This window comes from Vanessa cardui, chromosome 5 (assembly GCF_905220365.1).
Source record: "Vanessa cardui chromosome 5, ilVanCard2.1, whole genome shotgun sequence".
Lineage (NCBI taxonomy): Eukaryota > Metazoa > Arthropoda > Insecta > Lepidoptera > Nymphalidae > Vanessa > Vanessa cardui.
Window position 1 is genome coordinate 10,759,406 of NC_061127.1, and position 144,179 is coordinate 10,903,584.

Consider the following 144,179-nt stretch of genomic DNA (forward strand, 5'->3'; position numbering starts at 1 on the left):
TAAATACTATAAAGCATAATGCATTTTAGGTGTTACGATATAAGAAGTATATTAAAGCAGACCAAATAATTGATGATGATGACTGATTTGATACGCTCACCAGCCAAAATATTTCATAACAAATTAATATGCACTAAAAAGTAAAAAATAATAATTGCGTATTGTTCAACACCTAATAATGAACTTATTTTTTTAATCTCTTCTAATAAAAAAATGTATATGTTCAATCTAACTCAACAAATATTGATGAATAACAATGATTAAAATGTTTTTAGAGTTATCCTAAATAAAACAAAATATAACACTACTTAAAATTCGATTTATTATAATATTGTGTTAAACTTTGTTGTTATTTTTGGAACCAGTGTCGGTCAAAATTAACAAACATAAAAAAAATCTTTGTTGTTGCTAACTTTATTTAATAACGACTGGACTTCAGACACAAGTTAATTTCGGTTTTCTCGACGTTTTTCTGAGAAATTAGCCTGGTCGGTATATAAGGTATCTACGGTACTGTCGTCTGCATGGCAGTGAATATTGCTGATTTGCAACAAGTCATTGATATATATATATATATATATATATATATATATATATATATATATATATATATATATATATATATATATATATAAGAAATAAAGTGGGTGATAGAACGCACCCTTGTGGAATACCAGAATTGATGAATTTTAAGTCTGAATATGCACCGTCGATAACGACTTTAATGTTCCGATCTGCCAAAAGTTGGTGTTCCAATTGCATTATATTTCGGGAAGCCCAAAGGACGGGAGCTTATGAAGAAGCGCTTTGTGCTATACGTAATCGAAGGCCTTCGCTATGTCCATACTGGTCGCTAATGCCTCCCCCTTGCTCTCAATTGCTTCCGCTCATCTGTGAGTAAGGTTAACTAGAAGATCATAATAGCTATAGGCCTATAATCGGACGGGTCTGTTTGGTTGTCCTTTCTAGGTATTGGATGTACTAAAGTAGTCTTCCAGGAGGTCGGGACCAAGTTTATTGAGTAGGATTGCCCGAAAATACGCGTTAAGATCGGTGCCAACTCGGTAACCTTTACAGCCTTCCCCAGCAGTTTTGTGGCAGGATTGCCCCAGGCCATCGCCACTTTGCGTTTAAGTCACCGACAACCACTATCCGTATAGGCGACTGCTTGACCACCGAAGCTCTTACTAAACCGAGCTAGATCTCGATCTCAGCCAGGCTACGCAAAAGCTGTTACGAAAAGAGTGTTACACATTTAAGTCATGTGATGCAAATTCAATAAGATCATTGAAATAAAACTAGTTTTAACGGATTTAAATCGCGTATATTAATTATTTTTACCATCCCGACGTTTCGGGCACTTTACAGCATTCGTGGTCACGGGTAGACGGGTAGATTGGTAGACTATTATACATATCATGCAGATATTTTTGCATTCCTAATAGCGTGTCAAACACGAAAATGTTTTACTGTACCGTGATCTGGTAAATAGCATAGATTCAGTAGAATAATAAATACAAGAAGCGTATCAAATTAAATTGAACGATCAGCGAATCATTCCTTCGTAAAAAGCCAATCTCCATGATGACCACTTACCTTTGGTGTAATTTGGTTATTGATTTTAGATGCGAGACGGATAAAGGTCTCTTTATACTACCTGAATAGTACTTTAGTATTTCTATTATTTTTCCAACATATTCCAGCGAGTAATGTATTAGTAGCAATCAAATTAATTCTGTATGTACGAGTAAACTTTGTTTACTCGAATTGAGCTCGTTTGTTGTATTTTACGAAACGTCAAAATTGGAATTAATAGTTTTATATAATATATAATAGTACAGCAGTTTCTACGTAGTCAGGTTAAATAGTTCGCTCAGACACTGTCAAGTGTAAAATAGTAAACCAAATTGAACCAATACATCGCGCAATCAACACATATATACAATATATTTGAGATACTTATTACAAATGAATAGGTTTCTATCGTTCTTCGCTGCTATAGAGCACAGCGTATATGTCCATAGAGATTATTCCTCATTAACATATGTGTTTTTGAGTTTTATAGGACTTATTTTTGAAATAACGTGGGCTGTTTTTAACATATTAGCCGGTACGCTTAATTTGACAAATGTAATAGATAATAATACGATTCCACGCCTCTTCTACGCTGTAAATGTGGTATATTCGATATCTATTATACTTATGGCTTTATGTTATTCAAAAAAATTTCAAATACTCATTACGAATCTCTCGCAAACACATTCGTTTTTAACTATGAACACTTCATATTTAGAGAGTTTGAAACGCAAGTATAAATATGTAATATGTTTTTATGCCTACAATTGTATTCTCTTAATACTTTTCCAATGTTACCACTACTTCTATGGTTTTTGTTTCTCTTGTAACTTCTCTGACACTCTGGTCCATACTATTAGTAACATTAATTTATTAATGCACCAAATCCGTATGGTAACGCAATTGATAATAATGTATTCCCTATTGAATATATTATCTGAGCAGCTGGTAGCTTTAACTAGTGAGATACCGGAAGAGAACGTACCAGCAATCGCAACGGATAGTGAGGTATTGGTTTCAAGTGATCTGGACTTCGACAAGTGGACAGCCATTTACAGGAATATCAAAACCTGTTCAGATTTAATGAACACAATATTTGGCTTGCAGGTGAGACCATATCAATGACAGCTTTTCACCAATTTGCTGATTACACTGTTCGTTTGTTTATTGATTCTACAGAGCATATAAGTATGAAAGTTCTTTTCAGATAACATTTTACCTTTTCTTGACATCACTCGTCTTTATTTTACTTCTGTATACCGTCATATGGTTCAGCATTTATGTATGTATAATGTGTATTAAAATTGTCTTTATGATTGTCATAAATTGATTCCATATTGATATTAAGATAATGCGTATTTTACAGGGTTCAGTTACATCACTTCGAGTATGTATTTGGGTTGCTAAATTGTTATTTTTAAAAGTATTAATAGTAAGCTTATGTCGGAGCGCTCAACGCGTCCGTAACAACGTAGATGTGCTGCGTCGTCGCTTGGGAAAACTGCTCCTGCAATCAGTTTCTACAAGTATGTTCATATATGATCTAAATTATGAAATGACTGTTGCCTTTGTTAGAGATGAGATAGGCCAGTGGTTAGAACGCGTGTGTTAGATATTTTTAGATATTTTTAATAAATTATGTCAGGATAATTGAAAAATAACATCTATTTATTTATCATTTCATAATATTTTATGTTTTAAAGCAATAAAAGATGATATGAATAAGAAAATATATTTCAAAATTAATAATATACTTTATTCAAGTACCCTTTTACAAGCACTTTGAATCGTCATTTAACAACTATTTTAAGTAAGCTACCACCGGTTCGGAAAGTAGATTCTACCGAGAAGAACCGGCAAGAAACTCAGTAGATACTCTTTTCAACATTTAAAAATACAATAATGTTAGTTAGTTACTATTATATATGTACATAATTTATTCAACCATTATAGCATCTTTAGAAATCTAATATAATTTTATATAATATTTACAACCAAACTAATTATCAAAATATCAAAACTAACTTTGTATCTTGATAATTACAATTTATATACAATAAACAATTCATATAATATATCAATAACTTAACAAGCAACAACAATTATAATTTAACACACAGTTATATCATACCTTAATTGTCAACACCTCGCTATTCCACGAAAAAGAGTGTCCCGGTATTAGGAGCTTCCCTCACTTATATTAACCTCACTACAAATCACGTGATTCACAATAATGAACAGAAAAGTCAATGTCCCCTCTTATTGAATATAAAGTATAATACAATTCAAAAATACTTTAAATCTTATTATTATTATTACATATTTAATTAAACCATATAATAAATAATGTAAATATTTATATAATAATCTAATTATTTAATAATTTCTTACTTAATCTGTCACGTGCATCTTAACCCGCATTCGTCTAATGTCCTAAAAATTCTGTCACATGTGTATTCCACCAAACCGCTTTCTTTCTCCTTGGAAGGAAGAGGAGGCCTTAGTAAAGTATTGCGAAATTTACAGGCTATTGTGGTCGCGCTAACAATAAACAAATATCATATTAATTTTATGTTATATTAGCTGTTGCCACAGCTTTCTTCGCGTGAAAAATGGTTTTAAATAACTCAATAGACTAATTTAAAATATTACTTTGGTTTAAGATCTCTTTGTAAAGAACACTGGTGGTTCATTAATGTCCAAGCAGACCATTTTAAAAATTTGACCTTGTGTTTTGTTAATTCACTTAAGCGCGAACTGTTCCCTTTTGAACTTAAAAGAAATATTACACCGTTTCTCATATATCCATCCATCGTCAAGTGATAACTGTAGCCCCTGTATGACATTCCGATGGAGTGCCGTAACTATTAGTCTGGTCTTAAATCACTTATTAATATTACTGGCACGACAATCTTTTTACTTAAAAATGACGTATATCAAGACTAACCTGTACTCGTATACGAAATTTCAACTTCTATTTCAACACTTAGGACAGAATCACACTCACAATCAACAGAACAGAATATCCAAAAACGCTTAAATAAATATCTACTCATTTCTTACCAACAACAACAAAAACACCAACAGCCTGTAAATTTCTTACTGCTAAGTTAAGGTCTCCCCACCCTTTGAGGAGAAGATTTGGATCATATTCCACGCTGTTCCAATCCGAGTTGGTAGAATACATATGTGGCAGAATTTCTGTGAAATTAGACACATAAAAGTTTGAATTGACATGAATTGTAAACACAAATTAAGCTTATGAATATTCAGTGGTGCTTGCCTGGCTTTAAACCCCAAAATCATCGGTTCATCTTGCACGTGTTCTAACTACTGGGCCATCTCGTATCTTATAATTTCTAACCAGTTTCCCAAAAATATAGTTTCATGTCTCTAACATCAAAGATTTTTATTTCACCCCCGAAGGCTGAAGTACCCAGAAAATTAAAATATGTATAAACTTATTCATAACCAATATCCCAAAAATAATTTCCATAAATGCTTAAATATGTATCTACATTTTTCTACAAAGTATTCTTAAGAAAAAAGTTTCATGGATCTAACTTCAAGATAGGCTGACTGTTAGACTAACATAAATATGAAATGGCAACCCCTCATTTCACCCCTTTAGGGGCTGAATACCCAAAAACGCTGAAATAGGTATCGACTTATTTTTAATCAGTTTCCCAAACATCAAATTTCATGTTTCAAACATTAAAAATGACGGACTGCCGTGCAAATATTTTACCCTTATTTCACCCCTTTATGGATAGAATATCTAAAAACGCCGAAATAGGTATCGATTTATTATTAATCAGTATCCCAAAAATTAAATGTCATGTTTCTAACTTAAAAACTGACGGACTTCCATACAAACGTTTAACCCCTATTTTACCCCCTTAGAGGTAGAATTTCAAGGGCCTAACTTTAGCAGTTTAAGCTCGGCAATGATGAGTCAGTCAGAACTTGTTATTTTACATATATAGATAATTAATATTATAGAAAAATAATTAGTTAGGTTGGGCTTGGTTAAGCATTAATTTCAATTGCTAAAGCCGTGTCTTAAATTCATCACAATAAAGATTATCAAAAATGACTATCAAGAACTGTCTTTTGTTTTTCAGATATGCAAAACTACAAAGAAATTAAAAACTTGTTGGGCCTAATATCGAATCGACCGATACGCACTCGGGCGGTGCCTTCTATCGACGTCGACATGACGCTTCTGCCCAAATACATAATGTTCTTTTCTTCCTACACTATTCTAGCTTTACAGATAAATGACGTCGTGTAATTATACCGATTTATTGAATCAGACTGTATCGTGCTCTCATTGTTTTTTTGTATGCTGCTATTCACTTTAACGCGTTTTGTTTTAATTTTAAATATATTACGTTGTGACCAGAGTTTGAAGTGCAAATAAAATAGTGTGTTTTTAAGGTATTCGCTTTAAGAGAAGTAGTTTCTTGAAAGTGTTATGTAGCTTAAACCACATATAATACAAGTAGAGGTTAACCATTGTGTATTGTCTATGTTATTTATTCTAATACTATTTAATATTAGGTACTAATCTATGGTATTCATCTTTGAGTGATGTTTGACAGCATTATAAGCGTTCTGTGTTAAATGTACTTACTAAAAGCATTAAAGATTAATCGTTTTATTTCGTCGCTTACCCAGTACATTTTTTTTGTGTAGCAATTAACCAAATTGTATTTATAGAATTATGTATGTTATTTTTAAAGAAGGCCTGAATTAAACGACACTATGTCACGACTGAAGTGATCAAAGCACAGAGAACTCTTGCCCAAAAAGCTGCTAAAAGAGAAAATATACTGATCCGCCGAATGGAAGGGCGCCCGAAAGACCCCCGGAATTGGACGCCGGGACCTCACCGCCTGGTCACCAACCAGCAAGACGGTCCATATCGAGATTATGCTTGGCACGCTGTGTAAGCCGCGCGAGCTGGTTAGGCATGCTCGGATCTGTACACTATACCACGGTGAGGCAGCAGAAAAAAAGTTTTTCAGGTCTAGCTGACCACGAAACGCGGTTGCGCACAGCAACTTCACAAGTTTTCCACCATGCGTACAGTGGTAACAAGCCAAATTTTCAAAAGTTGGTCACTTAGATATCTCCTAGTTTCCACTTACGGCACTTATGGGAGGAAAGGTGAAAGGGTGAAGGGAAAGACAAATTTTATTCATTCTCCGTCACCGTACGGATAAAAAAATAGAGGTGTTATCACTTATCTTTGTATTACAATAATGGAATTTTACTAACGCAGGGGAAGATTTTCTGTTTTAGCTAAGCTTTGACTGAAGATTCGTTAACTTTTTCTTCATTACTTACGTCAAGTTCGACCGTCTAATGAACATGTTAATCTGATATCTGCCAACATTCATCGTCTATTAAATAAATGATAAAATGTAGGTGGTTTTCATGTATTAAAGTTAATTTTTTTGTTAGGTGAGATAAAAAATAATAGTTGTTAAACAGAATAATATGAACATCTAATGAAAAGCAATCACACTGTTCCTTATTCTTGGATTATCATGCAGAACATAATTACTTATGGTTGCACAACAAACTCATTGAAACTAGAACGAAGGTCGAACTTCTTAGATCGATATAGAATTATAGCAATGGTAGTTGTTAATTATGTCCTTTCACTATTTAATAGTAAATTATTAACACTAAACCAATGTACTAATTCAGAGAGAGCATTGTTCACATCATCATGTATTGAAAGATTTTGTCTTCTATTTTAAAAATTAGAGCAGTGTCAACAACAAACAATACTATGGAGAGTTTATCACCTAAGAGATGTGACAGGTCATTTATAGGAATAAGGAAGAGAAATGGTTCAAGAATTGATCCTTGAGGGTTTTTGATCCGTAGAAACTGGAGCTTCGGGAGATCTCATTCCATTTACATCAACCCTCTGAATCCGATTGCTTAGATACGAAGTCAGAAGACAGTGTGCTGTGATTCTAATTCCATCATGACGTAGCTTCCTGACAAAAGTTTCGTGTTGCACACAATCAAAATAGATAAATCAGAAAATTTCCCTAAGGCATCCTGTGACTCCTCCCAGGCCTTGTAAATATTTTTAACATGTACAAAACCAGGGACAGTTGACGAGCCCCTTGTAAATCCAAATTGTTTCTTGTGTACCAATTTATTATGGTTAAAATGTACTACCATTTGATTTTGTTATATCTTCTCAAACATCTTGCTAAGAATTGGTAGTACAGAGATGGGCGATAATTTTTGGGGTCTGAAGTTCTACCTGACTCACATTTTCGTAAAACTCTATGTTTTCTGCGTAACATTGCCAAGGTAAGGTGCGATTACATAATTTATTGAATTGAATACCTTTACAGAGATTCACCACAGATAGGTCATTTTCTGAATACCTCGTTATCTGAAGGAACTCATTTGCGCGTACTGTATTAAATTTTAAACTCAATATTTCGACAGCCCTGAGACTAATCGAAGACGGAATGCTTTGGAAGAAGCTAGTCGACACATCGGTGAAAGCATTTCAGGACTAGCACGACCTTCAGTAATAAGGCTTCATTACTGATGGTCGTGCTGGTCCACGAAGAAGAAGAATAGCATGTCAAATATGTTTTACTGTACTGTGATCCAGCCAATTGCATTTTAGTCAGCACATTAATGAATACAAGGAGCGTATCAAATTCGATTAACGATCAGCGACTTATTATTTCGTAATAATCCAATCTTCGTGATGACCACTTACTTTTTTTTTATTTGTTCATTGACTTTTATGTAAAAGGTCTATATCTAAATAAAGAATTTTTTTTATTATTTTCCCAACATATTTCAGTGATTAATGTATTACTTTGTAACAGTACGCGCGTTGTGTTTTACGAGACCGAATGACTCTTAATATTTTTTATATATTATTTTTACATTACGTATAATTATAAAAGGAAAAAATTCATTTAATATTAGAATATAATATAATGTACTGCAGTTTCTATTTAGTCAGTTTAAATAGTTTGCTCTGACCCTGTCAAGTGTAAACCGAATTAAATCAATACATCGCGCAATGAATACAAACATATAATATATTTGAGACATCTAATACGACCGAGGTCGTCGAGTCGCGAGTTGAACATAGGAAATAAAAATGAAGAAGTTTCTATCGTTCTTCGCCGCTATAGAGCACAGTGTGTATATCCATAGAAATTATTCCTCTTTAAGATATGTGTTTTTGAGCTGCACTGGACTTATTTTTGAAATAGCGTGGGCTGCGTTTAACATAATAACTCGTATGAGCTATTTTACAAGTTCAGTAGAAAGTAATGCGATTCCACGACTGGTCTACGCTGTAAACGTGGTGTATTCGATATCTGTTATACTTTTGGCTTTATATCATTCCAAAAAGTTTCAAATAATTACTACAATTCTATCACAAACACATTCGTTTTTAGCTATTAACGCTTCATATTTAGAGAGTTTGAAATGCAAGTATAAATATGTAATATATATTTATGTCTATAATTGCATTCTTATAATATTTATACAAATTTACCACTACGTCGATGGCCTTTATTTCTCTTGTAACTTCTCTGATATACTGCTCATTACTGTTAGTAACTTTAATACATTGATGCACTAAATCCGTATGGTTACACAATGGATACTAATAAATTCCCTATTGCATATATTATCTGAGCAGCTGGTAGCTATAACTAGTGAGATACCGGAAGAGAACGTACCGGCAATCGCAACTTATAGTGAGGCATTGGTTTCAAGTGATCTGGACTTCGACAAGTGGACCGCCATTTACAGGAATATCAAAACCTGTTCAGATTTAATGAATACAATATTTGGCTTGCAGGTGAGGCCATATCAATGACAGCTTTTCACCAATTTGCTGATTACACTGTTAAGTTTTTATCCGACTTCAAAATGGGGGAGGTTATTCGCCTGTATTTTTTTATGTTTGTTACCTCATTTCACCGCTATTTTTTCATCACTTTTCACTGGGTGAATCAATTTTCATATTTTTTGTTGTTTTAAAGCTAGTGCTTTCCATGTGGTCCCACTTTGGACTTGGATTTTGGAAATTAATTTGGTCCAGTTCTGGTGATTGTATCCATATGATACCCATATATGGGTATCATATGGATGGTCTTAAATTTGCAATATGTATGTGCGTGATAAATGCAAGAAAACCCTGCAATATATTTATAAAAAAATAATACGTACATACTTTAAGAAGTATGTTGTCACAAAATACCTTTTATACGACAATATACTGTGTCATTCAAAATACTCGTATCGCTTCTTTCTTTTGATCGGCAAGGCGCGTGCCCGTGGTTGACACAGGCTCGAAATATAACAATAATTATAACTATATTGCATAATCGAAAATCGACTTTTAAGAGGTCTCATATTTTTCATCTCATTTTACTTAGGAAAACTCTAAGTCTACTCCAAATATTTTTTAGTTTTTAGTACATATTAATTTGTTTTTTAAATAGTGTTTTGTATAAAGTCGATTTTTTCGTTTTTTTTTTTTTTAATTATAACATTCAAATATGAAAGTTCTTTGCAGATAACATTTTGCCTCGTGACAACATCTCTCTACTACATTTTACTTCTGTATACCGTAATATGTATCAGCATTCAAGTAAGTATAATGTGTATTAAAATTGTCTGTATGATTGTCATAAATGGATTCTATATTGATATTATAAATACGTATTTAACAGGGTTCAGTTACACCACTTCTAGTATGTATATGGGTTGCTAAATTGCTATATTTAAAAGTATTAGTAGTAAGCTTATGTCGGAGCGCTCAACGCGTCCGTAACACTGTGGTTGTACTGCGACGTCGCTTGGGAAGACTGCTCCTGCAATTAGTGTCTACAAGTATGGTCATCTCCGATCTTTATTATAAAATAACGGTTGCCGTTGTTAGAGACGAGATGACCCAGTAGTTAGAACGGGTTCAAACTCAGGCGAGCACCACTTAATATTCATGCGCTTAATTTGTGTTTATATTTTATCTCGTTCTCGGAAGTAAACAAAATCATCGTGAGGAAACCTGCATGTGTCTAATATCATATAAATTCTGGCACATCCTGTGTTCCACCATTGGAACATCGTAGTGGAATATGTTCTAAACCTTCTCCTCAAAGGGAGAGGAGGCCTTAGCCCAGCTATGGGAGAGTTACTGGTTGTTGTTGTTGTTTTGTTGTTGTTAAAGTATGGTGTATATCAGCCTAATCATGTGTTAACGAACCATTTTATTAATTTACCGTATGTATGTATATGAATTTACGGAATTTGGCCAACTAGTGTGTTGCTCTAAAAATGAACAATTAGAACATTAATTTTCTTCTATATTCTTAATACATTTTTAATATTCCCGACTGATTGGGTCCAGCGCGATGTAATGTAGCATTAGGCATTCGTATAATTAGGAATTCCTTATGAAACGTAGGCCAGCAGTAAAAGAAGATTTTTCAAATCTCATCTCCTAAGGCGATTGAATGATTGATGAAAGTGTTTCATGTCTGATGCTAGAAATATAGAAAATAATATTAACGATAATGAATTGAAGGCGACGGCAAAATATTTTTTAATAATTTATTACTGAACAGAGTAATTAGGGAAAAAATGTATCGAAGTTCCTATTCGTTTCCAAGTTTAGAATTATGAAAATCGGTAGATTGGGCTTGGTTGTACAGTAATTTCAATTGTTAAAGCCGTGTCTTAAATTCATCAGAATAACGATTATCAAAAATGACTATCACGAACTGTCCTTTGTTTTTCAGATATGCAAAACTACAAAGAAATTAAAAACTTGTTGGGCCTAATATCGAATCAACCGATACGCACTCGGGCGGTGCCTTCTATCGACGTCGACATGTCGCTTCTGCCCAAATACATAATGTTCTTTACGTCCTACACTATTTTAGCTTTACAGATAAATGACGTAGTGTAATTATACTAATTCGGTCAGATTGTATTGTGCTTTCGTAGTTTTTTGTACGCAACTGTTCACTTTAACGCGTTCTGTGTTAATTCAAAATATGTATTATATTACAGTGTGTCCAGATTTTGAAGAGCAAATAAAATGGTGTGTTTTAATGTATTCATATTGAGAGAAGAGGTTTGTTGAAAGTAGTGGTTTAAAATACATATAATATTAGTAGAGGTTAACCATTCTGTGTTGTCTATGTTATTCTAATACCCTTTAATGTTAGGAAGTTATCTATGATTATAATCTTTGAGTGATGTTTTACAATATAATAAGCTTTCTGCGTTAAATATATTTACTAAAAGCATTAAAGATTAATCGTTTTATTTGATCGCTTACCCAGTACACATTTTCTTTTTTGTGTAGAAATTGACCAAATTGTATTTATATATGTTTTTTTTAAAGAAGGCGTGATTTGAGCGACACATTCGAAGTGCAGAGAAGTGTTGCCAAAATAAGCCGCCGAAAGTAAGGGCCCCCGAAACCACACGGGATTTAACGCCGCGAATAAAAAAATTGAGGTGTTATCACTTATATTTGTATTACAATAATAGAATTTTATCATCGCAGAGAAGATTTTCTGTATTAACTAAGCTCTGCCCTGAGGATTCAATAACTTTTTCATTAAAAAGATAATAAAATGTGGGTGGGGTACTTTGTATTTGTATAGTATGAATGTACTAAAGTTTATTTTTTGTAAGATGAGACAAAAAATAATAGTTGTCAAATAGTTACTATATAGAATTATAGAATTATATTATAAATATATAATGAGAGTAGTAAATTTAATACCTTCTCTTTTTTCCTATTGAACAGTAAATTATTAATACATCGTCATGTATTGAAAGAAGTCTTCTTATTTTAAAAATTAGAGCAGTATCATTACCAAAAAATAGGATGGCGAGTTTAACACCTAATAGATGTGACAGGTCATTTATATGAACAAGGAAGAGAATTGATCCTTGAGATTGTTTGATCCACCGTTACTGGATCCCAGGTAGATCTCTTCACATTTCTTCAACTGTCAGAAGCCTGTGTTCAGGATCTCTAATTCCATAATGACGTAGCTTCCTGACCAAAGTTTCGTGCTGCACATAATCAAAGGCCTTAGATAATTCACAAAATTGATTTAGTAATATCTTGTCAAACATTTTGCTGAGATTTGGTAGTATAGAGATGGGCCATAATTGTTAGGGTCTGAAGAACTACCTGACTTAAATTTTGGTAAAACTCTGTATTTCATGAGGTCAGGACACATGCCGTTAATGTCAAAATTATTTATGCGTACTGTATTAAATTTTAAACATTAAATTCCGACTACCCTGAGAATAACCGAAGACAGATTGCTTTTGAAGAAGCTAGCCGGCACATCGGTGAAAGCATTTCAGGACCAGCACGACCTTTAGTAATGAAGCTCACGAAGAAGAAGAGGAATATTATGTCAAACATGTTTTACCGTACCGTGATCTAGTAAATAGCATTTGATTCAGTAGAATAATAAATACAAGGAGCGTATCAAATTAGATTGAACGATCAGCTACTCATTCCTTCGTAAATAGCCAATCTTCATGATGACCACTTACCTTTGATGTAATTTGTTGATTGATTTTTATGGAAAAGGTCTTTATCCAAATAAAGAATATATTTTTTATTATTTTTCAAACATATTTCAGTGATTAATGTATAAGTAGCGATAAAAATAATTCTGAACATTCGAGTTAACTTTGTAACAGCTCGCGCGTTGTGTTTTACGAGATTGAATGACACTTAATATTTTTTATAAATTGTGTTTTACATTACTTATAATTATAGGATATATTTATTTTAATAGTTGAATATAATATATAACATTACTGTAGTTTCTATGTAGTCAGTTTAAATAATTAGCTCAGACACTGTCAATTGTAATAGTAAACCGAAATTAAATCAATACATCGCGCAATGAATACAAACATATAATATATTTGAGATACCTAATACGACCGAGGTCGTCGCGTCGCGAATTGAACATAGGAAATAAAAATGAAGAAGTTTCTATCGTTCTTCGCCGCTATAGAGCACAGTGTGTATATCCATAGAAATTATTCCTCTTTAAGATATGTGTTTTTGAGCTGTACTGGACTTATTTTTGAAATAGCTTGGACTGCGTTTAACGTAATAACTCGTATGAGTTATTTTACAATTTCACTAGAAAGTAATGCGATACCATACCTGGTCTACGCTGTAAATGTGGTGTATTCGATATCTGTTATGTTTATGGCTTTTTATAATTCTAAAAAATATCAAATTCTTATTACGAATCTCTCGCAAACACATTCGTTTTTAACTATGAACACTTCATATTTAGAGAGTTTGAAACGCAAGTATAAATATGTAATATATTTTTATGCCTATAATTGTATTATATTAATATTTATACAATTTTACCACTACGTCGAGGCCTTTTGTTTCTCTTGTAACTTCTTCGAAGTACTGCTCAATACAATTAGTATCATTAATACACTTATACACCAAATTCGTATGGTTACACAATTGATAGTAATGTATTCCTTATTGCATATATTATCTGAGCAGCTGGTAGCTTTAACTAGTGAGATACCGGAAGAGAACGTACCGGCAATCGCAACGGATAGTGAGGCATTGGTTTCGAGTGATCTGGACTTCGACAAGTGGACAGCCATTTACAGGAATATCAAAACCTGTTCAGATTTAATGAACACTATATTTGGCCTGCAGGTGAGACCTATATAGATGATAACTGTTCATCAATTTGCTGATTAAACTGTTAGTTTACTTATTGATTCTATATAAAATATAAATATGAACGTTCTTTGCAGATAACACTATACCTTTTGTTGACATCACTCATCTTCATCATCTTCACTCTTTTTAATTCTGTATAGCGTAATACGTGTCAGCATTCAAGTATGTATAATGTATAATAAAATTGTCTGTATGATTGTCTAAAATGGATTCTAAATTGATATTGAGGAAATACGTATTTTACAGGATTCAGTTACACCATTTCGTGTATGTGTTTGGGTTGCTAAAGTAATATTTTTACAAGTATTAATAGTAAGCTTATGTCGGAGCGCGCAACGCGTCCGTAACACTGTGGATGTGCTGCGTCGTCGCTTGGGAAGACTGCTCCTGCAATCGGTGTCCACGAGTATGTTTATCTACGACCTTAATTATATTGTTGCCGTTGTTATAGTATGACCTACGTACAATATTAATCCTCATCGTTTTAATCATTTACCGTATGTACATATATGACTTTATGGAATTTGACCAACACGTCGCACTAAAAATGAACAAATATAATATTAATATTCTGCTATATTACCTATATATAGAATAATATAGAATAAATAATTAATAGTTAGGTTGGGCTTGGTTATGCAGTAATTTCACTTGTTAAAACCGTGTGTTAAATTCATCAGAATAACGACTATGACTAACGACTATCACTAACCATCTATTCTTTTTCAGATATGCAAAACTACAAAGAAATTAAAAACTTGTTGGGCCTAATATGGAATCGCCCGATACGCACTCGGGCGGTGCCTTCTATCGACGTGGACATGACGCTTGTGCCCAAATACATAATGTTCTTTACTACCAACACTATTCTAGCTTTACAGATAAATGACGTCGTGTAACTATACTGATTTATTGAATCTGAGAGTGTTGTGCTTTCATTGTTTTTTACGCAGTGTGCAGATTTTGAAGGACTTATAAAATTGTGTGTGTTTTATGGTATTCGTTTTGAGAGAAGATGTTTGTTGAAAGTGTTATGTAGTTTAAAGTACATATAATATTAGTATAGGTTAACCATTGTGTATTGTCTATGTTATTCTAATACTATTTAATATTGGATAATTATCTATGGTAATAATCTTTAAGTAATGATTGACAACATTAATAGTGTTTTGTGTTAAATAGATTTGTTAAAACCATCAAGGAAATATCGTTTCAATTAATTACTTGCTCAGTACATATTTTGTTATTATTGTACTCATTAAATATTAATAAAAGCTTATTAATTACATTTTTATCACTTTCCTCTGCTCCACTGCGGGTTGATCAATTTAAAATACTTGGCGAAAGTTTTATATTAACTTTCGTACTTAAATCGTCAAAATAATACTACTTAATAGCGTTTTTTATGCCACTGAAAAAACGTATTAAAGCATTTCCCCATATTAAGCTTAAGTGGGAACCTCTACCTCCTAAAGCCAAAATAAGTAGTTAATTTCAGCGGTACCCCACACTGTCTCTTCTAGTTGACTTTTTCCACTAGCCTTTGAAATACTTGAAGAATAGGGGTTCACCTCCACTACCTGATTACCTTCATAAGTCAGTATGGGGACTCGGACTCGGCTCTAAATATATAATGTAGTTACAGATATTCTGTAACTACATTATATATTCTTAAATCGACTTTTAAGTAGTATAATATTTTTCATTTCATGTTACTTAGAACTTTACATTTTATTGCATATTAATTTATCCTAAAATAGTGTTTTATTTGGTCGGTTTATCTTTTTGTTAAAAGTTTTATTTATCATTTAAATCGTTAATAATGGTCACGAGTAATAGAATTTGGTAACGGGAACCTTACAGACTTTGAGAAAAGATACTGCCAGATGTGAAAGGCGGTTTAGGCTATTATATGGCTGGTAGAAAAATTTAAAATTGGTTTAAAATAATTTAAAATCTGTTTCGGAAAATTTGTCCGTAATCATAATTATACTCTTGAAGCCTACGTTAGACTCAAATATAAAACATGTGATCGCATCGAACTCTGCGTTTTTCAACTGCAGGTTTACAAATGTAAGTTAATTTAGCTGCCTAGATGGTAGATAAATTGAGAAAGTTCTTTCACCGGTTCTTCTCAGGTCAGGGTTTTTTTTCGAAACCGATGGCAGTGTTTGATTTGACAATCAGATTAATAAGTAAGTGTAGTATGAGTTTGAAGGTAGTTTATAAATAGTGTACGGAGGTCATGAAGAATAAGCCAATCGTCATTGGGAAGGAATTTACGGAGCATCATTATGTCATCTAAACTGGTGAATATAACTATCTATCTTGATTCAATTGGTAGTATTTTACAAAGGCCGTTGAGCGTACCAAACGGAAAAACGCCCCCACGATGGTTCTGTCCTCAACCCTACAGAAATTTATAATAAATATAGTTCATGGCTGTTATTGCATTACTGATAACAGTACTCAGTATTGGTGTGTTCCGATATGAAGGGTATGAGCCAGTGTAACTACAGGCACAAGGGACATAACATCTTATTTTGCATGTAAGGAATGGTTAATATTATATTTCTAACAGCGTCATTGTCGATGGGTGACTTATACCACAAATAAATAAAATGAGATCTATACGTTTTCAAAGGCGGATACTTATTTTGATGTATTTTCAAGCATGTAGCATTTTAGATCCTGTATAATGAAATACATGGCTTAAAGATATGACTTTATGTCATAAGGACATCACATAATCCTTCCACTATTAAGCTTACGAGAAACTTACTTTTTCATAGTTAGAAAAGATTTCTAGTCATTAAGTATACATTCGTAAATTTTATTAAAAAAATGGTACTGTTGAAGATTCTTTGACATATCGAGATTTGAACTCTCCCTTGAATTTTTTTTTATCTAGTATTATATTTACTAGTGACTCGCTCCGAAATTGCATATGTTGCAATTATTTGTAGATATTATAGAAATTAATATCACATTATAAATATAATTTTTACCGATAAGACTCAAGAATGATAAAGATTTATATTTTTTTCAATATGCATATTTAGTTCCGTAGATTACTCCCTACCAAACAAATCTACCCTCGTTATAAAATTAAAAATTATTTGAAAGATGGCGGTGAGTGGATATGTCTTTTAAGGTAATTATTACCCTACCAGATTTCGTTAATTTACACGTGTATTCATTTTTTTAAACCGTCGTATATTCACTACGTTTAATAAAACCAATTCTATATATTTTATTAAACTTATATTACTCCGTGAATTACTTTGTCGATTGTATTACATCAACTGTCTTCATTGTATCGAAACACGTAGTCTGTTTGGACATTTAATAATTTTATGAAAATGTAAACTGACGAAAATACCTTGTAAGTAAATTTTAAACGTTTCAAAATCTTAATATTATTTACTTATATTACCTTAATTTCACTAATGATGTTTGTGAGGATGTCGTCCTGACCTGTTTTGGCCAAGGAGACCAGCTAACTAGGCAGGACAAATTGTGCACTAGTGTGGACGGGAGTATAGTGGCACTCTCTTTTTTCTCATACTCATAATCCAATGGAACGGCAAATCCAACACGATCGGACACAGTTCAGAATACAGTATAAGAAGTCAATAGAATAACATTTGACATGACTTATCAACCCGACCTAGTTGTTCTTGGGTTCAGCCCCCTTATATTATGTGAACAGGCATGATCATTGCATAGTAAAGTCGCTTACCACTGTCTATCCCTATGTACGCTGAGATCTTTAAAATTGCGCAACGTAGTTTGGTACGGTTTTTGTATATAGTAAAGAAACACTGATAATTTTAGAAGTTTTTAATAGGATGTCGGTAATAAACCAATTCTATAGTATACCTACTTAGTATCAGTAGCCGTGCGAAGCCGGGGCGATTCGCTAGTAAATCATAAACGTCAGTTGCTAACAATATATAACAATGAAATTGGTAATTCGTTTTGTATGCATCGTTAAACAATTCACACAGACAATGTCTCGTGTAAATAGTTAACTATATATAAATCAATAAATCATTGCGCTCAGTGTCGATTGTATAAAACTTAATATAATCGAAGTCGTGTCTCGTGTTGAACGTTGCTAACATAAAATGAACAAATATCTAAAGTTTCTCATCAATGCTGAACATATCGTGTGTATATTTAGAAACTATTCTTCATTTTCGTATGCACGGAAAATATTCAGCTGTATGAAATTTATTTTGGAAATGACAATGGTTACTTTCAATGTAATTCATCGTTTCTATTATTATAGATATAACATAAAAGCGGATACCATATCGCACATGTTTTTCACTACACAGATCGGATTTTCCTTTTCTTCTGTCTTATTGGCATTATATAATTCTAAGAATTTCGAAGTACTTGTTGCATGTCTCTCTCAAACCCACACTTGCCTTAATAGGGAAATTTATGTAGGTCGTGTAAAGCGAACGCTTAAATTCGTAATATATATTTATATTATAAATATTATTACCATTGTATCCATACATATATTCTTCTCCCTTAATATTGATTTCTCCAGAGACGTAAAAACAGTCTCTATCAGTATATCTAATCAAATAATTTCATTTATAAATCTGTACCGTTTTACGCTGGAATGGCTCTTTATATATTTTCTATTGCATATAATATCGGAGCAATTGGTATCTCTTACTGGTGAGATACCGGAAGAGACCGCTATTTCAAGATTTAATGATGGGCTTTTAAGTGATCTAGAATTCAGTTTTGACAAGTGGAGGGATATTTATAGGAATATCAAATTTTGTTCGGACTTAATTAATACGATATTTGGTCTGCAGGTAAGACAAAGATCTGTTAATATATTTAGTTAGTAGTATAAGTGAAATAATTATAATAAATTTTCTTCACAGATAACAATATACCTCGTGACAACTGCACTTTTCTATGTACTAATTCTGTATTCGATAACGTATGACAGCATTCACGTGAGTATAAAATAAGAACAATTTATCGCACGTGACATTGGTGAAATAATCTGTGCCCTCTTGTCACAAATAAAAGCCATAAAAAAGAACAATTTAAATTTAATTTCCAATGTTAAAGAATTACAATAACACAGTGCTTTTACTTTTCTTGACAAATTTTTACTGCACAAGAAAAACAATATACTACTGAAATAGCAAAGTGGCTTTCGTGGATGATTCATTATTGTTGTTTATTGGAAATATTACAGGGTTTATTAGGAGCAGACAAAATCGTTGTAGCAATTTTACTAGGATTCTTGATGAATATGATCATTTTCAACTTGTGTCGGAGCGCTCAACGAGTCCGCAACTGCGTGAATGAGCTACAACGTCGCTTAGGAAAGCTGCTGATACAATCTGTTTACAATAGTATGTATTGTTGACTTTGACTTGAAAATTTTACCATAAGCGACTATCTTCTTTTGTTTCTCGTTTCAGATATGCAAATATACAAAGAAATTAAGGACTTCTTGCGATTGATATCAAATCGACAGATTAGAACTGAGGCATTCGCTTCTGTCGATGTGGACATGACGCTTCTACCTAAATACATAATGTTCTTTATTTCTAACACCGTTCTAGCTTTACAGCTGAATGATGTGGTGTAAGGCTTTTGTAATAAACTGTACTGAGCACCTGTCTGTCTTATCATATATAACAATTAAGTGTTCTTTTTTTTATTGGAAAAATCAGTCTCTAAGAATAATAATAATTTACAAATATATATTAAAATCTAGTCGGAACTGGCAGTTTGTTAGACCAGACAAGCATAGTATGACACAAATTAGATGTAGCATCGATAGTAAAACCGATTACTACCGATTTACATTACTGACAGAAATAGCTCCCTTTCGCGCCATTCGACGCTATTCGTCGCTATGGATTCTCGCGTCGGTTCAACGAGAGAAAGCAATTGCATGTAAATCGACGTGTCAAATTTACGAATATATTAGGTCATATGATGTTACAAATTATAACGCTTGTGTAAAGATCATATTCATATGAGAAATAAATATTGATAATTTGGGATAGCGTACTCAATTCGGATTCGGAATTTTGCCGATGCTACATCTAAGTTGTGTCGTACCATACCTTCATAATTCATGATGTATTTATCGTTCTTTTTAAATAATTATGTTACTATTAATATCTTACTTAGTTGATTAGTTTTGTGACTGTTATATAAATATTTTTTTATAAAATATATGTATAATTCTGTAATAATCACTAGAGCCGAAGAGATCATTTCATGTTTAACACATGTATGATTAGAATTATTTTCCCGAATCTTTGCTGTATATTGGTGTAGACATGCTTTATGTTTTTTTCCGATTTAATATGTCTTTTATTTTTACTGATTAGACTCAGATTATAAATAAAGTTTGTGCAATTCAAAAAGTCAATGATACTCGCCTGAAGTTGATCCAGTGGCAAAAACAGCATTTTTCTAAAGTTTGTTATGTAATTGAATGTAAATTTAACAAAAATGCATATTTAAGTTCAAAATGTATTCGACATATATTGATATTGTCACGCGAAGTCAGAGCCAAGTCATAGTTAAGCCAGACCCAGCAAATCCGGTGTTCATCGGAGCAAAGTCTTGTAACTGACTTCCGCCACAGATAACGCGTCGCTAGCATTGCCGCCCTTTCTGTGTTTGAAAGCGTGAATTTTGGTAAGGAGGTCCATTTAAATAGGTTGTAAGATTATTTTTATAATAATTAACAACGTTCCTTACAAAGTAAAGTTTATACATACGAGTATGAAATATATAAGTACTTACACAATACATATCTATTGATTGATTAAAGTTTTATCTTGTACTTAAAGTAATAACATTTTATTAAGTACTGTACTGCTTCGATTATTTATATTACAAGTCCAAACATCATTATTATTATTACATAGCATAAAACAAAGTCGCTTAACGTACGCTTAGATTTTTAAAATTACGCAAAGGTTTTTGACGCGGCGTTTTAAAATAAATAGAGCGGTAAGAGAGAACTTTTTTTGTTCATAATACCTGGACAATATAGTAAAGAACCACTGATAATTTGAATATTTTCGAAGCCGGATCAGGTCGTTAGTTTTACTATAAACATTTAATAAATTTACAAGAGAATTTACAAGTATGAAAATAGTGTCATTATGATACTCCAAGCAGAAATTTGAATAAATATGATTAACTTAGCATATTATAGTCGGTAAGTTCATTATAAATTCATAGCTTTACGCTTACACTGAATCTGAAGAGAGGTGTTGTACATGAACGTTATTAAGCTAAAATATGAGATGTTTCAAACGATAAACATAATTGATAAGACTAAGATTGGAACGAATGGATAAAAGTTACTTGAATGTATTTACGTATCGAATTTATAATCAAATGATAACGCTTTAAATGATTACATATTTGATAACCTATAAGCTCTGAGGTACAAACACCATCAGGCTGTAGTGTCTGTCTTCATGATTGTGAGCTTTATTTTTTGATTTCGTAATGCTATTAGAATACATTACAAATATGACAAAAGTAGTATTAGTAGTCGAGAAAGCCAGTGGTTAGAACGCGTGCATCGTAACTGATGATTGCGGGTTCAAACCCAGAGCAATGAATTTTCATTGCAAGGAAAACATGCATGTGTCTAATTTCAACGAAATTCTGCCAAGTATCTAGCCATCGTAGTATCAAGCCACAATTGAGCAGCGTGGTGGAATATTCTCCAAACTTTGTCCTCAAAACGAGGGGAGCTGGAAATATTCCAGCAGTGGGAAATTGAAAAGTCGTTACTATGTAGTATGGCAGACCATAATTTTGGAATTTTGGTCTGCCATACTACATAGGAACTATTTGGATAGCAATACGATATTCTGCTATGCTTCAGTAGAATAAGTGATAGTTGATACCTTAAAAAACAGCTTGCATAGTAATGGATATGGAATATTAAAGTAATGATATTAAGAACAGTCATTAACATTAAGAATATTAAATATTGAAATGTTTGAGTTTCTCTGAAAGCATTTTAAAGTGTGCAACATAATTGAATGCTTCAAATAGAAAACGGTGAATACTATAGACTCGCATTACTATTTGCAACAAAACATTTGGTCCCAAGTCGATAGTGTGAAGTTAGCCATATATTTCAGAAATAATTATATTTATTATGTTACGACGCTACCGAATATTTTGAATCCATTAATTTGATGACTTTTTATCATATTTGAAAATTCCATTAGTCTTAAATTTCATTAAGTAATTAGAATCGATCGATTGAACGCTTATAAAAATAACATAACGAGACATTAGTATACGGGCTTTTGTTTCTAAGTCGTGTTAAGCGAAGGTTCTAAACTCCAAAATGATAACCAAACTTCTGAAATTCCAAATGACTGTTGAGAAATTTATGGGCATTTATAGAAGCTATTCATCATTTTCGAAAGTATATCGCGTCATCGGTTGGTCAAGAAATGTTTTCGAATGTTTTTTGAACATTATTTGGTTCAATATACATTGGTATCATTCCATTCAAGATAAACGGGACAATTTATATTACATTTTAATCGTTTTGTATTCCATATTTGTGTTTATATTGGCAATATATCATTCTCGTAAATTTAAAAAAATATTGTCATATATTTCGAAGACTCACGATTACTTCAGCGAGGACTCGGAATATTTACGTAATTTGAGTCTAATGATTAAAGTACTATTTTTTCTTTATTTAGTTAACTTTTTCTTAATAATTTGTTCACACATATATAAAAATCTAGTTTATAGTCGTTTTTTGCTATTTTCCAATATACTATTTACTCTTCTTTCTTCCTCGTGTAATTTTCGTTTCGTTGTCGAATATGTTTTGATGTGGTCACTGCTGTGTATACTATCTGAACAAGTAGATTGTATAACTAGAAGATTGTCAAAGGATTGTCAATTACCGGTGAATATGGATTCGAGTTCGGAACCTTCAGAACCAGATCGTCAGGAAGAAGTCAACTTTGAAAAGTTGACAGATGTTTATATAACTATCAAGAAATGTTCGGAATCATTTAACTGCATATTTGGATTGCAGGTTAGATTTATACATTTTATTAATGTTATATATATACAATAGGTGTGTGTGCGACTTTGTTAGCAAAAAAAATATTTTTGAAGCCTAAGTTACTCGTTATTACATCAAGTAACTGCTAGTGACAATCTCGTCAAAATTGGTGCAGCCGTTTCAAAGATTAGCCGGAACAGATATACATACAAAAATTGTAATAATGATCTTTGATATATGTACCGTGTAGACATACAAATGCATTTAGTAAAAAGCGGTTACTTTAATATCAAAAACAGAAACTTCAGTTGTTTTTTATATGTCACCGTAAGATTACAAAATTCGTTAGATTGCAATTTGATGAGACGGATTGTAATCTGTTGAAATATTGGGAACCGATGAAATATGATTGCAATTTAACGTATTATTTTTCTTTATATTCCCGCGTCCTCTTATATTATTATTAATACTTAGTAATAATAGTGAATAACGATTGACGATGAATATATATTCCTATAATCCTTGATACACATTATAATAATAGAATATAATATTATGAACGCCAGTAATTAACTTGGTGGTGAAAGAAGCTCGTGGAATCAATTTTGATATTAAGTTCATCAGGTGGCCATTACGATATTAATCATAAGATTACATTGTTATACAGTCGTTTTTATTTTATTTTCTACTCAATATAATAAATCCTAACCGATAAACATATTATAGTAAAAAAACATGTCGTTATATATTCTACCGCCAAACAAAAATACTTTGTAGTGTTGTGTTCTGGTTTGAAGGGTTAGTGAGTCAGTGTAACGACTGGCACAAGGGATATGACATCTTAGTTTCCAAGGTAGCGCAATGGCAATGTAAGAAATGATTAATATTTATTATACACTGTTGTGTCTATAGACTACATAGTACTACGCATACTTTTTATAGACACTTCAGTTTCTATGGACTACAGTGTCTGTGGATCTTTACATCAAATATAGAAGGGCGATAGCGAACACTTACTATCTGGTGATCCATTTTCATATCACGAAAATATATATCAGATTTCAAGCTTTGAACATTAGCATTTGGTCTTATAAAACTAGGTTTAGAAAAGATGTGATGTACTTGGAAAATAAGTTTCAAATGAAAAAGTTATACTATTCTTTGTAGGCAATAATTTATACTTATTTATATGACATTGTTATTTTGTTCCATTTATTAATTTAAGAAATAATGAAACTCTTTTAATACGCCTCGTGTATTGATTAGTACAGATACTAAAAGTAGGATTCGTTTATAATATAAATATATAAATTCAGTTCAATCTAATTTTTTTTCATTAAAATAACAAAACTACTTGAAATTATAGTAATTTTTGTACTTAATTACAGATAACGATGTTTTTGACTATAACAACAGTTTTCTTTATCATATGTCTATACAATTTGATATCTTCAAGTATGTACGTAAGTATATTAAGTTTAATATAAAGCTTATGCTAAGATAATAAAGACATTACGTTTTAAACTAAGATAGTATTATAATGTTCTATATTGATAACTTCGTGCACGATGAATCCAAAATAAATCCACATATATTTTAAAAAATAACGATTTTTGTGGTATTAGGTTCAATGACATGACAGTTTAATAGCCGGGCATTTTTGACGCTCACGGGTGCGTTCAGAAAGAGTTCGTACGTCACATTGGCGAAATAATCTGTCATCTTGGCACGACTAAAAGCCATAAAAACAAAAACTAAAGAAAGGTTTTCCAAATAAAAATAGTGGTGGTAGTTACTATATGTAATAGGTTGGGGAAAAAGTTTCTTTGTATTTTATATGAAAATTCAAATAGTTTTTTTTTATAGTTTATTTACATTTGACTAAAGTATGTAGGTGCCATTTTGTTCCATAACTTTTTGCCATCTTGTTGGTAGTGACATGATCCCATTGCTGTAAAAATTTTGGGGCTTCTGATCGAAAAACTGCGACAAGTGGTTTTGGCAGTCCTCTCGTGATGTTAACCTGACACTGCCTAAGGAATTCTGCAGAGACCGAAACAGATGAAAATCTGAAGGTGCAAGGTCAGGACTATACGGCGGATGCATTAATACCTCCCAGCCAAACTCTCGTAATTTTTGTTGAGTGGCTAAAGATGTGTGAGGTCTAGCGTTGTCATGGTGAAAAACCACACCCCTTCTGTTGATCAATTCTGGCCGCTTACTCTCAATTTCTTGCTTCAATCTCATCAATTGTTCGCAATACAGTTCTGAATCGATGGTCCTGTCGGGCGGTAACAGCTCGTAATGAATGATGCCCTTCCAATCCCACCATACACACAGCATTACCTTGTTGCGAGTTAATCCGGGTTTTGCCACAGTCTGTGAAGCTTGACCGGCCTTTGACCTCGATCTTTTTCGCACGTTCTTGTCGTATGTGATCCACTTTTCATCACCAGTTATCAGCTTCTTCAAAAATGGTTCGGTTTCATTACGTCGTAATAAAGAATCACAAATGAGTACACGGTTCATTAGGTTTCTTTCAGTGAGTTCATGAGGCACCCATATATCGAGCTTTTTTGTGTACCCAGCTTTATTCAAATGAGTCAAAACCGTTTTGTGGTCAATTGCCAGTTCTTCAGCTACATCGTAACTACAAATATGCCGATCTTGCTCCACTTTTTCATAAATGGCATTAATTTTGTCCGTAACAAGGCGACCAGAGCGAGATGCATCTTTGATATCAAAATTTCCGGCTTGAAAACGCTTAAACCAAACTTGCGCTAATCTCACAGATACTGCATTAGGTCCATAAATATCACAAATTTTTTTCGCGGCTTGATTTGCATTTTTACCTTTTTTATAGTAAGATTTTAAAATGTATCGAATTTCTTCTTTAGATTCACTCATTTTAACAACAACAAAAACAAATGAAAATCACACAAATTCCTAATTTGAATTTGGAAGTGCCTTCTTTAAAATTAAAACTTTTTAATGATACCAAAACCAGCCAGATACAAATGGTATAGCCAAAGAGATTTTATTACAAGTTCATACATACTATATGCGAAAAGACTTTTTCCCCAACCTAATATATTTGTTGAGTTAAATTTATTTTACCCAAGCGACGCCGGGTTTTCATCTAATACGAATATAAATATACTTATCGTTTCGTGGAATTAATTTGCATATTTGACCATTAAAGTCATTTAGATTATATAACAATTTATCATAGATATGACACTACACACGTTTCGTATTAGTAAAAAGTCGAGAGCCACGGTTAATTTTTAAAGTTAAAGTTAGACTAATATTGGTTTCTGTTGCGTTTTATTACCTTTTTTACTAATAATCACTTTTTTTTCAGGGTCTATTTTCGTCATATCTTTTATTTATATTTTTTGTCAGGATAGCAATATTACTAATTGCCCTTTTCACCTTATGCTGGGCTGCGCAAAGAGTACGGAACAGTTCGATAGTACTCCAACGTCACCTCAGTAAACTGCTTATTAACACCCTATCTACAGGTATTGTTCGCAGCAATTAATTCTACAAAGATAGGGAAGTTAATACAATTTAATCTCTTCTCCAATTCTTTCTTTTATTGAATGTAAGCCTTTTTCATTACACTGCTCCAGTGTATTGATGTACAATTTACAATGAAAGAGCTTCTACAAAAAATACAAAACAAGACATCAACAAAAAATATGTATATTCGTTCATTTATAAACACTTAAAAAGAATGAGATTGGATTTGTCTTAGACACAATTTCTCAGCAAATCGAATAATAAAAATGGAATGTCGTTAATTCTAAATTTAAATTTCTTTTTTTTTTAGATATGAAGAAGTACAAGGAAATAAAAGACTTTATGCACTTGGTATCAAGTCGTCCAATCACAACACAAGCCTTTGGCTCCATCGATGTAGACATGACGCTGATGCCGAAATTCGTTTTATTCTTTACTTCTTACACTGTCACTATATTGCAGTTGAACAATGTGGTTTAGTTCTAGAGAATTATGTAATTTGCAACTATGTATTCATTCTCATATATATTTATGGTTAGCCAACAAAGGATTATTGTGTCACCTACGTGACGTGCTTTTGCACGCTGTTTTATCTAATAATAATTTTGTATCTGATATTTTATTTGTTTTTACTTATTTTCTAATTTAAGTAACATTGTATTGTCACTATTAATATCCTTTTTTAAAATGGACAAATATTGTCATTTTATTTAATAGTCAATAAGGAATTACTCTTGCATATACCTGAATATTATACAGCATTCGAATTACAAGATTGTAATATATCTATTAACCTAAACTGACGTTTTAGTTATGGATACTTTTGTTAACCATCCAATCGATACGTCGATAGGAAGTTACTTACGGAATTTAACAGAAGACCATTGTTTTAGAGGACTTATATGGACTATAAACTGACTTGCATGCAACTAACACAATACATCTAGTCTACATCTGGTTTCGAATCACTTCGAGTCCTAATTACATGTATATTGTTTTGTCTTATTTTTATACTTATTAATATTCAATAATCACATTTGTGTTTTTAATACCTCAATTGACTTTTAATTATATATCGACATTACAATCAATTATATTAATTTGAATTATTAATATATTTGTCTTTTTCTGTAAATATTTGTGCAAGTAATATAAGTGTTTACATAGTTTATAGGTAGTTTTAAAAATAAGCTCATCAATACTTCTGATGTGATACGTGTATTGGCGTACTTCGGGCGCAAGACAAACTTGTATGCCGTTACGGCATACAGCATGACAATGGCTCTTTTATGCCGTCATGTATTATTGTCACTGTGTGCGTGTATGCTATTAACCCCGTTGCTATGTATTACTTTCAGTTGTCACCTATCACCTCACTCGCGTTTATGGTTTAGTCGTGACGCATAAAAAGTAGCCAGCGTCCTTACTTGGAGCTAAAGCTACTTAATTTCATATATTTCGTTTTTGGGGTTTAGCTGTGAAAGAGCAATAGATAGACAGACAGAGTTCCTTTCCCATTTATTTTCGCATGCATTTTGATCGTTAAACTTTGTTTTCATTTCTTTCAGTCAATATTTTTTAAAGTTTGATTATAATTGTTTTGAAATTTATTAAAAAATGCCTATATCCATTCTTGGGAGTACAATCTTGCTTCTTGCCAAATTTTATCAAATGTGACTCAATAGTGTATTTCGTGAAAGCGTAACAATATATATAGGTATATATATGTATATATATATACGTAGATTCGGTATAGATGGTAATATTAAAATAACATAGTTTTTGATTAATTAAGTTTTTACGAAACTTAAGTGTTTAAACACTTATTCAAAGTTACGTAAATGGTTCAGCTCAATATAACTTCAGAAGTTATTTGGAAAGAAATTAAGTTGAAAAAATAATTTCATATTAGTTATTATATCACTCAATATCTTATTAATTTTATATGCAACGTGTATCAGTTTAATATTTTCAACAGCATTAAGGGTATCGTCAAGTTACTTGTGGACTGCACGGATTCAGTAACCCCTTACATTCTGCTAGTAATGCTGCGTTTAAACCTCACTCTCACTGGAATGTATGAATGAACGTACTTGACTATCTTCTTCATAGTAAAAATATTAAAATATTTCTAGATTACGAGAAACATTTTTTACATAACCTAAAGATGCTATATATAATACAATGACAATATTTGACACTTAATTGGAAATTGTAATTGCGCTGAAACAACGGACATGTTTAATTGATACTCCAAATCTTCTTCCTCAAATTTATATTATATGAAAAAAAAAAACACACACTGATAGACAGTAATAATTTTAGCCTAATGCCTTTTACACATTATACTCATGAAACACGTACCACGCATACATACACACCCATACGCACACATCTATACTTTTGTTGAATAACTTATACTTACTTTTATTAACAGTCTACAACAAGAACATGTATAAAGCGACTTCATGTCGTCAGCTCGAGTGCACCATTCGCTTAGAGTTAGAAACTTCAGATCTGATGGGAAAAGACCACTAAGTCGATCTCAGCTCGCTTTAACTACTGATGAGCGGTATCTCTATCTGGTGATAACTTTCTATATCAACCGCAAAGTTATGAAAACAGTATCAAGAAGTTATTTGGATGCAATAAATGAGATAAATACAATTCGTACATTTTAATAAATGATCGAAATTGGTATTATCTTTTTTTTATGGTGTAGGTTGGCGGACGAGCATATGGGCCACCTGATGGTAAGTGGTCACCATCACCCATAGACAATGACGCTGTAAGAAATATTAACTATTCCTTACATCGTCAATGTGCCACCAACCTTGGGAACTAAGATGTCATGTCCCTTGTGCCTCTAGTTACACTGGCTCACTCACCCTTCAGACCGGAACACAACAGTACTGAGTACTGTTATTTGGCGGTAGAATAACTGATGAGTGGGTGGTACCTACCCAGACGGGCTTGCACAAAGCCCTAACATCAAGTACTAATAATAAAAAAAATAACGTAAATCTATCTTTCTGTATGTCTGTTGCACTTTCACGATCAAACTACTGAATAGAAAATAAACTTGAAGGACAAAAGCAACTTCTTATACCTACCATCAAACGACTAACCTATAAATATAATTTTCTATAAACCGATTAAAGCTAAAATTTTATAATAATATCTTAATAAGATGACATATTATTGTCATGAAGGCATATCATAATTTTTTAATTGATTTTTGATGTACGATATCTTTTGACGCGTCTTGAGGATATACTCTCTTTGACATGCCTTTTTATCTTCAACTAATGTCACATAGCAATTTATTCATGCTAAGTGTGCACACTATATTATACTTTGTGAGTTCCAATTAAAATAAAATTATGTATTTATTTTTAAACTTTGATTGAATTTATTTATAAAAATAAATAATTTAACTAATATCAAGGTGTATCAATATAACAAATATATAATACACAAATAAATAAATTTAAATATTTTATTAAGATCCATTCGTATATTGCATAATACATGTAACACGCCAAGGACCCATTCCGTCAGACCCAAGCAAATATAAGACACAAAACTACGTACAGGGCCAACGTATATATTCCTTTACCGACAGCGAAATTAGCTTTTGCATGTAATAAAGTAAAACAATGTTTTGCTCTGTGTATTATTTGTTTCTAGAGATTTAGCGGATATAAGACTAGTAAAAAATGTTTTGTGCAACAGGCGAACTTTCGGCACGAACCGAGAGAGATTATAGGAAACATTTTCTGACTAATTGCATCTATAAACTAAAAAAATACAACTGTTTTATTAAAATTTTAACAAAAAAAAAAACCGACTTCAAACAAAACACTATATTAAAACAAATGAATATGCACGAAAAAGTAATAAAAATAATTGCGTATTCAACATATTTTTTAGAGTCTTCCTAAGTTAAATGAAATGAAAACTATTAGACTACTTAAAAGTCGATTAACGATTATATCATGTAGTTATAATTATTGTTATATTTGGAGTCGGTGTCAGCCAATAAAACCCTACAGTATATCTATCAAAAAACAATACGAGAATACTTTAACAAACATGTTTTTTACAAATTACCTTTAACACAATAATATACTGGATCAATCAAGGGGCTCGTATCGCTTCTTTCTTTTGATTGTTGGGGCAAGGGCACCGTGGCTGACACCGGCTCCAAATATACCAATAACTATAACTACATGATATAATCGTTAATCGACTTTTAAGTAGTCTAATAGTTTTCATTTCATTTAACTTAGGAAGATTAAAAAATATGTTGAATACGCAATTATTTTTATTACTTTTTCGTGCATATTCATTTGTTTTAATATAGTGTTTTGTTTGAAGTCGGTTTTTCTTTTTGTTAAAATTTTTATTTATAAAATAGTGTTTTGTTTGAAGTCGGTTTTTCTTTTTGTTAAAATTTTTATTTATTTTTTGATTTTAAGTGAAGCTGATGTTGACTAACTATTTTTTTTTTAATATGGATAGATTAAGCGTTCCGTTTATATGAGTCAGAAACTACTTCGAGGACAATTTCAAAGGAAACTTGCGAATAAAGCAAAAATATACTTTCGAAAATGCGGATTTAAAACGTCACGCGGCGTAAACTACAAGGATCCCTCGAAAGAGCTGTAATCGAACTCAGCAAAAAAACTTTGAAAAAGACCAACTATATTTCGTACATCATATGAGATCACATCACATACACAAAATTTGATTAAAGATAGTAAGAAATTCTGCCCCATATCGCACCCTAACTGCGAGCCGTATAGGAGTTCCATCACTACATAGTATAAAACAAAGTCGCTTTCTCTGTCCTTATATCTTTAAATCTACGCAACGGATTTTGATGCGGTTTTTAAAAGATAGCGTGATTCAAGGGGAAGGTTTGTGTATATAATACATGAACAATATAGTAAAGAAACACTGATAATTTTAGAAGTTTGCGATATGATGTCGTAAATAAACAAATTCTGTAGTATATTTAGTATCAGTTTTGCACCCGTGCGAAGCCGGGGTGGGTAGCTAGTTGATTATAATATTCGACTATGATAATTACATAAACATAACCACATTACGGAAGGTGACTCAAATATCCAAATAACCTATAAATAATAGATTCGACTGAGTATCGCTAACGTGCTCCTCAGAATTGTTCCGTTCCCTTCCGTTCCGTTACTTTGTCATGGATCCTGTGCTCAGAACCTTACCAAACTTTCACCAAATTACCCTTAAAGTATATATTTTATAATAAAAAAAGAATTATCAAAATTGGTTAACGTGATTTTCAGTTATTCACCTATTTGTCGCGCATATACATAATGCAAATTTAAGACTTATGTCGTTTTCATATGGATACCATCATCGGAAAAAAATAAAAAAAAATGGGACCCCACGGGAAGCACTACCTTTCAAACAAAAAAAAATATCAAAATCGGTCCACCCAGTGAAAAGTTATGAGGTAACAAACATAAAAAAAAAAAAAATACAGACGAATTGATAACCTCCTCCTATTGGAAGTCGGTTGAAAATAGAACATTATTAATACATCGTATACATACGCCGTCAGTTGGATTGCTAAATAAATATATTTTTAATTCTTTGGATACTCGATATGTGTGGCCAATGAACAAGAACAAGCGCTAAAATTTCTGTCGGATGAAATTCTGATACACTTGAAACCATTGTCGGAGCAATGTCGTGGGAAAAATGAAATACATAGCAGACGGATAAACATTATTCTGAGAACCAAAGATGGGGCTAATACTTCGTTTATATATATTTATTTAATTTATAGGAGCAAACCCCGTACAAAATGGGGTTAACCTAAAAACATGGAAAGTGACTATCACCGCCCATGGACATCCGCAACACCGGAGGACTTGCAGGTGCGTTGCCGGCCTATATGGAAGGACTACGCTTTGTTCTAGATTGTTCCCAAGTCATTTCGGTCCAGTAAAACCGCCGGTGAAAGCTGGTTCCACAATGTGGTTGTGCGAGGCAGAAAATGTCATAAAATTGCGCTGCTGTGGATTTTTAATTTTATTGATTTAGTATCATGAGTGGTGTCACAGCTGGTGTCGCTAACAAGGCCAATAAAACCAACAGCTATATTTTGTAATATGTGTATATATTATTATTTCACGTGTCTTAGAACGAATTAATAGCTTGAAAAATACAAGTAAAATATTTCACTACCAGTTGGCGGCTACGCTTCAAATATAAAGTGGAAATAAGCTTAACTAGGATGAAACACGTGTGGAGTAACGTGACACGGCCTTTTAAAGCTCGTATCATCGAGGTTGCGGTGTATTACAGCAATTTTGTACTGGAAAATTTGTAAAAAGTTATATTTAATAAATGCCGATGTGAATGTATGTGCTTTATGGATAAATATCTAATACAAGCGTATTATTATATTGTAAAATCTAAAAGGTATGATATCGCAAATAAAATAATCGGAATAATATTGATTTTATTTAAAAACACATATCTTTTTATATGAGTTTAATGTAAAAATAAAACATTTTTAACGTTAAAGGTAAAAAAGTAAAACTTTTAAAAGGATTCTCCAACTTAAACTTTTAATATCAAAAAAATCCATGATGCAATAAAAAAAGGAATCATTATTTAAATTAGCAATACGTGGTAATTTTGTAAGAATAGTTACATAGAACTATAGGGGCAGCATACATACATAGCATAGCATTAAATACATAACATCTTTACTGAAGGACTACTTTCATAAATAAATGCATAAATTTAAAACAGTAATCCTCAATTACACAAACGCAAATTTTTTGTCGCCTAGACATCATTTATAATTACAGAGTTTTAATAAATATATACCTATTTGTGAGATGATATAATATTATTAGAAGTATTTCATCAGATTAGATACATTTTCCTCAAAAGTATAACACCTCGCCTCATTGCCTCCACTGGTGACAGGAGGGCTGGTTCGTTTTTTGCCCAGAGGATCGGAATTGCCATTCAACGGGGAAATGCTGCTAGCATTCTTGCCACCATTCCACTCGGTCAAGATTTATACAGTACTAGTTACTGTTACTGTTGTTACTGTTTTAGTTCATATTTGTATATATTTAAGAATTTAATGTTGTTAATTATTATGTTAATTAATTAGAAGAAAATTAAAATCACAAATAGTAACACTTGACCGGATACATAAGGACGACGGTTGGCGGTAATCGTCCACCCGCTTAGCTGTCAGGATATTTAGCGATATGAATGTCATAGAATGAAAATGTCTGATGGCCGCCATTGAAATATTAAAAAAAATATCATTTCGTAATTCTATTTGTAATAATATCATAATTATTCATATTCAATCATTCGCAAGGCAATAAATCTTTCCTATATCATCATATGTTATTTTTTTACTGCACGCCAGCATTCTGTGCAATATAATACTTCCACTAATGAAATACAATCTGTCTGTCCATTGTTGTTAATTTATTTAATTCAAATCAGAGATTTTAAGTCGAAAATATGAACTGTACCCCTAGTACGAGTTTCAATACTTCTTGCGTTAATAACGTATCGTCTATTCGAAAACGTTTACGAAGTATTTGAATTCGATAGTATAAGTTTGACATTACTCGTTTGCGTTAAAACCATGATAGCCATCGAGCTACTCGAAAAAGACTACCACACAATTCATATTTCCGTCTCACTTGCACGCGCTAAAAAGAGTGAAAGAAAATATTTTGTCATTTTTATTGTATTTGACATTTCTCGCAAAGTATTGTCTAATGTCTTTAAAAATTTTAAGGTTATATTATCGTATTTTACAATGTTTAAATTACTATAAGAAATAGAACGGTGAATGCTTTAATTTTTAAGTGTTATAATAGCAGTGAAAAGAGAAGAAATTACACTGAAACATTGTTTGAAAGATTAATTATATTATAAAATTCATCAAGAGGTACGTAAACATAAATTTATTATTACATTAAGTAATAATTGTAAGGACCGTAATTTTATAATAAAGATTCTAAACGTTTAAAAAATATATAAACAGTGAATATTGTTATTAATATAGAGGAATTTGTGTTAAACTATAACTAACCTACAAATATTGTTAATTGAACTCTCCTTACAATTTTACGTTGATATACTTATACATATTTAGAGCATCTATTAATAAGTAAAATTAGTTTGCGAACACTTTAATTCTATATTTAAATTATTGTTTTTATTTCCTGTTTAATTTAAAATGAAGTGACTTTCATCTCAATTCAAAGTTATGCTTAAATTATTTTGTTATTTCGATATTATTCTAATTAAATACAAACTATTTCAATATACTACAATAATATGCATGTCTAATTGCCATTATGTATTATGGACCTTATTAATTATATTTCAATTAGGGTTCACTTAGATTTAAATAATTCCATGATCATGACTATCTTATATGTTTGTGAATGTATTAATAAAAAATATTGTTTGTGATTACAGTTCCAAAGAAGAAATACAAGCCTAGATAATACAAATACATCTGTGCTGCATTTTCCAGTGTGATGCTACATCTATCACTCTTAACTCCAAGAATCATTGTTAAAATAAAGTTTAATATATAGAAAACAAATACCTAATAATTACTACCTTAATTTGTTTTTTAATTGTCCTAAAATATAATTATGTATATAACATATACAAAGGTCTTTATTTACATTAAACAACAAAGAGTTCATAGTTTTAATTGACTGTTTTAATATACCCCATAATTGAAAAAGTATAAGTAATAACATTATATTTTATTAAGCAATGAGTGTTTTTGAAGTTGATTATTTATGAGAGAAATCAAAACAATAGTTATTGATTTTCCAGTGTGATGCTACATCTATCAATCTTAACTCCAAGAATCATTGTAAAAATAAAGTTTAATATATAGAAAACAAATACCTTATAATTACTATCATAATTTGTGTTTTTATTTTTCCTAAAATATAATTATATATATAATTATATATATATATATATATATATATATATATATATATATATATATATATATATACTACATATATAAACCTTTTTATTTACATTTAACAATAAAGAGTTCATCGTTTTAATAATAGTATAGCTGCTCCAAATAAAGGATTGATTCACTCATAGCCTGAAAAATATATATATTTTTATTAATAATGATTACACTAAAGAATGACAGTTACTTATACTTTGCATGATCCCCATCATACCTTCAAAGCATTCTCAACTGCTACCAATATTGTTAGGAATAATAACAAAAATAAGTTAAGTATTTTTGATGTTTTTGAAAATACTCATTTAAACAATATACATATTTCAATTATAACTTGTTTTACTATTTTGTTTAAGCGATTTTATGATATTATGATAATTGAATTATACTCTTTTACATTATTATCATTTATTTTCGATGTAATTAAATAATACATTAGCATGCCATTTAAAAATATATGTTATATTTAGACTCACCTTGCGTTTGTATTATATTTGTAAATATATTGAAAATAAGTTAATATTTATAACTCATTTCTTCTTCACATGTTAACGCAAAAAAATATTAACATTTTCTAAGGCAATTCTCAAGAAAATATGTTAGTTTAAAATACGGCTAATTAAAGATAAATTTCACCGCAGAATTCAGTTTCGTTGCTTTTTAATGTTCTAAAAGACTACCGTAACAGTTGTAGCTAGTTTTCAAGCATTATATTGCCTCACATGAATAGTAATTAATTTTCAAAAATAGGTTTCACTGACTCTCACCGAAATAAATTCAGTGAGTTCAAACTCGATAAGAAAGTAACGAAAACGTCAATTTACTTGCGTAAATCTGTCAAAAGTGTTACTCGTACTACCAAAATGTCGAAAACCGCGCGTTATTTCGACTTCGAAGTCGATAACGTTAGTAATAAAAACTCGTACTGCCGATTTTAGTTCCTCTGCGTTTACGCTTGGGGCGCTGATAGGATTTGTATGAAAAGAAAACCGAAAGTAAATTACATGAAGTTAACTGTCAAACTCGTACTAAGGGTACTGATTATTTCTACGATAAACTAAGCCTTTTTGAAATTGCAATACAAAAATTCCATCAAAGTCTGTATCGACTTTAAAAAACAAAGTACGATCTCAATTTTGCTGATATGTTCTGATTGAATTTCACAGTCGCTATCACATTTAATTTTCGTGGAATATGCAATATAACTTTTCTCGGAAACCATAATAACATAACAACGTTTTCCCGCCCATACGGGTATGGGAGAGGTATGTGGGCCTCACAAACATCAGCGTTTGTGACAGAATACTGAAAAAGGGAATACCAGCAAGCAAATCAACAGGAACATGCAACATTCCCACAGAAGGAGACCATCTCCTTCCCCGATTACACTCACTGCACTCGTCCCAAATCGGTTTATGAGATTTTTTGAATTGAATGGTTTACAGTGTTCAAGGTTTACTGACATTGTATACACTGTAATATGCATTGTGTAATTGACTAGTTCCAAACTTTTTTGTCCTACACAGGTACGTCAGTCTCATTTCGTTTAAACATTATTTACTATTAATAGCCATTAAATAGAATTCCAGGAGCATCCTAGCAGATTCTGATAGAATACTCGAAACAACAACGAACAAGTGTGCTTTCCAATTAGTTAAGAGTTTCTCTGAATCTGAGTCTTGACACATTCGATCTCACTGGCTGGTCTCCCTTGAGCAACTGATGACGAAATCGGTCAGAACGACATCATCAATAAAGATTGATTCTTTTAAATTTTAGTTAAATTTAATTTAGTAATTTGCTCAAAAAGTTTGACGGTTGTTTAGGTAAAAAAATAATTCGCTGGTCCACTTAAATAAAGTAAATATTATGATATATAATGAAGCTCCGTAATGTGTGGCAGCTCTTACTAAATAATTCCGCATTTCGATTGAATCGACATAGGTGGTTGTATAATTAATCCGCGGTCAATTGCATAGTAGATGAAAGCTTTATAGGACAATAATTGAATCGGTAGCATTTCACCATTCCACGCGATTTCCATTGTGTCGAAACTATGTTAAGCGGATTACAATCTGTTCTACTTAAAATCAATGCAAGCAATGCGAAATTATTAATTTGATTGTAATGAATATTGCTTATATACCAACTTCCATCATCATGGCATCAATTAGAGAAAAATATTAGAAATTAAATTCGGATTTTTTTCCAAGTAAACGGTATCTACCTATGTATGTATGTGTGAGATATATTTTCAGAAAATATCTTTGGAAGTCCTTGCTTCTGTATCTGCACGCTTTTAACACATTCATAATTTTTACTCGATGGCAGGGCAAGGGTCATCATGTCACAAAAGTGCAATGATTTATCATTTTACATTGAGATAACAATGACAAGTCTGCAATGACGCATTATCTACTATAAATATATAACGCATCGAAATAAAGATATCAATCAATTAATTAATTTAATTTAATAAGCATAGGTGAATACTGAATGAATACTGAGCTCAGATGGCCCAGTGATTAGAACGCGTGCATCTTAACGGATGAGTGCGGGTTCAAACCCAGACAAGCACCACTATATATATGTGCTTAATTTGTGTTTATAATTCATCTCGTACTCGGCGGTGAAGGAAAACATCGTGAGGAAACCTGCATCTGTCTAATTTCATCGAAATTCTGCCACACGTGCATTCCACCAACCCACATTGGAACAGCGTGGTGGAATATGTTCCAAACCCTCTCCTTAATAGAAGAGGAGGCCTTATCTCAGCAGTGGGAAATGTACAGGCTGTTACTTTAGGTGAATACTTACAAACAAATGGACGATAAAAGCTTAGATGATGATTTAAAATAGTCTCTAATTATTTAAGCCGACCACAACTACACTATACCAATTATGTATATTTTAATTCCAATATATCTGATACTTGTGTTGCAACTCTTTGTCCTCAGCGGAAAATTATTTTCATCTAATTATCTTAACGGGAGAGCTAGTTATTTTTTGCTGAGTGAATTTCCCATTATATGGCATTATGATTTAGAGCAGCACTCTTGCCGCTAGTCGGAAAGATCGTGAATAATTTATAAGGTAATTTTTAAATTGTGATTTGATATAACTACGATTAATCTATTATCATTTTTAAGTATTTTTAAAAATATTCTCCTTATTTACAACAATTGTCGAATTGTTATTGTTTGCTTTTAAATGTATATAGTTATGTGTTTTATTATACGATTAAAGTACTTTTTCCATTTTTTTTAAATATCAATAGCTGTTTACTTAATTTGAGGTATATAATATTTAATTGGACATAATATTGGCTCATAAAATAACTAAATAAATACACTTTTAAATGACGGTAAGTATAATCTATATTTAAGTATAATAAGAATCAAAAATAAATCACCATCAACCTCGTTGAATATAAACTCTACCATTAATATACTATTTATCTCCATTATATTTTCGTGAAAAGAACATCAGATCTTTGTGAAATAATTATTTTTGCATCCGGAAAGTAAGGCAAGATGTCGATCCAGGAATCCAAACTCAAACTAAGAACGCCCACCTAAAAGTAATATGCTTTATGACAAGAATAATTTATAATTTATTTTATTTTATTTGGCCAATCCTCATCCTTATAATTTATATTTAGCATCCTGTTTCCAACGGTAGAATTGATCTGAATGAAATTTAACTCAGATACAGATAAAAGGAGGAGCACATAAATTACTTTTTATTTCGGAAAATGTACTTAAGGAACTAGTTTTACAAATGCGCAAATGAGTTTTGTCATTTGTTTGCTTCGATTTTACATCTTACCTATCCTATTAACATTTTAAAGGTAAAAAAAAAATGATAAATAAGGTATATTACTAAACAAAAGACTTTTTTTGAAAATAAAAAATCGTAAAAGTAGTTTTTATTGACTTCTAAGCGGAATATATACAAGAACAATTCTTGTTTACTGACATACTCTGAGTAATTACTGACTTTGTTACTGGTTATTCTCGGTAGAAGCTACTTTCCGAACCGATAGTAGCTTTAAATTTATTTCAACAGTGTAATATGATTCAAACGTGCATTTATGAACCTGCTTTAATAAAGAATATTTTGATTTTGATTTGAACTGATCAAAAATGGCACCATCGAGGATCAAGAGTACACTATACAGACTATAAATATTGTAGTGAACGTATTTTATTTCAAATACGCTATTATATTATAATTAACTTGGTGGTAGGGCTTTGTGCTAGCCCGTCTGGGTAGGTACCGCCCACTCATCAGTTATTCTTTCGCCAAATAACAGTACGCAGTATTGTTGTGTTTCGGTTTAAATTGTGAGTGAGCCAGTGTAACTACAGGCACAAGGGACATACCATCTTAGTTCCTAAGGTTGATGGCACATTGACGATGTAAGGAATAGTTAATATTTCTTACAGCGTCATTGTCATTGGTGATGGTGACCACTTACCATCAGGTGGCCCATATGCTCGTCGGCCAACTATAACATAAAAAAAACGCATTTAAAATTCGAAATTTTTTGATAATCAATCTAAAAAATAAAATAAACTACACTCGTTATTGTTTAGCAGAAGAGAAGTTAATAATTATTGTATTAGTATTCACCTTAGTTTCGGCTCTGTATGAGAAACAATGTGCCAAGCCATAGTGTAAACCTTGTAAAATTCCGAACACGTCTCCAGGACCGAGGTTCTCGTGAGTAATTTCAGTAAGATCTTCACGCACAGATACCACCGACACAGTCCCTGATGCCACCCAGTGCATGCGGGCCTCGCTATCTCCAGCTACAACTATATAATTACCTGGAAAAAAATTCAAATCATAGACGCCGTTTCAAAAGAACAGAACAATATGCAAAACAACGAGAGATTACTTGAAGATAGATTGTTAGTATTATTCTTAATATATACTTCTTCAAAAAATATATTGTTTTGAATTTTGTTACACACTCGTCTTCATTTGTGAGAATCGCGATGACCCAACGATTAGAACATCTCACTCTTAATTGAAAGTCGAGAATTCAAATACCATTGCATTACCAAGTTTTCGGTTTTTATTTTACTTACTTTATCAACCACCAGTAGAAAAAATTGGTGGAAAAAAGTCTTCAATAATAGCCATAATCCAGTAACACATTTATAGCCCTTAACTAAACTTAAATCTTAGTTTAACAAAATAATATAATATATAATTAGGTAGCGGCTAAAATAACCGTCATATAATCCGAAACATTCCATCAAATTTAGAAGATATTAACCCTTAAAATTATAGGGTACAAATCAAACAAACAATCCCTTTATTTACAACAGTGCAGACTATATTATGATTTTTTTTAAATAAAAACACCTATGCATTCTAAATTGAAATATCACTCAGATAAAACAAATTTCGAAACCAATAAGATTGTACATACTCATATTCTAAGATAACATAAGTTTAAGGTAATTATTTATTTAATAAAAAATATCTAAAAATGTTGTTTCTTATCTACATTAAGCATATTTTTCGAGATTACGATTTCTTCAGTAGATATCAAGAGTCTCTTCACAGTGATGTATGACTCAATTAACTAACTAATTTTCCTCTATTTATCAACTTCAACGCGCCAACTTCTTATTAATATCGCACGCAGTTTGTTAGTAATGTTTCTATTTATATTATGAATACCTTTTATGACTGAATATTATAAAAAAATCTTTTTATGAATAAACCTACTTTGTGTCTAATTACTCTTATTATTTCATACAGGCCGGAAACAATAATTATTATAATACCTCCTAATAAAAAAATAAAATAAACAATTTTAGAATGGAATTTTAATTCCAAAATTAAATTTTATAGTCACAATATATTATCTGTAATGGATAATATATCGAGAAGGATTTAATTAAAATAATAAATCGCGTTCCAAATTTAAATATTTGTTTTTATAATTATATATTGGATTGTTATGCACTATAGATTATTTTTCGTAAAACTTTAATTAAATTTTATACAAGTGATTAAAATCATGATTTATTTTAATCAAAATAAAAACTATTTATTTTGTTGCGTTGATTAATTGTATTAGACGATGATGAAATTATATTTGTGAAGCTATTATTTAATAGAAGAGTAAAAACAATTACTTTATTTTTTTTTAACATTTGTCGTTTTGTGCCTAATATAAATTAAAAAAATATATATTGATTATTTCATGAATTTATCTAAATTTAGTGTTAAATATTTGGTTAATTTTTTTACTCAGTTTTAACTCAATGAATTTGATTTCAAAAGTCAATGTTAATTAAAAAAAAATACATAAAAAAAACGTTCTCAATATCATCGAAAATAATATAACAAATACATTTTATTTTCATTTATACAATAAGACTTACCGAATAAAGAAAATCCTTACCTGGAAAATATATAGAGTAATCTAACAACACAGTGAGCTGACGAAGGAACGGTTCGCCGGTGTCAGCGAAAATATAACAGCTCCGCAAATGCTGGCCGAACATCGCAGACATCAGATCGCAACGAAGCACATATGGAGTTTCCGCTACCAGAACTGGTAACTGCCAAATATATTTAATCAAATTACACAAACAGAAGCCCTGTAAATAAATGTAGTTCTTTAAAAAATATTACGGTCGTTTTTTTTTAATATTGGACTACATGTATGTGACATTACTCTGATCTCAATGTAAGTAGCCAAAGCACTTGTGTTATGGAAAATCAGAAGTAACGACGGTACTACAAACACCCAGACCCAAGAAAACGAAGGAAATTAACGAACTTTTTCTACATCGACTCGGCCGGGAATCGAACCCGGGACATCTGGGTGGCGTACCCTTGAAAACCGGTGTACACACTACTTACGAAGGTTAAAACCAAGACAAACGTTTCTGAGTTTTTAAATTGTTAATTCTTCGTAAAAGCTTCATTGGTCGAATGAAATTCTGCTCCATATTGTTCCTTAACAAGCTTTAAAATTGCATTTTAAAAATAGTTACTTTTTTACACATAAAAAAACCAACAGAAAATATTTACGATCAGCATGTATTTTCATTACGATTGTATTCACAATGACCGCGTTCTATGTAATTGGATTAATACTTATCCCTTTCATAAATACACGCTGTATAGATACTGAATACGAAATGTTTTGTCTCCTTCGGATCAATGTCAAATTAAGGATGACGGAGAGAGAAGTAAAAGAGCAAACTCATGGTAGAAATGAAACGTATTAACTATTTTCTTTTGTTTTTCTTGATGTCGATACATATTTTAGTTTTATTGAGTTTCAAATCACACTGATTCTACAAAAAATCTTCATTAAAAACAATAAAATAATTTATATTAAAACATGTCGTTAACAGCTAGGTATATAGCGTCTATTAATAGGTCCGCTCGATTAGTTTTCCTAACGGATAGTAGAATTGGTTAAAGTTATTGAATGTGTGAATGATAAACAAAAACATAATAATATTTAAATTAATAGTACTATTATACAGAGCCTTAGGAATATAATTGCGGCGACTTTGCGCCCATACCAGCCGGTGACTTCTGGCGACGTATGAGCATCGCAGTGTGTGTTGAACTATAGCAATCGTTAACTGCCAAATGAAGTCACTTATTTCGTCACAGGCCAAGGTTTTGATATTAGTTATTAGATCTGAAATCCCCAACAACATAGGGGCAATATCAATATGGGGGCTTGTGCCCCAATATTTAATCGAAATTCTGCCACATGTGCATTCCACCAACCCGCATTGGAACAGCGTGGTGGAATATGTTCTAAAACCCTCTTCTTAATGGGAGAGGAACCTTAGCCCAGCAGTGGGTAATTTATAGGCTGTTTATTACAATAACATATGTAGGTGGTTATAGGTAGGTTTGTTATAATTACCTGTCTTCCTCTTTCCGTTACCCAAAGCTGACGGACATATTTCCAAAACTTCATTAATTGATAGTCTATAAAAAAACATATGAGCTTCTATATTTAAATCGAAAACGATGCATTTGTTTTTAACGATGAGAAAAGAGGTTGATTTAGTTGTATTTCTCAGTTATTTTATTTTTTTATACATATATTACATGTTTTATGTTTTTGTGGTCAAGATAAATATAAAAAAATAGGTCTTTCGAGAAGGCTTTCATATTGGTGAATAAGTAGCTAACGCACATTTCGCTTAATGCTAAGTCTGGATATTGCAAATAAAAAGCAATAATCAGCTAATGTTAATGCTATAGACTTGACACTGCTAAACAAAAATAAATTATGTTTGTTTAGCAGCCGTTTCGTATCAACTGTTTACATGTAGCCTCTGAGAAAACTGAGGTGAATTTTATATCGTATATAAGATCAGTCCTAAAATGTCTTTAGTACTTTTTTTTTTCAAAAAAATCGATTACGATATTGAATATAATATTTACTTTCGATTAATTTAATCAGTAAGCAAAAGTTGTTATTACGTCTTGCAACATTTTTACATTACAAAATATTTGATAATGATTTTTCCTCGTACTTATTTTACTCATACGCCGATCATATCTATACTTATAACAAGCGAAGTTAGAGAGCTTATATTTTATTTTTAAAAGAAGTTAATTTCAGGAACTACCAGACCATTTTAGAGAGTTTGAAGCTTCATGTATTACACAATGGAATCAAGCAGAAAATATATAGGACACAGAAACGCGATTTCATGTGCATCATAATATATCAGTATGAAGAGGATTATACGTACTTGACAGTCCCTGGTTTTTCAGTACATCGATCAGCTCTTTTGTTGACTTCTCATAATTATTCAAGGCATATTTAGTGGAATACGCAACTTGCATGCTAGTTGCTATCACAGCAGCGGCCAACATCTTACCGCTGATGAGGCATATCGTTAGGATCACCATTGAAATCATATCTTCTACTATAAACTCATCGCCTCCCGTTGTTGTCAGTTCCGCAACTATTACGTATAAAGATGTTGTGTAGTCCCATTGGCGTTGTGGCGTATCGCTAAAAAAGTATTTCATATATAAACACAATAAAAACGATTATAGAAGTTATTTAGTTTAAGCCGTTTCTAGTACGTTAAAATTTGTATTTAAAAGAATTGGCAAGATTCTCATTTTCATATAATAATAGATAATTATTTTTGAAGTGATAACTTCTTAAGTAAGGGTACTCCGCTTCGTTACGTAACGCGTTACGGCGCCAGTCTGTCTGGCTTCCCTTTCTCTTAAACTTTTAAATGTGACATTTAATCTTGAAACTAGGAAAGGTTGATTTGAATTGACTGACACTCATAGTACTATTTTAGATAGTATTTTATTTTATTTATATATAGAAGTATATATATTTATAAAAGACTTACTCATCTAGCAGATGGAGCTTGAGAGTCCGTATGATATTGAAAGGTGCGGAGGCAATCAGGGTCAGTAACCAAATACATGTTAACGTATGCAACAATAAAATGACTATGAAAAAAGTCATTGCAGACTGCAAAGAAATAGAAATATTTTTTATTTGATTTTATAAATGACCAATGAACCACCTAACAGTGGATAACCCATGAAGCTGGAGAAATAAGATGTTACGCCACGAACACGACATTAACATAACAATACTAAATATTGCTGATTGGCGGTAGACTATGTCATGTGTGGGCGTTATCTACCCAGACATGCTTGCACAAAGCCCTACCGCCAAGTCGTAATACTAAAATACTTAGTCATAGCCTATAAGATAAAAATAAATGTTCCTTAGCATTATTGTCTTATAATAAAAATTTATATAAAAAATATATTTCACTGGCTTTACTTCAGTATGAGCGAGAAGCTCGGAAACGAGGCATTTGAGTGTAACTATAATACTATAGTGTATATGTATACTCTGTGAGAAACCGCAAGGCTGATTCGGTTGACCTCCGATCCCACAGAAATATTTGCACTGTTCTAAGAGAGCTTACACATTATCTTACACAAACTCCTAATTTATAAAATATGTATACATAATAGTAGTTGTATTTAAATGGAAATCTAGACATCATCGATGCAAAAAAAGACAAACAAACTTCGTTAATCTTCTGGAATCAAAGTTATTCTAAAAATATGTGAACTGCAGAAAATCCCCTCTCCTCATTAGTTTGGAGTTTCTTTCATCGCTATGTTCCAATGTGCTAGGTATTATAAATTGATGGCAATCGTATCTTAATATAATAAAAAGGATGCTTAAAAGGATTTTCGTGTCAACATGATCACTACTGTTTTCGTTTGTACTGGTCACTGGAAAGGTATTTGCATCTTTATCGCAAAATCCGCGTGGACCGCAAATCTGACAAGCACCTCTTAAATAGTATAATAAATAATATAATAATATATATTCATCTCGAAGATGAAAGAAAACATCTAGGAAATAAATACTTGTCAAATATAATTTTGCCTCTTGTATCTTTAATATCATCAACTTGATGATAAGTAGTAGTCACCAGCGCTCATAGACATTGGTGCTGTGAAATTTAATAACCATTCCTTACATCGCTAACATCGTTTGGCTGTAGTATATCTGTCGAATGGGTAATAATACCTAATTAAATGGGTTTGTAAAGCTTTTCTTTACTACTTTGGGATAAATAAGATTTAAACCTACTTCTAAGGAAGATCTTGTGACAAGCAATGGAACATTTATCGTTATACTTTGACAATTTGATTTGAATATGAAATATAAACGTTAGAATTATCTATCAAAAATTGTAGATAATGTTCGTGCTATGAGTATAAATTTTCAAGCCTCTTTAGTTTAATATTACACAGAAATATTAATATTAATACTGAATTTATAGGCATCTATTGCTATGTATATATTTTAAATCTTTCTTTAACTTCTGTGCACACCCTATTCTCTCCTACACTATTCTGGGTTGGCTGGCAGAAAATGCTGTTATAACGTTAAGTCCGCCCTTTGTACATGTTTTATTTGTGCAATAAAGAATAATAAAAAAAAGAAAATACTTTGGTAGGACCCGAACCATATCTGAGATAAAAAAATATCTTGATTTTGTCGGAAATTTTATGCTGTTTATTTTAAGCTTACATAAATAACGAGAAAACATTCTTTACCGATCTTGTACATAAAACTAAATATCTTGTTCACAATATCGATAAAATACCTGCAATGTAGTAAGATTATTTGTAAGTTCAGCTGAAGTTTTCCGATAAAATTCAACCAGATACTTTAGTCTCAACAACTTATTCATCCTCAAATAATGCATTGCAGTAATGGGTGATCTGAAATAATGATAAAATAATTAATAAAATTAACTACTAAACATAACTAAGTGGAATATGTATGATATATTAGGAACTTCCAGTATTACTTTTTTTTTAATTTAAACCGTAGCCTCCTATTCATGAAATCGTTCAATTAATTCAATTTCAAGTTCTTTTTCTTGTTCTTTCAAGTTCAATTAATCAATTCGTTCAACAAATTAACGATGACCAAATTGGACTTACTACTAATCTAAGGAGGAATATAGTAGTTGTTGCTCTCATGATGTAATAATTCGGTAGGAAGCCTGACTGAATCCGACTCGACCGGGATTCGACTCCTCGAAGTGTGTAAACATCTTGCAAATTCCAAACGGTTGCCCAGATATTCAGGCAAAACCCGAAAAAAGATTTGCGATCCTATTCGAGTTTAAGCTTGGGATTTTTGGATTTCCAGTCTTATGTAATATTTGGTTTCAAATCTTACTCATACTTATCTCTATATAATATTTAATGTGTACTCACGAAAAGCAGAAACCGAATAGCTCAAGTGGTAAATTAGTAAATACATCTGACCAAACCCACAGCTTGTGTCTGTAATACCGGGCGCGACATTTTGTTGCATCTATTATTAGATCGCCGTGTCGATTGAGGTAACCCTGTGAAGGTAAGCTAAATAATTTTTCTACTTCGGTAGAATTCTGAATTAATGCAGCTTCCGGGTTAACAACTATTGTTTCTACGGTAAGTTTTGTTCCACTTTTATTACAATATTTGTTTTCTTTTGGTCTATGTGTATATTATCCGTTATCTTTATGTTGTTAGAGTTGTTAATTTGCTATATATTTACCGCCGTCATGTTTTAAAAGTATAATTAATATACCCTAAAGTTCATGACCATTTATACTCAATTTTTCAAAATTCATTTGATATTCGGAAAAATAAGACAAAACAATGTACAAATATGCCATACACAGTAATGATTATACAAAATAAATCACAAGCAACCAAAAGCAGCGTTGTTAAGAAACATAAATGCTGTAAGAATATTATATACTGAAAAGTTAAAAAATAATATATTTAGTGTCAAATGGATGGAATATCAATGAAGTAGATTTTAAGAACTAATAAATATAATAGAAGCTTATAACATTTCGATGTTCCAAAAACTTTGAAAAACTGCCACATTTCTGATACAACGGATTTTCAAACTGATAAAAAACACTTCGAAGCATTTCAATTACTGATAACTAGGTGGTATCTAGGCTTGCTCACATATGCCACAAAGCCCTTGCATATTAAAATTATAGGTTATAAATCAATCAAAACTCACCTGATGCATTGATAAATAAACTTTGGCGTAAAAATATATGTCGAAAATGGCTTGTAACCAAAATATAATGTAGCAGTCGTTTAATGTTACGAGTTCATACAGTGTCAGAACGTAATTTGCGGTAACCATTATACAGGTGAAGTAACCAAAGCCCTTGAACGAGAAATTTATCATAATGATTTACGCATTAAATAAGCATCATTATGGATCACAAATTTTACGTATAGAATTTGCATTAAAATTTATAATTTCAAGCAAAAAATTTTAAATGTATTTAGGCTTTTAATTTTTTTTTCAATTATTGCCGTAAACTTAAGGCATTTAAAGAAGAGCTTAACTACTTTGTGGAACCAGTTTTGCTAGTTTTTTTTTTTTTGAGAACATTCAAGAAAACGAAACTCGTTCATTAAAGTCCGGAAACCATGCAGGTGGCATGGCCTCCGGTGTTGCAAATGTCCATGGGTGGTGGTAGTAACTTTCCATCAGTTGAACCTCCTGCTCGTTTGTCAATTATAACATAACTATGTTATTTTATGACCACCTGATTACCTGATACATTCTAGACCCCGGCTTCAGAAGATTATTAACATCTAAATAGCTCTGGTACGTCATGACGCTGGTTGATGACTTCGATTGACTCATATTGCTTGTCGACTGAGAACTCGCCAGTGAATATTGACCACCTGTTTATAAAAATATATGGTGATTATAAGATTATCTTTAACGATTCTCCACGGCGGCGATTTTCAAGAAAGACTGAGCCAATTATAGTACACAAGTTTGTGCGCAAATGTAACTACTCTCTTTATTCAATAGTTCGATAAGGTGGTAAGTTCCAAGGCGCTATATAGTACATCTTGTGAGAGGCGTGAAAATGTAACAGTGCCAACTTCTAAACTACCGTTTCAAAAAAAGTCTTAACAAAAAAATCAATAACTATTTATTGGTACCAGGAAGGCCTCGTTCGATGCAGACGCAGCAAAAAAGTGGAAAAGATCCGAAAAAATATATAACGTTTTCTTTTACTTCTAAAGCTAATAGGTAGGTAATATTATTTTTATGTTAATCTAAAATAAGTATAATTGAATGAGTTCTAAGCCTTCTTTGTCCAACAGTTGCAGTATAGACTGTAACTGTTAATAGGAAATCGCTTCTCAGAACAGTCTGATATAGAACGTAAGCCATCGTTTGTTAGCCATCGAATACAATATGATTAAAATTGTACGCAAATGGAATTTTAAATATTTTATATTTTAACGATTTTCATTTAGCTTTGAAACTATTCTCAATGCTATATGATATAATGACCCACCGCAACTCCACTTGGTTGCTATTTTTCGAGAATAATGTAGCTTAGCCGCCAGTGAAAAAAGAAAGAAAAATGTTTTGGATCATTAGTTCCGATTAAACTCTGCATACGAACAACCAAGTTTTATATCATTATTATGCTAATTATGTAATATATTTAACAGATATGGTATAATAAAATTAAAAATATAACCTGAAGTATCAAATCTACTGGAACCGCTTCGTGAATCAAATGCCGAATCTTGCGACATCAAATCGAAATCAGAGTCAGCTACAAAATATACCTTGTTACGTATAATTATAAAATATAAATTGTATTAATCTTTATTTTAACTTACTTGGTGGTAGGGCTTTGTGCAAGCCCGTCTGGGTAGGTACCACCCACTCATCAGTTATTCTACCGCCAAATAACAGTACTCAGTATTGTTGTGTTCCGGTTTGAAGGGTGAGTGAGCCAGTGTAACTATAGGCACAAGGGACATAACATCTTAGTTCCCAAGGTTGGTGGCGCATTGACGATGTAAGGAATAGTTAATATTTCTTACAGCTTTATTGTCTATGAACGAACATGGGTGATGGTGACTACATTCCATCAAGTGCTCCATTCCATATGCTCATCCGCCAACCTATACCATAAAAAAAATAACTTCGTTTGAATCTTATATACAAAGTTACAACCTACTTTTTTAATCATCTTGTTCCCCGTTTTTATCTTTCCCCAAATTAATTAAGGTATAATTTAAATTTGCTATTTAAGCCTCCCATTTAAGCTTAAACTTATGAGAAAGATGGCTTAAGGGGTCAAGATCAATCTTGAGACTTTTTAGATCATTTTTACAGTTTACCAGCGTGGTTATTCATTCGTTTCTGACTGGTATTGAGTGGTTTACGGAGAATGCCTATGGTTAAAGGATATTGATTATATCCTTTATTGTATTAAATTAATTTAATATAAATGATACATTACATGTACAACCCTATAACAGATTTTAAAAATCATTTTAAAGTTGCAAATCGAAACAGCAATGCATAGAGCACGTAGCAGTCCCAGAAAACTTTTAATAATTCCAGGATGGAACAAACAAAGTTTGTTTCCAATTTTCTCACCTGAGGAGTCGTCGTCGACGTTATCCATAGATATAGGTAGAATGTAATCTTTCGATACCTCGAATGCCTTGTGCAACGGTTCTTGTATTCTTGGATAATACTTGACCAAATTAAAGAATGTTTGCGAAGGCAGTACCAACAAATCTAAGTTCCTGCTAGCGTAGATTGAAACTTCAGAACTTGAAATTGTTTGCTAAAAATTCGTGAACGTTACACAAGTCTAAAAATATTTGACATATTTCGGACAAATTATACATACATACGAAATTTATGTCATCACCAGCTGTTGCTTGCTATTTTGTATTGTATTTGTATAAATACCCTTTGACATGCATAGTAGAAATATATTTTAATTAGAATTTGCTTTTAACGTGATTCATGAACAAATATAGTTTAATATTTATAATATTAGTACGATGAATTGGTATAATTTTAATGGAATAACTACCAAGTTCCTATCGATTACAAAATTCCTATTGACCAAATTTGTGAATTAGTGTGCGTATAAATTAGAGGCTGCACGTAGGCGAGTCGACTCGATAGGCTTAGCTGATGGTTCACGTTTGAGTCAGCATTGAAATCGAGAAAACGCAGCAATTCCAATGCTGTCATGACAGCAGAGCGTCTAACATGCCTACAGCTGTTTTTAAAAAATCTGTACACTTATAGATGAAGAAGATATTTCAAAATTATTCATTACATTGTATTGTGATTCGATACAAGATTTTGTAGATGATAGAAAAGCTTGGAATTAATACCTGTTGAATTCCAGACAGGATAAAGTACATATATTGAATTTAACTAATATGATTATATTTTTTAAATGATGAAAAAGAGTGACTACTGAGTTTCTTGTCGGTAGAATCTACTTTCCGAACCAGTGGTAGCTTCACTTAATTGTTGAATGACGATTCAAAAGTTGTAAAAGCCCACTTGAATGAATTTTATTTAGATTTTGATTTTGTAAGTATATAGTAAGAAATCGCCATTAGCGATAGTTACAATGCCAGATTAACTACACAGTAAAAGCAATTGTGTAAAAGAGAGTCCCGCATGTTTAAACCTACTCATCTTTCTGTGAGAGTAATTTTTTGAGTGACTTTTATTGAATTCACTTGATGACTCAAAAACGTGAAACCTTACAAATCTTGAAATGGTATCACTGAGAAGTGACAGGCTTATTTAAATTTGTATTTTCGTAGAAATAAAAGCAAATGCACTTACACCAGTAAAATTACCAAACATTCCTCCAGGACCCATACAAGTTATCATTTCGTTGTATGAACTTAAAACGTCTACCTGATAAAATAAAAACGAGTTATTAGTATTTTTTGTAATACTGTACTTTAAACAGTTACCATTGCAAATCGGTCGAATCTCATCGATAAAAGAAATCGGAAAAAACATCTTTAAAATTTCAAGTCTATTTGTATACTAATTTATGCTGTTCATTGATCAGAAGTTAATCAATGATAACCAACAGCTAAATCATTCCTTTTCAGTTCATAAACCCTTGTTAAACGAGGTTTAATCCACATGTACAAACAAAGTCTTTATAATAATATAGATATGTAGAAATTCTAATTATCATAAGTCTTAACCACCTTATAGATTATGCACATACCTTTCCTCTATAAATAATGTAAATCTTAGTCTGCATATCCTTGCACTGCACCACAGTATCTCCTTTAAGGAAATACATTTCATGCAAGTGCTGTGTGATAACTCTGATGAAGGAGCGCTCGACTTTGCCGAACAGAGGAACTTCACGTAGCGCCCTTTCATACATGAATACGAGCGTGTCTTCCATTAGCGCGGAATTTAGACCTCGACATATTTTCTAAACATATAATAAATATGAATTACATGTTATTACTTAATGTATACGAATCGTTGTATTGACATTATCGTGAGGCGTTTTATAAATCCCATATTATGCCATATAATATTAGTTTATATCCGGGCGTTTCATTTGTCACACATTTAAAAAAATAGAACTTTTGGAACAGATTTTTTCGATAAAAAATGTAAATTGGTACAAACTCTTCCTCTCTCAGAAGAACAGATCTATATAGAATTATAGAATTAAAAATATTCAAGAAAAAATAATAGATTATGAAAAATCCGATATGCCCCAAACGCACATCGTAGCTGATGATAATTTTTATGTGCTTAATTCATAATTTATGCCGTGCATAATCTTTAATTTTTATTAAATTCTGTAAATCTACATGCACCACCCCACTTTGGACCAGCGTATTGGAAAAGTTGTAAACATTAAAGGCAGCAGAGGCCTTAGCCCAACAGTGGGACATTACAAGCTGTTACTAATAGTTTATGAACATATCTTGAGCTTAATCGACATACGATTGGGATATTTACTTGTTAGTATGTTATTATATAAATGTACATATATGTTTATATGAAGTTTATGTATTTATAGTTCAAGCATAGTCCGATCAAAGGTTGTCTGAAAGACTTTACTAAAAGCAATATATTTTATGATCAACATATTATTATTATCAACGAGATGCCTCAGCGGAAAATGTCAAGACTTTTGATTAGTATGTATCTGTGTATATTACAATTCAAATTGAATCAAATTAGATGCCTTTATTTAATATAAAATCACTTACTCATTTATTGACAAATTAAACACCATAGAAAAGATACTTCGATGAATTTCATGAATTCGATTAAAATTGGCATTTTCTATCAACTGTCATAGTTAGTTGATTTTTAACAGGCAGATATATTTAACTTTCCCGTTTCATAAATTCAAATTATTTTTAAAAAGTACATTGGTAAAGAAGACATATTATGCAATACAGGATTATGCAGATAATACGAGGAATTAGTACGTGTTGACTTCCAAACAAGTAATACTATATACATATATAATTGTATTTAACGTAGGTAATTTTAAATGTTGAAAATGGGAAACTAAAGATTTTCTTGTCGATTCTTCTCAGTAGAATCTACTTTCCGAACCGGTGGTAGCTACACTTAATATAGTTATTAAATGACGATGCAAAAGCCTTATAAAAGTTCATTTTGATTTCATTTCATTTGTTTTAAAACCGTAATTTCATTAAAAAGCTGTTCCTACTATAGTAATAAAAACCGAATAAAATAGCGTCACTATTTTTATACATTGATTAATTTTCAAATAAAGAAATCTAACTCTCATCCAAAGTAAACGAGAATTTTCGTTCACATTCAATGTTAAAAAAGTTTCATTAAAAGATTTCAAAGTAACGAAGGTAATGAAAAATTCACGCACCTGTGGGTCGCTGCCGTGAGTTCTTTTCCAGACGTATTCAAAATATTTCAAAGTTTTTACAGTCAACATAGGATCAACGTTCTGACGGTTCAAAAAATCAACCAGATCTTTTGTTTTTTCCTGAAGTTGATTGCACACTGAATTAATTCAAATAATCATTTGTTATTCTCTCCCCCTCTATTTATTTTATGTCATCTCACCAGCGCCCAAAGACATCGGCGCTGGAAGAAATATTAACCACCCTTCCACGGTCAATGCGCCGTGGACATTGTGAACTAAGACGTTATGTCCCATATGCGGATAGTTACACTGGCTCACCTATAATTCAAACCAAAACTATTTATAATTATTGAGTAGTAGAATACATGATAAGTAGGCATTACCTATACAGACTTACTTATTCAAATTTATTAGTCTGCTTTTCACGTACTTTTATAGTTGGATATTAAAACATTAATAAATATTACAAGAGCCCTTCTAAATACTTTCTCGTAATGACATGAAATTTGTGTTAAGTGACCTCAGAACATGCCGACAAATTGCTTTTAGCCCGAACTAATAACAGCAGTTGGATAAAAATGTTCATTTACTAATATTTTAACATGAAAAGCCTTTTATTAAGCCCAGTCTAGAAAATATTAGTTATAATATTCTTGTATATAAAATACACTAAAGTGTAATATATTTCAAGTTATTATAAATTCATTTCGAAAGAGTGAAATTAATTCGCAATATCATATTCTTAGAAGATTTTTATGATGTTCATAATATTTTAAATTTATTGAGCTGTAAATTCATATTTAACTCCTCGGATCGTCGCTTCTGGCGACCATATTTTTTCATTATTCTTATTTTTCTTCAATATATTTAGTATAAATCCTCGTAGTATGTATTATGTTTATTTATGGTCGACATGTAAAAACTTTAGCTTTGCCATTCAATAAATTAAAATCATTTGTTAAGAATCGTTAATAATATATCGGTAAATAGGAAGCTATATATAGAGAATTAAAAAAAAATAATAAGAAAATGTTTTCGCAAATGAGAAATTGTTTATTTTTAATTGATGACAAAATATCAGCATATAATTTATCCAATTCAAACCTATTTATTTTATTGTAAATAATACATTAGAAACTTGAAAATATAACGTTTAAATACTAAGTCAATGTACATAAAAAATCCTTGCATATTTCACTTTTTAATGTACTCATATATATTTTTGTTACATTTATGTTTCCACAGACATATTTTTTTATTTATTTTAGTATGCTGCATGTTATTACATTCTGAAAACTTTGCACGATTTAAATTTAAATCATAGTTAAAGAAAACCACAAGAAAATAAAAAAATCACAAGAAGAAAGTTACAAATTATTATTACGAAAAGCTTAGAGTCCAAAGACGGGCAATGGCTATTTTTAAAGTGATTACTTTTCAAAGGGCATAACGGTAGCGGTGATACTCCTCCTCCTCTCTTACTCTAACTCTAAGCGTCCGCTGTATTTCGGACATATCACTCACATATTTTTATGCCTAAAGCCTGGTTCAAATGGCGTCAGTAACAAGGCAGTACAGCAAGCCAGTCCAGCGCTGACCAGTACTACTGGACTCGTGTAGACACCTAGTTACAAGATAGTCCAATGACTAGCCACACGTTCTATTTTCGGGGCCAGTAAGTCAGTCTTGAGCGGCTTGCGCTTCGGGCTGTCGCTGCAAGTGTTTTGCAGAGTTTTCGTGTACCTTTTCGTAGCTTACTGACTGTCTTACAATTGACTTACTATCCGATGCTGTCTACATGTGACTTGGTCCGAAATACCGAGTAAATGGATTTAGTTACAGACCCCGCCTAAACCATAAATTACACCTGAACACAAAATGCAAGCGATTCTGCTAACTACAAATAGTATTTAATAAAATTAATTCTTACGTTATGTGATAGTAAAGCATGCGAGGCTGCGGAGCGCGTAGATGCAATGTAACCATACATACACGCGAAGTACATCATACCAACTATTTGTAAGGCCATTCCCAAATAAACATCAAATTTGTTAGAAAGGGCTACTGGAGAACAACCACAACCTAATAAAATTAAAATACATATTATATATTTGTTTAAGTTAATATCAGTAATGTGATCTACGGACGCTGTGGCATGGTGAAGCGATGATGTATGGAAGGTGGTTCGGGCTCAGTGAAGCGCCTTAGGGAAGGCTTATGTCCAGCTGTGGACTAATACAGGCTGATGATGACGTTACACAACTTATCTAAGAACTTAGCCTCAAAATAAACTTTGATAACTAAAACCCAACCTAATACAAGATTACAGGAATGAAAAAAGTATGGACTTAATATGTGTTGATTTCCAGGTAGAATATAATACAAAGTGGAATTGTTTTTTATTTATTCACGTTCTCGGTAATTAAAATGATGAAAAAGATTAATTTTAAATTGAATACAAAGCTATAAGATGAAGATTCAAAAGTGCATGACACTACTTGATACGAGGAAATGTATATTGAAATTAATTCTAATTAAAAGTCGTACTCTATGTAACAGTATTTCTCATTTGTTTGAGCTAATATTAGTTTTTTTTTAATTCAAGTACGAGTATGCAATGAGCGAAATGGAGGTGTTTTCAAAAAAGTTCCATTATGGAAAAGTAATAACGAAACTCATATGGTATCTCGGACACAGGATAGCCACTCGTGTTTAAGAATCATAATTGCATCATTTTGATTAAATGAAGTGCACATATTTTTTCATTCCTTCCTTTTGAATTATTTTCAATTGAATGTCTAAAAAGTGGTTCCACTGACCATGAGTATTTTTCGTATAATGAAAAAAGTTATCAAGTTAACGAAATTTGGATATAGCTCCAGAAAAAATTATAACTTTATATATAGGTGAGATATCACCGTAAAAATATATGTCTACTTTATATTAATAGTTGTATTAATAATAATACTTTTATAAATGTATTTGTTATGAAACATTAAAGTAATTATAATTACCAACAAATATCTCAAAGACCCAAAAGAAGGTTTGCATATATTCTGCCACAGCATCTAAAAAAATTGTATTTTATGAAAAAAGTGCGAAAAACATTTACCAAACGGTATTTTTCAATGAGCCTTTTTACATTTTAGCTTATACTTCTTTCCGGAAAACAGCAGAACTCTCGAACAATTCGTCATAATAAAACTTGAAGTGGGCACCGTGAAGGGTTTGCAGGAATTCATAAATATGAAGGCGGTAGCGAAGTTGACTAGTGTTATGGCAATCGGAAGGAATTTGAGCAAAACGACTGCCTGATTCACTTGCATGATGTCGCTCTCCCAGTATGAAAAGGCTCCAGTGATACGGAATACCTATAAAATATTTTCATTATTTACCAACTCTGTAAATTTTGCGTGAAAACTTATGTGGAGTAGATATTTTGCTATTCTGATCTTAGCTGTGTTTCGGATTGAAGGTTGGGTTAATTTGAAAATAATAAGTACAATCATTTTTTAGATACAATTTTTGACAGTCCATCGACGGCGTGTAAAGGGCTTAAATTACAATTTTACAGATAATTAAAATGATATGATATGAATATATTTAATATTTATGAAAAAAATTGGAGTTCCATCCCAAATGTAAGTTAATAATAATTGTGTGGTGATAAGTACGTAGTAGGGATTTGTGCAAGCCCGTCTACATAGGTATCACACAACCTTAATATTTCTAAAGAGTCGTATTTATTGTACATACTAAAAGGTGAGTTATCCAGGGTAACAAGAACTGACGTAACATCTTAGTTCAAAATATTGGTGGCGTATTGGTGATGTAAGGAACAGTAAATATTTCTTACGACGCCATTGTCTATAGGTGGTCGTCACCATTTACCATCAGGTGGCCCATTGTGGTGTGTTCTGTTTCTTGGTGTGTTGAGTGGTTTGTTCGCCTACCTGTATCATAAAATAACAATAATATGAAGCAAATACCAAAAGTATACGATTAATCCTGCAAAGATCTGTATCAGCGTGTTCATTCACAACTTTAAACTGGAAAATAAATTAGTATTAATAGATGACACTTGGTTATAAGTATTCCGAAATCTACATATCATTAAGTTAGTTGATAAATTAAACAAAGTAATATATAGTAAAACTAAATGTACAAATTATGAGCACAAGGAATAATAGCAAGAACGCTAATAACATCTCTCCGTTGAATTGCAATTCCGATTCCTCTGGCGAAAAGTGCACCGCGGATCACGAACGAACTGAGAAAATAAAACGAGAGAATCTACATTATCAAATAATAAAAGTTAAATTTGCTCTCACCAGTTCTTCGAAAGGAAAAACGCTTATGAAATCCAAAAGGAAAGCGTGCTTCAAATACCTCGTCGTTGTTAAAAATGGATGTGTTATTAACAATGATCTGTCGTCATAATATGCCACATAAGCCATTATTATAATGTCGAGATATAATACTATGTCAACCCAACTGTATATACCAATGTTCTTGCTCTGTTTTGTCTAAAAACATAAGGACATATATTTTTAGGTTTTTAATTTTATTTTTCTAATCTCCTGTATAGTAAGGAAAACTGGCGTTTGAAATTTGGTCACATATAACCACCAATTTGCTATGGAGTAGCGCAGTGGATCAACTTCTTATCAAAAAGAAAGCCTTTGCTCTTGAGTCATATATAAGCTTTTACTATAAAGTATATTTAACTTAATCTATTTGTGATTATTGGTCAAATCTGACAAATAAATATTTAACAATTGAACGAATTTATTACACAGACTTTTGATTCTGATAATAATGATAACTAAACAATACTTCATTGAATGTGTTAAAGTACTAAAATTAAATAATAGCCTTATCAGTAAGGTTTTTTTATAATATTCAATATATAATATTTTCATACAACTATTTCTAATTTATTTTCATTGAAATCCTTTGTTACCAAAATTACAATGGTCGATGCATATTCGGGTATAATTAAAATTTGACAACAACGCATAATTACGTTACACGTAACTTAATAATTACGTTTATAAATATTTAATATTTCAGTAACAATGTTTTACCGTTATACAATGTTAAAACTTACAGCAATGTTATAGGGTACGATCAGCACGTAATATATGGCCATTATAAATCTCACTGTGCACCAGAATTTTAAAAATAATCCATGCGGAGTAATGCATCCAGGAAGGAAGAAGTATCTTAAGTATCTATAATAAAAATAAAATCAACTTTATAATATATTAGTGTGTTTTATAGTTAGCTAGTTATCGCGCGCAGTTTTACTTGTGTTATAGTAGCAGGTCAGGTATTAGGCATAAAAAAGTAGCCTTATATACTTCTATGGAATTGAAGCTTGCTTGTCGCTTTGTCATGAAAGAGCTGATAGACAGAGTTACTTTTATAATATTAGTATGGAATATATATAATCTCAATGCTAAATTGTACGACGTTAAAGTGTTAAAACAACATAGCGATATATTTAATTTTTTTGTAAGAAAATAAGAACTATTTTGACACTTGACTTAACTTTATAATACAGAACGAGGAAGATTTTACAAAAAAAGAAGTTACGAAATAAATAAAATTTTAACGAAAAGAAAAACCGACTTCAAACAAAACACTATTTTAAAACAAATGAATATGCACGAAAAAGTAATAAAAATAATTGCGTATTCAACATATTTTTTAGAGTCTTCCTAAGTTAAATGAAATGAAAAATATTAGACTACTTAAAAGTCGATTAACGATTATATCATGTAGTTATAGTTATTGGTATATTTTGAGCCGGTGTCAGCCACGGTGCCCTTGCCCCAACAATCAAAAGAAAGAAGCGATACGAGCCCCTTGATTGATCGATCCAGTATATTATTGTGTAAAAGGTAATTTGTAAAAAACATATTTGTTAAAGTATTCTCGTATTGTTTTTTGATAGATATACTATAGGGTTTTATTGGCTGACACCGACTCCAAATATAACAATAATTATAACTACATGATATAATCGTTAATCGACTTTTAAGTAGTCTAATATTTTTCATTTCATTTAACTTAGGAAGACTCTAAAAAATATGTTGAATACGCAATTAATTTTATTACTTTTTCGTGCATATTCATTTGTTTTAAAATAGTGTTTTGTTTGAAGTCGGTTTTTCTTTTTGTTAAAATTTTATTTATTTTTTGATTTTAAGTGAAGCTGATGTTGACTAACTAATTTTTTTTAATATGGATAGATTAAGCGTTCCGTTTATATGAGTCAGAAACTACTTCGAGGACAATTTCAAAGGAAACTTGCGAATAAAGCAAAAATAGACTTTCGAAAATGCGGATTTAATACGTCACGCGGCGTAAACTACAAGGATCCCTCGAAAGAGCTGTAATCGAACTCAGCAAAAAAACTTTGAAAAAGACCAACTATATTTCGTACATCATATGACATCACATCACATACACAAAATTTGATTAAAGATAGTAAGAAATTCTGCCCCATATCGCACCCTAACTGCGAGCCGTATAGGAGTTCCATCACTACATAGTATAAAACGAAGTCGCTTTCTCTGTCCCTATATCTTTAAATCTACGCAACGGATTTTGATGAGGTTTTTTTTAAAAGATAATGTGATTCAAGGGGAAGGTTTGTGTATATAATACATGAACAATATAGTAAAGAAACACTGATAATTTTAGAAGTTTGCGATGTGATGTCGTAAATACACAAATTCTGTAGTATATTTAGTATCAGTATTGCACCCGTGCGAAGCCGGGGTGGGTAGCTAGTTGATTATAATATTCGACTATGATAATTACATAAACATAACCACATTACGGAAGGTGACTCAAATATTCAAATAACCCATAAATAAAAGATTCGACCGAGTATCGCTAACGTGCTCCTCAGAATTGTTCCGTTCCCTTCCGTTCCGTTACTTTGTCATGGATCATGTGCTCAGAACCTTACCAAACTTTCACCAAATTAACCTTGAAGTATATATTTTATAATAAAAAAAGAATTATCAAAATTGGTTAACGTGATTTTCAGTTATTCACCTATTTGTCGCGTATATACGTAATGCAAATTTAAGACTTATGTCGTTTTCACATGGATACCATCATCGGAAAAAAAAATAAAAAAAATGGGACCCCACGGGAAGCACTACCTTTCAAACAAAAAAAAAATTATCAAAATCGGTCCACCCAGTGAAAAGTTATGAGGTAACAAACATAAAAAAAAAAAAAAAAAAAAAAAAAAATACAGACGAATTGATAACCTCCTCCTTTTGGAAGTCGGTTGAAAAGAAATCTAATCGTCAACGTTTTAACGTTCATGTATTTTTACTAAATGTCATTTTTTTTTCATTATATTAATATCATACCTCATAACGCCAAGCTTATCAAAAGCCTGTATATATTGACGTCTCTGCCGCCGCCCACTCACTACCACAAAACTCTCTTTTATTTCTTGCTAAAATCAAAACAAACTTTGTTATTCAAACATGTCATCAAACGGCTATAATTATAATTGAATTACAAAAAGAGAAGTCAAGGATTTCGCTAACATTTAAACTTTACTTTATGTTATAAAGAAATTAAATTTGTTTCTTGATATGTCTAAATAAATAATTTATAAAAAAATGAAATCGACTACAAAATTAGAAACTGTTACTGAACTAGAAATACTACTAGACCGTTTTTAATGAAGGTTACACTGTTCCATAAGTAGAGGGGTACCGTAGACTAAAAATGATCGTCTCAATACGACTTTTTGCTTTCGAGAAATTCTTAAGCAAACTTACTAGCATCCACTTACGAAATTAAGTACACATGCTTGGAAACCTAACTGGATCACCATAGTCAAATACAATTAAATTACAATGTTACATACATACATGTCGAACTGTTAACCTCCTTTTTTAAAAGGCGGTTAAGAAAAACTAATAAAACTACATTATTCTTCAGTGTTTCATCAAATTCTTTATTCAAAATTATGCACTCGAAAGCTGGATAGGTCGATAGTTTTTATAAACAATATATAAGAAAGCGAAAAGTAAATAACAACACTCACAAGAAACTTACTTACGAGTATATACATCGTCAATATATCAAAACTTGCAGGAGGGATAACGTTACTCTACTTTTTACATATCGGTCGAGTCTTACGTTCATAAAAACTTACAATCATTTCAAAACTATTCGTTTCGTGTATTTTCTTTGTCCGACAAAGATCACGAAATATCGCAATACATTTACAAATCGACGAAGTGAGTAATGGTATATGTTCCCAATTGTTTTATTTTTATAAGTTTCATGTGGATAGTATCGATAGAGAGCCGAGACGGCCCAGTGGTTAGAACGCATGCATCTTAATCGATGATTACGGGTTCAAATCCACGCAAGAACCACTGAATATTCATCTGCTTAATTTATGTTTATAATTCATCTCCTTCTCGGCGGTGAATGAAAACGTCGTAAGGAAACCTGCATGTGACAACTTTCATAGAAATTCTGCCACGTGTATTCTAACAATCCACATTGGAACAGCGTGGTAGAAAATGTTCCAAACCTTCTCCTCAAAGGGAGAGGAGGCCTTTGGCCCAGCAGTGGGAATTTACAGGCTGTTGTTGTTGTGTTTACAAAATACCACATATACTAACATTATAAATGCGAAAATACGTCTTTCGGTTTTCCTTCACTGCTGAGCACGAGATGAATTATAAAGACAAATTAAGCACATGAATCAGCGGTGCTTGCCTGGGTTTGAACCCGCAATCATCGGTTAAGAGGCACGCGTTCTAACCACAGGGCCATCTCGACGCCCACTGGACCATCTCGACTCGTTTTTGCAAATACTTACGGTAATTCTGTTCGTCTTTGTGTCTATTTTACCGACAAGAGGCTTACTCTCTTCGAATTGTGACGCCAGTTTACGTATAGCAGGATTTTTGATTACCTAGCGAAATGTTACAAAACAGTTAATTTAAATAAACTATACGTCATAAGGAAGTGATAACTATAAATTCTAGCGTGTCTCTGTGTGTAACTGAAATAGCATTATTTTACAGTAGTGTGTGTCACCAAACTGATTTAAAAATAGAAAACATTATTTCTAAACGAATATTCTGAATATGAACTCCAAGCACGAATGAGTTTTTATATACTTGATTTTGTAATTCGAAACGTCGTTAGCGGTGAAAAGAAACATCATAAAGAACACATGAAGCCGCGTTTAAGTAGCGAAGCTCTAAACTTTTAAAAAAGGTGGCCATTGCTCAAAAATTAAATATTTACAAGCTCTTACATGATATGCAGTAGAAATAATGTATACTTTTTTCTAAGGCAAAAAAAGACATTATACTCGAATAAATAGATTAAGAATTAAACAGATATTATTAACTAAATGAAACAATTACTATCAAAGTAATCGCTATGCAAATTGCACAATATATTCAGTGTCATGGATAGTATTAAACACATGAATCATACGTTCATAATAGGCTGACTGATGTCAGGGAATGTGCTCCAGCTCCGTACGAGCGCGGTGTATTCAACATGCAGTAATATGCAGTTTGTCGTTGTCAAGACTGTATGTACCTGGATATGTTGGGTAATTTATAATTCGTAATATGAAACCTGCTTGAATAGTATGTATATCTAGTGACTAACTTTAAGGGCCAATATATTTATAATCCAGACTAAAAAAAGTTTATTTAGAACAAACATACAAAAGTTAATTAAATATTAAATAATGTCAATTAGAAAACGAAAGATTTACGTTACCATTTAATCAAATCAGATCTTATAAAAATAAAAGTGTTTACTTGGTGGGGCTTTGTGCAAGCCCGCCTGAGTAGATACCACACACTCATCAGATATTCTACCGCTAAATAACAATACTGCGTGTATTGTTGTGTTCCGGTTTGAAGGGTAAGTGAACCAGTGTAACTACAGGCACAAGGGACATAGCATCTTAGTTCCCAAGGTTAGTGGCGCATTGACGATGTAAGGAATAGTTAATATTTCTTACAGCGTTATTGACTATAGATGATGGTGACCACTTACCATCAGGTGGCCCAAATGCTCGTCCACTAACCTATTCCATAAAAAAAAATCTATACTACACTTGTGGTGTAGTATTTGAATTCATTTGGTAAATGCATTTTATTTATAATAAATAAATGTATTTTACTTTACATATCAATAATCGTACGTTATACCTTTGGAAGTCCATACAACATTTCCACCGTTCCGATATCACTGTTTGGCCCGATCGAACATTCAATTTTTCCATTATGGTTTAGTTTATTGCAATGACCCTATAAATTACATGATATTAATTTATAACACATTGATTAATGTAAAATCTAATCATATTTATAACGATTTTTTAATGTCATCAGTTTATATATTGATTATACCTGAATTACATCATCGTATAGAATCCATATCAGCTATATATGTATATAACCGTAATTGACAATGTAATTTATTAAGATTAATGTATTTGTATAATTTAGTTATTATATAAATAAATAAATATAAGACAACATCACATACATTACTCTGATCCCAATGTAAGTAGCTAAAGCACTTGTGTTATGGAAAATCAGAAGTAACGACGGTACCACAAACGCCCAGACCCAAGACAACATAGAAAACTAATGGTAATCTACAACGACTTTATAGAACTTTGAGGAGTTGGAAATATCAAGAATTTTTCTTTTAAACTTTCTTTGTGGTATTGCTTTGTGCAAGCCAGTCTGGGTAGCTACCACCCATTGCTCAGATATTCTACCGTTAGACGGTATTTATAACACATAGTACCTACTTAGAATGTTTGTGATCCGGTTTGAAGAGTGAGAAACTCAGTGTATTTACATTACAAGGGACATAACATCTTAGTTCCCAAGGTTGGCGGCGCGATGAAAGGAAAGGTTAATGTTTCTTACAGCACAATATGTCCGGATGGTAGTAACCACCTACCATCAGTTGGCGCATTATTTTCGTCCGTTTACCTATATTATATAAACATTGTATTTAGAAATAGTAATTATGCTAACCTTTTTCAAAATGTACATATCCCGTCCGATGTCGCCCGCATGTTGGACGATCTCATTGTCGGGTAGAACTATTGTCTTGGCATTAGACGCAACCGTCTGGAGGAAATCTCGACTGCAATTCTGTATTATTGTTACATTATTTCTCAAAATAATCATCTATCAGATCGTATCCAAAGAAAATGCTTCCTTAAGGAGATTTGCACTTAACTTTTTTATTTTGTTTGGAGACAATCCACATAGACATATACAAAACAAAGCTGCAGATACTTGAAAAAATATTACGCGCATCTAGATTTGACCATAATCTTTTTTTCTATAGTAGAAACTTAATAGAAGCTACGTGTAATATCACATTATTTGACTAAAGTAATAAATAGTAAACTAATAAAATGTAAGGTGAGCTTAATGCAATACTAAGATACTCAGAAATAATAGTTATATCCTCGACGTACCAATGGACTTGGACTTAATAAAATATTTTAAGTTTGAGAGTTGATAATAATAAATTTAAATCTTAAATAAATCAGACAAAACATACTTGGAAAACCGGACAGCATAAAAGTTTTTCAATCGTCTCCAATGATAAGATTTCCTGTTGAATGTTACTCGACATATCTTTAAATATTTCTTCATTAAGAACTGCGCTGTTGTAGTACCTTTTTAAATAAAAAATATCATTACATTATAACTCCAATTAATATGAAAATAAATATAAATATCAGTATCATGATAAAACTAATTGTCGCATTCGGTTTCGTTCGCGTTTTAGGAGCTTGGTTGTCATGTGTGAAAGAATGAAAGAATGCCTATATGCTTCCTTCGAGTTCAAGCTTGCTTCACAACAAATTTCATCAAATTGGGTTCATTAGTTTGCTCGTGAAAGAGCGACAGATAGACAGATAGAGTTACTTTCACATTTATAATATAAGAATAGATAAATAAACAGATATAACTAACTATAAATAAAAATGATTACCACTGAACGCAAAAGAATTTTTTCACTCGCGCCTTGATTTTACCGCTAACGTAGTTTACGGAGAGGAAATAAAATAGCTCCCTCATTGATTCCTGCAACAAGTTATCTCATCGTACAACTATATAAACGTTTGACATTTCTAAATGCCTTCTGAAAACATATTTGCTACTCACAATTTCTATGATTTTTGTTTAGATAGTAACACGTATAAATTAGCTATTGCTACTGTTATAAATATATTTTATTTGGTTAAAATATGTTTTATTTAAATATGTTTTATTTGGTTCGAAAATTTAAAACATTTATTTATTTTTTATTTATTTAAAATACTTTATTGCACAACACATAGAAATATATGGGAAATACAAATTATGAGATACATAGTGCGCAAAGGCGGTCTTATCGCTTATAGCGATCTCTCACAGACAACCTTTGGTGATAGGAGCTTAGAACGAAAACAGGCAAGTGAAGAAAAAGACATAGAAAAAGATAGATAGTATAATATAATAATATTTATACTAAGGTATAATAATAAACTACACATAAATACTCCCCAATAATACACACATAGAAATATAATACATATATATCAAAATATGTATACATAATTATAACAACAACAAACAACAACAACAGCCTGTAAATTCCCACTGCTGGGCTAAAGGCCTCCTCTCTCTTTGAGGAGAAGGTTTGAAACATATTCCACCACGCTGTTCCAATGCGGGTTGGTGGAATACACGTGTGGCAGAATTTCTATGTTTGTCACATGCAGGTTTCCTCACGATGTTTTCCTTCACCGCTGAGCACGAGATGAATTATAAAGACAAATTAAGCACATGAATCAGCGGTGCTTGCCTGGGTTTGAACCCTAAATCATCGGTTAAGATGCACGCGTTCTAACCACTGGGCCTTCTCGTCGCCATAATTATAAACTACATATTATTACATACTTGCATACATTATTCAGATATGGATAGGTAATAGTTTCTCAAACAATTCTTAAAGATTGCCAAGGATTTAGACTGTCGTATATCAATGGGGAGTGCATTCTAGAGTTTGACGGTTTTCACAGTGAAAGAGTGAAACATTTATGTAGAATAATCGAATATGATCGTAATTATGGTAACATGACGCTTGATAATATATTGCTCATTACCCAAATAGTTTAGTTCTTGTAACGACTATATGCTGATCTGATTTTAATAAATACGAAAAATAATCGAACGTTTATCTTAACTTTGCCTTCGTACAAACGATAAACTAATTATGTATGTGCATACGTAGATGAACTTATAAGTGTATTTTTTACATTCTACTTAACTAGCTACGTCGAAAGATTTCAGTCCCTTGAAAACAAAACTCCTACACCCCCGAGAGTAGTATAACGTGGTGCTACATAACTTTCCGAATAAATGAGATATCAACTCCAAAAAGATTGTTCAAGTTGACTTTCGATTAGTATAGTCCAAATGCGTCCAAACAAACTTACAAATTATTGACTCTTTATTTTAAGTGTATTCACAAAAAATATTAGATCAAGATTACGACCTCCGTGGTTGAGTAGTGAGTACACTAGGCCCCGGGTTCGATTCCCGGCCGCATCGATGTAGAAAAAGTTCATAAGTTTTCAATGTTGTCTTGGATCTGTGTGTTTGTGGTACCGTCGTTACTTCTGATTTTCCACAACACAAGTGATTTAGCTACATACATTGGGATCAGAGTAATGTATGTATAGTTGGCCAATATTTATTTAATTTAATTATTCGATAATTTTCTTTTATTTCCAAGATCTTTTAGAGACGATAAAATGTACAAAAATAGGTAACAAGTCTTAGTAGTAAAACGTTAAAAGCGACTATAGATTACCTTAAACTTTAATTTCCTTTGTGTTGATAAAACATAGATAGAACATATTTTTGCGATATAGAAACATGACAAATACGTTCCCAGTGCTATTAAAACTATAACCTAGGAACAAAGTAAATTAATTAAATGAGGAAATCATGAGCATCCTTTAGAAACAATGAAAACTATTGGTTAAAATATAAAGCTCGGAGATGCTTTGTTATAATTGGAGTGGGTTTTTTTTAAATATATTATGGTACGTATAATAACAATGGTATATTTATTTTATTAACTGAAGTCTGGTTTTTAATGTTACTCCATATTTTATTTTCCATTATACTTACATAATAAAGAGGTTAATTTTGTTTGTATATAATTCTGGAACTCTTGATCAATTTCTAGAATGTTTTTTATTGATATCGATCGATATTTGTAAATGATATAGAGTATATATTATATTTATATTATTTACTTTATTGTGCCCGTGAAAAGCTGGGCTAGCTATTTTTTTTAAACAACAAAGCCAACAACAACAGCCCGTAAATTTCCTACTGTTGAGCCTCGTTTTCCTTCGAGGAGAAGGTTTGTAACATATTCCACCACGATGTTAAAATGCAGGATGGTGGAATACACATGTGGCAAAAATTCTAAAAAAATTGACAAACGCAGGTTTCCTCACGATGTTTTCCTTCACCGCCGAGCACGAGGTGAATTATACACACAATTTAAGCAAATAAATATTCAATTGTGCTTATTTGGGTTTGAACCAGCAATCATCGGTTAAGATGCACGCGTTCTAACCACTGGGCCATCTCCATTTTTTTTTAATTATCATTTATTTCGATGTTTTACATGTGCTACAATATTCTAAGTATTAAGAACCTGTATATGCATATAATAAATAATTTATACCAAGCCTAAATCCTCCAACCCTGGAGAAATATCTGAAGCTCCACTTCCAGTGAAAACAGATGTTCCAAACGAAAGGGCTGAAGAAATTGGAGTTTCATGTTTCGCGTTGTTCCTGACGAAAATCTTTGTCTCCCAATAAATCAGTAGACCCATCCATGTATTCTAAAATTGTCGTATAACGATTCAAGATATTATTTTGGCTATGAATTGATATCTACATGTGTTATAGGGCTTTATTAAAGATGGCTTGACAGCTGTAGTTAGGTTCTCACAGCTGAGTTGAAGACTTCTTTCGGGGATACGGTTCGAAAATTATTCCACCAAGCTGTACATTGCAGATTATCATCTGACACGTGCGGATTTGCGTCACCGTAGAACACGAAATCATTTATGAACACAAATTATGTCGAGAAGAAACGGCAAGAGACTCAATAGTAACCCGTTTCAATATTTAAAAATAAAAAGTCAAGGAAAACTAAATTCAATTTATACTTCTCTACAGAGGTTTTTTGGGCAGGCGAACAGGTACAAAAGGCATCCTGACCAGTAGGAGAATATCATGAACAGTAAAAAATACTTCATCAAACATAAAAACTGAAAAAAAATCATAATCATTACTATTCACATATAAATATAAACGTAAACATATATAAATCTTTTCGTTTGCATTTCATTATCTATACACATTACAAAATTGGAGTGTATGTTTGTAATATTAAAATAGCCCTTGTTTACTCAATGTATATGTATATACGGTACATATTCCAAATTAACATATTTTACAATTTTTGTCGGTCTGTCTGTCTGGTTTTTTTCGGCTAATCTCTGAAACAGTTGGACCGATTTTGACGAGACTTTCACTGGCAGATAACTGATACATATAATAGGGAGTAACTTAGGCTACAGTAATATTTCTTTGTTAAATTCAAACGCGTATAAGACCGCGGGCATAGCTAGATCCTATAAATTATACTTTTTCACCTTGGCGTTCGTATTGAAGTTCCTTTGCCATTTCTCTAAGTAGTCCCATATGTGCCATACTTGTAAAATCGGAAACACGACGGCTATTTGAGAAGCAATCGATTCCCCGCTTGGGTCTAATGTATCAGTAAATATATACATAGGAAAGACCGAAAGAACGTCGAGATAAAAACCAACAGTGGACATTTTCTCCTCGGCTATCTCTCTGACTGTTTCCTTTCTCACATTCTGAAATTTAAACGACTTCAATTTATCATGAATATAATGGAAATTAATTTGCATGTTAAAAATGAAATGTGATTTCGTTTTATGTTTAAGTATGAAAAACTCTGTAAAATATATAGTTAGATTTTTTAATGTCATAGTAAAAAAAATGGGAGACACAGATAGAATGGTAAGTGCTAGTAATTCTTATTATAATTATAATACTTAAACTCAAACTCAAATTGTTTTATTCAATATAGAAGAATTACACTTTTTTATTGATGGTCAACTGAAACAGTACCACCGGTTCGGAAAATAAAATACCCTGAGAAGAACCGGCGAAAGGAAATCAGCGGGTTCTTTTTTGTCTCATATATTATATAAACAATTTAAATGAAATGAAATAGCCAGGAGGCGATCGTTTAATTCCCAAGGTCTGTCTCATTAATTGTATAATAACATTTTTTTTTTTTTAATTTGACAACAGAGGAATTTTGAACGCTTCCTGGGATCCTGCTGTAGAACCGTATACATTGCCCCACAAAAGAGTTACTGACTATTCAGTCGAGTAACAGGAGTAACGAGTTTGTGTTTGTTCCTTATACCAATGCTATGAGTATCGCATTTTCTCATAAAATCATTAATATTTTTTCGTACATACATAACATTACAGAATATATATTGAGAAGCAACATTTAATATTTTGATTTCTTTAAATTTATTCCTTAACGATTCTTTAGCTCCTAGGTTATAGATTGACTTAAATAGTTTTAATATACAAAAATGAGTGTTTAGTTTAAGTTATTATTAATAATTATAATTATTTTTGATAATGTTCGGTAGACTGACTAATGATGGTAGGTTACCACCGTCTATAGGTAATGGCGCTGAAAAAAATAATAACCAATTCTTATATAACCAATGCGCCAAATTGTTCTAACTTGTTATGTCCCCTGTGCTTATATTTAACCTGCCTTACTCACCCTTCAAACCGGAACAAAACAACACTATGTCTAGCTGTTTACGTATCCAGCGCCAAGTGAACCAGGTAAGTAAACAAACAACAATTATTCCACAAACTCAATCAGAGCTCTTATCGAATGAGTTTTCTTTTTATTATTATTATTTTATGTACGGGGATATTAAAGGAATGTTATAAATATATATATTTAAATTAAATTTTAATAAAAAAATAGTTATCAATTGGATTTGAAAGTTACTCGTTGATTTTTTTAAATGATTTTTTTTGGTTGACTTTATTTACAGGTACATCTGAATGTATGGATTGTGTGCATTTAAATTTGAAGTAAATATGTTTATTTTTTATAAATCATATATAAAAAAATGTTAATACGCCAAGGATAAGACACAATACGCTCAAAAATTAAAAAATATACGTACATTATAATAAAACTGTATTGAAATTACAGTCTTAAAACTTAACAAAATAAATAAAACCTCGACCAAATTTTTTTATGTAGTTACTCAAAATAGAACTACTATCTATTTCGAATATTTCAAAAGCTGAAAAGCACACTAACTCACTTTCTCAACAACGGCGGTAGTGAGCTGAATATAAATATTGAGTAACAAGCCAGCAATCACGATCGTGTTCACGACCCGCTCCCAGTCGGACTGCAAGGAATCGGTCCAGTGAGGACACATTACACACACGAATAGCACCAACAAAAAGTGAGTTACATCGAACATATTCGTCTGGAAATAAATATAAAGATCTAGTAACATTATCTACTTTTTCATCTAATCATATTCATTGAATATTTTCCCTCTATAAATTGTAAAAAAAGGTGTACGTCTACAGTAAACTTTGAAATGGATTATTCATATTATTTAGTTATTGGAAGCAAAGGGTTTTCCCAAATTTCGGCAAATACCTAAAATTAGACAGGAACCTAAAATTATCTTGGTGGTAGGGCTTTGGGCAAGCCCGTCTGTGTAGGTACCACCACCACTCATCAGTTATTCTACCGCCAAATACTCAGTATAGTTGTGTTCCGGTTTGAAGGGTGAGTGTAACTACAGGCACAAGGTACATAAGATCTTAGTTCCCATGGTTGGTGGCACATTGACGATGTAAGGAATAGTTAATATTTCTTACAGCTTAATTGTCTATAGGTGATGGTGACCACTAACCATCAGGTGGCCCATATGTTCGTCCGCCAACCTATATCATAAAAAAAGCCTCCTCGCCTCTTAAGAAGATTTTGTAGATTTGGCGAAATTCAGATAGGTGAATGCGTTTTTTAGCTTAATCAGGTGATTGTTGAATTTATAAAACAATTGTGTTTGTTTTGAACGGGTGCATTTTAGCCAATGACCTTTCGTTACGAGCGTACCATCACTCCTGAAGTCAGTGACCAAGATTATACGAAAACAATTTCTTTTTCAAACATGTTTTCCAAATTTACATGACCTTATAATCATTAATTTCTTTTCTACGTACGAAATCAGTATTCGGTTCCAGAATCCAAGGGAAATTCGAGCGAAGACAAATTCGAGGTTTATCTACCGTAGTAACGTGACTAGACATATGGTATAATTCCAAGTAGTCGGTAGTAAATTTCCGCTGTTTTTCATTATTTTCGTCTATAAAAAAATCAAAATGAATTCTTAAAATGTAGTTAATATAAAACGTTGTTGATGTCTATATTAACGAAGCGTAAATCAACTTTGAAAATTATTACTCCGTAAATATTTACATAAATTATTATTCGAAGTGGATTTAATCACTTATTGTTTGTTTATAATTTTTTTTTTCTAAAAGTAGGAACGTACATAGTCGCTTATATTTAAAATATTTTCTTAAAGCTGCGCTGTATATAGAAAGTGATTTTCATCTTTAACACAAATTACAACCGAATATAATGCTTAAGACCATTTCAAGATTCAAATATTTAGTGTAAATAAGTTAAATAAAAATTATTTTATAAGTATTTCTTATTGTTTTATTTGTATTTAAAAACTTATCTTCACGAAATTAGTAATTTTAGTTGCAACATAATTTAGTAAATTAATGAATATCAAACAAAAGTAATACTAATATTATATTTTTAGTTAATTCGAAATGCCAGACAAATATATGGTCAGGATATTGACAAAAATATATCCCTTATTATTATATTAGTTAAGATCCTAAAACTGACTTCGGACCTTTTGAACCTAGAATACATATTAAACCAAGGCAGCAGTTACCTTTGTAATACATGTGTGAATCATCTACAAAAGTAGGATCTTCTTCTTCGACTCCACTTAAATGATCTTTAAGTAACTTCATTGGTCGGTAGCGTATTCTAATCAATCTCGAATCGTTTTGATCGTATTTAGTGATAGCGGTCTGAAACCAAAAATGTCGCAGACTGTGAGATAATGTAATCATAATGTCGTCCTTGTCGAAGTCTTATTGAAATATCTCATAGAATAACTACTTACGACGAATGTAATAGAGACCTATTATGATTCGATTTGACAGAAATCTGAGCCAATTGAAGAAAGACCAGGCAGACGACGAGAAAGGCTGTCAATTTTCTAGACTGATATGCATTTTTTTGCTTGAACCGAATTTTGAACATCATGTGCAGCTTTTTAAGCTAGTCACTAGACTAACAGTATTAAAATGAATGGGGAAAAGACGTCTATTTATTGAAGTAGTAAAGTAAAGTAAAGTAACAGCCCGTAAATTTTCTACTGCTGGGCTAAGGCCTCCTTTTCTATTAAGGAATGTATTTGAAACATATTCCACCATGATATTCCAATGCCGGTTGGTAAAATGCACATGTGGCAGAAATTTGAAAAACATGCAGGTTTCCTCACGATGTTTTCCTTCACTCCCGAGCTCGAAGTGAATTATAAATACTGGTGTTTGCCTGGGTTTGAACCCAAAATCGTCGGTTAAGATGCACTCTTTCTAACCACTGGGCTATCTCATTTATTCAAGCGTTCTCTTGAATAACCACACAATTTAATAGCTTGTAATATTATAAAATAACTTATCAAATAAATTTAGTAAATGATTATAAAAAGATGATAGATAAAAAGTAAAAATAAAGGCCATCTAAAAATCTTCTCAAAATCGAACCCGCGACCCTCGATTGAGATCTCGTGCCCTATCCGCTTTGCCATCGCGGCCCAACTTCATAAATGTAAGTTTCATATTGTTTTGAGACGTCTCGAGAGCAGACTGGAGACTAACGTCAGCCTTACGTCTACTCGGGCTGATATTAAACAACGCTAAAATTTCATATTACACTTTGATATTGTGAAATATTATTCCTATATAATTTTTATAAAACAAATCAATTATTATACGACATTTATTTATTTCATATTTATTTGTTTCATCACTATCCCGTCTGCCTCTTACTAAGTTATTTAAAATTCAATTTATAATTACGATTACTTACAATTATTATCGAAGTTTTACTGTACTTTATTTATTTATTTATTTATTAAGATACACCATCGACTTATCATAATAACTAACACAATATTATAATGCACTAAATATACAATCCAGTATGATTTGCCTTTACAGGTGTATACAACATTGTTGGCATTTGTTTCTGTGCGATTACATGATGCTATTAAGGTATCATCTAAATAGTATAAAACTAAAACAAAACAAAACAAAATAAAGCTAGGTGCAAACGAAGTTAAAAATTTAGAATTAAATTAATAACAATATTAATCCACTTAATCTAGATGAGATAGAGAAGAAAAGTGCAACAAATAATTATTAACTATACAATCATTCTTCGTCATAAATAACATCTAAACACTTTCTAACAAATTTGGCACAATCTTGAGGGTGAACGATATCGATGTCACCCTTAGACGAAAGTTCGTTATATGTTGCCATGAGTCTGTTCAAAGGAGAATATTTCCCTACGTTGGTCCTGGAACTTTTCAGACTAAAAATATTCGTAATAGGGTATCTTGGAATAGATCTTGGGACATTTATTGGGATCTGCTGGAGAATATCAGAACATAATATTTGACCATGGAAGAGCTTGTAAAGTATTTTAATGTCACTAATTTTTCGTCGTATCTCAAGAGAATCGAGCTTAAAGTAAGATAACCTGGTACGATAATCGGCACGGTAGGGACAATTGCGATCTTTATAAGCCAAGAAACGAGTGAAGCTACGTTGGACGCGTTCGATTCTATTAATGTGAACATTGTAGTAGGGGTTCCAGATAGGAGATGCATATTCGAGGTTACTGCGAATTAGTGCTTTGTACAGGGTCAAGTTAGAGGCAGGATTATTAAAATCTTTACAAATCCTTTTAACTAGTCCGGTTATCTTCCAGGCTCGTAATGTTATTTGGTCAATGTGTTCTACGAAACTTAATTTTTTGTCTAATAGGACACCTAGGTCTCTTACCGATGTGGGCGCACTAAGCGTTACATTATTAATTGAGTACTGAGAATACATAACGTGTTTTTTTTTAGTAAATCTTACATGATGGCACTTGGTTGCATTTAAATCCATTTTGTTGATTCTACACCAGTGGGAGATTGAATCTAGGTCTGCTTGTAAAAATTTAATATCGTCCATGGAGTCTATTGTATGATACAACTTTAAGTCGTCTGCGAATATAGAACATTTGCTATACTTAATATGGTTATTAATATCGTTAATGAACACCAGGAAAAGAATTGGGCCTAAATGTGAGCCTTGCGGTACTCCAGAGGTAGGAAAATATGCAAATGACTTGTATCCCTGCATAGTTACTCGTTGTGTTCTGTTGTACAAGTAAGACTTCACCCAGTTCAGAAGGTTTCCATGTATCCCGTAATATTTTAGTTTAGCCAATAGTATATTATGATTAACAGTATCGAAGGCACTACTGAAATCTGTGTAAATCGAGTCGATTACTTTATTACTATCGATACCATTTGCTAGATCAGTAGTATAGTTCAGAAGGTTTGTAACGGTGGATTTTTTAGAACAGAACCCATGTTGTTGACGTGATATCACGGTAGAAAAATGATTAGTCATTATTGGACAAATTATTCTTTCCAATAGTTTGGAAAATAAATTTAAAATAGAAATTGGGCGATAATTTTTTATATTTGATTTGTCACCTTTTTTATAGATGGGAACTACATTCGCGACTTTCCATTCACTGGGAAAGGTTGCTGTATTAATTGATTTTTCAAATAAGATTTTTAAAGGTAGGGTTAAATATTTATAATTTTTTTTAATAAAAAAAGCTGGTATCCCATCTGGTCCTGCTCCTTTACTCGGATTTAATGATTTTATTGCTCTTCGAACGTCTTGTTCAGTAATATCTACTTTATTAAGTGAAAGCTGGGGAAAACAGTCCCCCAAATCTGATTGTGCAGAGATATCGGTAGAAGAGAAAATGGAGGAGAATTGTCTGGCAAATAAATCACAGATTTCTTCTCCTTTACATGCCACCTTGTCGTTCAAAAACATTTCACCTGGGAGGTTGGAAGACATTCCTCGTTGTTGATTACTAAAAGACCAAAATTTGTTGGGATTTAATCTTAATGATAATTCTGTATTTGTAACGTAACGCGAGTAACAAGTTGTAGTTAAAGAGTCTACACGTTTGTTTAGTAGCCGAAGTTCAATTTCGTCTCGGGGATTTAAATATATTTTATATCTTTTGCGAATTTTTTCCCTTTCTCCTATCATTCTAATTAAGTTACGTGAAAACCAAGAGGGAACTCTACTATGATGCAATCTAAATTTTGGGATAGTTAGGTCTATTGCGGAGTATAGTATTTCGTAAAATTTGGAAACGGCAAGATCGACATCAGTAATTATTGACAATTCTTTATGCCAGTCAATTTTACTTAAACAAGACTGTAACAGAGAATAGTCTGCTTTTTTAAAATTATACCGAACTTGTATATTATTTCTTATATATTTCATTTTATTTATTTTAATATCTATGTCTATAGGGGGATGATGCAAATCGATTTTACTTATTGGAGTTTTGCTCTTCAGAATAGAAATACCATCAAAATTAGAGAGAATTAGATCAAGAACGCGGTCGTTATAATTTTTAATATGATTTATTTGTTTGAGATCATTTAGTGACATAAAGTCCACTAAGAGGTATCCCAAGTTACAATCATAGTTCGTAGGGCTCAAGCCGGGATACATGCTCTCATCGTAGACCCAATCTATGAAACCAAGATTGAAGTCACCTAGCAGTACAACGTTCTTAAAATTTGAGAGAAATACTTTATTGCAGTTTTCTAGAAGACCATCTAATACTGTAACAGTGACTGGTGGAGGGATGTAGATTGCACCAAATAAAGTCTCACCATCGTTATCTTCTAGTTTAACGGAAACCCATAGATCTTCAAAAGGACTTTCAAACCGTTGGATTCTCTTGGAGTGAAATCTTGTGGAAACAGCTATGACAACTCCGCCGCCAATTTTATTTGCCAGCATTGTTGATTTTCGATCCCTGCGATAGACGTTATAGTTGGAATTGAATAATTCACTATCGCAGACACTATCGTCTAACCATGTTTCGGTGCCCACAATCATGTCAAAATCTGTTGTTAATAAAGCCAATCTTATTTCTTTAGTTTTTGTTTTAAGACCTCTGAAATTCTGATAATATATTCTAAAATCAGCCATTGTGAAGGTGTTATATTCAGGATGATATAGAATCTTATAGTTTGTCTAACGTCTCATAAGACTTTATCTGTTTCGCTGGCGAATGTTCGTTTTTACGGACAAAAATACGCCCGCTTCGAATCCAAACAAACTCATAAGATTTTTCCCGGGCTACTTGTCTTGTTCGAGCGTGTAAAGCTTTGTAGTGCGGCGATAAATGTTCCGATACATAGACTGGTGTTTTAGTTCCAGTAAAACCCAAGTGCGTTGTATTTAATTTTTCGTTTGGGTTCTTTTTATTAAATTTGCTAACTGCTGCTAGAACTTCATCTCTAGACTTGACAGACAAAAGTTTTACTATGATAGCACGCGGTCTGCTGGTAGTATCATTCATCTTTCTTACGCGCGTACAAGAAGCTGCTTCAACGACCTGACTGGGAATCGAGATGACGCTGCACAACTGCTTTGCGATATTATTTAAATTCTCAGTTTTGCCCTCGGGTATACCATTAATTTCAATATTCGTCTCTCTTGCATGCTGTTCGATCAAGTTAAGTCTCTGTGAAAGTTCTCCTACCTTGATTAGAAGAGAATTGTTGCTGTTTGTTAAGAGTTTGACCTTCTCTTCTGATGTTTTAAGTTCGGTTTTCATGCGATCGTATTCATCACTCAAGAACTCTATTCCTGTCTTAAGATCTTTTAAAGTATTTAATTCAATTTTTATGGCTTCAAATTCTTTTTTAAGAGCTGATTCAATAACAGTTTTCAGTGATCTGTCTATTGAAGATTGTATTTCCAAACGTATAGTTGACAACAACGACTCGTCAATATGACTTGGAGAAGAATCAGTGGAGACAGATGTCTGTAATTTTTTACGCTGAGTAACTTGGTCAACAGTGTTGGATTCCGTTTCATCTGGGGAAGAAGAGAAATCACGGCGATTTCGTTTCTGTCCTAACTTAGGAATAATGGGAGTGTTCGTATTGTCACTTTTCTTTTTTTTATTGTGACATTTAGGACACGTCCATTTGTCTTTTCTGTCTTTACTCATTGTAGTAAATAGTTGGAAATTAATATTTGCGCAGTCCAAGTCATACGTATCACTACAAAGATAGCAAGACAAATAATTCCCATTAGTTATTCTTTTCAAGCATCCGGCGCATGATTTCGTTTTTGGGTTCATTTTGGGATCACTGTGGCTATTAATTTATATTTTTTTATTTGCATCTAATTTTCGATTTAAAATAAATATGAAGATTTTTTTTTTATTACAATTATTTATTTATGTTTTTTTTTAATTTAGAGAAAAAAAAATATTTATTTATGTAAACGTTTTTAACATTTATATTCTTGTTTTTTTTTTATTGTTTATTTTTTGTTGGCAACACAAATGTTTGGTAGCTTTTCAGAACACTGCAGTGGCAACACTGCGTCAACTTTCTTCTGTTGGCAAGCCTGTTATTTATTGCATTGATTGTGCGAACTTCACTTGTTATGATAATGACTTGTCAATTCTTTTATTGTTTTGAATGAAATACGTTAATAATATAGTTATGTATTTTCTTACTTGGAACGAAATAACTTCTTCTTTGTTACTTATGGTGACATGTGATGTATGATCTTCCTGATTTGGTTGTGGATTCTTGATCTTATGTTTAGTTGTAATTACTACAAGTGAATTATTGAGAAGCGCACTTAAACACGTCTGTTGTCTATGCTTTTTATTTATAAGGTTATTACTTTTTTAATTATGATATTTTGACTTTGATTATGATAATGAAAAGTTATTATGTTCTATTTAAATAATGTGTTTTATAACTTCTTAGAATTTTTGCCTCGCTTTAAAATATTTTTAAAAATTTCAAGTTATTTCCGATCTAACATTAAGTAACCGTTCGTTTCTGAGAAATAAAAAAACGTTTTGAACAAGATCGATAGCACGAGTTACATTCGATTTTAACTGACATTAAACTTCGTAGATTTCTGCAGCTGTATATAATTGCAAATATATAATAAAGAATATTGTAGCCATGTAAATATATAAATGTATATTTTACACAAATAACTGGCAGGTATTTCAAACGTATCATGCAGGTTTCCTCACGATGTTTTTCTCCACCGCCGAGTACGAGATGAATTGTAAACAGAAACATTAACGTTTAGTAACGCTTGGGTTTTAAGTGAAATTTTCTAAGATTCACGTAAATATTAAACAATCTTTAATAGTATTAAATTTGCAAAGGTAACACTGTATATCTATTTCTCTTTCAGGGCTAAATCACTGAAACAAATTTTGTGAAGTTTACCGTAAAGAATGTGTTTTCAACAAGGAAGAACACAATAAACGTTTTTTATGTCAAAAGTGAAGCTGCGGCCGAAAACAAGTTTCATTTGTTTTATTAAGTAATTAAATTACCTGCTTTGATTTCGATCTTTTTATTCTTGTTTCAACTTTTTCCCTAATTTGTCGGAGCGCGTAAGGATTATCTGTTAGTGCTCGAATAAAGTCTGTCCTCTTTAATACCTGTAAATGTAGAATTTAATTAATATTTCATTGTTTCGTACCTTTTAAGTAACGTTTGCTCTTTGACTTTTAAAAAAAACATTCATCGGTGTATATAAAAATTAGCATACCTTTAATGTTATTTACTCGTTTTAAATCTCCAAAGCCTTTGAAAGAAGCTTAGCAGCTTTCATTTATATAAATGTAAGGGTTCTTAGTTACATTAAATAACTTAAACGCTTTGCAGTCCCATAAGTGTCATTGACGTGTAAAAACATATCAAGCATAAATGATGTATACCCAGTATTTAATAGGTCAAAAAGGTCATGAGCATGAATGTGGATGGAGATAGATGAAGGGATGACCAATGAAACAGTGGATGGATTGTGTGAAAGATGATATGGCTGGAAAGGAATGTTTAAAGTTTTTTATAAGCTATATAGCCATTTGTGGAATCTCGTTTTGCTAGGTACTACTCACACATCAGGTACTCTATCGTAAAACAACAGTACTTAGTATTGTTATGTTCGAGTTTGAAGGATGTATGAGTCAGTTTAATTACAGAGACGAACCTACCTATTTATTCTTTATAAAAATAAAACATAATACCTGCAGTTCGACATACGTCGCCGCCTTTACAGTTACTTTTGATGGTATTGAATAAAATAAATTTATTTCTCCCAATACCTGAAATAATATACACAAAAGTTATTACGTTTGTATAAAGTGGCAAAAAATAATACTTTGATGCAAATCACACTCAAGACTCGCCTAGTACTACGTTGCACATTATGTATAAGAACATGTGCATCTATTCCATCACCTTCATAATCCGATAGAACGGCAAATGCCACATCACCGGACAAGAGACGGAACGCAGGTCCAATAACTTTACACACTTTCCGAGACATGGTACATACTTCTAACTGCCAGACTTCGAGCTCCAAGTAAAAACCCAATATTTTTTTATAAGGGGTTAGACACTAGGACGTCAGGATCTGTGCCTTATATTAAGCCATTAAACCCATAGGTATTGTTTGTTTTTTCTATTTTTTCATCAATTAAGAGTCAAATTCCTACGCTATAAAATCATTAATCGATCGAAAGGTTATAAACATAATAAATGAACTCACGGTTCCCTCTTTAAACGCAATCATCGGACTCTCATCATCTTCATCAGACAACATCTCCAGCACGCCGCACTTGATGAAAATGATACCATTCTTCACCACGTCCTGGTTCCAAACACATTGTCCCGCAAGATATAATTCGTGTTTCATTAACAATGAAATGTGACGCATAAACGATTCATCTATTGGATAAATTTATTGTCTGAGTAAATGAAATGGTTCCATGGATATAATACACACCTATCAAATTTTGTGACTTTTTGTCTTGTCGTCTTTTTACGTAATCGTCAATATATAGTTAAGTCAAGAACTTATCCCATAGTTATGATTCAACTTAGGTTATTATTGTTCGTAAAGATTTTTTTTGTTCCAAATTTAAATCCTATTACAGTAATTACATATTATTGTGTCGACTAAGTCATCGTCGACATATCTTGGAAAACACGTGAAGCAATTGAACCTACGCCTGATTCCAGTAGATGATATGAAATGGATAGTAAATTAAAATGTATTTACAATAACTCTTAAATTGCTATGTATTTACAATAATTCATTAAGGACCTTGGAAAAAAATGTTTAGAAAAAGTGTCGTACTTTTTCTAAACATTTTTTATCTTACTATTTTATCATCACTGGATATTCACAAGATACTTATTTGCCTACAAGCAAAAGATCCAAAGATGAGAAGATAAAATATGTAGAAGAAGAATCTACTACATATTTTTATTATATATTATTTATTATACATTAGGAATATATCATTTAAAAGTGTCAGTGTGGGCCACGTCTCACAAGCAGACGAAAAGAATGAAATCCGGCGAAGATCTGCTGATGTTTAGTAGAAATATATAATATAAAACGCCAAAATTTTTAAAGTAATGACGGGCATCTGCTAGCCTGTGGATGTTGTAAACTAAATAAAAAAAAAGAAAAACAAAAGATCAACAATGAGTGAAAAGTAACTTCCGTCTAACAAACATAAGATCTTATTTTCAGGTCTTGCTTTTAAATTAATAATCGTTGATAGGAAGGAAATGTATACCCATATCTCTTAATAACATGGAATCGTGAAAGTGTCCGACATTAATATCGAATATGAGCTCCATCCTCAACGGTACAGGAAGCTTTTGTAGATGAGGCGTCGTGAGAATGCCATCCTTCATCTTCCAAAGTTGCTGTTTATACAACCTTGCCTGCTCTACCAGCCATGAAGGTGCTCCGCGGAATTTAAGGAAATCGATCACATGATGGTACTGTATAACAAAAACCTTTATTAATATTAATAATAAATGAAGCTATTTGAATAATAATGTTATATTGTACTGTTTATGAGCTGAGATGGCCCAGTGGTTAGAACACGTGCATCTCAACCGATGATTGCGGGTTCAAACCCAGGCAAGCACCGCTGATTCATGTGCTTAATTTGTCTTTATAATTCATCTCGTGCTCAGCGGTGAAGGAAAACATCGCGAGGAAACCTGCATGTGACAAATTTCTTAGAAATTCTGCCACATGTGTATTCCACCAACCCGCATTGGATCAGCGTGGTGGAATATGTTCCAAACCTTCTCCTCAAAGGGAGAGGAGGCCTTTAGCCCAGCAGTGGGAATTTACAGGATGTTGTTGTTGTTGTTGTACTGTTTATTAAATGGATCATCTTATAGTTATTAATATACTATAGTATATTAGTAACTAAAATTTATATATCCTTTGTGTAATAAAATAGTATAGCTACACTGGCTGACTCATCCTTTAAACTGGCACTTAAGAATACTGAGTGCTGTTTGGCGGTAGAATATCAGATGGGTGGGTGGTACCTAACCAGACACGTTTGCACAAAGTAATTGGTATTTTCTAATTACATTGGTAAACATTTAACTATTTATTAAAAAATTAAGTACGAATAATATATTTTAACCTTTTTTCCAATTAACTACTTTTGTTTGAATTTAATGATTATAACAAGCAGGAAAAGCATAGCATATTTAAAAATAGCCCGGACACTACGGTTCTAGCCTTGCAACGCTGTGGACTTAGGTTATTTTTATGATGCGCTTTGATTATTATATTAGTAGAAAAATAGATATGAATACAAACATGAAGAGGTTTGAAACAGGAAAAAGGTTTCTTTTTTAATATTATTACAAAATAAATTAAAAAGTAATAATCATTTTTGTTTGACGACCTCCGTGGTCGAGTAGTGTGTACACCGGTTCTCATGGGTACGCCACTATGATTCCCGGCCGAGTCGATGCATAAAGTTCATTAGTTTTCTATATTGTCATGGGTCTGACTGTTTGTGGTACCGTCGTTACTTCTGATTTTCCATACCACAAGTTCTTTAGCTACTTACATTAGGATCAGAGTAATGTATGTGATGTTGTCCAACATTTTTTTTACTATAACATTATGTTTTTTTTTAAGTGTTTTAATATGTATGTATGTATCATTGAAATTTATATATATATAAAGAATTTCTATTGACATGCGACATGACATAATAAATACTTGTATCAATTCTATACATTTACTGTTCCATTTATAAATAGTCTTTAACGAGTGATTAGTTAAACAATATTCATCTCCTTCCTTCCAATTGCAAATTAACAGTGACTGAAAGAGAGATATCACTGTTCAATTAAACACTCGCTAAACAACTTTTTTAATTAAGGTCGTTTAATAGTAAGGTCGTCTTTTATACAAATGACTCTATAAAGTGATACTTTTTTTTAAATAAATTATATTATAACAAGTTGTAGCCCGCTGCCTCGCTCGCTTTTTAGGGGTCTGGTTGTCATGTGCTAGGCAAAAAAGTAACTTAAGCTACTTGGAGTACAAATATACTTCATGCCAAATATCATCAAAATCGGTTCAGTGGTTCGGTAGTGAAAGAGCGACAGACAAACAGAGTTACTTTCACATTTATAACATTAGTATAGATGCTATTATTTATTTCAGAAAGTAATTCATTAATAATGTTTTCTTTTGAAACAGTTTTAATTGTGTACTTGAATTTTGTAAACACTTTAAACTTTCATTAAGAACCATTAGAAAGCTAACCAAGGCGGACTTAAACAAATCCTCACAACAAGTTTTAAATAAATTAAAATCAAAATCCAAATTAATATCTTTAGTGTGACTAGATCGTTATATTCATATAATTCATTTAACTTATAAGCGGGTTTTACGTCAAGACTTTTTCAACTATTGTAATTCATATTTGTGTATACTTAAGGACTTAATGTTAATTACAACGTACTACCTACAACAAAATCATATATTACATAAATTATATCAATATACGGTACATAAAAGTTATGTTTTAGCATTATCTAGTATCTTCGAAACGAAAATTGCAGGTTAGACCTGAGATCCAACGAGATAACTGTATATATAATAAACTTAATATGTGTATATAATATCTCTCATTGAAATTTCTTGGAAAATATCATAAAGAAACCTATATGTACCCACCAACCAGCATTGGACCAGCATACACCAAAACTTTTCAAAGGTTAACGTTACCTTAACCCAGCAATGTAAAATGTACTCGCTATTACTTTTTTTTTTACAAATAAAAACTAAAATAAAATTTATGTTACAAAAAAATTTACAGTATCACCTGTTCAACAAAAGTAGACCATCGATTGTTTTCCAGCACGAGTTCCCAAGTGAGACCGCCGATGAAACGATAGCGCATGAAAACGTAACCAAAAACCATCAGGAACGATGTCAACCATTTTTCATGACTGTGCTGAAAAGATAAATCATGAAATCATCTTCGACGAAGACCAAAGCTTGAAATTTAGAGAAGTACACATCATTTACACGTGCTTAATTAAATAAATAATGTGGTAAGCTGAGAAGGAAAACGTATCATGTAAATATAATTGTGCCGTAGTCAAGTATAGTTAGTTATATGTAATCTTATAGATTAATTATATAAGCCCATTTTTGACCCAGTGATTATGGGATAGCTGTACAAAAGGAATCGGTTATGATCTCATTTTTAAGTGCTCCAGCTGTATATGCGCAGAAAATTAAAGAAGATTCTTGACTGTAGTTTACTAAATTGTTACGATTTAACAAATAATTAACTTAGAGAGCGGCCGGTTGTGTAAGCGGCTCTACCGCTGTATAAAAAAGACAAATAAGAAACGCACGAAACTACGATGATATATGTTGTTCTATGATGTATGTTTTAATAAAAAAAAAAATATCTTTCAACTGCCGCTGGTTTCGAAATTACTAGAGTATCTATTAAATAAACGTATTAAATCTATTAAATAAAATTCGCGTGCGAGCCACTAGTCCATATTAATGCAGTGTATCAAAAAAAACCTTCAAATTTTTAAGCTGATATTTTAGTATAGTATTTTCTTGTACTGCGCTTACATTAAGCCCTCACTCGTACTAAAAGTACTTATGTTGCAGCGTCGAAGGCAGTCTTTACATAATCCAGTGGCCTAAAACTCAGTTCACTTTATTGGTTTGTATTTTTTATATTGTATTTTTTTTCGTAACGATAGAAAATTTATCTGGTGTATTATAACTGGTGTTATATTTCAATACTTAACAAAGATATACTTTAACTATATTGCGAGTAGGATTAATATTAACGCATTGTTGTTATTAAAAAAAATATATTTTTTTAATATTTTTACCTAAAGTCAACTAACGTCACGATTAAAAGACTATTTTCAAATACCGCGCACTTATTATAGCCTCGTCCTAGGTTGTTGATAAAAATAGTTAAATACTCAATAATAGTACAATCATTTGAAGGGAATAAAAAATATATATTTTTAATAAAAAATATCGAAAGTCAGTCATCGCAAGATTTGCAAACAAACTGGTTATTCCGATTATTTGGGAAATAAATTGACAGATTTCTTTAATACTAGTTGAAGGATAAGAGATGGACTGAGACTGAGATGGCCCAGTGGTTAGAACGCGTGCATCTTAACCGATGCTTGCGGGTTCAAACCCATGTAAGCACCACTAATTTAAACCTAAGAAAGTAAATACGAGTACTTAAATGTCGCGACAAGCTTTTATAACATATAAATAGTGTCAAATGTGTTAAATTTGAAATGACGTTATAAATTAACAGTAAAAGTTTTAGTGTAAAAGTTTATTTTTTTTTTTTTCTTTTTAGCGCATTTAAATAAAAGCTTATTTTTAAAAAGGTTTTTTTACCTAAATATTATTAAATTGAAACCTAATATTTTTTCGATAAGGATGAAAACAACTAAAAGCCATTAAACTAAGAATTGAATTTAAAGGATGAAAACTTTTGAGTATATAATATATATATGATTTAAAGATGAATAACTGTAAGGCTTGCATTAAGTATGGTGCCTTATGTATATTCAAAACGGACAAGACAAACGTGTTAAAACGAAAGGTATTTCATAAACAAAAAAACAATCAATCTATTTCTTAATAATAGTAGAAATTATCATGATAGTACTTACAAGTGGAAAGCTATCACCAAATATGCAGTTGAAGAAACGGCCGGAGCTGTAGTACCAACATGAGATATAACTGAAAAATCAAAACGAATTAATACTCTACAATAATATATATTGAATAAAATAGTATCAATACTATAAAACATAAATATGGAAGAATTAATTTTAGACCGTCTTATTTTTGCATTTTTTTTAGGTTTCATAATTATTTTAAATTTAGGTATAAGCCGGGTAAGACAAATATTTTTATAAGTAAAAATGAAAAGAACTGACTAAATATTTTAAATATATTATTTTCACATATGGGCGATTTTTCAAAAGGAAATCAAATTAAATAAATTTTACTACCGCGCTAACTAAAATAACGTTTACTTTTTTAAATTATTCGTGGACAAGAATTAAAAGACGAAAAATAAAAAATACCTGTCGAATTCTATCTTTTTGCTGCTCATATCAAATCCTAATGAATGCCACTCCTCGATAGGATTTGATTGGTGCAAATAGTACCAGAGACATGTCCCACAGTGTAACACCAAAACAACCAATATTATATGCTCCATTACGTATAGTTTTTTACGCGAATTCCTCATCTGAAGTTAAATTATTTACATAAATAAATAGCGAAGATATAAACTGGATTTATTTATAAACCGGAGACATTTTTAACTTTGCTGTTTAGTAAATCAAATCGTTTGTAAAAAAATACATTGGTAGAAAAAGCATATTATTCGATACAACTTATAGATGATAAAAAAGCGTGTAGTTAATACCTGTTGAATTCCAAGCAGGATATATTAATTTTAAATAATTGTATTTAACTAACATGACTTTGTATTTTTTAAATGTTAAAAAAGAGTAACTACTGAGTTTCTTGCCGGTTCTTCTCGTTAGAATATACTTTCCGAACCGGTGACGGTTCAAAAGTGCTTGTAAAAGTCTACTTGAATAAAGTTTATTTTGATTTGATTTGAAAAATAAGATCGTTGCATTTGTATGTATATATAAAAAATATTAAATCTTTCTTTATCGTTATTTAATGGAACGAATTCGGAAATCAAAACATTAAACTTGTTTCAAATTTGTCATTGAGTTCATAACGAGTACGTATCGTGCATCTTGTCCGTAATAAGAGCCGTGTAAACGACTTAATATATCAAAACCCCATCATATTTGAATGAGCTTTACACTTTTCATCAGAAAATTGTTTTACAAGTCTATGCTCGTTCAGTATAAATTACCCTTTTAAACTTATATAGATGTATATTTTAGCTTACTTTCGAATCTAAAATTTATCTAAAAATTTTCACACAACGATATCTCTCTCTCACACCAGTGATTTGACACATAATTGAAGAGGACACAACATGCTTCACACTATATTTGTCGATAAGAAGATTTAGCTTACCTTTTCATTAACATTTTGAAAGAATCCGATTAGTCTATAGATGCGTCCGATGCTCAGCCATCTTCCAAGTAGTAGAATTTCATCGAATCCATTCTTGTGTTTAACTTTTTATTTAAAACAGTAACAACATATAATAATTTAGGTGATTGTAGCAAAACATTAATTATAAGGTCTATGTATTATTTATTACAAGATAATAATTGAAATTTAATAAAAAGTCAATGTACCAAATCTTGTGTCTCCGACTAGGTCACGGTATTCAATATTTTTGGGTTTTATAGTCAAGAGATTCTTAATACGAGCCCGGAATCAACTACCAGATATTCACTAGCTGAGGCGCATTAAGTCGTTGCTCCAGTGCATAAGCTCTCTCAGATTATGTTGTTTTATCTTTTTCTAAGTATGTTGGATTATGGAGTCAAAGAGTAGAAATAGACTTGTGCGCTATACGAGTTATATATCCTACACATTTGCATGAAGTCGAACAAAAAATAAAAAAGCAAGATAGAGACATACTTCTGTATTGTATTTCTCTCCCTTTTTTAAAAGAGAGGGAATTCAACTTTTTAAAACTTAAAGTAAGAAATTTGAAAAATGTTCAATGGGTATTAATTAAAAGCGTTTTAATAAAATATTAATAACTAACTAATCTACACCGTTCCTTGACTGGAAGAAATTGCTATGTAGCGATAAGGTCGCCAAAATTCTACGCGTCTTTTATTATGACTGAATCTATATCCAATTTATTTATTTTCTTTTTTTGTGTATAACAAATATAATGTAAGGAAAATAAATACTGTCTTAAATTATTAAAATTAAGTTAATGATCTGTCAAATTAAAATATGTACTCACATATAACAAATAATGGCACTAAGCTGATGACGTCATAGGTTAGTAAAATATAATTCCTCGTGTACACTCTAACGTGCAATCGTAAAATAGGCCAGAACATATGCAATAAATGTATGAATACATCCAAGAAGAAGAAAATCTCGCCAATAAGGATGGTCACATCCAAAAAGACGATGGGTTCTTTCAAATAATAAGTATTAAGAAGATGTACGATGTATTTGTACATTATCACGCATAATATTAAAACCTGTAATCGTTCATTTCATAAAATTATTCGAATCAGAAGATTCTTATGGAATATTATTATAATAATTTCGAAACTCAATGCTGAACGCGATTATGAATTGTCAGAAAGCAACATTTACTAATGTAATTACAATATAAAAAAGACGGACTTTTACTTGGTCGTAGGGCTTTGTGCACACCTGTCAGGGTAGGTACCACCCACTCATCAGTTATTATACCGCCAAACGACAGTACTCAATATTGTTGTGTTCCGGTTTGAAGTGTGAGAGAGCCAGTGTAACTTCAGGCACAAGGGACATAACATCTTAGTTCCCAAGGTTGGTGGCGCATTGACGCTGTAAAGAATACTTAATATTTTCTTATAGCGTCATTGTCTAACCTATACCATAAAAAAACGGAATATCAGAAAATCGTATCAATATAAGACGGCGTTCATTTAACCAGCGAGAATTCATTATTATATAATTCTTCAGTTCTTAGAATGAGTACAATATGTTTAATCTTTTTCAACAATATAGTTGCAGAGAATATAATTATCCGAGCATTTTATATCATAGTCTATTGTTAAAGTTTTTAATTTACATATCACTGAGCTGTTCCAGGTAAAGATTGAAACTCATACAGACAATTTTTGATAGCTGTATGAGTTACAATTGGTTGCGTCTTTAGCGAAAAGCAAGGTTACAATTCGAGACTCAGATAGATAGTATATTTAGTAAGAATTTCGTCTATAAATTATAATGCTTGTGTCAGATATTCTGCTATACATATTACGTAAAAAGAACCAAGTCTTCGCCTTGAGATAATAGAAAGACAGCCCAGTTGTGAGATATATACAAGCTAGTTATTTATTTACTTATGTCATAAAATCAAATATCACCTGCCACCATATATTCCATGGTGCCATTGCCATCATCCGAGTCACAACACCAAGTCGTCCTTCCCAAAAGAATTTTCCTCTATAATTGTTAATTATGTTTTTCGTTGGAATATTTATATGGCTGGCTCGCCCAGTCGCAGCTGTGGCTATTGTACTGAAATTTATTAAAAGCCTTAATATCGTAAGGACAAGCTTATTCGAGACTTGAAAATGAACGAGACGTTTCGAAATTTATGTAATTTCTGTTCGATTTATATAAAAAGTTGTTGAGGATTTTATGTATATTTTAACTTTCGCTTAATTAATAGAGGTGGATAGACTGACAAATCAGGAATCTGATGTTAATTGGCCAACTCTATAGATATTTTTATATATTTTTTAACCATCCCATATATCTTCAATAGAATCGTTGAAAGCTAAGATGTTATGTTCTTGGTGTGTGTGTGTGTGTAACAATTGTGTCCATAGTTACACACACAAAGACCAACGTATATAAAGCTATAAAAGCTTATAAAAAGTGGTTATTCTAATATTACAAACAGACACTCGTAATCGATAATCGATCGCAAAAAATGGACTATCTAACGCAAAATAATTTTTAAATCAATGTATCTCTAAAATTATTTATATCTTTAAAAAACATATTTAATAGCAATGGGAGTAAATGAAATTAATTATTTACTTACCCAGTAAAAGTTCCCAGAGACGGTTCGCTGACACTTCTTAGCATAATGTTAGCTTAGTGAAACATCAACTTAATGAAATTTCTTAAGAAAGTAATATTGGGCATCAATTTTGCGCATGGCTTCATAGATCTTGATAATTGCTTTTTTTTAATTTCATTGTCTGTGATGTATGTTAGACCTTTTTGTGCTCTTTGAAGAACCAAAGACTAGGTATATATATTATTGTTTTGTTTTCTATACGGACGTTTTTTATGCTGTTTCCATTTTAAAATATATTTAATTACGAGATCAATATTTTTCACATATGCTCTGATCCCTATGTAAGTAGCTAAAGCACTTGTGCTATGATCATTGGTATACTTACAATTTTTGGAATATATCATAAAAACCTCATACTTTACTTTATTCTCCTACTAAAATATGTAATACTAGCTTTTGCCCGCGACTTCGTTCGCGTGGACTTCAGGTTCGTCCCGTCTAGTCTAGTAATCGCTTAAAATCGCTTCGTAAATAAGTCATTACTTCTCGAACAAAGTAAAGGATAAAAAATGGTTATTGTGGGTTATTCCTAAGAGATAAACATATACCATCACGGACTTTTTGTAGACCTTTTTAAGTTGTACAATACTGTAGTACATTGTTTTGATCTATCTTGTAGGATTCAGTCAGCGTTTGCAATGTAAGCGCAAAAAATGTGTTTTTTTACGACCTCACATTAGAAAACTCAAAAATTGTAGCCTATGTGTTATTCTGATGTATAAGCTATATTGTGGTAAAGTTTCATTCAAATCCATTCAGTAGTTTTTACGTGAAAGAGTAACAAACATCCATACATACAAACTTTCGCCTTTATAATAGTAGTAGGATCTTACAATCGAAGGTTTCATAAGCATATAAAATGGTATGTTTATTAATATGTGAAAAAAAGAACTTGAAGCAGTTAAATTAATATTTTCATAGTAAAGTAGGTAATATGAATATGAAATATATGGAATAAAATAAAACATGAAAATTACCAAAATTTGACACACATATTATGTCCCCACCAATTTTCATCTAACCAATTACAACACACATCAAAAAGATATTTTTTGGATTTCGACCAATGAGCGGTCATTATTTTTGATAAAATATTTCATAAGTGTATTTCGCAACTGTTGGTAATATTTACATGTGTGTATGTATCACACATACATAGTAGGCAGAGGCTGAGGTGTTAGTTCTAAACCGTTGATTAATAGGACACAGGAGACAGACTAATCTGTGGCGCTTGGCAATTTGTCACTAAACTTGTAGCATTAACTAAGTTAACTATTTTCAACTAACGCCTGAATTTCATTTATTAATTAGACGCCTTAAATTAATTTTTAACACTGTTATAAACTTCTGTACATAACATCGTACGTCATCAGAGGATTCGCATTATGTCGTTTGTTAAATACGTTTTATTTATCAATTTTAAATAACTAATGAAATGTTGTATACTGTAGAAAATATTACATTGAGAAAGCATAGGAGTCATTTATTTGTTTTAGAATTAATTCCAATTGTAAACCTAAGTTTACAATTACAGTTCTAAACTATCTAAGTATTTTTCAAAAAAAAAAATCTTATTCCAAACATTTTTGAAAGGAGCGGTCAAACCAAAAATGACGTATGTGGTCATATAAAAAATCAAACCATAATGGAATTTAGTGTAGATCTCTATCGCCAGCATCCAAAGGCGGCGTAAAGCGAGGCCCACACCGCCCACGGCCTCGCAGTGCAAAGGGCCTCACGCCTAAAGTTTGAAAAAAAAACAAGGAAAAGAAAGAAAAAAAAAAGTCATCTTGCCCACATTAAGATTCGATCTTGCGCCGCTACTGCCAGCATCAATATCTGATTAATAATGGCTTTATACTTTAAAATGTATGTGTCCGTATTTGAACTGCTAATATACACCAAAATGGCGGAAGCCTTGAGAGTTCCTTTTAGACTATTAACGATCTAGTCTTAAGATAAAGAAAAAAATATTTTAGTGAATAACGGATTCGAAGCGCCACTAAGAGTTTTATGTAAACGATCGGATTTCCGTTCTTTAAAATCCACTCAATCTGATTGTTTTCCTTTCGATCTAAATCCTTCCGAAGACAGATAAAATCCAGACAATCGTGAAGCGTTTATTCGATTTAAATCGAGACAGAATCGATATTCAAATTCGGTTTACTCATATATGATAAGCTAATCGATAAATATACATCGGCTAGTTATACGTGTTATCAACGCGACCCAAAACTTCCTTTGGGTAGACCTGATAATACTTTGAGGGACCGTTTTCCATCAAGCTGGATTTCGGGAATAAAATTTGCATACAAACGTGTTATATACGGTAATATACTCGCAGAAACTCGTTTTAGAACTAACATCTGGATTCGGTAAACTTTTAGGTACGATTGTTGTAATTTGTGTACGAGAATAAGTACCAGTGTTATTATCATTTCATATTTCCATATTAAACGTTATATGATTAACATTACTTGAAATTAATAATAATAATATCACAATTAATTTAATTATGTTGCTCAGCAACAACCTTCTCTGCCTGCTGAGACGATTTAAAGCTTATTATTGAATACATAATTAAAACGGATACATGCAAGATACCGCATAATATTCACCTTCATACACCGCACGCGATAAATTAAAAAAAAAAGTACGATCGTATTCGAACATGAGATATATAGCCGAGATCTTGATTTCCACTGCGCTATATTTCCTATCCTACTATTATTTTAATTGCGAAGGTTTGTAAGGATGGATGTATGTATGTTTGTTACTCTTTCACGAAAAAACTACACAACGAATTCGGATAAAATTTTCCACTAATATTGTTTATACATCATCATAACACATAGGTTACAATTTATAATGATATTATGTAATTTGTTCATAATAAAACGATACATATCAAGTACCCGTGTGAAGCCGGGACGGGTCGTTAGTAATCACATAAAACAATGATGAAGTCTATATAGAATTACTGCACCCGAGGTCGCTTTAAACATCTAAGCAGCGAGCATCACCAAAAGATTTAATCAAAGCGCTTTCAAAGACCACATAACCGTGTATTTATACCCAAGCAGCACTGATACAACCCTAAAGTGTACATCGTTGGTCGAAAGCACTGCAGTGCGCAATTTATATAACACTTTTACTACCCGGCCACATGTTGCAGCGATTTAATGCGCTCGGTCTAATGGCCACGAAAATCCTTTAGAATTAAAGAGAATTATCTAGAACAACTTTGGGATACTCTGCAACTGTTCCTATGATAATTCTGAGTAATACTACGTGATTATTATGAAGGGTTAAATTCGAATTTAATATTGTATTCTTAGTATATAATGATATAGATTTTATGTATGGTTAATTTAGAAAACATTTTTATCATCTGGTAACACCAATTACTTTTCATGATATCTTTTTTTACGTTGATTTATGACTAGCTACGCGCCTTAAAATGCGTTAAATTATTTATTTATTTATTTAAATAAATTGATTAATTTTTACCAAAAATATTAGGTAACACAAATAGTATCAAGCCAAGAGATCTATACTTATCGTTTCAAAATATAAAATGATTTATTCAAGAAATTATAAAAGAATTCGAAGCTTGAATCGTGATTCAAGATAAAAATGAAAGTTAAGCTATCACCAATATGAAATGAAGATTCTACCGATCGAGAAAATGCGCTAATAAACTAATTAATTCCTTATTCTCTAATGAAATACAACTGCAACTGAACACAAATCTAATTGGACGGTCAATGACACAAGCAATGGATACTCAAAAGTAAATTCACAAATAAAAACATATCTATGCAATCAAACATAAAAATTAATAACATAAAATTGAATGTAAATTAAAATAATATAATGTAATGCTGGAAATAATATATCCAGGAACATTAAACTCCAACCTCAATAAAAAAAATGAAACAAAGGCACGTTGACACGAATATAACAAACCTTTACATTGTATTGTATAATAAGTTTATAATTCATCTCGTGCTATTATGGAAAAAATATGGAAAGAAAATATCTTGAGGAAACCTACATGTAACTAATTTACAGTCATTCTGCTAAACGCGTACCTATCAAGCTGAATTGGGGTACCGTTGTAGGATAAACGCAAAACCTTTTCCTCATAGGGTAAGGCTTAGCCCAGCTGTAAAACATTCTCAAACTCTGGATTTTTTTCCTTTTTTAATAAACAAATCAATACTTTTGGTAACATATTAAGCTCAAAGTATTCTTATTAAGATGTCTTGCTTATGATTTTTATACGGCTACGATGTATAAAAGAAAGCCGGGCCTTTATTGATTTTCCACTCAAGTTCTATTAATGCCGTAATCCTGTTACTGTCTAATTGCTCTGTCAGCTCTTAGACTGGATTACTGAATGAAGTACGTTCATAATACCATTGTCCTTCTTCAGCCTACTTTGCGATACTCTATACAGTTATGGAATATATATCGAACAAATCCTATTACGATTACATTTTCCTTCGTATTTAATAATGTATTAGATATTCATTGCCCACTTAATAGAGAAATGTGATATAACTATGTACTATTTAAAAGGCAATGAACTCTTTTTTAATAATAGATACAAAATTTAACTATAATACATTTTTAATTTCCAGTCAGTCCGCGAACAAAGCTTCGAAATAAAATAATATTTATTTTATTTTACTTAATATTTTAAATTAGTCTTTTTCAAGTTTCGAAAATCATTTTAATATTTGTATAGGTAAACTTTCGTACTGTATATTAAATTTAATTGAATTTCCAAGAAAATTCCGGCAAATTCAAACAAAAAATTTTAACGTTATTAAAGGGACATCCCCTGGTCGATCGACCTTGATCCTCTTTGTACTCCTTATCAGATTTTTATGTTTGATTGCATAGATATGTTGAAAGAATACAATTAATTTAATTTTTCCGGAAAACATACAAATACTTTCTTTTATTACATTCTATAACATATTGCATTGAGCTTTCTCACTACGTACAAGTTCAATTTTTTTAATTAATACCGTGTTGGTGGCATTGTGTCAGCCCGCCTACGTGGTCACCACCCTCGCATATTATATTCTACAGGCAAAAAAAAATGAACAGATTCGATCTAAAAACAAAAATAATTCAACGTTATAATGATTTTAAGGGATTTTCGTCCCGAACTGAATTCCACACTGGTCCAGCCAAGTTCAGCTAGTTAAAGATAAAATACCATATCTACCTAAAGCAAATAGTTTGCAAACAGCGTTGATTTAAATTTAATCAAATAGAGTACGTTTTTAATCTTATACAATCAATTAATTTCAATATTTTTTAAAACAAAATTTTATTTTATCTTATAAATACATACTTATAATATATTTTTTCCCAATTTTAGAACTACGATTTTGTGACTAATCCATACATATATTTTTTTCTATATAAAAATTTACCGATTTCATTGTCGATATTTAACTTCCGATGACGAAGCGTGTTTACGCGATTGCATTAATTGCGCCCAAAACTAAGTAAGGATGATCTCTTTGGCTATATTTGCTTCGTTTACGCAAGTCTCTCATTCAAAAGTTTTTAGGAATTTCGGAACTAATGACAGGTTCTGTTTTTCTTTTATTTTATTGTAAACTGCAACTTGCTTGAAAAACCTTATTTAAATGACATCTAATGTCAAATAGTACACAATAGTTCAGTAAGAATTGGAGCTTATTGATGAAAATTTACTTTAGTTTCGTTTACGTTTTTAATGTATTTTTTATACAGCCGTAGTACCGCTCCGTAACCAGCTAGTTACATTTTTCCGGTCTCTCTTTTTTTTAGACAATATCACATACATTACTCTGATCCCCATGTAAGTAGCTAAAGCACTTGTGTTATGGAAAATCAGAAGTAACGACGGTACCAAAGGCACCCAGACCCAAGACAACATAGAATACTAATTATAATCTACATCGACTCGGCCGGGAATCGAACCCAGGACCTCGGAGTGGCGTATCCATGAAAACCGGTGTACTCACCACTGGACCACGGAGGTCTCTAAAATATTCCTTTGTTAAATCGTAATGAGTAACAATTTAGTAAATTTCAATCAAAAATGCTCTTTAATTTCCTAAACATCTACGGCTGGACCACCTCAAAAGAGATCATAACCGTTTTTTAATGCGCAGTCATTGGCCCATAATCAGTGTGAACAAAATTCGGCTCACGCTATTAATATACCTTATATTTGCCTAAATAGAAAATGCCTACTTGTTTCCGTCCAATTGTCGGTTTTCAATTAACATCAAACACGTCAAATTATGCAAATAATTTTGGTGACACACAGCATTGCGTCGCTCTTGCACTATATTTTTGTAAATAAGCAATTTTGAGGTACTTAGACCTATCATAGTTCTTATATTGTTTAGTTCAGATCTGTCATTCTATTAAATAAAATTGTTATAAAATTGTTTAATAGAAATATATATATATATATATATATATATATTTCTATTAAAATTCCAATGTTCCTTTGTTTCTGCGTCGTTCGATATTCGCCGGTCGTTGTGATCATCGCTTTGATATCGGTTTGTTTAATTAAACAAAGCAAGATCGAAACGAAAGGAAATGCTTCTAATGATGTTACAAACCCTACATATTATGTTAACATTATGTATACCAAGCTACTGTTCTTAATTTATTTATATTTGTCTTTTTCCAATTTTTCTTGTTTGGCGGCAGAATAGCTGATGAGTGGGTGTTATCTACCCAGACGGGCTTGTACAAAGCCCTACCACCAAGTGAACATTAGGCCTGTGCCTTAACTCTGTGTTGGGTCCACCGTCCCTTCGGATTATAAGGGTCCCTTCCTCACTCTTCCTCTCTATTCCTAGAGAATACATCTGTATTTACATATACTTGTTGCCCTACAATATGTCCTGCACATTTAGCTGTGACACCGTTACCGAAGTCGGTCAGGACGACATCATCATCATTTGTAATAAAACTAGTTATAATGGATTTGAATCGCGTATATTAATTATTTTTGGCATCCCGACGTTTCGAGCACTATACAGCGTTCGTGGTCACGGTTAGACCCGTGACCACGAACGATGACCCGTTATAACTAGTTTTATTTCAATGTGTAATCGCGAAAATTTAAGACAACATTATCATCATATGTGTTTGTGGGTCTGTGTGATTTGGGTAAGGAATAAAAGAAAAACATGATAATATAAATAGACAATATTATTGTAAAAATTTTTGTATACATATTAACATGTATAACAGAATTTTCTAATTATGCTGACTAGATATTTTTCACTAAACATTTTGGCAGTGTACTTCAACTTCCCGAGTCTTGTGAGCAACCTGTGAACAAACAACGAACTTATTTAAAAAGGTCTTAACAACACCAGATGCCATGTATAAATTAAGTCTTTTGCTTATTATAAATAAGTGTTATGTTTTTATAATGATCAATCAGCACATTATTTTTATTTATACAAAGAATACGTGAGCAATATGCCAACTGATTGTTAGTTGTCTCTTGACCAAAAATACGCACTGAAAGAAATACACTTACAACTAACTAAATACACGAGATACAAGACAGCATACTACCATCTATGTATATCAAATGTAGTTGGTAGTATAGTATTGGTAAATACCAAAGTCCAATCATTGTTATAATTAACATAAGATTTAATTAAAAGTCTCCAAAATTTTATATAACATAGATATATTGTCCTAACAGATTTAAAACATTAAATTGAATCTGATGTATGTTAGAAATTGTATAGAATGTTTAATGTAATAGGAATCTTGTAACAGATATATTAATTAACGAGTCAATACTAATTAAATTGATGCAAGGATATGGATTCTCTTTAATGTGAATAATTAAAGTCTTAGAACGAAATATGAGTCACAATGTTAGATCAAAATATTGTTAGGCGTATAACTAGTTGTTGTCTAGGGTTGGTTTTCATGTGTACGGCAAAAAACGTAGCCTATAAGGATATAGGATCACGGAAGGCCGTGAAATTCAAGTTTGCTTCACAACAAATTTCATCAAATTAGGTCCCTTGATTTGGTCGTGAAAATGCAACAGACAAACAGAGTTGGTTTCAGATTTATAATATTATAATAATAGTAATAAAAAGTAGTAAAGTTGTCTATGTCATTATCTATGAGTAGTTGTTGTTATAATTCGTAATTAAAAAATATATGAAAAGGCACGATGCTCGCTCGCTAATAGGATGAATAATAAATAGAGTAATCAATAACAAAATGTACGCAAATAATAATAATACATATAAATCATATAACCGACTTAACCTAAATAATTTATTTGAATGGAAAAATGAATTAAAAAAAGGTTTTTGTTTGTTATTACAAGTTGTTTAGTAAAAACTTACATTTTTAGGACTTACCGTGATCAGGGCAGTAGTGTCGTCTACGTCGACGTCTTCGTTGAGCCTCGCAAGCGTCGACGCAAGTTTCCTCTGAACGGAAACAGAATAGATTATTAAAATATAAAATTAAGATCCTGAAATATTTATATGGCAATACATTTTCAAAATAATATTTTAACCTACACGAGGTCTTCTTAAGTTTTAAAATACCTAATTTAGATTGGGTTTTTTAAATATATAGACATATATATAGACACTGAGATGGCCCAGTGGTTAGAACGCGTGCATCTTAACCGATGACTGCGGCTTCAAACCCAGGCAAGCACCACTATAAATATGTGCTTAATTGTGTTTATAATTCATCTCGTGCTCGGCGGTGAAGGAAAACATCGTCAGGAAACCTGCATGTGTCTAATTTCATCGAAATTCTGCCACATGTGCATTCCACCAACCCGCATTGGAACAGCGTGGTGGAATATGTTCCAAACCCTCTCCTTAATGGAAGAGGAGGCCTTATCTCAGCAGTGGGAAATTTACAGACCGTTACTTTACATTACTTTTTATTTCAATAGTCGGTTCAAAATCAAAATACACTTTATCAAGTAGGATTTTACAGGCACTTTGAATCGTCAATTAACAATTATTTTAAGTGACGCTACCACCTGTTCGGAAAGTAGTAGTAACTCTTCTGCACCAAATCTATTTACAATTAGTATTTTACTGAAAGTATTCTAATTACTTTAGTATTTTTTAAAGTAAATTGACTAGTGAAATTGACCAATTAGTACTCAGAACTTTCTCGCTATTGACAAATAAATAATCTGTTTTGGTTCAGCTTATAACTGACAGTTATAAATCAATATTTTCAAAATAATAGTAACTACCCGACAAAGTAATAACAGTAATTGAAAAAATTGAGCAAATCCCATTTGAGATTGACATTCCTATTTCCTTTTATATTGAGTGTAATATTTCAGCTGTAGTAAATATCATATCAATAATATAAGAGACCCGATATGGCCCAGTGGTTACAATGCGTACATCTTATCCGATGATTGCGGGTTGAAATCCAGCATAGCACCACTGAAATTTCATGTGCTTAATATGTTTTTATAATTCATCTCGAGCTCGAGAAAAATTGTCTAATTTCAAGGAAATCCTATCAAATGTGAATACACCAAACCGTATTGGAGCAGCTTGGTGGAATATGCTCCTTACTTTTTCAAGGAGAAGCCTAAGGACCCTTTTTTTCTCGATGCAACAACGCGTTACGCGCTTCCCCTACGTGATGGAAAGTGGGGGGTGCGTGGGACTCCCCGGTTCCCTGAACGCCGAGTGCACCCAGGTCTATCGGGTTTACCCACTAAAAAACCAGCGGTACCCTGTCCGTCTTTCGGCGGGTGCCACGGGATCGCTTACGCATGCCGTGATTTGTACATTTTTGAGGAAAAAAATAAAAAAAATATATTAAAATAACATAGTTTTCCGTCTCGCGTCGCGTATTTAATCGTTTTTATACATAGGAAGAAAAAAATAGATTTAAATGGATACTTTATTTAATTTTAATAAATAATTTTGAAGTTGAATTTTTGACTTATTTTGAAAGAAGCTAAAAAACGCATTAGCTTAAAAGTGGTTCAGTTTTGCATATGGGGGTTAAATTATCACAAATAGTCACCTCTATCACCTTCTAATGGGCATGCGTCGAATTACTAATAACCATGTGTATTGTATTTTTTACTGTATATCTGGTGTGTTTTCAAGTTTACCGTCACAACAGGCTGGATGCGCTGGCGGCGCGGCGTCATCTTCATGTCGGGCCAGCGCACGCAGCTGTAACGTGTAAGCGCGCGATCCCCCACCGGGCAGCGCGTCGCCGCCCGCGAACGTCGCGTACGGACTTATTTCGTACACATCTATGGCAAAAGTTAAAATCCTTTAATAGCTTCACTTGTAACTAACTATGTATGTATGTAAGAAAAACTTGGATTCTCAATTTGACCCACTTCGATTTCCAGTTCTAATGACAATACATGACAAGTTGAGAAACGTCATTACAAATCCAATATGGCGTCCCCAATATGGTGGACTAGCTGTTTGAAATCCATCCCCATAATATGGATATCAAATGAAAGGGTTTGTTCTCGGGAATACGAAAGAATAGTCTTTTTCTTTGTAATTTTTAGTGCGTGCTAAAAGAGAGTTTTTTAGTTTTATAAACTATTATATTATAAGTATTTATTTAAAAATAAGGCCCGATATATACCAACGCAGTTGTAGGTGGATCGAATTGACTTCAAAATAAATTCTTATTTTCTTTGATAGTTACCTAAAAAGTTACGTAAAAATATAATGAGACGAAATGAAGGTCACCATTATTATGTTTGTTTAGTAAGAACTGAAATTACGGATTTTCTGATGAGTATTTTCTTAATAACTCATATCGATGGTCATGAGAAAAATAGTGAAACATCAAAATATATAAATAACCTTTATGTAACTTCCTCTAGCTTCTGAAACAGCGATCAAAATAAATGTAATTTCAGAAACTGTAGGTAGGTAAACTCTTTTGAGTTCCAATTCAAATTGTTCTTGTAAAAAATATTTTACTAACAGGGTAACAAAAGTTTCAAGAAATATCCATACAAAATTTACTATTATTATTTTAACCTGGTGGATCCGGTGGTAGTTTGGGTGTTGGGTGGGGAGGCGGCCTGTACGTGCCGCAGCCCGGCTTGTCGCCGCTAGTGATTACGCGAGCCACTGCCCCGTCGCTTCTGTATAAAAGACGAGTGTTATCTATAAAAATCCTTAAAAATACGAAAGTTGTCATTGCACTGTCATAAATAAAGGCAAAATAATTTGAGTGAATTCAATTCAAGCTACTTTTAAGCAGGATTGTTGTATCATAACAAATCTTGTCTAAGCTCCGTAATAGTTAACAATTTATCAATATATGCATCCAAGATTTTTCAATCTTAATCTTTAATCATAAAAGTCATATTTTTAATATTATAATATTATTTATATTAAAATTATAATAGTATGAAAAATGATTATTAGGCGATAGAGTTACCAACAGACGGTACGATTACCCGTCTAACTATACGACATAAAGGTTAAAACTCAAAACAGTTTAATGCTCAATAATATATATTTATAAATGTATCGCAATTTAATTATCAAATTAATCTAGAATTCCTAAAAAGCAATCAATACATTTCAATTGATTGATTATTATAAAATACTATTAAGTCAATTAAAGATTAATCAATAGTCCGATAAACTATCCAATTTAATAATTTAACAAAAATACTTAGTAGGAACTTACTGAGTAGGAATGTAACAGAATACATGAATACAATAAGTAATCATTTAAATTAACGTACTTATTTTTTTATTTGTTTCAATGCGCATGTCTATTGCATGTAAATCGTCGGATACGAATGCAAAGATAACTTTAATACAAGAGAAGAAATAAAAAAAAAAAAGATTTTCTTTTTAAAAAAAACAAACATGACATTTTTGTTACTATGTATAGTAGGTACAAAGACAACTAATATTAGAAATACCTACCTACTCGTACATACTGTTTAACCAATAAATGTATCACACCGATATATCATACGGGTATTATTAATAATATTTTATTTATCAATTACTTGAACGTAAATGTTTTAATAATAGTTAATAGTTTTAATAATAGTTACGCAAACGTACTCCAGGAAGATAGCTTACGTAGATTTCCCTCTAACCAAATAATAGTGTGCATTTACCGGGAATAGTTAATTGGAATTTAGAAATATTATTCTTTATCATAGCTTTTATGTTTATGGAATAATTAAGCGAACTGGGAAAATCACTAGAGTTGCCAGTGTCAGTCAATGCATTATCAACTGAGATCTCAGATATGATATACTTTGCGCCTGTTGCCTTGCCACTGGCTTAGTCACCCTTCAAACCGTACAACAGCAATACTTAGAGTTGCTTAAAGGCCGAATATAAAATGACCGGGTGGTACCCAGACGGGACTTCGATTATGACATTTATTTTAGTTATTTTTTTCTTTTGTTTGTTCCAATAAACGATTTCCGTGTTTTATTGCAAGACATAATCTTTATTTATTTTTGACGTAACGACGAGTGAAGTATCGCCAAAATACATGCACTTTTTGTACATTTTTATAAATGTAAAAAAATTACTCAGACTTGACCTGTAGTTCACGAATAAGATCGCGATCTGATATAATGAGCTAGAATTCAGTTAATTTATAAACCAATAACATTTTCAGTAGCTGAAATTATATACCCATATACATAAATAGAGAGCAAAGATGACCCAGTGGCTAGAGCGCGTGCATCTTAACCAATGATAGCGAGTTGAAACCCAGGTAAGCACCACTGAGTTACTATGTGCTTAATTTGTGTTTATAATTAATCTCGAGCTCGGCGGCGAAGGAAAACATCGTGTGAAAACCTACGTGTGTCTAATTTAAAAGAAATCCCTGTGAATTCACCCGAATTGGAACAGCATGATAGAATATACTTCTAACCTTCTCCTGAAAGGGAGAAAGGGCCTTGTCCCAGCAGTGGGAAATTTACAGGCTGTTACTACCTTCTACTTCATATATAAACATTTCTAGTTTAATAGCAAACATTCTATCTACATCAACGTGAACAAAATACTCGTCCACGATTTAAGCTCAATGCTCAACCTACATCCATCACACGTGTTTATACTCCGAACAACGTACTAACGAAACTATAATGCATCCATTTTACGACATCATATTGTAATAAAACATTTATAGCCTTGTTTGTTGAAATACGATTTTGTCGCATAATATTTCTTTATGTGTAATAAAACCTACGTTACTTTGATAGAAGGCTCGATGGTACTTTAAATGTGTTAAGTAAGTAAAGTAGTAGTAGCCTGTAATCATTCTTCCATTAAGAAGATGGTTTGAAACATATTCCACCACGCTGTTCAATGCGGGTTGGAGGAATGCACATGTGGCAGAATTTCGATGAAATTAGACACATGCAGGTTTCGTCACGATGTTTTCTTTCACCGCCGAGCACGAAATGAATTATAAACACAAATTAAGCACATATCTATAGTGGTGCATTCCTGGGCTTGAACCCGAAGTCATCGGTTAAGATGCACGCGTTCTAACCACTGGGCCATCTCAGCTCAGTGTTAAGTAAGGCGTTGTTTCAAACATGTAGTAACTCAAATCGATTACACAAACAACTTAGATAGGTATTTCCTCAAACGCAATATCAATCAACGTCCTCATAGAATTATTACACAACATAGTTTTCGGAGCCAAGATAGCCCAGTGATTAGAACGCATGCGTCTCAACCTATGATTGCGGGTTCAAACCCAGGCTAGCACCACTCAATATTCATGTACTTAATTTTAGTTTATATTCATCTCGTGCTCAGATGAAGGTAAGCATCGTGAGAAAACCTGCATGTGTCTAATTTCATAGAAATTCTGCGACATGTGTATTTCACCAACCCGTATTAAACAGCGTCTGTGAATATGCTCCTAACCTTCTCCTCAGAGGGAGAGGAGGCCTTAGCATAGCAGTTGGAAATTTACAAGCTGGTACTGTTATTGTTACTATAGTTTTTCTTTATTTGTTAACTATTGATCGATTATAAAGACATACAAAAAGGCGAAAATATATTTAAATGGTCTTATCAATAAAAGTGTCCCGTTTGCTCTTTGTCACTTGGGCCATAAGAAAATATCATATTTTCTCGTTCACAAAGAATTCTCTTGTGTCAGCAACTTTCATTCAAAATGTTCCTTTATCACTGTGAGCTCTTCGGAATGATTTTTCATGATTCAAAAATTGTTGTTTTTCATCTTTTTGTTTTACAAATATACTGTTACTCCATAATATATAATAATAATTGAACATAATACTATGATACTTATTATTGATGATCCTTGATAGAACATTTGAATTGACCACTTGATATCCTCGAAACTCGAAGTTAGAATATGGAGTAGTTTTCACTTTAACATATAAATGTTTGGTTATGAGAAGAGAAATTGTAAGTGCAAAATGTGTTAGTATAAGTAATATAATTATGTTAATGTAATTAAGACAGACAAAATCAGTCAGGTATTTGCTAAAATCTTAAGATATTTTTTAAGAATAATTTTCATAGCTGTTCGAGCTATTTTAGTCTAGAAATGAAATCTAGTACGAAGCATGCTTGTACCGCAATGAAGGCCATAGCTTACTTTGTTTACCTAAAACCCAACATATTCCTAAAACGAGAACAAAGTCTCGAGCGACAGATGGTATAGTAATAAAATTGTAAAATAATTTGAGAGGATCATAACCCGTTGATCTTTAAGAAAATAAACTTGAAACTCTTACAGAAAACGATAACGATGGTTCAATATCAGTGAGTGATATGCAATATTGACTATTATAAATATAACATTAAAGTTGTTAATAGTTACTGCGTAAATTAAGTACATTTAAAGGATGCTCAGAATTAAAACAGCGTAAGTCACTTTCCAGTAATAAACGAATTACATACGAAGTGAGTTCTTATATAAAAGCACTGTAGGCGGAATTACGATATCTCTTATCATTGTTAAAATGATTATATTACGTTCAATCACTTTTAAGTATTCTATTGATTACAGTACAACCGGACTAAGCGTAAGTAATCTACGTATTGCAAGGAATTGTGACGTAGATTAAGCTTTACGTTCTTTACAACAGAAGCATATTTAATACATACAAGGCTTCGATACACTTTTAAATAATATTGAATATTAAATTTAAAGTAACCTCAGCAAAATTTTACAACTGAAGACTGGAGAATATTATATATTAAACACAACAATTATTCTATTTATCTATATTAATAACAATTATTATAATATAATAATAATATTTGCTAACTTTATTAACATAATAATTAATAACATTAAATGCTTAAATATCAAGTGAGAGTGAGAGAGTTGCAAATATGAGAATTTACTTAGTAAGGCTTTGAGCAAGCCAACTGAGCCAGTGTAACTACAGGCACAAGGGACATAGCATCTTAATACCCAAGGTTGGAGGCGCATTGATGATGTAAGGAATAGTTAATATTTTTTACAGCATCATTGTCTATGGGCGATGGTGACCACTTAGCATCAGGTGGCTACTATGCTCTTCCGAAAACCTATTCCAAAAAAAAAATAACTTAATCTAGTATATAAAACATTTGCTTAGTTTTATGTATAAAAATAACTTTTGGAAGGTTTTCTTTTTACACGTGTTTAAACGTTCAAATTCACGTATTTTAAATTAAAAACTATGTTTATATTACGAACCTTCCACTGCATAAAACTATTGCACCGCAGCTTGTGTATGTGTGAATAGAGAGTTAAAGATAAAGCAACACCACTGCATTTATTACTACAATTCTTCTTTAAATAAGAGCACTTTGAATACTATGAAAATTGCAAAAAATAAGTTCATCACTTTTAAATCAATAAATAAACATTGTATTACATATAAAATAACATTTTAGTATATTTGAATTGACAAATTATCCCAAAACATATATCGAATGTTTGTCACGCATTGATTCTGTCAATAAGCGCATATTTTATACAAATTTATTGTTATTATTTTCTGAAGCAAATTGAAATCAATTATTATCAAAATGTGCTGTACTGGTATATCGCAGATTCAAACATCAATTTCGAACATCCATACAAATTAACTAACAGCTAAATTGTAAAAAAACAATAAACGCATAAATAAATCTTGATCCTTACCTTTTCCGCCTCAATAGTATAGCCAGTATAGTCAACGCAGCGAGAGATAGCGCTGCACACAAAGCCAATAGCAGCGCTAGTTCCCCGGCAGTAGCGGGGAAGGGAGCGTCAACTTCCTCTGCATAACTTCCCTCAGCCGGCGTCGTTGTAAACTCGTACACCTCACGAGTCCAACCAGCCTCGTTTGACGCTCGTGCTGCCACACGATATCTCGAACCTGGACTTAGACCTGGGTAAAAATAACATACATTATCACTACATATTATAAATCAAAGTGGGGGGGGGCCTGGTCGTGTATGTTTGTTTTTATGTTCGCGACAAACTCCAAAACTACTGAACGGATTTTCATGCAACTTTCACTAATGGACAGAGGGATTCATGAAAAGGTCTAGGTATATTATTAAGGTTTTTGTGTAAGTTAAAATAGAACGAAAATTGTTAAACATGTCGGAAAAAAGCAACAAGAAATTTATAAATAAAAGGCGAAAATATTTTAAAAGAAAACTTGTCCACCCGTGCGAAGTGCGGGTAGAAATATATAAATTAAGTCCGCTAGTAGAAATATATAAAGTAGGTAATAAATACTAATTAATTTATTAATCTTAAATATTTTAAAGAATATGAAATATTATATCGAGCATAACCTAAAATTGTTGGATCTGAGTTTTAAAAGTGCTTTCTGGAACAACACGCATAGAACATTACGTACCGTAATTTGACGTCTAAGATTTACTCAACAGGTTTAAACGTAAAAAAATACACGAATATCTTATAAGGTAATTAATATGTGTACTACTATTTTTTTTTTTTATGGTATAAGTTGGCGGACGAGCATATGGGCCACCTGATGGTAAGTGGTCACCATCGCCCATAGACATTAACGCTGTAAGAATTATTAACTATTCCTTACATCGTCAATGTGCCACCAACCTTGGGAACTAAGATGTTATGTCCCTTGTGCCTGTAGTTACACTGGCTCACTCACCCTTCAGACCGGAACACAACAATACTGAGTACTGTTGTTTGGCGGTAGAATAACTGATGAGTGGGTGGTACCTACCCAGACGGGCTTGCACAAAGCCCTACCACCAACTATGCTCGTCTTTTTTCAAATATTTAAAAAAAAATTGTATTTTGTAAAAAATGATAAATAATAAAAAACTACAAATAAATAAAGGTTATATTCTGATGATTTACTAAATAATATTACTATTACTATTAGCACTTACCTCCTAAAATAACCTCTCCTCCGACCGGCACATCTCTTGCACCAGCTACCCCTGAACCAGCCCATTCTAATTTCAAAGCCACGGGCCCACAACCACCATCAGACCACATGCTTGTATCAAATCTTGCATGAGTGGCATTTGCTCTTATCCATCGTGTATCTGGTGGTGCTGTGGGAGGACCTCCAGACGTTCTGATAGATATTTCAGCACCTGGAGCACCACCAGCTGAACCATAGGCTCTATATGCTGAACCACAGCGGAGACCTGTTAAAATTACTGGACCTGGGCTTGCTGATTGTATTCGCCATTCACCCTTAAAAAAATCTCGTATTTTTAATCCTTATCTTTAAACTTATTTCTGATCCTTAAATGCATATCTTACCTCTGGTGCAGCAAGCCTCCAGTGTAAAGTATACGCTTTTGGTAGTGCGTGACCTTGAGCTCTAGGAGCTGGTCGAAGTTCTAATTCCAATTCTCTTGACCTCGCCTCTAATAAAGCTAACCCAGGAGGTGTCGGTGGTCGCAGTACATAAACTCGCCATGTTACAGAATCTGACCCATGTGGATTTTCGGCCACACAAGTATAATTATCAGCATGTGATAATTCTAAATCTATGGACAAAATATTTAGTCAAAACTTTTATTTAAAAAATTGTTTCCAAAAAGTATAATTATACTTATCATCATATCAAAACTCACTTCGTATTAAAAGGGCATCTCCGTCCAAATGGAAAGGTGCTCGAGGGTGTAAAGGACTTCCACCTCGAAGCCAACGCTTAGCTGGTGGGGGAACACCTCCCACAACACAACGTAGCGATAAGGAACCACCAGCGGCACCTACTGCGACGCCGCCGAATGAGGAAATACGAGCCGGTGCTGGTAAAGATTAAAGCTAGATAAATGTGAAGCTTTAAAAGAAGTAAAAACAATCCAGCGTATTATGATTATATGTTTTTTTAAAAGTTTAGTTTCATTTCTAAGTATATCTGGGTCAAGTATTGCAACTGAACTATAGACTAGTCCACACAATAAATGATTGCAAATTTTCAATAGAGAAACTACAATATAGCATCATACTAAACGTCGAAATACTATAATTTATTCTAAAATCACCTTTAAGCTAAAGTATTAAAGTGCTTATAGGACCAAAAAATTCTGAAATGTATCACGATATTATACAGCAAAATAAACAGAAATATTTGAAAATATTCGTCTTTAACTCACCTAGTGCACTAGTCTGACAAGCTATAACAGAAGACGGCGGTCCCTCTCCAATAACAGTAGCAGCTCGAACCCAAGCTTCATAAGTTCTCCCAGCTCGGAGGCCACGTAATGGCTTCATGCATTCAACCGTACCTTCGCCATCAGTGCAGGCGTTGACTCTAGTGATATTCGCTTCTTGAGACCTAGAAAAAATTTGCTTATAATTTCTAAATGAGTGTTTTTATGTCATCATTAACTTGCTTCCACCCACGGCCTATTTTGAGTCTCTAATCCTTTTCACTACTCCTGATAATGCAAATTTTATAATAATTTGTTGAATAGTTAAGATATGAAAGCATTACCAATTACGACAATTTAAGAGGACGGTCTGCTGCCATCATATATGTATGTTGAAGCATAATGAGACAATCATATATGATAAACTAATATTAGAAATGTCATGAAAATTTAAAAAGGATAAAAAAAAGAGATTCACGTTTGTATTAATATTGCATGTTGAGATTTCAAGTACATTACATTTTATTTAAAGTAATTCATATTTAATTAATGTTGAATACTATATAGAATCAGTAAAGCAAAAAAAAATATGAAAGTCATAGGAAGAGTTCTTCTAATACTTATTTCATTCATAAATTATGACAGCAAAATGACGGGTCGCATGAATAACTTATTGTTTGAACTGGAAGTGCATTGTAAACAAGCGTAGTTGATTTTAATTATTTCTTTACACTGAAGATTTAAATAGGTCACTTATTTAGGTTATTATAATAACCACATTATAAGAATGAAACAAACTACTCATAATCTAAATTAAAATGTTATCGAATCATGGTTATGACCCATTTTGATATTCTTTTTTGCATATTAAAATATCCAAAAAGTATTAATCTTTTTAATATAATTTTAGTACTATTTTCAGAAATTATCAGTTTTAGATTCGTAATATTTGAATAAACATATAGGTACCTATCAGAATCTCTTTGTATCAAAGTTAAGTTATGAATAAAAAAGTCATATAAGTCTGCAACCTCATTATTTGAATTTATTTTAAGTTACTATAATATTAATGTTGAACCTTTTCTCCGAACATTTTATTCTACGCTACACTAAATTGTAGACCAAGAAAAATGAACATACCCAGATAAATCTTTAACGTAAAGTGAATAATGAGTCAGCCTCCCATTAGGCTCTAGAGGCGGCAGCCACGACGCTCTCAGAGAGCGCTCACTAAGAGCGATCAGTTTCATGCCGCCCGGAGCGCTCGGAACTACAACATCATTCGTATCAATTACCGTCTTAGTAATAAATTCAAACGAATTCATCACTACAAATAATTAGATGTAGTAAGTGTTGAGCCGAGATGGCCCAGTGGTTAGAACGCGCACATCTGAACCGATGATTACAGGTTTAAACCCGGGCAAGAACCACTGTTGTTTTTTTCATGTCCTTAATTTGTGTTCATAATACATATCGTGCTCGACGGTAAAGGAAAACATCGCGATGAAACCTGCTCGTGTCTGATTTCATAGAAAATCTTCCACATGTGAATTCCACCAACCCGCATTGGAACAGCGTGGTCGTATAGGTTTCAAAACCTTCTCCTTAAAAGGGAGAGGTAGCCTTAGCCCAGCAGTGGAATGTAATGAAGAAATTCACAGGCTGATGTTGTTGTTGTAAGTATTAGTAAGGAATTTGTAGTATATTATATTTTTACTTAAATATGTACTAAACTAAAAGTTTTAATTTAATGAAAGATACGAACCGTCTTCGTCTGTTTTGCAAACTTGGGGTGCAGATAATGGACCATCTCCGGCAGCGTTGTGAGCTCTTACTCTAATTTCATACTCAGCATAAGACGTTAAACGAGATACTGTTGCTTCTTCACCCTATCATCAAAGACCATAAGCATTTTGTATAAAATAATTTTATACTTTACTCATATAAAACTTTACGAACGGTTGAATGTTTTTATGATCAATATCAAAAAGCGCTTTATACATTCTCTTACACTTTTTATAAGCGTTTAAAATATTCGCTTAAATCGCTTATTTATTATTTAAAATAACACTTACTTGTACTCTCAAATGTGCATCTTGTGTTGGTTGTAAAGGATCAGAATCACGTCTCGTGTATTGTAATGTGTAGTGCGTTATTTGTCCCCCTCTTGCGTCCGGGTTTGGGGGCCGCCATGAAACGCGTAGTGAAGTGGAACTACTTGATGTACAAGAAAGATCTTCTGGGCCTCCGGTTGGTGCTAATAACAAGAATTATGATACATGGTAATACGTACTTGGTACTTTTAATTGTACACCTTAAAATTAAAAAGACATACTACCATTTAACAGGTCTTTAGTAGATTATACCAAATATAATACCATATATGAAGAAAATGTCAAAAGTGAAAACCAACTGTTGTTTTCAGAGAACTTGCCAAACAATACGTAAGATTATACAAATAACAAATCATCTCATTTATCTAATTAGGTACTATTTTAAAATGTATTAAAGACATAAATATCGTATTACTTATATGACTTTCTTAACATTCAAATATAAATTTAAATAACGGTTAAAAATAAGACGGATAGCGTACTTTATATGTGAAGGTTACATTTCTGCTCATTATTTTTGAAAACGCAGATGTTGTAAAGATAAATAAAAAAGATGAAAAAAACATCTTTTAGCAACTTTCTAATTTTGAACGCATTATTTTCGACGAGGTCATTTACATGAAAAATTCATAGCAAGTCTTTTATTCGAAATCCGTATAAAAGAGCCAAGAACGTCGGTGCTAACATTGCTTGCTTACTGCTCTTAGTATAGAAGAGAATTGTACATTACATAATAATTAAATGGAACATTTCGTAAGCTCCGTTTAAATTTAGACTACTAATGCTCCAAGTGTTTGAAGGTTGAATACTTTAGAAGGTAATTTTTAAAATGGATGTATGTTCAGGTTTCTGCTGTAGGGTATTTTTTTATTTTCAAGTAACGATAATTGAAAGACATTTTCATAATGATGAAAATACTGCAACATTTCATATCTTGAGTCCTTAATTGTCTGTTTGTAGTTGGTTGTATAACATATAATAATAACTTTACAGTATTGTGTTAAGGTACAGTTTCGATTAAATGCAGTTTTAGACTTAAGATGTTACGAAATTGTTGCAGCAATATTTCTTCCAGCATTTAGACTATGATATCATTTTTCATTCAAATTGGTTCATTATGTTATTATAATATTATAAGTATGTAGGAAAGATACGATAAAATAGGACAGCTGGCTTTAATAATAAAACAGCAATAATAGACATGCAAGAATTTTAGACAACTGGTTCCCAAATAAAATAGCAATAAAAAGTCAGATAAAATCGCATAAAAGTGCTATCAATTTGTTCCGATCCGTTTGACCTGGATCGGAAAGGCCACGGTTCAATTAAGCCATTTTGCATTTTGATGGGAAAATTTACGATGGCCGCTTTGGTGTGGCAGCGTGAATATATTCATGTAGCTACGACAAAACTTATGAGTGCCTGTACAACTTCGCCTTTATTGGACTTCTAAAGTACATACTCGTTCTTCATATTTACATATTCAAATGAGTCTTGTTTCCTAGGGTCGTTTTTTCGCATTCCCCGTTGAAAGTTTTTTTGTAACTTTTTTTGGGACAAAACTCGGAATGCTCCACTAATGTACTAACATCTCTCTGTTGAATTATAAAATAGGTATCACATCTTTTACAAACTTTTTGTAATGACACTTCTTTGCGCTTGAGGTTGTTATAATTTCAAGGTCGGATGGATTTAGTACGGCTTTTCGTTTCATAACATATTAAAAAGATATGACGCAAAAAAGATGGAAAATATGTCTCTCTCTTTTAAGAATTGTACATAATCCCTGACATTCCTAAATTAAAATATAAATATTCTATCGCTAATTACCATTAAGATATTACAGAAACAAAATTAAAAATGTATCAACTCACGTGATTCTAATGTATGTCTATAATGCGGCGGTGACAATGGCCCTGTGCCAGCAGCGTTATACGTTCTCACAGTCACACCATATCTGGTCGCTGCCTTTAAACCTCTAAGTGTGGTAGTAGTGGCGTCGGCACTAGCACCGCTTTCTGACCCCGTGTCTATTGTGCTCTTCCCCTCTTCAGATGCCTCCCACCACCGGATCGTGTAACCTAGGAGAGTTCCATGCCAAGTTTCCCGTGGTGGAGCCTAAATGGAAAATCAAAATGACACTATAACATCTTTAACATTGCGAATGATCGTATATATGTTATAATAAATGTATAAATACAATCTATATTTAATTATTTTAAATGTCATTGTTTAAAAACAAAACAATGTTGAAATACAATATTTATTTACTGTTTACAAACGCTTTTTGTACTGTTTGAAGAATTAATTAAATATTTTTATATTTTAGAATGCATTACAATACAACTCAATAAAGTTGGTAAACAGTAAGAATATCCAACAAAAAATTAACGAATATATTAGCTTTAAAACAAATTCGTAAACTCTGTAACAAATAAAGAGAAAACCCGTCGTATTCAAAAGTAAATCCGCACAGCCACTTTGAAACTTAGAGCCAACACCGCTATATCTCGATAAAAACTGTATATTTTTTAAACAAACTTTAAAAAACTATTTTAATTAAAACTAAAAACTCTTCAACGAAAGTTGAGAAATAAAGAATTTAAAAAATTATCCTACATTTATATTCAGTTCGCAAACAGCAAAGGATTTCAGTTCTTTTCAAATTTATATTCCACACAGTGTTGCCCGCGAATATCCTTATTAGATATTAAGAAAAATAGAATAGCAAGTGTTGCAATATCGTAAATAGATATTAAAAAAATCTATTATATTATTCATTAAAATAATTATTGTAAATTATATAGATTATAAATAAAAAATTAAGATCAATTTAAAAATTATAATCCAAAAAGTTATTTATCGATTTAAAAAAATGGTGTGATTCGTTAGCCCTGCTTCAAAAATAAATAAAAACGACGCTTCTTTAAAGTTCTCTTTAACCTTTTCTTTTCTTAAACTATTTTATTTTAAAAGCAATTCTGTTAACTGCTCACACTTAAGTATATTATCTTTTTAAACTTCTACAGATTACTTTTTAAAATGACTTAGAATCCAAGTTTTCACTTCTATTTTTAAAAATCTTCAGTACTATTAAATGAATAAAAAGGAGAACCAACATTACATAGTTAATAATCTAAATATTTTTTTTATGCTTATGACATATTTTATCCTAAATAACTCTGAAATATTAAAATATGAAACAACATCTGATCCCAATGTAAGTAGCTAAGCACTTGTGTTATGGAAAATCAGTAGTAACGACGGTACCTCAAACACCCAGATCCAAGACAACATAGAAAACTAATGGTAATCTACATCGACTCGGCCGGTAATCGAACCTCGGATTGGCGTATCCATGAAAACCGGTGTACACACCACTCGACCACGGAGGTCGTCATATTTTTTGGAAATTACAACTTTGATAGCTTTGTATGAATTTCAACCGAAGTCGGGAAGGGCGACGTGTTTATACCTACAGAGCACTCCCTTCGTTAGGTAGTCTTACCTGCCAAGTAACTTGAAGCTCCCGAGCTCTGAGTGCTCGTACTGTGATGTCACGTGGAACACCTCCGGGAGCTTGTGTGTATAAAATTTATTAAAACCTAGTACTTATGATTAATCAACAGACAATATGACTTACTAACTATTTTTCCAGACTATCAAATGGGTAAATTAATGTTAAGTGGTCACCACGCAATAAGTTCTTTTGTGAATTTTAATAATCTCTTGCATCATCTCTACGCCATCTTGGAAACTAAGATGTTGACCCTGGCTCACAACAAATAAGGTGAAACATTTTAAACCGTAAAATAATGTTACAAAGTATTACTGTTTGGCGGGAGAATTTATTATGCGTGAATGATACCCAAGAAACTTGAAGCCGTAACCACCAAGTGAAATGCTAATCTACTTGGTATATTTGATTTAATTAGATCAAGTTGGTACCTGTTTTGGTTCCGTAATCATTTTATTTTATTGTGATATTTAAGGTGTATTTAAATATTATATAAACTTACAAAAATATATGATGATTATATGACATAATCTTGTAATTGTCGCTCTTTCAAGACCGAACCGCTGAATCGAATTTGATGAAATTTGCTATGAAGCAAACTTGGCCTTCAAAAAATGACACAGGCTTTTTTTTTGCCTAACACATGACAACCAATACCCTAAAACGAGCTAAGACCCGGGCGACAACTAGTTTACTAAATATATGAATATGCTAATAATAAATATCTTACCTTCTTCCCTCGTCGTGAAATGCAAAGGTGGCGTGTAAGCTGAAGCTCCTACGTCATTGAAAGCTGCCAATCTCAGCACGTATCGGGTATCCGGAGACAGGCCTGTCACTGACGCACCAGCTCTACTTGGCCCTTCAGTGCTACGGAGACATTATTTCAGTTGCAAATTTAATCATTCGATCGAAGAATAAATAAAACTAAACGAGGCAACCAGTTATTTTTCTTTCAAGTTTATTGGTATGTTGGTACATTTTTAATTATTAGATAGGATTAAATTGAATGTACGTTAAAATCTACATACAAATCTCCGGTACGTTTTAACAAAAAGAAACCTTAAAAAACTCACTACAGTACAAATTTTTTATACCGAGAATTGTATGTTTTTTAATATTTCGAATATTGTATTTAATATTCACAGAATATATTTTTGTTAATAAGCAAAATAAATTAAAAAAAAAATCGTAATATGATAGTCACTGATCACTGTAAGTGCAGCAGTGCGGCTTCGAAAGGTTGCAATACTGATACTAAATATACTACAGAATTTTTTATTTACGAAATCTCATTAGAAACTTCTCAAATTATCAGTGTTTCTTTTACTGTACATTCTTAAACTATATTGTCCATATAAAGTAAAGTAACAGCCTGTAAATTTCCCACTGCTGGGATGAGACCTCTTCTTTCATTAAGGAGAGGGTTTGGAACATATTCCACCACACTGTTCCAATTCGGGTTGGTGGAATGCACGTGTGGCAGAATTTCGATTAAATTAGTCACAAGCAGATATCCTCACTATGTTTTCCTTCAGCGCCGCTCATGAGATGAATTATAATCACAAATTAAGCACAAATATATAGTAATCACTCTTTGTATTAAAAAAATACCGCATCGAAATGCGTTGCGTAATTTTAAAGAGATTTTGTTTTATACTATGTAATAATGATAATGATGAAGAGACTTATATTGATAACCATAACTAAACAATTATATATTGGCCTCTAAAGGTCATGAATGAAATTTGAATGATGATGTATGAAGTTTATTGTCGTTGAATGATACACAAGCGGCAGTTTCAATATATTTACAAAAAGTAGTGCTGCTTTTACACCCGCGATATCCTTTTCGTTTATTATAGTTCTATTCAAATGTACTAACTTATTTTCATAACACATTATGTGTTAACCTTCATTACGTATACAGTTGGCAGTGGGACAAAATTAAAAGAGCACTTCACATTCATGAGTCTCTACAAACTTACGGCAGTTCGGAATTAGCAAGAGTGGAGTACTTTGAACGAGTTCAACCAAATGCCGACTAAATCTGCTAATTTGTGAGGTGAGAAATTATAACAATTTTCGGTGTATGGATACATGAAAACCTATTTAATAAACAATAAAATTTTGCATAACTCTAACTAATCTTGGTTCGTTCGTTAATATTATATATTATATGGTGTTTAATTGTCTCTACCATATTTAAAAAGGCTGACTTAGGTATTTTTATATATTTTGGCTGTGTAATTTTATTTAAACGCATAGTTAAGACACACTTGATTTTATGTTTTAATTTTATCTTTCTTTTTTTTCTTACAAATTCAATATTTAATTTCACATTATAATATTTAAGTATTTTCATATTTAAAAAATAGTGTAGTATGTAGTTAAAAAATAGTCATTTTAGTAACAAAATGAGATTTTTAAGTTATTTCTGTATAATATAAGAGCAAAGAATATCACAGTAAGTAATTTATTAACTATACCTTAAGTTAGCCTGTAAGTGTGCACACAATGTTAATAATATATTTTTATTTTAAATTTAATTTTAAAACATATTCCTTGTGAAAAGTTTGCTGCCTTATATAATAAATCTAAGAAATAATAATAAATTTCTTTTATAAGTATAAAAAATGAAATAAACTTTTTATAAAAAAAACTGTATAAAAATATATATCATCGTTTTTTCATATTTTGTAAATGATATGAAAAAACGATGATTACATTTTTGTAAATAAAGAAACTTCTATTTGTTATACTATGAAGATCTAAATATACTTAATTGATTTGTTTATAAAGGGTTTCGAATCATATTACAAGATTAAATTAAAGGAAGACCTACCATAGCAGTTACTCGTTTTCTCAAAATACGTGTTATATACATCCTCTATTCAAATCAATCAATTAAAACTGCACACTTTTCATCACTATATTTTTGCCTTTAACATTACTCTTATCTTAAAGAATGAGTACCGTATTTGTTTTAAAAATAATTTCGAATTGAAAAACGATACCATATCCCAAATAGGATAGATTGACTTCGCGGAGTCGGAACTTGGTTGTTATAAGTTTTCCTTTACTTTTCGTGTCTATAATTTATAAATTAACTTTATTTTGGCAATTATTATATCAAAATGCACATTATACATATTAATGTAAAAAGCCAGTACATTTTTTGGTACAATTAAGTACGTGTAAGTTGTCATATACTATCTGTAAATTATTTGAACTCTAAACAAATTAAAATTAATGCATACATTACAAACAATTCCACATATATTAGCAATTTTTTCGAAAAAGAAAATTTTGAAAAGAACTAAGATGGCAATAAGATATGAAAACGATGTACTCATTTTATATTATACTATTTTCATTTAAATTATGTACTCATAGAAAAAATATTTTGTAGATTAATTTAAAAATAACTTATGTATGTAACTAGCCTATGTACTATTGCATACTTATATATTTTACTTAAGTACTGATAATGCTTTGTTAAGGTTGTAAGATTATTTCTTTTCAATAGCTTATCTTTTAGCTTTTATGTTAAGGCTGGGATAGACCCTAGACCTGTCACATTGCTAGGTTACATTTTACGTAATGTGAATCAGCATTTAGTATACGTATTACGAAATCTAATTTATGATATAATTGCTTATTTAGCTTTAATTTACTCGCATGCAATTCATCAAACAAATCAACAATGAAATTAGAATATTGATTTTTGTTTTAAACGCCTATACTAACAAAAACTAATCTAAAAATAAAAAAGTTTTTTCTTGATATAAAAATTATATGACGATGTTAAAAGTTACAAAAAAATGCCTCATTTATTACTACATAAAATTTAGATAGTCCATAGACAGTGTTTTAAAATTTACCAAATCATACATTGTGTTGTGTGTGACGCAGTGCTGTCATTTGGCTTAATATTTCATTAAGCTCCGCATCAATAATTAATTAATTAGTCATTAACTATATTGATATCAACCCACGCTAAAATCTGGAAATATATTTGTATAATGTTGAAATTACTCTACATTTTCATTATCCTATATAATTATTTATGATTGATGGATACAAGTAACTGCTGAATTTTATACTGGTTCTTCTCAGTAGAATATATATGCTGAACTATACAGGTTTTATTTCATAAAAGAGTTCTTTGAGAGTGTTTGTAAAAGCAATACAAATTAACATAATCAAATATTTTTCACTTCGTAAACTTTATCCAATATATCATCAACTCGTACTTCATACAATAGCTTACTTATCGCTACTAAATCATCGGCTTCAAATCGATCTTAATACGTCCCAAGAATATTGATTGAGTTAGAATAGGTCCCAAGTTTTAGAACATTGTATGAATAATTAATGCTGAAGTAATACTTGATGAACGCAACAAACAACATTGTATATGCTGCTATATTAAAGTAATATTAAGATTGCTTAAAAAGTGATAACAAAAAGAAGCAGCATTAAAATACTCACGCGACGTGAAGCAAATCCGAATTGGCAAGTGTTATGTTGAGTACGTCAGGCGATTCCCATGTATCGAGCAGAGCGGGCAGCGGCGCGTTAAGCGGAGCGTTTGTTAAATCGCGAGTGAGCGGGCGGTACTGCAATGAGTAGTGTGACACGAATGCGCCGCGTGGTACGCGCCAGGTAACCCGCGATTTACGCGACCATACTTCTGATATTCGCACTTCTTCTGGTGTGTTTGGACGTTCTGCGTAAGGAATTAGTAATGTTAAACCAAAATTCCTTTTTTTTATATTACATGTAACATGGTGTAACATAATAGAAAACATTCATTATCAAATTTTAAAAATGTTGATATATGTTTTTTGCTTATAACTGAGCTTGTGAGTACATAAAGCACTTCAAAGCTTTACGATTCAAACGTCCCCTTCATTATTCTATCCTACTTTATATAGCTTACACTAGTGATCATTAAAGTTGCAACTTTCAGAGTAAAACTGTTAATTGGTAAAAGGAACTCGATACTTGTTAGAGAATATATCAAAAGGTTAAAGACGAATCTGAGTGGGCTGATATTATGCATAGTAAAATGGTATTAGAAATTTGTCTAAAAATATCTTACCTTTAACAAAAAGTCGAAACAGTAGCTCATCACTCCCGTACAAGTTCCTGGCCATACAACGATAATCGCCCGCGTGTTCGGGGCCCGCATGCGATATCGTTATTTCTGACGTCATTCCCCCGTTGCCTAAATCCCTCATTTCGACGCCACCTGAACCACTGTGATAAAATACACAGATGTTAGCCAAGTTAACGATTACACTTGACTACAAGAATATTTTGTGCTTATAGCTATAATCCGAAATATGTGTGAGAATATGACCATTAAGACAGTTGCTCTAACACGTCTTTGTTTACAAGCGTCTGAGACGTGGGTGTTACCTTATACCTGACTTAAGGGACACGATCGAGTCGTGCAATTTGAATTTTCCAAATTTTCGATTACGTAGTATTTATTTTAAATATTTTTGAATATGAATATTAATTACAATTTTACATTCAATTTATTTCAACGTTGTTAATTTATTTCATTGTGCCTTTGATTTAGTTTTTGCCCATGCAAATAGGTTGGTTGTTTATTAAAAAATATAATTAATTATAAAACGAACATCCGTTCTTATGTTGGTTATATGCCTTGAACAGAAATATAAATACTTATGTGTACGTTTTTAATAAGAGTATAAAATTTCCAGTAATTATTTAGCTTTATTAAATAAATCATTTCCACGTGTATGATGGTAGATACATAGATAATAATGGTCGTAAGCTATTTAGTTCTATACATATTACATTATAATATGTTAGTATAAAACAGTAATATCAAAACAAAGTTATAGACGTTAAAAAATCGTGAAGTCTTTTTGCAATAAAATTACAAGTACCTATCAATTAAAACAGCTATTTTAATACAAGAATAGGTATGTAAATTAAAGCGATTTAACAATATTGTACATTTAATAGCGGCGAAATATCCAATAATTTACGGAATACGCAGAAAGCTTAGAAGCGCTTGATGGGTTAACCCAAGCAATAAAATGGCGCGACAAATTTACACTACACATAAACCAGAATTCATCAGATTACTAGCGAATTAGTTCATTCCCATTCGCCTGACAGCCTCGACATATTAAGCCTCGGACTAGCATGGACTTTAATAAATAGTCCCTAATAAATTTGGCGTGTTTATGTTTTACATATATTCAAATATAATTGTTAATAATATATTTAAGCGTAATAAACTACCTCGTTAGTCTAGTGTCTAGTTTATAAAGTTGATGCAAGAACTCAAAATAAATCATATCAAATCAATTGTATTCAAACAAACTTTACAATAAATCATTTGTAATTCTCGAAAATTAAATATCACCACTATTTCGGAAGGCAACCTCTAGCGAGAAGAATCGACAAGTAACTCGTATAGTTGCTCTTTTCAAATAAACAAATTTACAATGCTGTTTTTTACAATAATTAGTATCCTGTGATGGAAACCGAGCCTAACTCTAGGTGTTTTTTTTAACAGTACTCTTTTAATGAATAATAAGATTTATTTATTAATTTACTCTTAATAAACCTTTTAAATTTCGTAAATGGTAAATTGATTGTATAATATGTCGATATATGCGTAAAACCTATTGCGATAAAATTTGTTGTTGTTTTTATAAAAAAAAATCCCTGAGGCACTCTCTTGTTACCTTCGAAACTATTTGTGATTCTATGCCTGAATTCTATCGAATGGTGATATTAATTTATTTCATAGTGTGAGAATACAAAGTAAAGTCTTTGCGGCGGTCTGGTTTGCGAACTGTTGCGCTGAGTCATTATTACATACTTGAATACACAATACTTGATATGCTATCAAATTTTCAAAAATATCGCACAACAATCATTTATATGTTTAATGTTCTATTTTGTAAATAAACGTTTAAAAAAATATTTTTTTATAAACAATATGAAACCATAAACTTACTGCAACGCCAATGGCCTTGAGTCATGTGTCCAATGTATGTGTATTTCTGGTTCTCCTCGGACGGTACAAGTCAGTCGTGCCGTGGATCCTCTTACCACCCATCTAGTCTCACCTGAACCTCCTCCTCTAGAGAGTTTCGGAGGTTCTAAAGAAAAAAAAATAGAAATCAGATACGCTATTGCTGCTGATATAACCAGATATTTTAGAATAGATAAAATGTTCAACAAAAAAAAAATAAAAGTGACTTACCTCGTATATCTAAGTAAAAAGAATGATGCAAGAAAGAATGCTGTACACGAGCCGTACATCGGTACCACCCCTCATGTTCCGGTGTCGCGACCCGCAACCAAACGGTACCATCAGACAGTATCGAACCTTCACTTGCGTCACTAGATTCTGATTGACCCCAAAGGATGTGTCGCCAATTTTCCCCTTCTGTTAGAAATAACACACGTTATTCTAAATTCATCAAAAAGTGTAAAAAAATATTTGCCATAAATGCCTAATTTTATATACACAGGTTTTCCTAATTCATTACATATACATATGTATACACAAATAATTTATATTGTGATAAAATAAATCAGGGTTTCAAATATATAAATTTTAGTAAAACAGATTAAACCAAAAATTACCAGAAGAAAATTCCCAAGATATTCTTGGCATTGGTTGTCCTTTAGCCGAACACGGCAACAAAACAGCGGCGCCAGCGGACACCGACGTGTTCTGAGGGCGCCACACCCATGTTGGAGGTTCTATGCGGAAAAACTGCTTTATTTATTATGCCATTCAGCTTAATCATATAAACCGTTTCCTTGAAGCCATATAACGACATGGCAAGTAATTTAAGGATGTTTTCTCAAAATAAATACCTTTAACGATAAGCGATGCGCTGTGAGTGACGGTTCCAAAATCATTGGTCGCTTTACACGAATACTCTCCACTGTGCATGGAATTCAAATCTTGAATAACCAATATTGTGAAGAAGTCCATATTCTTCTGTTCCACCTGATAATACACGAACAATATACAAATTTGTAAATTAAACTATTAAACTTCAGAGCAAAGTAAGGATGTTCAGTTCGCGCTACCTTTAAAGTTGAAGGGATAGGTAAATTATCCTTAAGCCAAGAAAATTGTATCGGTTTGTCTCCTGAAATCAAGCTACACGTAGCTTGTGTACTTCCACCCACTTCTAGTTCTTCAGGAAATTGAAATGGTGCTATTTTTGGCGGTTCTGTTAATAAAAGAAATATTTTCGACTAATGTTCTCAAATCTTCAAAAAATTTAATTTGTAGTTACAAATATAAAGGAAGCGTTCTTACTATGAACATCTATTCTAACAGTTCTTCGCGCCAGTTCACCACTTTCTGCTCTAACTTCACATGTATAACTCCCTGCTATAGAACTCCTGACTGTAGTTAATCGTAATATACCTCGTTCTTCATTTGTTTCTATGGGTGTTTCAACTAAAGAACCATCCTCTCTCCGCCAGATAACTTCTCTAATAATTGAAAAAAAAAGTTAACATAGTCCAAAATATCATAACGCTCCAATGTAATACAAAAATATGTACTCACTTAATAGGATACCCAGAATATGGACAATATAAGGATACATCTGTATCTGTTTTGACGTGTATTGGAGGCAAATATCTTATATTTGGTGCACCTAAAATGATACTTAATATGATATCTATTACGTACTAGAATAAATTGAAAGTAAAAAGGTCATAATTATTACCAAAAACATTTAATCTTGCATGATGTGCCTGAGAGCCGCCTGAATTAGTTGCGTTACATCCATATCTACCACCTTCATCAGCGCTTCTTATTGTAATACTTAAAGTCGATACAATGGTCCCTTCTTCGCCTCCGTTTAAAGTATCTGCTCTAGTATTTACACTATACCTTTAAACAAAAGGCACGTCAAAATAAATCTTTTATTTTAGACATTTCGCTACAATAACACTGCCTTACTTTTCAGGGGCGGATGGTAAAGGTCTATCGTCCAAAGTCCACAAAATTCTTGGAGAAGGTATTCCAGTAGCTGCACATCTAAACGCAATAGTTTGTCCGATTCTAGTTATTGCTTCACTGAACGTCGATACCAGTCTAGGCGGTCTGTCTAAAACGCATGTACAGGATTCACATTGGGTAAAATTAATTAACAGTTTTATATTCGATTGTATGATTTTACTTCCATTTTTTTTTTTATAAGAATACTTTGAATACTTATACCTAAATAATATAATAATTAAATAAGAATGCTGTTCATTTTTTTTGAGTAAGTTGAAATAGCAGACATCGTCTGAATTAGAACTTTTAAAAAATTAAAAAGAACACAGCGGCCTATAATATATCAAAAATATTACCAGCTATAACCAGCTCGGCACCAGCTACGGCAGAGTCGGAATGATCATAAGCTGTACACTGATAAAGTCCAACGTGATGTGGTCGAACTGGACCAATAGCCAATTTTGGCTGAGGCGAATGTAACGGCCGCCCTTCATGCTGCCAGCTTATCGTGACCCCACCCCCTCGGCCTCCTTGAATTGAGCAGTTGAAATGACCGGTTGCTCCGGTGCCTAACATCTAAAATGTTAACTTTCTATTTGAAGTATGCTCAAATATAATTAAAATACATAAATATTAGAATATTTTCTAACACAATAAAACTTCTACACTAGTCAAATATATACGAGTAATTAAAAAAACATCAAAATAATATCACTTACCATAGGATTAGGAGTAACAATAACAGTCAGGGGTTCATACACTACTAGTCGTACAATCACACGTGGGGACGTTTCCGTTCCCTGTGAGCAAGCGTACCGTACCGCGTGGTGCGTACGTACGCTCGGCAATACAAGAGTACCTCCGCGCACAACCCCTTCACCCGCAGACACCCATACACCATTTGCTTCCTGTCGCTGCCAACTGACGATCATTTCCGTGAGAAATTTGCACACTAATACATATTATTATGATTATGGTATATCACAAATCTTATGAAAAATCATCTCTCTCAATAAAAGAGATACTAGTTTTTTTTTCGTATATTTTATGAAGTACTTACGTAATAGTATGTTTGTTGATATGTCTTAATATACACGGTAGTAAAACTGTGTCGCCTGTGCGAGCTTCGATCGAATTAACTTCAATATTTTCTAACCAACTGCTATCTGTACAAACGAAACGAATCAAATATTTAATTATACATTTCGATATTAATAAACATGTACCACTTTGTTGTACAGTGGTTGGTGTAAATGACTATTTATCATGAATGAAAATGTTAAGTATGCAAATAACGGAATTAATGGCAGCAGAATCATTTCAGTTGACAGCATTAGCGCGTGTTAAACATTTTATAATATTAAACAGTGAATCGAAAAATAATCTGAATAACAAGTTGGACATACATTTAAAGGACATGCATTATCACTATTAATGCCATATTAAAAAATATCACGATATTAATATTGACGTAATATTTTTTATTACACAAATGGGCATCTTTTGATTGTGTCATTATTTTATAAGTCCAACATCACATATTTGTTTGTGACGAAAAATACACACTAAATTTAAAGAAAGTGTTCTACACTTTCTTTAAATTTAGTGTGCTATTATAATTAAAGTCAATTCCATTGAGACTGTAACAAAATTTTGTGTCTATAACAATGGCTATTTGAAACTGTTTTTAACATGTTAGAAAAACATCTGATGTCACAGTTTCATGTACTTGTTCAAATCAATATCACATCCAAACAATACAACACATTATTTATTATTTTCTTAATCCTAACCATAAAGCTAATATGTTAGATTTAAACATCAAAATGCATTTATATAAGGTGAAGCCATACAGATTTTACATAAAGTTAAAAAGGATGCTCATAGAGATTTATAAACAATTTACAAAGTGTTGAACGGATCCAAGTATTTCTTTTAAAATAATGCGATAAAAGAAATTAGTCGTACGTTTAATATTCTTTTAATTTTCTATGGAATCCATAAATGGGTTTATAATCTATGGAACTACTATTCAAGCTTAACGGAATGTAGTAAACTATAGGAGTTACCATCTGTTGTTAACTTCAACGGCGGGCTGGGCGTGTCGAGCGCCAAACACGAATATTCCGCTTGTATATCGGCCTGTGTCAAATCTGAGCCAAGTAACAAGCCGCCGGCTCCGGACACCCAACGTGTTTCTATAACAATCGCTGACAGTTTACACTTGATGTTCTCATAAAGTAACTGAATATGTTACGAAAATAGATGACCATACTTGACAAATTCACTAATTATTGGGATAGTATAAGATTAAATATCTATTGATTTCCGTATTGATCTAAAGTACATTAACAACGTGGAAAAGGGCACTTAATGGCTAAAAATACTATACCAAAATAAAAAGAATTATACACATGTATCACGAAATTTTAATAAATTACACTTGTACAAAACAAATTTTATACATAGAAAAGGCACGTTAATATTAAATCCATAGAGTTACCTGCTCCCATATAACCGGACGATAAGGGCAGTCCATCCTGTAACCACGCGATGTCAGCCAAACCAAATTGTGGCGATACTTCACACCGAAGCACCACAGACCCTCCAACCTTCGCGGGAGTCAGCTGACGAACCAAGTGTGAGAGCACGCTGTCTTCCACTAAGACAAAATGATAGACGAAATGGTAATTCTTCATACGTTAACAACCTGTAATTTATTTTTTAAGGAGAAAATTTGGAACATGTTCCACCACGCCGGTCCAATACGGGTTGGTGGAATACACATGTGGCAGAATTTTGATGAAATTAGACATATGCAGGTTTCCTTGCGATGTATTCCTTCATAGCCGAACAGGAGATGAATTATAAACACAAGCACATAAATATTCAGTAGTACTTGCCTGGGTCTGAACCCGTAATCATCGGTTAAGATGCACGAGTTCTAACTACTAGGCCAACTCCGCTCTGTAATTCTCCATATACTACTACAGTTAATTTGATTGAGGATTGCCTACTAACTGGTAATACAACTGTAATGCAGTCGTATGTTAAAATCCTAATAGCCTAAAAATAGGTTCGGAGCTTTTACCACCAAGATGCTCCAACACGAGATAATAGAACCTTTGAATGTTTTTCACCTTACACGGGCTGATTTCCTCATGATGTTTTCCACGTGAAAATAAATTGACTGGACTTAAAACCTTGCGGGGTTTTATGTATTTGGTTAAAATTTTCTAGACATTTTCTATTTATCAATTAAAAACCTTTAGTATGTGCTTCAATGCCACATTATCAATTGTACGTTGATGGGACTATTCCATAAACTATCTAACAACTACTAACAAAGTTTTCGCTCTCATCGATGATGGATACGAAATCGAAAACGAGTATTATTTTGATAAGTAAGATAACACTGTCTTACTTAGGAAGTATTAATATACTTTGATAACGAATCTACTTTATTATAGTATAAACTTTACGTACTATTTGCGGGCATTACACCGAACAAACTTAGACATTGGCTCTGTAAGAAATATTAACCATTCCATACAACGCCAATGCGCTGGTGGCACATTTTGATGTAGCCTTGGGGTGTGACACCTTGGGAATTAAGATGTTATGTCCTTTTTGTCTATAGTTAAACTACCTCACTCAACATACCATACTCACTCACTCACAAAAATATTAACTAACAATTTGTGGAGGTATTTTTTTTTATCAATTGTGGTAGAGCGCTTCGTTTGTCTAACCTTTACGGTATAAGCTTTATTATGCGTTGAAAAATATTACTGTGACTTTTTAAATTTTATAGTGTAATTTTTTTATTGAATGTGTTTATACATTGATCAAATTATGTAGAAAAAATACATTTGATTGATAATGTTATCACTCTCTCACGATACTCTATTACGTTAAACAAAACGAATTGAAATTTTGGAATTGAGTACTAAGATTTAATTTACAAATAAAATAAATATTTCTTTGGTGTCTGATTATATGATTAAAAACGAAAACAAAGCTCAGAATTAAATTGTAATTAAAATGATACAAAATACGTTATTGTAAAATATAAATCAAGGTAATTTAAGGTAAATAGAATTTTAAATATGACTTCAAATTAAATGAATAAAAACCCATCGTTATAAGCCCATTAAAACTTTACGAAATAAAAACTAAAAGTAATATCAAGTAATTGCTTAAAAGCCAATATTTTTATACAAGATTGGGTTTTATGAAAAAAACTGTGTCTACGAAAAGGACTTTATGATAAAATTGTTTTCATTTTCAATAAAGAAAGCAACCCTTACTTACGAGAAGGTTACATTTCGTGACTGAGACAAAGTCCTTTAATCTTTAATCAAAATTTTCCAATTACATCAGAGAAATATAATTGTAACAAAAACATTTTTTGATAATATTTCTAATACCTCGTCGTAATAATGTAAATGGTTCTTTTTTATTTTTCATCTCATATCATAAAGACTTTCTTTAAATGAATTTGTTATTTTTGTCAGCTAGATTTATACTGACATTAAAATACGAAAATAATGCTGTCTGTACCTCTTCACGTCTCAATCACTGAACCAATATAGATAAATTTCTTTAGTTAGTTTGAGTCCCGCGGAAGGCATTGTCGTCATTTAAATAACAATAATTAGTCTTTATTTTCTTGATATCTGACGTAAACAGATGTCTTTTTACTTATATTTAGAGCTAGTTAATGTATTGGGTGTAGCAACCAGCCCAGTTTTTCTTGTAACTCCTTCTTCTCTATTTTCCTTCACTTGTTTCGACGACTGCTGTCACCGTTCCTCCCATCATCATCTTCATGCTTTATTTCCCTCTAAACCTCTCTCTGTTTCTGGAGTACCATTCCGTCATTTTACTAGTTCATTTATATGCTTGGGTTATCCACATATGTACTATCCGTCACATTGGTTTATGACTAAAGGTACATACGCCACTAACCGCCATGATAATTAGTATAAAACTTAAGATATTTGAGGGGGAACCTAAGATATCTAATCTAATTTATAGTATAAATGTGAAAGTAACTCAGTCTATCGGTTTGTCTGTCGTTCTTTCACGACCAAACCGCTGAAACGAATTTGATGAAATTTGGTATAAAGCACACATGAACTTCTGGGAAGAACATAGGCTTTTTGCCTAACACATGACAACCAACCTTTAGAAGGTTGAACTCGAGCGCAGCCGTGGACGACAACTAGTAATTTGTATACAGTAACTAAACATAAATAAAACAGTTATAATCGAGTAACGAATTCCCGACACTGATCTATCTCCACTCAACAAAATTTGTTGTCGCCATTTAAATTTTACCTGTTATTACAAGTGGCGACATCTTCAGCGATCTTACGTCATGTGATCGACAGATGCTAATTTCAATTAAATCTGTGCTCTAGCGGAGGAAACAATGTATAAAGAGTTTTAAGAGGTCATGATTATTCTTTTGCCTTACTTCATCGATTATTAATTCATGATAAGAAAATGTCAACGTTTTGTATATTGATTTGTAACAGTGTAATATGTATTTTAAAATAATATATCGTAAATTGACGCGAAATGTATTTTATGTAGATTAAATACACAGTGTTTAATATTGTTGCTTTTACTTTATTATTTAATATTAACTTTTCAAATTAATTGTTTCCAATATTGTTTATAATGCATTACCCAAATACCTATCACAATCCTGTGAATTGTCTTTGGTACTCTGTGGACTATAATATAATCACAACGCATTTCCCGCCAAAAAAAAAACTAATAATATTTAAACAATAAACCGTTTCACTATATCTTCATAAATATATATGTATGTACTATAATTTAATTACGATGCCGTGATACTTTTATTTTGTTTTCTTAATAAAATCTCAGATGTTTTCTTTCAGCGCTGTTTGTTAATTGAATATTTTTCATTTTCTTCTAATTAAAAGTTAATTTAAGCGTGTTATATTTAATTTCGTCGTTAGCGAATTCCGATTTTAAGCTACGCTACCATCCCAATCATTGTAAGTATGTATTAAATACGATCAAATATGTTATGTATAAATTGTTTACTTAATGTTAACATTTGCAGATGAGATTATTTAATTATTTTGTATGTTTCCGAGTGTGAGTTTTCAATAGTCAGTTTTTAATTTTTGAACTTACTTTTATTAATAGAACACATCCTAACTAATATTATAAAAATTGTTCCACAGCGGTTTGGTGGAACACACATGTGGCAGAATTTCTATGCAGATTTTCTCACGATATTTCCCTCCCTTCCCAAATTAAGCATAGGAATATTCAAAGCTTGCCTGGGATTAAAGCCGCAATCATCGTTTAAGATGCACGCGTTCAGACCACTGGGCCATCTCGGCTCATATTATATTATACAAAAAAAATATTTTTTGTTTGTTAGGCATTGATGTCGTAACTGCTCAACAGATCATCCCGAGATACATACACATTACCTTACGTAGGTATCCATAAATAATATAGGGAAACTCCTCTGCCACGCACGTAAGCCTAACCGCGGACAGAAAAAGTTCCAATGTTCGAATATTTAACAAATTGATGAGTGTACTTGTATTTTTCATACGACATTTATTTTTCTTGAACGCTGCGGCGCATGTCGACGACGGAATGCTAGCGATGTCATGCCATCGCTCTCCTAGTTTTAATATTCGCGTATATTGTTTGTAGCTTCTGTATTTTATTAGCTCTTTTGTAAATGCATAGCTAGTAAAGAAAATACTAAAATAAAATACTTGGTATGGCTTTGTGCAAGCCCGTCTGGGTAGTTACCACCCAGACATTCTACCGCCAAAACACTACTTGGTATTGTTGTGTTCCGAATTGAAGGGTGAGTGAGCCAGTGTAACTAGGTGCACAAGGGACATAACACCTTAGTTACCAAGGTGGGTGGCACATTGGCGATGAAAGGAATGGTTAATTTTCATTGTCTATGGGCGGTGGTGATAAACACTCACAAATATGACAAAAAGCCACTGAATAACTGTGTGTCTGTCGGTTCTTCTGATGTCAGTCAAATATTCTTAAACGAAATGATGGTAGTGTTTAATTTGACAATCGATAAGTTTCGATAAGCATTTAAATTGATCAAAGCAATTTGATTTGATTGATGATTCCTCCTTCACACTGGTAATACCGATAGAACTTCTCAACATAAATATTTGTTTATATGTAAAGCAATCAGAAAAATTACCGACAGCATGTGAAAAAAAAATCTGATAAGCTGTTTGCATTTTCTTATCAAACGTATTTATATCTGCGAAGTACATTCTATACTATATTGATACTATGTATGTATTGTCATTAATATATATATGTGTTAAGTGTATTTGTCATTTCTTTGTGCAAAACTAAGTCCGATCGAATGTACGTAGCGGACGCACACAAAACTTGCAAAGTTAAATAAAATTAAAATAGCCCAACAACAACAGCCTGTAAAGTTCCCACTGCTGGCCTAAAGCCTTTGAGGCGAAGGTTTGGAACATATTCCTCTGGAATACATATGTGGCAGAATTTTTTATTAAATTATACATATGCAGGTTTCCTCAAGATGTTTTCCTTCAGCGCCGAGTACGTGATGAATTATATAAACGCAAATTAAGCACATGAATATTCAGTGATGATGGCCTGGGTTTGAACCCACAATCATCGGTTAAGATACACGCGTTCTAACCACTGGGTCATCTCGGCTCAAGTAATTATTAATTCTATCTCTCGTCAGCCATGGTCGAACAAAATTTAGTATCTAATAGTACAGCAACATTATAATACTCGATTTACGTGTAATAGTTTTCGGAGAGCCAAGTTTTAATAAGATAAACTCGAAATAGAGCCTCGGAGCTCGTCGTTTAGGTAATATTGTTACCGCTGTTGAATTTTTCTTGAAAACATCCGACGAACAAAAGGAAACTTACCGTGTTCCAAACTCGCTCTAATGTCATTTTTAATCCCTTAATTAAAAGTTTCCCAGTGTAAAAACTCGGACGGCCGTGGGCTGTTTTTCATTTTATTTCATATTTCCCTCGCTGTAACGGAAAGTTAATTGGTTCAACTCGACTCGAAGTTAATTTGTTTTGCCCTCTTCCCAGTACATCTGTTTATTATACAATCTGTTGTTTATGGTGCGGTTATTATCATTGTATTTCGAGCGTTAAACTAAACATTTACATATACCCAATCCACAACGGTCTTTGTATTCGATCAAATATTTTCAAAATTAAATTAACATAATTTTGAAATCTTCGTAATTCATGTTTTCATTTACTCTTAATTTTTCGAAGAAATCGCAAAGAATATATACGAATGCTACTGAGGATATCAAAAGTAATCACGTTTTTATTTTTTCATTAAGTCGTATTGTAATATACGTGGTAGATAATCGTCTACCTCGTTTGTCAAGAAGAATAGCTAAGCAAGCTTAAAAGAAAATTAAAATAACTCTAAATCCTAAATTCAATTTCACTATCTATTGTTGGAGATCCCGAGATCAATGATTCCGAATAACTTTATATCTAGAATTACTCCGTATCCACTCGGAGTATCGAAGTTGATAGTTTCCAACCCTATTCATCAGAAAGCACGTAAACAACACCTGAACTCTTCCAGTCATGCCAGATTTGTTATCACATTGATTTAAATGGATCAGAAAGCATTTATGTTTTCGTTTTTGCTTAACAATATCGTCCTATGCAAATAGCTAGTTACTTGCGAGACTTACTTCATAGATTAAATATAATTAAATATAAACATTGTATCATATTCGAAACTATTCATTTGTGAGATTTTCCATATCACAAGTGCTGTATGCTGTTATTTGGCGGTAGAATAACTGGTGAGTGGGTGGTATCTACCCAGACGGGCTTGCACAAAGCCCTACCACCAAGAAGACTTTACTACATCGACTGCCGGAGAATTAAACCGGGACCTCGGTGTACCTATGAAAACCGGTGTACACACTACTTGACCACGGAGATCGTTAGGTCTCGCCTTGGCTGAGATTTGTGTGTAATCAAAATAATCTTCCATTGAGTAATTATATCAATATCATTACCAAGTTATAAAAGATAAAAGTAAATAAAGTAACTAAGAACACCTAATAATAAAATAGATAAATGATTTATAACTGCATCATATAACATAATTAATTTACAGCTCAATGTAGAGCATTCCAGAAATAAGATAGTCTTTTAACATGATTACTCCGAGCGGCCCGGTCTAGATAATAGGATGACAGAAACTGGATTAACAACACAAATGAAGTTATCCTGTTAATTCTGGTTAAATTTTAAACTCATAAAAAGTATAATAATGAAATTATTTAAAGTAGTTTTTTAATTTTTGAACCGAGATGGTACAGTTGTTTAAGCATGTGCAATCTTAACCGGAGTACGCAGTTAAATTCGGTTGAACATCGCTTAATTATTATGTACTTCAATTGAGTTAAACTAAAATTGTGATCATAGATGAAGAAAAACATGGTGAGGTAACCTGCATGTACAATAATTAGAGGAGGAAGGAATGTTTAGAGGTTTTTGTATGAGAAAACTAACAAATTCCCTGAATGTCAAAAGCAGCGCCACTTATCTGGTCAAAGTATGTAACCATGCAGGTGACCTCAGTACAGTCACCGTCTTATATCATATATGCCGCAGACTACAATAAAACTCAAATTGATGGCACCATTTAGACACACACACAATGATGATGATGATATTTTGAAGTCTTCCACAAGTTACTTCTCAACAGGTATCACTCACCGTTATACATATTTTACTCAACTAATAATTTTTGTTGTTGTTTGAAGATTGAGTCAGTCGATTTAATTTCGAACTATCGAGCTACTACGAGCCGAGATGGCCCAGTGGTTAGAACGCGTGCATCTTAACCGATGATTGCGGGTTCAAACCCTGGCAAGCACCGCTGTTTCATGTGCTTAATTTGTCTTTATAATTCATCTCGTGCTCAGCGGTGAAGGAAAATATCGTGAGGAAACCTGCATGTGACAAATTTCATAGAAATTCTGCCACATGTGCATTCCACCAACCCGCATTGGAACAGCGTGGTGGAATATGTTCCAAACCCTCTCCTTAATGGAAGAGGAGGTCTTATCTCAGCAGTGGGAAATGTACAGGCTTTAACTTTACTTTACTAACTTTACTGTCGCTTAGTTGGCATTGGAAATGTTTTGCATTTTAAGTTTCGGTAAATAGCCTCACTGGTTTTATAAGTGTCACCGTTGCTCTTCGAAGTCCAATAATATATTTGAAAAAAGAACATGCTGAACATATCCATAAATAAAACTGAACATAAATACCTGGTTGAAGGAGCATCGGTCTTGACAACGTAACGCCTGCACGATTTGAAGCTTTGCAGCGTAGTATTGCACTGTTGCCACCTCCCCCTGCGTCGACCAGCGACCGTCGTGCTCCTACCACCAATCGACCATCACTAAGTACGTGTCTGTGAATAAATATATCATGTTAATATTTTTTTTAAATAGAATCTATAATAATCCATAAATCAATAGATTTTTATAGTCATCAGAGATTAGCTTTCAAACGCGAGCACGAAATTTTGTATACTATTGTTAAAAATAAATTCTTGAAAAAGTATTCAGTTCAATCGATCAATCCATATATATGTATTATGTAATAATAGTAATAAATAATAAATAAATTCATCAGTCATTTGGGTTGGCATGCTGGCAAATGGGACATCTATCCATCTTCATAGGTTCCCAACCTTGGAAACCAAGATGTTACGTACTTTATACCTGTATTTACACTGGCATATCAAATTGGAAGTAAAAATATTTAAATAAATCTATTTGTCAATAAAATACAAAGAAACAAAATAATTTACATACATAAATTAAGGGGGAAGACAATTTTATTGACGTTGAACAACAAAACTTTGAACAAGCCTATCCGTGCACCAGCAACGATCGTTCCCGTAGAATGGTATTGATTACAAAGTTACCAAACCGTCGTTAAAAGTCTTGAAACGATCTTTAAGTGGTACTTCTTAATTAGCCCTTTCGTCCATTAAGTCGTAAAGTAAAGCAATGAAAACTTAAGAATATTGGTTAAATATTACCGATAGCCTTAATTATTCAGGTATACATACACGCAGCCGGGCCCAGTAGTTAGAAAGCGTGGATCTTAACCGATGATTGCCGGTTCAAACCCAGGCAAGCACCACAGAATTTTCATGAGCTTAATTTATGTTTGTCATTTATCTCGTGCTCGGCAGTGAAGGAAAACATCGTGAGAAAATCTGCACGTGACTAATTTCAAATTCTGCCACATCTTCTCCTCAAAGGGAGATTCTTCCATTGAGGAGGCCCTTAGCCCAGCTGTGGGAAATTTACAGGCCGTTGAAAATGAGCGTGTGTCTGTGTGTGAATTTAAGCACAGTTTATTATTTTCTTGAATTACATAGTACGACTAAAGTTCTGACAGCATAGTCTAGGAGTAAAATCTCAAGAGAAAAGTTAAGTCTGTACTTGTCCTTATGTGTGTTTAGTGGCGAGGTGTCCAAAGTTTACTTCAACTTTGCGAGTCAACAACGCGGTGCTAAAGCTTACGTCATTCTTGAAGTAATTCAAACTAACACGTATACGCTAAAATGATACATATTGTCATGTACTTTAGATCTATTTTCCCTTTTATAATATGTGCAGTATGTACTGTTTTGTATCCCTTTGGTATAATGATACGATGCTATCGCTGATAGACTTCACAAAGCGCTTAGATTTATCGACTAATATTAATATAACAGAACAAATTTACAAAATAAATGATGTTTAGATATGGATAAAAATTAACTCAAAATAATTTTGTCAATGGTTTTGCTTAAAAATATCGCGCTTATAAAAAATTACATATATACTTTTTTTGGCTTGATTTAGTTGCCTTAGTTATACTGGGTTTGTGCAGTTCATCTAGCTAGCTACCACCTAGTCATTAGATATTCTACGATAACGCAACAATACTTAGTATTCTTAAATGCGGTGATTTAATGTAACTATAAATTTAATTTCAGTACCCAATGTCGGTAAAGCATTAACAATGTGAGGAATGGCTAAAATTACATACAATAATGCGATAATATCTATGGACAATGGTGACCACCTACCATCAGGTAGCCTTTTTGACCGTCCTACTGTTGCAATAAGAAATCAAACATCGTAATTAAAAGCACAAAATTCGACGTATTCAAAAAAGTAAATATAACTTCAAAGAAAAAAAAAATATGTTAATTAAAAAAAATAATAAGAAAATATAACCAGTCAGGTTTATTCCCTGTTTTTTTTTTTCTTTAGTCAAGTGGTGACAGGGACACATTTTCAATTCCATAAACTGTCAGGTGAAGAAAAACGTCGAGCACGTGCCTCGGTCATTTGTCTCGGAACACGTGCCGTAAGTCAACTGTCACTATAATCGTTTATTTCATACCCAGTCTACAGTTTTATTACGAAGTAAGCTGTTCCATTTGAAAAAGGAAAATGTAAAAATATCATTCCCGACTTCCAGAATTTAAAGACAGATCCATTACAGTGAATTATCGTTTCGCTAATTATGCAACGTAAATTTAAATTTAGAGTACCATTTTTATTCATAACAGTCCAAAAATGAACAGCAAAATAACTCTCCTTTTTGATGAAAAGGAAGTTCTCACGTCTTAATTTTCATCCGAATCAATTATAAAACACTAGTAATAATTGTAGTAATAATAATATGTCTAAAATAAGTTGTATAGTAAATATTTTTTTAATAATAAACCAGCGATCTGCCCCCACTTCGCTTTGCTTTACCAAATTGTCTTAGTATTATTACAGTTATTAATTGTGTCTTGTTCACGATACTGAACTAGACATTCGTAGATAATGTCGAAATATCGAACTCCAACGGATAAAAATAAAAAATCTTTGTAAATATCCCGTAATAAATAACTGTAATAATAAAAATAACCATGTTAATTTAAAATCTTATGTACATGTATTTTATATAAAAACTTTATTCTCGAATCACTATCTATTTTAAAAACGTTACGTAGTTTTAAATAATTAAGCATACATATATAATGGGATATAGGGACAGAAAAAGCGACTTTATTTTATACTATGTAATGATATTGATATGGTCAGGACAAGCGCCACACAGTTTCCGTTTCGAATTCATTCTCCGTGGTAGGACGTCGTGCAAGCCCCGCTTGGGTAGTTTCTACCCGCTCATTGCAGACCCAAGGGACATAACTTCTTAACTCCAAAGGTATGTAGCGCATTAGCTATGTAAGGAATAGTTAATAATTCTTACAGTACTAAGTGGCTGCCAGCCATATATGAGAAAAATATTTCATATTCTAAAATAAAATACAGATGTGTCTAAACATCATTGTGTAACGATCATGTAAATGTATCAACTTGTTAATATGACTGTTGATAGTGACTAAAAAGCGCTCGAGTATTTTTTCTTTCTACTAATAGTCGCCTGCGGCTTTACTCGTGTTTGAAAGTTGGTTATCATGTATTAAGCAAAATAGTAGCCTATGTCCTTTTTTGGAGTTATATTTTGTTTCATAACAAATTTCATCAAATTCGGTTCTGCGGTTTGGTCGTGAAAGAGCAACAGACAGACAGATATACAGAGTTACTTTTACATTTATAGTATTAATATAGACCAAATGAAATGTGATTGTAATTTTTAGTTAGATTTCGGTTAATTTACATCAATTTATATTACTTTCTCTGCGTGTGAGGAGGGAAAGGACAGGTGTAAGGTGCTAGGTAACAAGGCTATATATGTATGTAGTACGTCTAAATTTAGACATAATTCTTCAATAAAATCACGTACGTTACTTCCATGCACAACGGGAACACGTCGTCGTAGAATCCGATCGGAAATCCAGCCAATTTATTAGCGGCGACCGGGAAAGTCGAATTAGTTATGCCACATATCATTCGAGACTGGGAATAGTTTGGTTAAAGTTTGCGATGAGATATCCCATATCTAACCGAAAGTATTTAATTGACTCGGATTTCCTTCGGATAATATTAAAAATTTGATTTAATTTTTTTTTTTAACTTCTGACTGACTGTTTACATATTCTGATATGATATTAATATTCAACTAAGTATTCATTTATACTATATTTATCTAAGATTCGATTATATCAATTTCAGGAAGACGTTTTTTTTTTCAAATATATTAAATAATGTTCTTTCATATTGTAAAACTTACATATTTTTTTAAATTAAACAATATTACTATTTTTGTCAAAGGAAACATTACATTGTATTCAACGCGATAGCTGAGATGGCCCAGTGGTTAGAACGCGTGTATCTTAACCGATGATTGCGGGTTTAAATATATAGCACCACTATATAGCACCACTATATTATGTATAGTGAGGAAACCTGCATGTGACTAATTTCATCGAAATTCACATGTGCATTCCACCAACCCGCTTTGGAACAGCGTTGTGGAATATGTTCCAAGCCCTCTCCTTAATGGAAGAGGAAGCCTTATCCCAGCTGTGAAATTTACAGGCTGTTACTTTACTTGACTTTATTCGCGAGTTACCTAAAACGAAAATGCATAAAATATAAAACATTATTTTAATTAAAACGGCATATAATAGTATAGTAATCATATCAGCAAAGGAATATGATTTGGATAATTGTTGAACCGATGAAAATAATGTAAAAAGTTTATCTATGCAACTTCAGGAGCAATCAATATTCAAAGTAACTAACTCTGGTGTACGTAAAGCAAGTTTTAAATTCTCTATAGGTACGAGTACGAACAACTGCGGCCACAACAAAGCAAAACTTAAATATGAAACGATAAGTAACCAAACCTTGTCCATTTTTTATTGGAACTTCGAATAAAAGTTTCTCGAAGCAAATCAACCATATAAACATAGTTTGAATATAGAAAATTCCTGTAGAAAATAATCGCAATCCAAAATATTAAACACCTCTACTTGTATAATATTTTGTTCTATAACATTTTGTTATCATTTTTAAGTGTTATTTAAAATTCTTTCTTCAATTCTGACTAATAATATACCCTGAGATTAGGACGTTCAAATAAATAAATAAAATATATTATAGTTTTAATATTTATTATAGATATTGACTCGCCAGAAATGACATATGTTTGACTAAATATGCAGTAATAACATCTAATATGTATGTATATACATGTACATACTACTTACTTTTACCGATTTACTTACGTAATTCTTTGAGGTTAAATGTTAGCAAAATTTAGTAATGAAGCAAACACCTTCCTGCAAAAGACATTTCAGTTTATTTCAAAAAATGAATCTTAGTAACAGAAATGTACTTATGAATTTAAATTATGCTCTATGCAAAATTCACTTAATATACAATGGTTTTAATTATTACTTTATAATAATCCGCAGTATATTGACATATATCTGTTACCGGCACTGATAAGTCCGGGCACTATGAATAATGGCCGGTCTGTATTCATAATGCCCGACTCAATGATGATTAATCACTTTTCCCGGCCATTATGAATAATGACATTATTAATAATGGGCGGTCGTTATTAATAATGCCTAATTAATCACGTTGCCCGTAACATATCTATATTGATACTTAGTAAAATATGTGAAAAGTTTAAACGCTTTATTGAATGTATCCTTCGACGGTTCCATTCAACTATACTGAAGTAATCTAAAGACGAGTCAATCGTTTACGTATATAATAGTTTGCGATACCAAACTTATTCAAAGATCGATTTGTACATAACGTCGGTAACTCAACAAGTTTAAAACAAATTACCATACATTATATTTGGGTTCGCTAAAATAACGTACAATAGAATTGAATTTCGTAGTTATTTAGTGAATATATAAATAAACGACTAAAGTACACAGGACATTAATCGTAGAACTACTACGGAAACGCTACGAAAGTTCTACGATATTATTTTAAATGAACCAAGTGATATCTATATAATTTTCTTTATGTATGTATGTGTATCTGTAAGAATGGTACGTTAATTAAAAATAACTCTGCATATAAATAAAAACACAATTAAAAACTTCGTATCAATTAAAAGTTAAATGTAGATTCATTCTCGAATATTACAAATAGGTTCGGTAAAATATTTTTACCCAGATTTTTATATTATGAATAAAATAAACCGGTTACCGATGTTTCGTTTTGAGATAACGTTTTTTTTCCGTTCGGAAATTGGTTGAAGTAACTGCGAGAATTGCGAATTACTCTGTATAAACATTAGGATGGCAATTATTAGTTGTAGAACATGTTCTATGTGGATTTTAACTGTACATATATTTTTTATAACATCCACTGGCTCACAGTAGTCCATACCTTTTTTACATGTCGCTTTTATAAATTTTGGCGTATTTTCTATACTAATGTTATACAGAGGAAAACTTTGTTTGTTTGTTCGTAACAGGCTCAAAAACTATTGGACCGATTTTAAAAAATCTTTCACTATTTGAAAGCTATATTATTCACGATTAACATAGGCTTAATTTTATTTCTGCAAAATTAGGGTCAGAAATCTATGTGGACGAAGTCGTGGGCAGAAGAAGAAGTAATTTATATTTTTAGTTATCATCATCAGATCTTCGCTGGACTTCAAGCATGTGCGAAACTATATTTATCAAATTAATGAGTACCTCAATCCAGGTATTGTCGTGATCACTTGGCCCTCAGTAGTGACCCAGTGAACGTCAGGTGTGGGGTGACCAGTTGCGCGACAAGCCGCATATGCACCACGTGTCGCTGGCCATAATACTCGTGACGGCGGCTCAACTACGAACTGTGGTCGCTTGTCCCCCGAACTAGCCGCCAGGCCAACTGCTAATGTGATGCCGATGACCCATTGTATCTCGTAACCTGTATAGCAAACATATTTTTAAATTTATTTAACAAATACTTCGAATAAATAATAAAGCAACAATTTAGCATATTTAAACCAAAGAGGCATTTACAAAATAAAAACATATTTTGTCCAAGTGAGCTTTTACAACCATTTTGGAATCGTAATTAAAAAAAGAGTAATTTTACAGAATGGTAATAAATATACTACCGGCTTTTTCGAATTTATAATCTACCGAGAAGAACTACTCTTAAACCAGAAAAAAATTATGATAATCAAAAATTATTGAAGGCAAATTATCGGCTAATACAAATAAACAATAATCGTAATAATATTAAGTAGTAGTAGCAAGTAATATTGATCATTGAAACAAAAACATTACTAGATGTGAACTGACAATTATTATATACTAAAAACTTCTCCAAAACACGAAGGATTTTTAATATAAGCCTTTTGTATATGGGTTTAAAGGTTTTTTCATTTAATTTATAGAAAACGGTTTATTTATTAATATCGATTTTTGACATTCAAAAAATATTTTACAAAAAATATAAATAATATTATATTTATGTAATGTAATGTATTTTTTTAGTAGTTAACTTATTTTCTACACTCTATACCGTCCTTATTCGCAATTTATTACATATTTACAATAGGCATTACTATCAAGTAACATTCTTTGCTTTGTGTAAATGTAATAAAAAAGTGAAAAAATAAGTAAAGAAATATTCCACATCCTGTTTCACGACGTCGTTTGAAGGTTATTGTGTTACAAATATACAATCTGCTAGAAATGTGAGATAAGGCTGAAAGTCAACATTGAACAAACGTCTTCATAACGTAACTTAAAACAAAACATTTATCTTGTCGATTAAAATAACTTCAAAATGGAAGCTTATTATAACTGTCAATAATTAAAATTCTGCAGACATTTTTAACTTTGCCGTTTCGTAAATTCAAATCGTTTGTAAAAAATACTTTGGTAAAAACAGCATATTATTCGATACAAGATTTTATAGATGATAAACGTGGAGCTACCTGTTGACTTCCAAGCAGGATATATTAATTTAAATAATTCTATTAACTAATATGACTTTGTATTTTTGAAATGTTGAAAAAGAGTAACTACTGAGTTTCTTGCCGGTAGAATCTACTTTTCGAACAGTTGGTAGCTTCACTTAATTGTAAAATGACGATTCAAAAGTACTTGTAAAAACCTACTTGAATAAAGTTTATTTTGATCTTCTATTTTGAGTAATTTTTTAATACATGCAAATATTTCAATTATATAAATGAACATGTTTGATTTTCAATTCAAAATAATAGTTAATCGCTGTCAAAATCGGAATACGCTCTATAGATTCACATTTTTTATGGTACCAATTAATCTATATTTCCACGATTTATTATAAAACCGAACGTGGACCATAAAATAAATCAGAGAGCGCGTCTATCGTTCAATCGTTATTTAGCACGATACGAACGCAAGCTCGACGATTATAGCAGTTGAGATTTAAAAAATCTCGTATGCTGTATAATTTAAATTCGCCAATTTACACCCTCATATAAAAGTTGTCCTACATAGTTAATTTACAAGAGAATATTTCGTTGCGTAACAAGGCTCGCGACATGAATAATAATTGCGTACATGCAAAAAGTCATTTAATAACTTGATTGTTTAAAATATAATTTACATTTACGTAACGAATTTAATAAGTAACAACGTTCTATTATAATAATAGAATTCCCGTATAATTCGTATATCAATTTTAATATGAAACAAAATGTTTGTTATTGAAATACTATAAAACTAAAAGTAGTTATAAATAGTTTAATATTTTCATTATCTATTCTAACGAGAATAACTGGCAAATTATTATTAAATTAATTTATTAAATATACAAAATCGTTTAAATAATTTTAGGCTAAATATAAGTCGGAAATCTGTAATTTTATCGATTTTTTGAGAGTTCCAATTCAAGAGTAACGCTTTCTTTGCTTTTCAAGGTACCAGAAAGTACTAACAAACTGTATTTTAAAATGATGAAAAAGAGTAACTAAGTCTCTTGCCGGTTCTTTTCGGTAGAACCTACTTTCCGAACTGGTGGTAGCTTCACTTAATTGTTAATTGACGATTCAAAAGTGCTTGTAGAAGCCCACTTGAATAAAGTATATTTTGATTTGATTTGATTCAAAACATTGCCCATTCCCAGACTTGAAGCTGATACCGCGAATGTCTTAGCCACAACAACAACAAGAACAGCCTGTAAATTCCGACTGCTGGGCTAAAGGCCTCCTCTCCCTTTAAGGAGAAGTTTTGGACCAAATTCCACCACGCTGTTCCAATGCGGGTTGGTGGAATACACATGTGGCAGAATTTCTATGAAATTTGTCACATGCAGGTTTCCTCACGATGTTTTCCTTCACCGCTGAGCACGATATGAATTATAAAGACAAATTAAGCACATGAAACAGCGGTGCTTGCCTGGGTTTGAACCCGCAATCATCGGTTAAGATGTATGCGTTCTAACCACTGGGCCATCTCGACTCTCTCTCTCTCTCGTCTTAGTAAAAACCACATTTTATTTTTTAATCGCAAGACCATGTATTTTTGCACTGGACATCAGCGATCTTATTAGCCAGTTACAGAGCAACTCTCGCTAATTAACATCAATTTTACAAAATTACAATATTAAGCTCATAAAGACAGTAATTAATTTACACGAGTTTCAACCAAATTTTAAGCCATATTTACAAACAGTAACAATCTGCGCAGAATTAAT

General features: G+C 32.1%; 2 protein-coding genes across 2 annotated transcripts in view; both read right to left on the reverse strand.

The window, feature by feature from the left end:
• Nucleotides 1-39,460: 39,460 nt before the first annotated feature.
• LOC124529826 lies at nt 39,461-91,143 on the reverse strand. Its single transcript, XM_047103745.1, has 46 exons — nt 91,100-91,143; nt 90,414-90,492; nt 89,288-89,534; nt 88,435-88,538; nt 87,453-87,619; nt 87,033-87,102; nt 85,178-85,309; nt 82,598-82,808; nt 81,559-81,737; nt 81,035-81,112; nt 80,339-80,446; nt 73,515-73,656; nt 72,766-72,908; nt 71,847-72,017; nt 70,098-70,325; nt 69,609-69,710; nt 69,117-69,278; nt 68,226-68,327; nt 66,360-66,451; nt 65,922-66,039; nt 65,384-65,503; nt 64,541-64,639; nt 63,810-63,917; nt 63,181-63,276; nt 61,703-61,791; nt 59,416-59,539; nt 58,637-58,831; nt 58,295-58,354; nt 57,448-57,676; nt 57,320-57,373; nt 56,236-56,387; nt 54,306-54,425; nt 52,647-52,862; nt 52,247-52,321; nt 51,023-51,215; nt 50,106-50,186; nt 49,157-49,275; nt 48,608-48,760; nt 47,800-47,933; nt 47,178-47,295; nt 45,384-45,508; nt 44,760-45,025; nt 43,919-43,983; nt 42,425-42,584; nt 40,633-40,829; nt 39,461-39,571 (listed from the first exon to the last, which is right to left on the reverse strand). The coding sequence occupies exons 1-46, from the start codon at nt 91,141-91,143 to the stop codon at nt 39,461-39,463; spliced, it is 6,138 nt and encodes a 2,045-aa protein (XP_046959701.1).
• Nucleotides 91,144-98,421: 7,278 nt separating this feature from the next.
• The window catches only part of LOC124530107 (Down syndrome cell adhesion molecule-like protein Dscam2), a 48,489-nt gene continuing 2,731 nt past the window's right edge, over nt 98,422-144,179 (reverse strand). Inside the window, exons 2-34 of the mRNA XM_047104108.1 lie at nt 141,194-141,413; nt 134,823-134,968; nt 126,969-127,127; nt 126,535-126,663; nt 125,526-125,631; nt 125,185-125,386; nt 124,822-125,041; nt 124,427-124,574; nt 124,191-124,357; nt 124,028-124,118; nt 123,773-123,951; nt 123,538-123,683; nt 123,319-123,454; nt 123,082-123,201; nt 122,696-122,881; nt 122,447-122,591; nt 120,542-120,699; nt 119,929-120,166; nt 116,165-116,304; nt 115,426-115,496; nt 113,792-114,035; nt 111,879-112,060; nt 111,569-111,692; nt 110,944-111,073; nt 109,807-109,988; nt 109,282-109,458; nt 108,965-109,194; nt 108,583-108,895; nt 107,354-107,582; nt 102,220-102,326; nt 101,319-101,465; nt 99,568-99,639; nt 98,422-98,503 (exon numbers count right to left, since the gene is read on the reverse strand). Of these exons, the coding sequence (XP_046960064.1) occupies nt 98,478-98,503; nt 99,568-99,639; nt 101,319-101,465; nt 102,220-102,326; nt 107,354-107,582; nt 108,583-108,895; nt 108,965-109,194; nt 109,282-109,458; nt 109,807-109,988; nt 110,944-111,073; nt 111,569-111,692; nt 111,879-112,060; nt 113,792-114,035; nt 115,426-115,496; nt 116,165-116,304; nt 119,929-120,166; nt 120,542-120,699; nt 122,447-122,591; nt 122,696-122,881; nt 123,082-123,201; nt 123,319-123,454; nt 123,538-123,683; nt 123,773-123,951; nt 124,028-124,118; nt 124,191-124,357; nt 124,427-124,574; nt 124,822-125,041; nt 125,185-125,386; nt 125,526-125,631; nt 126,535-126,663; nt 126,969-127,127; nt 134,823-134,968; nt 141,194-141,413 (5,270 nt within the window). The 3' untranslated portion in view covers nt 98,422-98,477. The remainder of the gene's footprint in view (nt 98,504-99,567; nt 99,640-101,318; nt 101,466-102,219; nt 102,327-107,353; nt 107,583-108,582; nt 108,896-108,964; nt 109,195-109,281; nt 109,459-109,806; nt 109,989-110,943; nt 111,074-111,568; nt 111,693-111,878; nt 112,061-113,791; nt 114,036-115,425; nt 115,497-116,164; nt 116,305-119,928; nt 120,167-120,541; nt 120,700-122,446; nt 122,592-122,695; nt 122,882-123,081; nt 123,202-123,318; nt 123,455-123,537; nt 123,684-123,772; nt 123,952-124,027; nt 124,119-124,190; nt 124,358-124,426; nt 124,575-124,821; nt 125,042-125,184; nt 125,387-125,525; nt 125,632-126,534; nt 126,664-126,968; nt 127,128-134,822; nt 134,969-141,193; nt 141,414-144,179) is intronic.

Coding starts and splice junctions, on each gene's coding strand:
- LOC124529826 (XM_047103745.1), bottom strand. CDS start 91,143: ATGCTAAGAAGTGTCAGCGAACCGTCTCTGGGAACTTTTACTGG. Junction 69,279..69,608: donor CAAAAAACCTCTGTAGAGAA/GTATAAATTGAA, acceptor CGACAATTTTAG/AATACATGGATGGGTCTACT. Junction 51,216..52,246: donor TGTTTGGTAATTTTACTGGT/GTAAGTGCATTT, acceptor ACGAATTTTTAG/CAAACAATTTCAAGTTCTGA.